Source organism: Microtus pennsylvanicus, chromosome 13 (assembly GCF_037038515.1).
Source record: "Microtus pennsylvanicus isolate mMicPen1 chromosome 13, mMicPen1.hap1, whole genome shotgun sequence".
In the NCBI taxonomy this organism is placed as follows: Eukaryota; Metazoa; Chordata; class Mammalia; order Rodentia; family Cricetidae; genus Microtus; species Microtus pennsylvanicus.
This window is the reverse complement of record NC_134591.1, coordinates 72,010,098-72,150,006: the sequence shown is the minus strand read 5'-3', so window position 1 is coordinate 72,150,006 and position 139,909 is coordinate 72,010,098. Positions and strand designations below refer to the sequence as shown.

The window sequence follows — 139,909 nt, the reverse complement described above, 5'->3', positions numbered from 1 at the left end:
GAATTCTAACTGGGGTGTCTCTGGGCTTAGACAATCTCCCTCTGAGCAGGGCCTCTGCTCTTGGAGACCCCTCCTCCCCTGGTGTGGAGCCCCCCCTCCAGCCTCAGAATGAACACAGTTGAATTTGGTTCCTACCATGCAGTCCCTTGCTCTACCACACCTGGAAAGGGTCCCTGCTGTGGTCAGGTCTGTGCCCTCTTGGTGAGATAGAGTTTCTCTATGTAGCTCTGGCTGTCCTGGAACTCTCTCTGTAGGCCAAGTGGGCTGTAAACTCAGAGATCCACCTGCCTCTGCCTCCTGAGTACTGGGATTAAAGGTGTGTGCCACCACCATCTGGCTACGGTACTGGAGTCTTATTCCCAATCAGAAAATCCCCTTTGTAGGTTTCAAAGATTCTAGGAATTAGGAGGTAGCCTTTTTGTGTGTGTGGGATAAGGAGAGGTGGAGAGCAGGATCTTGAGTAGCCCAGGTTGGCCTTGAACTTCTGATCCTCCCACTGGCACCTCCCAAGCTCTGATATTTGTGGCAGGAGCTACCATATCCAGTAGATGTGATGCTCGGGATTGATCCCAGGGCTTCGTTTATGCTAGGTAAAGTCTACCAACTTAGCTTGGGGTGAACCTCTTAGACGGACCATTTTTCTGCCTAGGACAGAGGTTAGGCAATCTGTTCCACTCCACTGCCCACCCCCAGGCTGGAAGAGCTGCAGCCAACGGCCCCTTCCCCCACATTCCTCCATTCTGATTCTGATAGCCATAGACTGGGTCAGGGCTCAGAGGAAAGCGGTCATGGGAGTCTTCTAACTTGAGAGCTAAACTTCCGAAAACTTAGACATCGTCCAAGGTGTCCTGGAGATAGGAGATCAGAGGACAGACATGCTGAAGACAGAAGCCCAACTGCCGAAGAGCCAGGGAAAGTCTCTCCCCACTTAACCCTAAACCTAGCCAGGTTCGTTAAAGGCAGATCCTTTGTGTGAGAGAGAAGTGGTCCCTCGTGGGTGGCAGTGGGAAGCCTGGCTCTCACCCCCACCCTCACCCCCACAGCCAGTCTGCTCAGGCTTACCTGACTGTCCAGGGCTTTGGACATTGGCATCTGAGGTGTGACTGCGAGGTTTGTTGCTCTGAGCTGTGGTGCAAGGGAACAGTGTAAATGGAGCTGGTGGGAAAGGGGGTCCCCTCCTGTCCTTTTATCTTTTACTCAGATAGTAAGAGGAGTCTTGAGACCCCTGTAAGACCCCTGTGTTGAAACCGCTTAGGTTTCTTAGGTAGACTCCTCTTCTTTTCCTCAAGAAAATGAGTGGTTTTCTTGGCTTCTTGGTTCCAAGGAGATTTGACTAACAGAACTTGAGTTCAGACAGTAAGGAAATTGGGGAGGGGACAGTGGAGGCAAGGAGGATAAAACGGGGGAGAGCCAGCTCACGGTTTAACTAGCGCAGGCGCGTGCCTTGACTGAGCCGATTTCCTCATCTATAAAACGAGGATTCAAATTTCTGGAGCATAAAACCAAGAGGAGAGGTTTGTAAAGGAAAACAGAAGCAAACAGCTGATCAGTCAACACCATTTCTTACGGTGCCTACCGTGTGCCAGGTCCCATCCTGAGGACCCAGTGATGGGCCAGGAAGATTCAGGTGCTTGTGTCTGGGGACCTAAAGGGATTATCCACAGTGACTGAAAGATACCTGTGTCCTGGGAGCATCTGCAACTGTCACAGATGGATGATGGCTTTCCCAAAGATGCTTGAAGGTGGAGGGCCTGGGACTTGAAGAGCCCAGAAGCCCCAGGAGCCCTTGGGTGGGTCCCAGAGCCTCTCCCTTAGCACACAGTAGTGCAGTTGCTGCCTCCTGGTCAAAGGGCTGAACTTCCCTGTTGTTTTCTTTTGAAGTCGCTCTTCCTGGCTCCAGGAGAAACAAGCCCTTCCCAAATTGCTCCTGGTAATTGGGGCGGAGAGTGAGTCAGGGCTCTGTGGTTCTACTTTCTCTGCCAGCTGCCCTGAGCGCCTTCCAGAGAAGCAGGCAGAGGATGAGGGCCGAGTAATGATTTTTGCTTTCTGGGATGAAGCCACAAGGAAAGGCAAGGGCAGCTTGGCTGTGGCTCTTTCTTTCTTTCTGTGACATGCTGTGTGGGCAGGTGTGTGTGAGAGGGTCTGTGACCTCACTCCACTGTGCCCCAATCTCTCTAAGCCTCCTTTCCGGGCCTTGGTTTCCCTTCCTATGCATGGGGGGCTCTTTGCTCCATCTATCCCTTGTCTTCCTTATGAGTAAGATGTCTGCTAATACTGAAGAAAGGAAGGGACACCCTGGGGGCAGAGGGTCACAATTTGGGTGCCGATGCCTCTGTTCAGGTTCCAGCTGCCTATCCCCAGTTGAAGGCATGTGACTGTAAGAATAGTGTGAGAATCCAGCTGTGGCTCAGATCACATCTGCAGCCCTTCTCTCACGCACCAACAAGCACCTACTGAGACTCCAGCTGTGGGTCCCCAGATAACAGATTCCCAGAGGCCAGGGTCTCGCTTCTGGGAGGTGAGTTTACATCAAAATGGGTATTGGTGGACATGCACTGGGCTTCCTACCTCTCCCCTGCTTCCTACCTGGGAACCAGAGAGCCTGGCTGCAAGTGTGTAACCTCCTCTCTTCTCAGAAGAGACCCTCCCACCCCACACCTGCTTCTGCCGTGTGGACCCCGATTTCCTCTTCTCAGAGCCCTGCTGTGCTGTTTATCATGGCATTAACAACTCCCAGTAACCCCAACAACCTGCATCAGTGTCCCCCCACCTTTATTTGGTTTTTCGAGACAGAGTTTCTCTGTATAGTCTTACCTGTCCTCACTCACCCTGTAGACCAGGCTGGTCTCGAACTTGCAGAGATCTGCCTACTAAAGGCATGCCCTACCAATGCCCAGCCGTCAGTGTCCTCTTGAACCTGCACCCAAGACCTTTCAATGGCTTGGATTTCGCCTCTTTTTCCCTTAGTTTCCTCATTTGCAAAATGTGAAGACGGAAAAGGCAGTATTCCATCAAGTCTAAGACCCACCAGTCCACAGACACCACTGTTTTAAGTACTACACGAAGCCAGCTGGGGCTGCAGCTCAGGTATTAGATAGATAGTCTAGTGTGCACCAAAACTGGAGTTTCATTCCGGGTGGTGGTCCATGCTTATGATTCCAGCACTCAGGGGTGGAAGCAGGAAGATCAGCTGTTCGAGGTCATCCTTGGCTATGTAGTAAATTTGGGCCAGCCTGGGCTACATAATATAAGTGTTGCAGCTCTAAAGGGAACACTATCTTGACAGTCTATAAATCCTACAAACACCAAAACCCAAAAAGACCCATTTTCTTTCTGTGAAACACTGTACTGTTTGGGTTGAACTCCCAAACATCCCTTCAAAGACTGAAAACCATAAAGCAACTTGTCCTGGTTAGGGTTTCTATTGCTGTGATGAAAACACCATGACCCCAAAACAAGTTGGGGGAGGAAAGGGTTTATTTGACTTATAATTCCACATCCACAGTCCGTCACTGAAGGAGTCAAGACAGAAACTCAAACAGGGCAGGAACCTGGAGGCAGGAGCTGATGTAGAGGCCATGGAGGGGAGCTGCTTACTGGCTTGCTCCTCAGTCTGCTTTCTTATAGGACCACCAGCCCAGGGGTGGTACACCCATAATGGGCTGGGCTCTCTCCCATCAATCACTAATTAAGACAATTCTCTTCAGGTTTGCCTACAGCCTGATCTTAGTGAAGCATCTTCTCAATCGAGGTTTCCTCCTTTCCAACGACTATAGTTTATGTCAAGTTGACATTAGCTAGCAGACATCTCTCGGCTACCAAAGCACAGGGGAGAGCAATTACCCTGCACTGTTTAGGGGGATAAAAAGCCAAAAATTTGTACTTGTCCAGCACAGATAATTTTTTTTCTGGTATTTTGAGACGGGGTTTCTCTGTGGCTTTGGTGCCTGTCCTGGAACTAGCTCTTGTAGATCAGGCTGGCCTCGAACTCACAAAGATCTGCCTGCCTCTGCCTCCCGAGTGCTGGGATTAAAGGCGTGGGCCACCACTGCCCAGCTTAATTTTTTTTAAAAAAAGGAGAGACAGCAAATAATCCCTCCAAATGGGTTTTCAATCGGCTGTCAGTAATTGCTGTCACAAAGATCAGAAAGGCGGTGATTTTAATAAGAGAGGGGCTGACCGTGGGATGTGTGTTGTCAACGAGGGAGATGATTGATTGCTTGGGTCCCAGGCTGCTTCTCTATGGTTGCTCCACTCACCTTATACTTGGCTGGTAACTCACGATCTAAAGTGTCTGCCTAGGTTCCTTGATCACATCTGCATTCTAGCTAATGGGGAGGGAGAAAAAGGAAAAGGTGAGTGCCCTCCCTCCCTCTCTCCATCCTTCCTTTCTTCTTTCTCCTCTTCTTCCTTTTTCTTCTCTCTCTTTCTTGGGCACAACAGAGAAACTGTACTTGTCACTTGTCCTCTCAAACAACTTGGACATACACTGGTTACACCAGTTGCCATAGATGTGGCAAAAAGGATTCTCAGTGGAACAGCCATGCATAGATCACCTCTAGGGGAAGGGCAGCCATGGAGACTTCTGAGGTGTGAATGAGGCCTCTGCTGGAGTCTCCAGTGCTGGCTTCCTCCTCCACCCACCCAAGCTGTTCCCCTTGTCTCCCCCAGTGATGATTCTGAATACACCTACCAATTAATCCCCTTCTCCCCACCTTCCCAGGGTCCCAGGTTGACACACAGCTCCCTCCACCTGACAATATCATCACAGGGAGAAACACAACATTTTCAGCCAATCACGCAGCACAGATCAGTCACTCAACAAACAATGATCTTGTGAGCACCTGCATGGAAGGCGGATGGGTCTGGCTTCATGCATCACCTGCTGTGTGGAAGCTACTGTTCTCCCATTTCACAGATGAGGTGGGGTAATGTTTTCCAGGCACCCGGCCTGTAAGGATCTGGTGTAGCACAGAGTGGTCACCTGCCGGATTAGGGGCAGGATGCTATGCCAGGCCAGGTGTCTGTGTCTCTGGAGTCTGCAGAATGTCTCCATCCCTGTCACCTTATAGTCCTCCTCCAGGCTCCCATGCTCTACCATAGACTTTGTAAACTGGAGCGCTGGGCACCAAGGCGTGGTCCTCTCCCGTGATTCCTCTTTAATGAAGATAACAGCGCCCATTTGAAGGCCACTCACCGGGGCCGGCCCTATTAAACACTCCGCAAACATTGCGTCATTCCTCGCCAGCCCCTCAAGGCAGGTGGGGGTTGCAGGCTCTGGGTGTGGGCGGGGCAGTGGTAGCAGATTGCTTGGGGTCCCACAACTGAGAGTCAGAATTTGCCTGTGGCCTTGTGCCCCATGGCTGTACTCAGATCTCCGGGGTGACTCCAAGCTGGAGAAGTTTATCTAGTGTCTCAGGGCAGGAGCCTAGAAGGTTCCTGGTGCTGTTGGGGGGCAGGTCATCTCTGAGAGTCATCTCACTTCTGCCAGGGCAGAGTTCTGGGGTGCCGGTATAGAGGAAGCAACTAACCTTGCCTGGGAGTAGACCCTCTAACCTGGATACTGGGCCCTGTTCTAGCGAAGAAAGAAGAAACAACAACGGGGGGGAGGTGGGTGGGTGAGAGGGGGCAAGGTCAGGTCCTACCACCCTCCTCCACTGCTTGCTCTGGTCTCTAGACAGTGAGTAACTTGCTTAGTGGCTCAGTGGCTGGTCACGAGGATGTGATGGGGCCTCATAAGGAAGCCACATGGGGCCCCTGGGGGGAGTGACTTGTGACTCAGTACTACCAGCAGGACTGTGCCTGGGGGTGGAGGGTCAGTTCACCAGCTGCTGGAGCTGTCCCCCCCACCCTCATGCCTCTTGCTGGGTGTCCCAGGCCCACTCTTTCTCAGTCCTCTGGAGGATGTCCTTGCTGTCAAAGCCATAGACCCTCTGTGGCCTCATGATCTGTGTCCTCCCTGGGTTAGTGGTGGGTGCCCTAGGTTCCCAGAGTCAATCCTTATGCCCGGTCACGCTCTTTATGATGGCAGGGTACAGGGCTGGGGACACTCGGCTGAACTCGGCTGTCTCTCCCAGCCACTCATGGGCTGTGCCCCTCAGCTCACTCTAGACATGGGACTGAGCAGTCCCTCAGATGTGGCGGGTTGTCTTGTTTATATCTGTACCACACTCCATCATGAGTGAGGCCTTTGAGTGTCTCTACCTACGGGACCCACAGCTAGGTGCCACTGGGAGGACCCTGTGCTAAGGATCTGGTACTGTGTGTCTCTCACAGGTTTTTGTCCTGGGTTCCAGACCATGGTGTGTTGTTCTAGGTCTTCAGTAAATATCGATGGTCTGTAGGTGCCTGTGTGATGGAAGCAATGCCTTGGGCACCTTCATGTATCCAGAGGACCATGAGGAGGAGAGAGGAAACGTACCGGTGGGTCAGGACCGAGTTCTGCTTGTCTGCTGCTGTCTGAACTGACTGTCGTCTGGCAGGGCAGAGTGGCAGGAACTTGTGCTTTTGTCTGACTGGACTCTGTGGGCCTGGATTCAGACCTGGCCTTGGGGACGAGTACAGACCAGCATCTCTCCAGACTTGCCAGTTCCCTGAGGACTTGTGGGCCTCTCAGACCCCAGACCTGCCATTTGGTGTCCACCACAATCATGGAGAGTGCCCCTTCTAGAAGACTCCACTCCCAAAGAACAGAGGGTAAGGAAACACCCCCAGAGTAGGTCACAGCACCCCATGTTCATGACACCGGCCCACCTGTGGAGTGTCCAGGAAACAGTGCCCAGCCCTACGTGTAATTATTAGGTTTGGTTTTGGCCCTGAAGGAACTCACAGGACACCTGAGAGATGGACCAGCAGGAAAGGAAGCAGGGTCTGTCACTCCCATTACCAAATAGGTCCTAAAAGAGGGAGGCAGGGAGTGGTTGTGCCAGCAACTCACCTGGGTGGGCCTGATGTGGTAGGCAGTGTGTATACCGAGGGGTTCCTGGAGTGTTTCTGAGGGGTTCCTGAAGAGGGATGAACTGGGGACAGGCTCACAGAAAACTGAGAGCCTGTAGGGAGAGGAACGGGCATCATGGCGGTGGAAGAAGCCGTATGCCAAGCCTGGGAGCAGCATGAGGGATGGTGGGGGAGAGGCCTGGGGTGTGACAGGAGTGGGGTGAGAGGCAGGGCCCACCCTTTCTTGGGGTTGGGGAGGCTGCTGAGGGTTTGGTTTTAGGAAGTCTTAGCGTTCCCATGCCTGCTTAGGTTAGACTAGATCTCGACAGCGGGAGGCGGGGGGGAGACCAGGGCTTCCAGCCCCGCACAGACCTTAGAATGTAGCTCAAGCCCTCCAACCTCGCTGGGCCCCTTTGGTACTAGGCTCTTTCCCACTCTTTAAGCCAAGCACCCCGCCCAATGCCCCCAGTTTTCCCAGAACCCACTCAAAACACCAAGCTGCCTGATGCCCCACCTGGAAAATTTGCGAATTCCTATGGCTGGGCTGGCATAACCTCCACCACGATGACTTCCCCAGTCTATGCAGAAGGTAGACACCCTGTTCCTCAGGGGTCCCGGCAACTCTTGCCTAGAGCCAGGAGAACATATGAGCTCAAGTAACTGGCTGGAAGAGCTCAGGTGAGCTGTTAAATGTCCCTGTTTCCTCATCTCTAATCCAGGGGGCATAATGGTTCCTGCCTTGAAAGGGTTGACACTTGTAAGCTCTTCCAAGAATGCCGGCTATGCACTAAGTAGTAAATATTACCCATTATTAAAGCAATTACTCTTACCTCATACGGCTGGCATGGGGATTGGTGTCAAGGGATTAGTACCTCGTCAGGATCGTGGTAAGCACTCACGAAGGCTGGTCCTCCCTCGTTGCTGTCAACATCCCCGCTCTCCGTCCTTGTCCTCACCAATCCCACCTCCATGATTACCAGCATCACTGTTGTCCCCACCCCCTCCCTTTCCACCATCACCCGTTCACCCAGCTCTCTTTCCAGAGGGGAACCCTGGGGGCAGATCTGTGCCTCGTTCTTTGGTCTTGGGGGCAGCTTCTATCAGGTCACCAGGACTCCTGCGTCTCCCTCTTCTCTGCCCTCTCCCCCAGCACCCACTCCCCGAAGAACACGTTTCAGGGCTCAGCTGGGGAGGGCAGGGAGGGGAAGACTTGTGACCTGGCGTTGCCTGGGGTGTCATGCTTCCCCTAAGCCCTCGAGATGGGTTTCCATCCTAAGACCTGTGTGTGCACTCTCTTCTCCTCACATGGGCACGGCTCCTGCCACTGTCCTGGGCTTCTTACCCACAAGCCTTCAGCTTCCATGCATGTTTACGGAGGAGGCTTTCTCCAGGCTTTTCTATTTATTTCTTTCACAGACCGCATTACAATTTAAAATTGTGTTTCCTGTCTTAAATTTTACCATTCCCACTCTCTACTAGAACATCAGCTGCAGGAGGACAGGGCTGATCTGGTCCTGTCCCTGCCCTGCATGCATGACCAAGCCTTTCAGGCCTTGAAATGAGGAAGGTGGGGGAGGGCTCAAGAAGGGGAGGGATAGCAATGAGGAGGGGGTAGTGGTGCTCAGAGCCCTGGTCAGGCAGCAACTTTGTCCTTCCTGTGAACTGGAGCCTTGCTGTTTAAAAATCGCGGCCAAATTTACCTGTGGGAGGGGCCCAGGGGAGTCACAGCCACATACTTTTAATACTTTTATTCCTATCTAGGTCTAGAAACTTCTACCACAGCAAGGTTCTGCTTCCGGCAGGCTGTCCTGTGAGGTTTGAGACCATGGCATACCCATTTTGCAACCCAGTAGCAGTGTGACCCTGGAAGGTCCCTTATTAGTACCGGGTTACCTCACCTGTTACATGGGTGGGGGTGGGCTATGATAATGGCAGGCAGGTGCTAAGTGCCTTTTACAGTGGCTAATTGGACCTTCCCACTGCCCCAGGAGACAGGTGAGGCTCAGGCGCTGTCTCTGTGGTCAGTCCTGGAGTAGAGGGGCTTGGTTCCATCCGGTTCTTCAAGAGCACCCCAACTCGTCAGCTGCCAATGAAACTGGCATTGTGGATTTGGCTCTCTGGCATAAGCCTGAGTCCTTGTGGATACTGACTAAGCTTGAGTTCCTGTGGATGCTGAGTAGACCTGAATCCCATGGATGCTGAGTAAGGCTGAATCTTTGTGGATGCTGAGTAGGGCTGAGTCAAGTCCTTTCTCAAAGCTCTGGCCTTAAAGCTGCTGGAACATCTTCAGATCTGCTGGGCTCTCTCAGGAGCCTGGCCAACCACAGGTCCCCTGGGCCAGAGCTGCTGCTCCCCAGAAGTGTGTGAGTCACAGGGTACCTACCACCTCTCTGCCTTCCGTGCCTCACGTTTTTATACCAGCTAATTATGGCCATTAGTGTCGCCCGAGAAAAGGGATATGATCTTCAAGATCATATCAGGAAGTGGGGAGCAGCTGTGTGGAGGCCTAAACGGGGGTCTCCTTTCTACACACTGTTTTCTCTTTGAGATTCTTGGATGGCATTTACCCGGTTGACTTGGAACCTATCTCAAACAAAATATACAAAGTGTCTCAAAATGTATGACTAGGCAGGCAGGAGAGCAGAGGCCTGTTCACAATATGCATGTGTGCACACACACGTACCTGCATGCACACACAAGAATGCATGTCCAAATCAAGAGAGCTTCCCCCTCCTTCCTGTGAACCAGAACTTTGCTGTTTACAAAGACACGGCCAGTTTACATAGAGTAGCTTTGTATCTGTTATTGTTATTATTTATTTCAGATAGGGTCTCATAGTCCCGGTTGGTTTAAACGTCCCTACATAGCCCAGGCTGACCTTTAGTACTGGACTCTCCTGCCTCCACCTCCCTAATTCTGGGATTACAGTTGCGCACCACCGTGAAGAGTTTATGTAATACTGGGGATGGGACCCAGGACTTCGTATGTGCTAGGCAAGAACTCTAGCAACTGAACTACATTCTCAGCCTCCCTCCGAGTTTTGACCAGGACTACCCATTGCCACAGCTAAAGTAGATCCCCTTCAACCCATTTCCCTATATGTTTGGAGCCCCTGCCCTTCTCAGCCCCAGCCTTGGCAGATACCCACTCTGCCTTCCTGGTTTGCCTTTTCTAGGCAAATACAGATGAACCCAGCCAACTTCCCCTCTTTGGTTCTCCTCAGTGCACCAGCAAGTCCTCCATGCTGTGTGTGTTTGTGTGCGTTGGTACTGCGTGGGTGGATGGTGGGGTGATCTATGTGCTTGTTGAAGGATGTGGGGAGTTTCTCACTGTACTTTCATGATGAGTGAGACTGGTACCAGTGTTCACACTCAGGTGAGCTCAGGTTAATAGCTAGTTTGGGAGACTGCTGAGTTGCCTGGGAAGCCTTTGTTTAACTTAAGAAGAAACTGTCAGACTGGTTTCTAAAGTGGACATGCCACCCTGAGTCCCTTCTCTCAAGATGGTGGCACTTCACTTTCAAGAGTTACACCTGAGACCGGAGGGTGGCTCAGACCTGAGAAAGAGGGATCTGAGCGAGACCTCTCTGGCATTAATTACTTTTCTTGTTGCTATGGCAGGAGCACCTTAAGGGAGGATTTATTGTGGCTCACAGTTTAAAGACTCACAGTCCATCACAGTGAGGAGGTCATGGTGTCAAGAGCCTGAGGTGGCCGGTCACATCACATCTGCAGTGAGGGAGTGGAGAGAGATGGATGCTGGTTCTCCCTTTATGTAGTTGGGGACTCCAGCCTATGGGATGGTGCTACCCAGCCAGGGCAGGTCTTCCTTCTTCAGTTCAGCCTTTCTGGAAATGACTAGATGTGTGTCTCCCAGGTGACTGCAAATCCTGTCAGATCGATGATAAGATCCTTTCTTACCATCATTTCTCCCTGACGTGAGAATTTCCACGGTCCGTGTGTGTGTGTGTGTGTGTGTGTGTGTGTGTGTGTGTGTACGGTCAGGAGGGGGCATCTATGGGAAGAGACAAGCTTGAGGGATGTTTAAAAGAGGGAGGAAGACACATCCTCAATGCGAGCCACACCATTCCTGAGACAGGACCCAAAAAAAAGTGTCTACTTGAAAGTGAGTTCTACCTAAAACCAGCCCCCAGGGAGTCCAGACTCAGATCCCTAGTTGTTGGTGGTCTTGAAGCCAGAAGCCAATGGTTTATTTATTGATTTTTAAAAAAGATTTATTTATTTATGTGTTTTTTTTCTGTATGTACATTTGCACACCGAAAAGGCCATTAGATAGCATGAGACTACAGTTATAGATAGTTGTGAGCCACCGTGCAGGTGCTGGGGAGTGAACTCAGGACCTCTGAAAGAGCAGTCAGTGCTCTTAATCACTGAGGCACCCTCCAACCCCAAGCCAGTGGTTTATTAAAGGAATCCTTTCCCGTATCCCTTTGGTTTCCCCAATCTTTCTATCCTTCCCAGTTCCACAGAAAGACTCACAAACATACACTTGGCAAGTTCGATGAAAAGGGCTAGTTTATCCAAAGACACAATCGCATACACACACACATACAAATAATAAAAATGTAATAAAAAGATAAATAAATGAAACTAAAATTGATCAGTCCAGTTCTTGTGAGAATAATAGGGGAAATAGTAGTCCATGTGTCTTGATAGTTAAAAAACAGAGGGTTCCAAAAACAGAGCAGTACAATCCGTAAACCCAGAGAAGATAAGTAACAAGGAGGGCTCAAGGGCAAAGGGGAAATAGAACAGACATTGCTGGTGGGCAGGGGAGGGGGTCTCTGGGTGGTGGTGGGGAACAGGAGGGATCAGGTATGGGAAGGATGGAGGGATAAAATACTGGGAAAGACGGCTAGAAGGAGCCGTCATCATCTCTGGGATGAGCTAGAAACCTAGTGCGATGCAAACTCCCAGAGCTACGGCTCTAGCTAAGACTCCTAGCAATGGCGGATACAGAACCTGAACCAGCCATCTCCTGTAACCAGGCAAGGCTTCCGGTGGAGGGATTGGGACACCAGTCCTACCACACAACTTTCCACCTGCGATTTGTCCTGCCTACAAGATGTGCTAGGTTAAAGGTGGCGTAGGAATTGTGGGAGCAGCCAACCAATGACTGGTCCAGCTTTAGACCCATGACACGAGAGGGAGTCCATCCCTGACACTGCCTGCAGTGCCAGGACCCAGAGGCTGGACAGCCCAGAGACCCAGGATACAAGTAAATACAACTGGTAAAAAAAAGTCAACGAAATACTTCCCAGTGATGATCTACTATACTGACAGATTGGTGTCTAGCCCAATTGTCATCAGAGAGGCTTCACCCAGCAACAGATGGAAACAGAGGTAGAGACCCACAGCCAAACATTAGGCCAAGTTTGGGGAATCCTATGAAACCGGGGGGGGGGGAGAGGATGGTAGGAGTCAGAGAGGTCAAGGACACCACAAGAAAACACAAAGAATCAACTAACCTGGGCTCATAGGGGCTCACAGAGACTGAACCAGGGAGCTTGCATGGGACTGATGTATCACAGTTGTGTAGCTTGGTCTTCTTGTGGGACTCCTAACAGTGGACACAGGGACTGTGTCTGACTTTGTTTCCTGCTTTGGGGACCCTTTCCTCCTACCTGGTTGTCTCATCCAGCCTGAATAGGAGAGGAGGTGCCTAGTCTCACTGCAACTTGATATACAATGGCCGGTTGATATCCACGAGAGGCCTGCCCTTTCCTGAAGAGAAAGGAGGAGGAGTGGATGGGGGAGCATAGCAAATGGGAGGAGAAACTACAGTCAGGATGTAAAAACAACAATAAATAAATACAAAAAAACCCCAAACCCAAACCAAACAAAACAAAACAGTGCAATTATCACTAGAAGATTGAATGAACATAGAAAGTTAACAAGACTGACCCAGTCAATGCGAGGGGGACTCTGCGTCAGCCACGGGCAGGGCATGGGACAGCCTTGAAAGTGGAAGCAAGTTTCAACAAAACTGAAATAAATCATGTCATCCTGACCACATCCTCCAGTGCCGATAGCCCGGAGCTCTGCGGGATAGCCAGAAACCCCATCCACCCGGAAATGTCAAAAGCAGCCTTTGCAATAACCCTCTCTTCAAAGAAGACAACAGGATGGAAATTATGGACTGAGCAATGGCAAGGAGACCACAGGGAACCCTGCACTCAGCGAAACGGTCCCGAGAACAGAAGAGCGCAGACGCTGACCTGAGAAGAGCAGTGAGGGCAGGAGGGAAGGAATGAGTCCCGAGTTTGGGAAGACAGGAAGACCGCAGGACAGTTGTCAAATGGAAAATGGTAGGGAAAAGGTTTTGGGTTTTTGTCTGTTTGCTTTTTACGTCAAAATTTTAGGTAAAATTGGTGAATATCTAGAATGAATCCCTGGGCAAGAAAACAAGGTCCAAATAAAGGTACTTAACAAGAAAGGACAAGAGCTGGGATAGAGCCCAGTGATACAGTGCTTGTCTAGCCTGCACAGGCCATGAGTTCAATCCCAGCGCTGAAGAAAATATACCTAGGGCCTGGAAAGATGGCTTAGCAGTTAGGAGCACTTGCAGCTTGTGCTCACCTAAGTTCTTCTAGTACCAATAAAGACTTGGGAGTCAGATTTTGGGGTAAAAACCTAAGAGATCAAAGAACATGTAAAAAGGTGATGAGCTGACCTTCTCTCCACACTTCGTAGACCAAAAGGGAAGGACCAAAAACCCAAGAATCTTCAAGTCCCTCCCTCCTCCTTCCTGTGTCTCTCTATTCATATCCTGGGTCCTCTGTATTCTCTATGACCAATTCTTGTCAACTAGTCACTAGCTCTGCCCTGATTCCAGGTTAATTTTATTAACACAGTCTCAGAGTGGCATAGTGTGATCAAATATCCTGAAGCATTTCCCCCTTCTTGTCCAAATAAAAAGAGAAGGTTTTAATTCTAACACAGAAACATCTAGCTGCCTGGACAGTCACCCAAGGTTCCTCTGTGATGTCAGGGCATCCATATTTGGCCTACCAGCCTAGAATATCAGACAAACTTTCTTGTGAAGCACTAATGTTGAAGGATTGTCCTACCCTGTCCTGGCAAAATTTGGCAGACACTTTCCTTTGCATCCTGCTTGTACAATTTGGACAGCATACTGTCAGCAGGCAATGGCAGTTTCTTTCCCAGTGACCAACTTTGCTACATTGAAAGCAAACTCCATATGAAGGTTCTTCAATGCCCATCATCTTTTCTTAAGGAGATTGGTGCTACCAGGAGCAGACGTGTCTCACTGTCATGAAAAGCCTTATGTTATTAAAACATCTTAAATGCCATATTCTGTAAATCTCTTAAGTATTTTAAGATCACTTATCTATTTAAAATATAGGAGGCTAAATAGAGCTTTCTTTTGTCTATAGCTAAACCCATAATAGGAGTTTGTCCCCTTAATTATCGTAAACAGTTTATAGTAGTAGCTTGCTAGAACTTTTCACTACAATTTTAAAATGACCATCCTTTATTTTAGACAAAAAGGGAAATGTAGTGATATTTCATTTGTATTTTAATAAATAAAGCTTACCTGAAGATCAGAGACCCTACTGGTCAGCTTTCCAGATAAGGCAGTGGTGACACATCTTTAATCCCAATAGCTACACTAGTTTACCATAGAAACTGGGTGATAGTGGTGCTTGCCTTTAATCCCAGCCCTAGAAAGGAATAAAGACAGGAGGAGACAGTTTTCAGACACAGTCTCATTCTGAGATTCCTGGAGGCAGGATCATCATTTCGGACTGAGGTAGAGTTAAGAGCCAATGGCTGGCTGTTTTGCTTTTCTGACCTTCATGTTGAACCCCAATTTCTGTCTCTGGACTTTTATTAATTGTGTTACATTTAAATTTTTAATTGAATTTAGACCACAAAAACGCCATTTACCTTATATGTCTATAGAGAGCAGCAGAAACAAGCATTTGGGAAGATTGATGAAATTATACCCTATTGGAGGTGTACTATACCATTAGGCCAATTTGCTACTTTTCTTGGGACGTTTTCTCTAAATGATTTGCTCTTCTTCTTCAGATGTCACATTTTCCAGTGGTCTTCAGATTCCTTAGTTAGATGATTTTATTCTCCTGAAAAGACAAAAACAAAACCCTAACCCAACCCTAACTTTGGAGAGTTCCTTTTTTGTTAGGTTATATCTTTGTTAAGACAAAATGTTTTATTGGCAACAGAAAAAGTATTATTTTTTCATACCTGATCAAATGAAAGGCATGTGTTAGCCTTATAAGTTAGTTTAAAATGAATGACAAAACTGTTTAATCAACTATCACCTCTCCTTATTCAAGATGGTATCCATAGCTTTTCTTCTCCCATGGAAACACAAGCAAAACCTCTTCTCCAATGTAACACATATCCTTGTTTCCATTCTGAGGTCAACACAACATTAAAAGAACATAAGTTGGTTTAATTCAGTATGTTTTTCTATTATTAAGTGTCTCTCCACAGCTGTCATTCCTTTCTCATTATCATTTAAAAGTTTAAAGTTAATAAAGTACTGTGTAATCTACCTCTGGGAGTCTTTATTACCCCTTTCTGTTTATTAAGCATGTCTTTTAAAGTGTGATTAGATCTTTCTATAACTGCTTATCCTGTAAGATTATGTGATATACCTGTAATATACTTTATGTTGTAATATGCAAAAAACTGTTTCATTTTACTAGAGGCATATGCTGGAGCACTGTCGGTCTTTAATTGTACAGGTATCCCCATAATGGCCATAACTTCTAGTAAATGTGTAATTACAGAATCAGACTTCTTAAGAACTTAAAGCAGTTGCCCATTGAACTCGTGAATATGTACCGATTTTATGGTAAACGTTTTAATTATCCAAACTCCACATAATAAAACACATCCATTTGCCAAATTTCATTTATTTGAGCTCCCTTTGGGTTACATTCTACAGGTAGTGGAGTTTGGTTATACAAAGAACAAGTAGGACATTTCCTTTAACTTCCTTGACTTGTTGCCAAGTGATAGAAAAATATTTCTTCAACCCTTTGCTATTAATGTGGTATTTCTTCTTTTGTTTTGTTTTGTTTTTCGAGACAGGGTTTCTCTGTAGCTTTGGTGCTCGTCCTGGTAATATGGTGTTTCTAATGAAATTCTGAGGCTCCTAGCATGTTTTCTATCAATATTTGCATCAATTTCATCATTACCTTGTGCTGGAGGGCCTGGTAGACCCATATGGGAACTGATATGTGGCATATATAATGGATGATTTATGTTTCTGATTACTTGTTATAGTTAAATAAATAGTAAAATTAATTCTGAATCATCTGGAATAAGTTCAGTGGTTCCAATATGTAAAACAACTCTTTCTGCATATTGAGAGTCAGTAACTGTATTTGGAGGTTCTGGAATATCTAACAACACTGTGAGAATAACATGTAATTATGACTTTTACACAGAATCATAAGGGCTTTGAGCCACTTTACTTAAATTTACTGACTTATAACCTTCCTTTCCTGATTTGCTTGCATCAGCATAAAATATAGGGACTCTAAAAATTGGTTCCTTGTACCATGTGAGAGAGGATCCATCAGTTCTTTTTATGAACTCAAGTCTCTTGTTTTTGAATTTACAGGAATGTGGTTTGTTACAGCAATGAAAAACACACATTAACCTTTTTCCAATCTCAAAAACAAGCCATAAAATAAAGAATGCTTTTGAGAGAAATATTAAAAGGTATTATTAAGAATAGGCACAGACTGTTGAGGTTAAATATGAACAAAGAGTAACTGTTACTGCTCTTTCAAAGGATCAACAACCCTACCTTTAAAATGGTTAACTGACTATAACCTGTGTGGGTGGAACAATGGCCTTTGACATAAAAATTACAGGCACTAGAGCCGCTGGTACTGGAGCAGCTAAATGCTCAATATATTGAAGAACCGACCAGTCCCTAGAATTCTCCTATACTTGTCATTAGAAAGAAATCTAGAAAAAGGAGAATTGTAACAGATCTAAGAGCTGTTAAGAAGGTGATTCAACAAATGGGGTCTTTACAGCCTGGAATTCCCTGCCTTCCTTATTACCTAAATAACATGGTCTATTATACTGATTGATGTAAAAGGCTGCCTTTTTACTATACCTTTACAAGAACAGCATAGAGAAAAATTCACCTTCACAGTTCCCACTTATAATAATTCTCAACCTGTTAGATGATGCCAGTGGAAGGTCGTGTCACAAGGAATGCTAAATAGCCTCACTTTGTGTACAACAGTCACTAGAAAAAAATTGTAAACAGCTTCCTCAATCTATAATTTACCATTGTATGGATGATACTCTACTGGCTGATTCATACAGAGATACTTTAGAAAACATGTTTGATGAAATAAAGAGAATTTTGCCTTGGGAATTACAAATTGCTCCTGAAAAATAAAAAGAATAGATTCTATTCATTCCCTAGGATATATGATAGAGTTACAGAAATTTCAACCACAGAAAGTATAAATTGGGAGAGATCAGTTACAAACTCTTAATGGATTTTCAAAAATTGCTGGGCTATATTGACTGACTGTGGCCCACAATTGGATTAGCAACTCAAAAACCAATGTCACCTGTGTGGCCCGGCTTTCTCCCTGCCTCCTCTTTTCAATTTTTAAAGTTTCATTCATCCAATTGAAAGAATGACAGCGTCTTACTGTGTAGCCTAGGCTGGTCTAGATCCTCCTGCTTCTGCCTCCCAATATTGGGATTTCGGGGGTGTACTGCTATACCAAACTTCTTCCCTCCCTGGATACGGATATGGAAGGTTCAGAGAGAGCCAACCACACACCCAAAGTCACACAGCAGGTCATACATGGCAGTGTTCAATTGAGCCGAGTGTCTAGTCTGTTGATTCTGGCCCCGCCAATCACCCTCTTCCCCATTCCCTCCTGCTGCCCCAAGCTTCTCTGGGAATCTCAGTGGCTCGAGGAAACCCCAGGGTCAAGTGCATCTCTGCCTGCTGCATTCTTCTCAGGGGGTCCAAAGAGGTGCAGCTGGGGGCAGGGCCAGCTGTGAGAATCTGCCCCCACGAGATCGGGCCAGTGAGCGGGTGACAGGGTCCTCGGAGCCCTCTGTGGAGGGGGAGGGAGCTAAGGGGAAGATGGATGCTGACCTAGGCACTGTGCAATATCAGGTGCAGTGCGCGGGGATTGAGCCCCCGTGTCCTCTTGTAAAGTTGCCTGGTGACGTTAGCAGTTAATGGGTGATGTGTTCCAGTATCCTGCCCTGTGTCCAGAGGTCCTCAGTATGTAGTATATTTCTAATATAGCACAGCTGAGCCATCTTAGGGGATCCTGGTGACCGGTTAAGGGACGGATGGTTGATCCTCCATGTTCCCCAGACCCTATCTTGCCAGGGTCCTGCAGCTGCCTCCTAGAGAACCAGGAATTCAGTCCCCTAAAACAGAAAGCCCATAAAATCCTCCATACAGATCTTGCTGACGTCCTGAGCTGCCCCTACCAGCATGAAGACCTGTTCCCATGCAGCTTTGGAACTGTGAGAGTCCCGGGCAGAAGCCAGGGGAACAAGAGCAGGATCAAGGTGTGCTACGGGTGTGCTGTGTGGCCTCTGTAAGTTACTGCTTATCTCTGGTCCTTCCTGTTTCCCTTCATCCACTGACTCATCCCTAATCTTGGCTTCCATAGAAGCTGAAGTCAGAGTCTAGACTATATCTAAGTGGGTACTTTTGTTGGCACATGCCAAAGCTGTGCCCCAGGCTCTCTGGACCAGACCCATAAACCAGGCTCGTAAACTCCTGATGAGGCAGCAGGCCTCCCTCAAATAAAAAGCATTTTCCAAACAGGGTTGGGAAAGGCCAGCTCTGGGCAGCCCGAGGCAGGCCATCTCGAGGGCACTGGGGCAGAGGGTGCCCGGCAGCCTGAGCCTTCTGGCCAAATGTATGGGGAACCAGTTCCTTGAGTCACTGGCTGCTTCTCTGTTTCCTGTTGCAGGAACACTGGGCCCCAGTCTGGCCTTGGTGTGTGGCCTTGGCCTTGTATCTTCTCCTTTGTGGTCTGGTTCCTCTGCCATGGGACAGGAAAATGGATGTCTGGCTGCTCACGTGCATGGCAGTCAGCTAGCAAGTGCAGCTGCGAGACCATGGGACAAACGGTTGTGCAGTTTGGGAGGGGATTCTCTGTCCCAGAGGTGGTCCCCAGGATGCTCCCCCAGGGCAACTCTGGCTAGCACTTGCCTCCAGCCCTGACCACACTTGCCCAGAGGGATCCTGCAGGCATGGACAGGGACAGCCTGGACCATGGCTTCCTAGGGGCCCTGCTGGGTGACTGCTTCTTCTCAATCAGTCAGGAGGCTTCTAAAGGACCAGGCCTGAGTCCCGTCCATCAGATCAGGGATCTAGAGGACAATGGGATTTCGTTATCTCAGACACTCAGCCTGCAATCTCACCGAGCCTCTGCCTTAACCGCCAGGCTCCCACCCCCATCCTGCCCCATGTGTGAGAGGAGGACACAGGAGGCCTGTACTACTCTGTCAGTAGCTGGCATTTGGGACCACTGCTTCCGTGACTAGGAGAAGGGAGTCACACATCCGCTGGATGTAGTGAGACAGGAAGCAATAAGTCTGACCCAGGTGCTGCCCTGCCCCACCAAGCCGACCAGCAACCCCAGCTCCAGGGCTGGAAGCCAAGATCAGGTGGAATGATTCAGGCCTGGGTTGGGCTGTGGGTGCTCGGACCCAGCTCCAATCAACTGGCCTCATTCTGGAGAGTGGCGCTGAAGCTGGGGTGCTGCTGGGGAGAGGGTGAGGAAAGGTCTCTCTTGGTCTCCTGGAGTCAAAGCCAGACAGGCCTCAGAGCGGTAACTACCCAATGCTTCCTTGCAGAGTCAAAGAAAGCCAAGGCTAAGGAGAGAGAGCCAGAGGACCCCCCAACAGTCTGGGGGTCCTACTACTTGGACCCAAAGCTCCCTATATCCTGCCGAGCTACCTCTTGGAGAGACCCAGTTTGTACTAAGGGAGCTCCTGCCAGTCTGGGGGTACATATAATCCTTCCTTTGCACCCCTCGTCAGATTTCCATTGCTGTGATAAACTGCCATTGGGGAAGCAACTTACATGATGACAGATTTCTTTTGGCTTAGGGCTCTGGAGGTTTCACCCCCTGGTCACCTCGACCAGGCAGGCGGCATGTGACCACCAGCTAGCTGCTCTCTCCAGGTTGGCTGGGAAGAGAGGATGGGGGCCAGGACAACTATCCCCATTCAAAGGCACACTCCCAATGGCCTACTTCCTTCTGCTGGGCTCCACCTCCTAAAGCCTCCACCGCCTTCCAGCAGCCCTAGTAAGCCGAGTCCATCGATGGATTAATCTATCAACTATGTAAGAGTCTCAGTGATCCATCACCCCAGAGGCCCCGCCTCTCAACCCGGCACCAGGAACTTTTAGAGAACACTTAAGATCTAGCCGGGCGATGGTGGCGCAGATCTGATCCAGAACCACTCAGTAGTTAGCACTGTGCTGATGAACCTCTCCCCCACAGGGGGGCAGGGCTGGTCCTGCTGGGAAAACCACCCTCTGCCTCTTCTTCTGACTGCAGGCCTTCTTCAGCCTACTTCCCCTCCTTCAGCCTCCCACGGAAAGGCCCCGCCCTGAGCAGGACCTGGCACCGCCTCTCTGTGCTTGTCTGTAGTGAGTTACCTTCAAGTTGGATGTCTGCAACAGATCCCCAGATCGTGGTCATGGGCACTCGGCCTTCCTTCTCTAGGATCAGTGGAGTCAAGCAGATCACAGAGCCATTGCCTAGATGACCCCTGTCCCCTCAGGAGTGCTATCACCTGAATGGTCTGGAAGCCTGACCCTTGAAGGAGAGAGGGGAGGTCTGGAAGCCCAGCAAGACAAAGGGCAATGGAGACTGGTCTGTGGCTCTGAGGCCATCGAGACTCCCCTCGACCTGTGAGATGCAGGCAGGGGAATTGTGGTCCAGAAAGAGAATTGTGTCTGAGGAGACATTGCTGGAGACTCCCTGTCCCAGCCTGGTGTCCCTCAGGTCTGGCTGTATGTGGAGGGGAGCAGCTGCAGGTCAGCCACCTAACATCTTATTCCAGGACGAGACACAGTTGGGGAGCCCAGGAAGTGGCATGAGCAGAGGGTTGGAGGGTGACCACTGTCCCACATCACCCATATGAGCCGGCGGAGGCATCCTGTGTCTCCTGTTCACGTGTACCTACCTGTGGGGTGAACCTGGGCAGATGCCTAAGGCGGATAGGTCCTCCCTCTGCCTCCAGAAGGCAGGAGCTGGGAGCTGAAGACATCCGGCTGATACGGCCACCTGCCTCTCACTGTCTGCATGGTAGCCTAGCTCGGACAGCAGGGGCGGGGAGGTATCCTTGCCATGAGCTGGGATCCAGCTCCAGCTTCAAAAGGAGAGGACGAGTTTGGGCAGTCCCCAGCTGCCTATTCCAGAAAGTGAGCAGAGGGAGGCAGGAGGCAGGGGAGGAGGAACACATGGCAGGAAGGGTTGGCAGATCTACATGTCCGCAGTCGCCCATCTGATAAGATGTTGCCAGAGATTTGATGAGATTTACTTTGTTTTCTCTGGAGCCGGGCATTGTGCCAGGGGAGGTGGCTCTGAAGCTGCCTGCTGTGTGACCCAGAGCCAGTCATCACCTGTCTCTGGGCCTCACTCTTTCTGTCAGGACTTTCCAGCTGTTATCTGCCTCTGCCTTCCTCCTGCTTTCTTCTTTGTCTGGCTCTGAGTGTTCCTCATTTCTGCCTCAGCTTTCCTGTGCTTCCCCCTGTCTCCTGTCCCCCTGTCCTTCTTTCTCCCCACCCACCACCACTGGGATGCAGGGCCAGGAGAGGTAGGCTTATGTTGAGAGTTCTGCCCACAGGGGATCCTGCTTCCCAAGAACCCTGCCGGGGGCACTAGGGGACCTGAGGGACCCTGTCTACCAAGGGCGGTAGCTGCTTTCCAGCGGTTGGCTGATGGTTCAGAACACCTATGAGACAGAAAGTATGAGGAGAAAGACTGAATCCATGATTACCTAATTGGAGCAAGCTTTGCTTTGGGGTGCAGTCTGAATTGGACAGTCCAGCTGTCGCTCCCTAAATTGGGATTTTAGAGAGTAGCCCTGCCAGCCTCTCGAGGTTCTTTTTATAGGAGAGATAAGGCGTTCACAGGGGCAAGAGACTTGGCTGTTACACGCTGTTAGAAAACACAATGAAAGGGGAGGGACAAGGAGGAGGATTGATACCATGAGAGTGGGGTCACAAGTTTAGCGTGGGCTGAAAAGCGTGTTTTGCAGCTTACGTCAGATCTAAGAAACAGGATCGTATCCTTAACTACGAATAGAAACCTTAACTTGCAAGGACTCACACAAGGACAAACAGGAACTAATTCTTAACTGTCTTGATGGCAAACAGAAGAAACCTTAGCCTGCAAGGTATAGATTGCTTCCGTTTCTGTCTGACAAGACCCGAGTTTAAGACTTCCTTCACACGAGCCAGCTTCCTCTGAGCTGGTCCCTGTCCCTGTCCCTCTGTGGAACATGAATCTTGACAGAATGACAAGGGATGGGGCCGAGGTCAAGCTTTCCATAGTAGAGACGCTGTGTAGATTCAAGGACAGACACTTCCTGAGAGCCGGGACAGCTGGGAAGCCTTCCTGGAGGAGGTGAACCATGAGGGGCCAGCATGCATTTTGTGTGTTCACGGCCAGCTCCCTGGGAAGTGCTGGAAGGCCATGGTGTAAGGCCCTGGTACTTGGGCCAGGTGTATAGCTGGTGTTCCTAACAGTCCCACAGACAGACGGGTCCAAAGCGCCCCCAGAAGGCTGAGGCGGCCAAGGGACACGTGTTCTTGGGCTCACACTCTGACCCCTGTTGGTTCTGCCTGCCCCACTACTGTCCTTGGCTCTTCATCCTCTGCCGTGTGCCCTCCTCTCCTCGGGTATGGGAGAAAGGGAATGTGCTGTGTGGCCTTGGCTTAACTGCTCACCCTCTCTGGGCCTGCTTAGCAATGCCAAGTCATTCATGGCTTTCTTAGTGGATCTGCTGAGCTCCTGCAAGAGTCATGGGGACTGTGAGTGGGGGAGGAGTCTCTACCAGGCTTAGTCCTGATCCTGACCTTCAGTTCTTCCGTGTGTGGAGTCTTTGGACTTCAGGTTACGTCTAAGCTTCCTCTTCTGATGCTCTTGGCAGGGCTCAGTCCTTGGACTGCTCTCTATGGCACTCAGGACACAGCCAGGTCAAAGCTACATGGCTGGTGCCTAGACAACCTGGTCTAAGGCCCCCGGGGATGGGGAATCGGTGTCTTTGAGCCTTCTTGTTGTAACTGGAAAGGTTGGGCTCCAGACAAAGCCAACGACTTGATGGGGCGGGGAGCAGTGTGGGAAGAAGAAAGAGAGAACTATTGCTAAGATGTTGTCTTGGAAGATGAAGGAGTCAAACACCTTAGGGACAGCCATGCCCTCTAACACGAGAGTAAGCTCATTACACTATCCCTGCCCCGTGCGTGCGTGCACACACACAGATGGCATACTCATATACCCATAAAACACAAATCAAAACACTTTTTTAGTGTCCTAGTAGAGGGCAGTGGAGATGGCCCAGTTGACATGACAGTCGCCACACAAGCGACTGAGTTCAGGTCCCCAGTACCCATGTAAAAAGCCAGACACAGCAGCGCCGTCTGGCCTCTCAGCACTGGGAAGCTGACGCGGCCCATACCTTGAGCATGAAGGCTAGTTAGCATATCAGTGATTCCAGGTGCGGCGAGAGACCCAGTCTCAAAAACTAAGTCCGAGAGTGACGGGGGAAGACCGCCGACACCGATCCCTGCCCTTCACCGGTCCACACGCATGTGCATATAAACACCACATCCTCAGAGATGTCCCAGTATCTCACTCCAGGTCCCCATGTGACACCCACCCACACACAGACACACCCTGAAATCAGGCTGTCACCAGCTCTCCCTCACCAACTCTGGTCTGGATCAAGGCAGGTGCCCAAGAAATGGCTGCTGGATAGATGGTGGGTAGGCTCTGGAAAAGGGGAGGAACCATTTGTGTAGTGGGGCTTGGGGGATCACTGTCTTGCTTAGGTCGAGATGGGAGAGAGAAATGGGGTGCAGGTGAGGACAATGGGCTGTGCCTGCTCTGGATTACGTCATGGGGTACAGTCTGGTGGCTTTCAGGCTGTGCGTGCTCTGGGTTATATCCTAGTATACAGTGTGGAGGCTTCAGCCTGGTTTTGCTCTGGGTACATCATGGGGTATGGCGTGGGGGCTTCAGCCTGGCTTTGCTCTGAATTATCGTGTTTTACAAAGCAGCGGTTTGCCGTGAGTTACCCCATGTTGAGTGCAGGTGCCAAGACAGAAGGACTCCGCCTTGTTTATCTAAGCAAACAGCTGCCGTCTGCCAGGACACCAGGAGCCACAAACTGATAAATGGTTTATCTATGCCAATAAGCAACGCCTGTGAGCATATCACATCACACAGAAACACCAGTCACGTGGGCTTATCCATGCACCGGATGTCACTCACACTAGGACTGTCAAGGAACACCACAAGACTGCCATGTGGCCTTGCATGCCAGCCCCTCACTCAGTCATCTCCCAGGGAAATAATCTTGTAAGCAGAGACTCTGTCTCATGATCTCTGTCCCTTGGCAGCTTCAGCTCAGGTGGGATGTATCCCTGAAGGTGACATGTGGGCCACAGGACCCTCTTCAGTCTGACGGCTGCAGTTGCCACCCAGTTGGCATTGACGGCCTTGTACTCATGTCGTGGTATTTCTCATCTGGAGGGGCTCAGCTGTCTGAACCCTGAAGCTCTCTGAACCCTTCCCTGGCCGTTCTGTAGCCTGGATATCATGACATGACATGTGATGTGTGTGTGACGAGGGGTCTGAGGGTGTTTGATGTTAGTAAGTATGGCGGGAATGGAATAAAAGACACTGTGGTTGCCCATGATTACGATGACCAAGTGTATCAGTTATTCTCCTGGTTGCTATGAGCAAATACTTGACAAGATACCCCTGAAGAAAAGGAATCTCAGTCTGGCATGGTGGCGCAAGCCTTTAATCCCAGCACTCGGGAGACAGAGGCAAGTAGATCTCTGTGAGTTCGAGGCCAGCCTGGTCTACAGAGCAAGTGCCAGGACAGCCAAGGATACACAGAGAAACCCTGACTCAGAAAAAAAACAAAACAAAACAAAACAACAGCAACAGCAACAGAGAGCAAAAAGAGAAGAAAGAGGTGTTCTCTCAGCTCCCACTTAGAGGGTAAATTCCGTCATAGCCGGGCAGGCATAGCCTGGCAGGCACGGCAGTAGAAAGGCGAGGGAGCTGTCGAGTGGCATCTGTGCAAGGAGGCTGAGGAGGACAGTACTCACTCAGCTCACTTTCTCATTCTTATTGAGTCTGGGACTCCAGCTCTGGGAACAGTGACATCTACACTCTGAGTGAGTCTTCTGAGTTTAACTATTGATCTAGTCCGTAGACGCAGACAGTCTGACCCTGTAGACGCAGACGGTCTGACCCTGTAGACACAAGCAGTCTGACCCTGTAGACGCAGACGGTCTGTCCATACACTTGGCATAGTGTATGGATGACAAGAGCCCAGAGCTTGACGGGAAATCTCCACTAGGCAGAGCCACCCCTGTAGAATCTAGTTTATTGGGTGCCAGGAATAAAACCCAGGGTGTCATGGGTCCTAAGCAAAGTGCTTACCTACTGAGCCACATGCCCAGTCCCCTCGCTATGTGGTTTATGACATGTCACACCGCCCTTCTGTGTCCACACAGCCCATGAGGCAGGTGGGGCAAGCTTCATGAAAGGGCCAGCTGACTGGCAAAGCCTTGTGTTGGAGGGATGCCCAGCAGAGGGACTCAGGCTCCCTGAGGATGTCCTGGCTCTGAGAGCCAGTGGAAGGTGCTGGACTTGGGCTAATGTTTCTACGGGATGTCCCTGGAGCCTAGGCCTCTGCCCTCACTGTTTCAGGGAAGAGCCAACTTCAGGACAGACTCAAATCCCTGTCATATTCTCTTTGCCCAAAAGTTTGCTTAAAACAATGAATTCTCAGAGGAGTGTTTAGCGGAGGCAGAGCATGTGTGTCTGTAGATACCATCCCCCAGACAAGCCTGGGGGTCCATCCAGATACAACTATATGACTCTCATAAACCACACAGGATTCTTCCTGTGACCTATTTCTAAACTCCACCCAGAGTCAGACCTCTGGGCTGAGAAGAGCCTGACTTCTCTCCCTCATCTGGCTTAGTCTTACTTTGTGAATGCCATGATTCATGAGATCTCTGCTACTTTCTCTTTTTCCTGGTCTACTAGGGAACTCATCGCTAAATCTACCATACAGATAAACTCCATAACAATCCCGCCTTCCTCTCTCCCTTTCTCCTTTGAGTTAATATCCTCATCTGAAGAGAAAAAAAAATCCCAAGATTAGTGGTTCTTGACCTGTGGGTCATGACCCCTTTAAGGTCACATATCAAATATTTACAGAACATTTCATACAGTAGCAAAATTACAGTTTTAAGTAGCAATTCAGTAATTTTATGGTGGGGTGGAGTCACCACAACATGAGGAGCTGTATTAAAGGGTTGCAGTATTAGGGAGGTTGTGTTATGTGGGCATTCTCCAGTCCTTTCTCCTATGATGGGAGTGTGAACCCACCAAGGCTATGAATGCTGAGTCTTCTGGGATGTGTGAAGGACTGAGAGGTTGAGGGGAGGAGCCCTAGGGGCTGAAAAGCCTGAAACTCATGGAAACCCCAGGTCAGGGAGTAAGTCCCAGCGGGAGCAGCAGGAAGGCCCAGAGGGATTAAGACGAGGGATCCAGTCAGGAGGGTCGTTGAGGCTCTTGGGGACCTAGAATGCCAGGTCAGACTTGTGTTTCCTGATTTCCTGAGCATCAGCCATAAGCGTGCTACTATTTAATGTATGTCTCTAAACTTGTGCGTTATTGAAGATTTTAAAAATTAGAAGCCTGAGTGCTCATTTCAGCAGCACATAAACTAAAACTGGAACAAAACAGAGAAGAGTAGCATGGCCTATGTGCAAGGATAACATGCAAGTTCGTGAAGCATTTCATTAAAAAAATAAATAAATAAAAGACTGAGACATTGAGGGTAGCCATGCAGTACCCAGTTCCTTGGCTTGGCCAAGCCCCGCTTGGAACACAAGGGCCAGGTCACAAAATCTCTTTGCTTCCCATTCAGCCACCTTCTCCATCCTGGGAGTTTTTGGATTTTTTTTTAATGTTTGTTTATTTTGTTTAGATAGGGTCTCAGGTAGCTCAGACTAGCCTCAAACTCCCTACGTGGCTGAGGATGACCTTGAACTCCTGATCCTCCTACCTCTCTTTCTCCTGGTGCTGAGGTTACAGGTACACACCACCATACTCTGTTTATCCCGTGCTGGGAATTGAACCTAGGACCTCAGGCATGCTAGGTGAGCATCTAACCCACATCTGAGGCTGTGAACGCTTTCCAGAGAGAAGACATCGGACTGTAGAAAGCCAGGGCCTGGGACACCAGGAGCTGCCGAAATCTCCAAAGAGAGACAACAGGGTCCGGGTCAGGGTGGCGGTGATGGTGAATGGGAGGCCCTGTGACCAAGAGAAACTGGGAGGTGGGGAAGGTGAGCTGGAGGGTGACGGCTTTGAGTCTGAGACCAAGAAAATGGAAGACTGAAGATGCGGGCAAAGGGTCCCTTCAGCGCCATTTCTAGAGATGTGGAGGCCATGCATGGCCTGAAGAGAGCAGAGTGATCTGAGGTCACTGAACTGGCCACCTGCAGGGAGGCACTCTGGAACCTAAGCCCCTGAGGGCAGCATCCTCGTGCCTGCTCAGCTGGTGCCCAAGCCTGACCCAGCCCCGGCAAAGGTATCATTTAGCACTGTTCATACGGTCGCATGGGCCTCAGGTGTCCCTCAGCAGAGAGCTGGGCCTGGGCTTTGGCTCTGTGCGAACAGGGTTGGCAGAGTCATGTGGCGGCTTGTGGCTCTCACCCCTTCCTGCCATTGCAACCGCTGGCCCCAGGGGCCCCTGCACTCAGGGAATTGGTGGGTACGCGGCTTTCTCATGACACGGAGAGTCAGAGTGTCTGGTGGCACTGCCCGGCACCAGCAAGCCTGCCCTGGTGGCAGTGGTACAGAAAGAGGTTGTAGGCTATCTGGAGGACGACAACAAGAGTGGAGAGCACTCACCCACTGTCTGGAACTCTGGATTCTAGGGTAGCACCCAGAAATAACAAGTTCCCTCTAGATGTCTGCTGAATGAATGAGTGAGTGAGCGAATGAATGAATACTCTGGGTCTTGGCTCAGCTTCCTGTGATTTCTCCCATGTCACCTTGGGTAAGTCATCACTCCCTTCAAGCTTAGACTAACTTGACTGGAAAATGAGCCCAGAGGCCATGACCCTCTGATGGCGACAAAGACTCTTTCGGAGCAAAGGTAGCATAGCAGGAAGCAGGTGGGACTGTCCCTTCAGTTCCCTGGAGTCCTGGAAGGGGAGGTGGCAAGAGGAATGGGAAGGGGTCTGGAGCTAGAGGCTCTACAGATGCCCCTCCTTGCAGGCTGCCCTGGGGAAGCACAGCCGGGGTAGGGAGGTGTGATCCTGGGGCTGGAAGAGCCACAGCTGGGGTTGGCAGTCCCCAGGGAGCCTCAGGATCCCTCAGATTTGTCCCAAGACCTGGACTGGCAGTTCCTATGTCTTGCTGGTTGCCAGGGCTCCCCTGGCCCTGGTGCCTAACCTCACAGACATCCAGGGACCTCCCCAAACAGACTTAACACTATCCTTACCCAGAGTCCACACCATGATGCAGTGTATCGGGGGTTTTGTTCTCAGGGAACAGCAACTGTGGTCAGCCTAGGCAGGCTGTGTCCCTGGGCCACAGTAGCCACCCAGCCCTGTCACCTCACCTCTGACCGCTCCTCTCACTTGAGCAGCCTGCCTGACCCCGGAAAGGTGTCTCGGGAGAGAATTCTGATCTAGTTCCACACATGGGGAGCTGGGACCCTAGAGGGGGCAGGAATCATAGTCTCTAAACTCAGCCGCACCCTGGGACTTACTAAGAGTATGTGTGTGTATATGTGTGTGTGTGTTTATGTGCATATGTGTGTATGCATATGTGTGTATGTGTAAGTGTCTGTGGTATTGTTTTTCCGTCTTATTCCCAATTCATTTGTATAGCCAAGCTTCCCTCGAACAACCCCCTCGTATAATGCTCCCCACCCCTTTTGTTCCTCATCCTCCTTGCTCATTGTCTGGCTGTCACTGTGTGTACAGCTCCCATGCTGTCTGAGCCCCACGAGGACAGGATCTTGTCGGTGGGCTCCCTGTTGTATCCCGGCACAAAGAAAAATGATCAGCTTCCACAAAGCTAGTGAAGCAGTGGGACACGGTTGTCAGAGCCCAGCCCTAGACACCTGCCCAGCTGCCGTATCCCCGGCTTGTGCGTGGGGCATGCTGGAAGAATCTCTCAGTCCCACAGTCCCAGGACAGCTGTCCCCAGCATAGCGTTGTCTTTTCAGCTGCCCCAGCCAGGGCAGGAACTGTGAGCTGAATATTTCATCTGTGGGGGAAGTGGTGAAGTCACCCAGCTCCCACCCCCGCTGCTCCCAGCTCTGACCCATCAAACTTGGAGTCTCAAGTTCAAAGAGACCACAGCCTGGACGTGTAGGATGTGACTTTGTGGGTTGTGGGTAGGGCAGGGGCCTGGGCAGGTCATGGTGTCTCCCAGGAAATGGTCTCACGTAGAAGAAAAGGAAGGGAGGTAAGGAGGGTTCAGAGTCCCCAGAGGGGGCTGAAGAGGAGGCACGTGGGCTTCCTCCAACGAGAGAATAAAGACAGCTCTTGCTATTTTCTAAACCGGAGCAAATGACTGTTCACATTGTTCACGAAGCCTGTGTGAATAACATGGGAAAGTACACAGAAGGAGCCAAGGACCTAATGCTCCCCTGGCAGGGACCTGTGGATGCTCAGGAGCCCGGGTAGAGGCGAGGAGGCCCGTGTGCAGAAACCGGCCTTGGAAGTGTGTCTTAGCTCTGGCCTCGGTTCCTACCCCTGTAAAATAGAGGTGTATCCTACGATACACCCGCCCATTCCTCCACAGCCCTCCTTGTCTCCCTTCTTTCCCCTCAAGCCTGAGAGTGACCCCTTGGAGAAGCCAGGTCCTACTGGCCCCTGCCCTCCCCACACTGGCTAAGAGCACAGCCAGGCCATGGGTCTTCAGGCTTGATAGGAACTTGTCACCTGGAATTGTTGGGAATGTTGGAGGAGCGAATATGTAGAAGAGTCTCACAAACTGCCTGGCGCAGGGTGAGGTTGGGTCTGTGATGACTAGTATGGTAGACCTCATTGCCATCAGCACTGCCATTGTCCCCATCATGTCATTACCACGGTCTTCTTACGGATGGCTTCTTATAATCAGCTTCCCCCTCCCGTGTCTGTTCTCTTCCATCTGTTTGTCTATCCATCGCCCATCTGTCCACTCATTCCTTTGTTCATCTATCCATCAGTCCCTCCTTTTATCCATCCAGACTTCCTCATTGAAAGCCTGTGTACTTTGGGGGAGCTCACTTGACATTCCTTACTCTGTTTCATGGGAAATGGGTATGTTTCTACCGCTAGATAGGTTTAGACAAAATGACTGGGGTTCTGGTTCTTCTGGTTTAAGGAAAAAGTGGTGGAGAGGCCACTTCTGAAGAGCTGCTTTTCTAGATTCTGTATCTGAGGAGGAAACAGAGGCTTAGCCTTGATGTCTACAGGTAAAATGAAGGTTTTTTTTTGTTTTTTGTTTTTTTTTCAAGACAGGTTTCTCTGTGTAGCCCTGGCTGTCCTGGAACTCACTCTGTAGATCAGGTTGGCTTCAAATTCAGATATTTGCCTGCCTCTGCCTCCTAAGTGCTGGGATTAAAGGCATATGCCACCACCACCCAACTAAACAGATCCCAAGTGCCACGTAAAACTGGGTGTCACTGCAGTGAATGCCGGCAATGACAGCAGGAAGATCGAGAGTTCAAGGTCATCCTAAGCTGTGTAGTGAGTTTGAGGCTGGCCTTTCAGCAACAAAGGAGAGAAAAAAAATCAAATTAGAAAGCCATTTCAATTGTCTCTGTGTCTGTGCTTGTGACTGTCTCTCATACACACAGTTACACATACATGATCAGAAGAACATATGTGAAAATTAACAAACGCTATCTGTGTAACTTTTATCTTCTTGACGTTTCCCTACAGGTCGTCTTCAACTTTAAAGCAGTAAATATCCTTGAATAAGAAAACAATATTGGGGATGGTGCATCAGCAGGTTTGTGTAGACCATAGTCACGTGACACCGCCTCTGGTCCTAGCTTTGCTTATGGGAAGGCTGGGTAAGATCCTGAGAAAACCTCTATGCTCCACGGTCACATGGGGACAATTCAGACCCTCCTCATGGGGCCACTGTGGGAACGAAGTCATGGAAGTGAAGCTAGGGGTGGTGGCTAACACTTTGAGACCCTGGTCAAGTCCCTACCCCTGTGGCTGGTCAAGGGTACTCACCACTGACTTGTGCCCCCTGAATTCTGGGCACCAGGGCATTGCCTCACCGTGTGTTGTGTAGGTCAGGTGGAACTGGGAGCAGGCATCTCTGCCACCCACTAGCAATGTTCTAGAGACCCGAGCGGCCACCAGCATGTCTTTTAGCCTAGGATAACTCTCTCCCACCAGCACGTCTTTTAGCCCAGGATAACTCTCTCCCACTGCCCTGACCTCTCACCCCATAGGTTCCCTGTGACAGCGGCTGTTAGACACACAGGCTAAACAAAGTCATGTAGAGCTTATTTAAATGACCCTGTCCCCTCAGTGGCTCTGAGTGCCATGGCTGGGATTTGAACCATCCAACGCTCATCCACTGAGCTGACCCTGAAGACTGGCTTGCCACACATAGGAGACAGGATCTACAGATTGCTAGTGCCTCGCATGGAGCCCTCAGAAAGGCTAACAGTGTGGGTTCAGGCACGAGAGCCTAAGAATGAGATTGACTAGACCCCCTGAATTTCCTGGTGGCAGCTGAACCCGGCTGTTCCCAGGGCCCCTTCCCACCCCACAGAGAGCTTCAGACACCTCCCTCCCAGCCTCCTAGATTGACAGCCCATGACTTAGGTGACTGGGCGTGGTGCCAGGAGGTGGGGACCAGGCTCAGGCAGGCTCCCCAGGTTGCAGGGTGAAATTAAAAGGGAGGAGAGAGAGCACCAACCCATTAGAACGCACGCTCCTGCCCGGCAGCCAGGTGTCCCCAAGAAGAGCTGGGGAGCCGGGGAGGCAGCCGGGGCTTGTGGCTGCTGGGCACCTGAGCTAGCCCAAACAGAAGGCTGGGAGCTGGGCACAGGATGGCCCCACAGAGAGCTGTGCAGCTATCTCTGAAGAAGCCCACTCACGCTGTGTGTGTGGTAGGTGTGGAGACGCTGGTGAATGTCTACAGGTAAGAGCTGGGGCACTCTCCTGTGCTTTGGTGGGGGATCCCCAGGCCAAAGAATATGCAGGAGGGTGTAGGCAGAATGATGTTTCGACACCAGAAAAGGTGGAGCTGGCTCCAGAGCTTGGGAGGGAAGGGAATAGGGTCTACCCAGGTACTCTGGGATCGGAACGCTGGGTCCAGTCCCTGAACGAGGGTAGCCTCAGAAGATTACTCTGCGTCTTGGGACCAAGCTCTGTCTGGGTTCTACATGCCAGTCTTCAAGTGGAGTTTCCGAAGGAGCTGGGGCTCTAAGCCAGGGAAGAGGGTTGGGTCCCCCTCTCTCCCTCCCTCCCTCCGTGTCTTGCAAATTTTCCACCTCTCTGTGGTTAGGGGTGTGCATGTGACATCTTGACCCTTGGAGGCCAGCCAGGGACAACCAGAGTAACTAGGATTAAGAGGGAGTGGCCAAGGGATAACTCAATGACTTAATTTAAGAAATGATCCTGGAGCACCGCCTGGGACTCGGGCTGGCAAGAGATGATGGTGGTGACGATGATGACTGTCGCAGTGGCCTTGATGGTGGTTCTGATAGTGGCAATAGAGACATTTGAATAGGACAGCCATGACATCAGTTCCCCCACTGACCCAAGTCTTTCCTGTCCTGGCTCTGTTTAGACAGGGATGCAGGGACCCAGTACAGCCTCAGCTCTTTGTCTGGCTGCCGGGGAAGGTGGTTATGGTGATGTCTGGGACCTCTGGAGCTCTTAGGTGCCTTTCAAAGGGTGCTGAGGGCTAGGAGTTCCCAGTGCACCATCTGAATTCAGATCACCGTTGGGACTCAGTCCCTGGGCTTGCCCAGCCAGGCAGGTGAAGCAATTCAGTTACCTGAATTCCACTGATGCCTTGTCTAACTGTCCCCCTCTCTAGTAGTGGTGTGGAACCCAGGTGACAGGAATGCGGAGGGATAAGCAGGAACTCGTGACTATCTGCTGCTGGGGACAAGAGCTCGAGCTGGTCTTGTCAGATCTATATGCCTAGGGGGATCATATCTACTCCTGTCTGTTTAGCATAGGATTCTAGATTTCATGAATAGAGTCTACTGAGTGGAACTGGGGGAGGGAGAGGGAAAGGAAAGAGACAGAGATAGGAAATGTTTTGGCACTTCCTGGGGCCTTACGAATGCTGGGCAAGTGCTCTACTTCGGAGCCAGCCCCCAGTGAATTTTTTAGCGATGGCATGGGAGGGACATCCGTATCCTGCAGCCTGCAGTTTAGCTGACACTCAACTGAGACTAGCCTTGATGTACTACATCTGGCCATCCTGATTTGACATTGTTGCCGGGGAAGGAGAGCCCATGGGTCCCCCTTACTTGATCCCAGGCCCCTGCTCTTGCCTAGGGACAAGGTTGTTTCTAGAAGGTTCTTTCAAATCTCAGCCTGTGCTACTCTACTAAGGCACTTGGCAGGGAGCCAGGTCTGCCTTCGTCACCAGATTATCTCTACTGTGTGCGCCAAACTCGGATTGGGTGCGCTGGGCCCCCTGAAACTCAGCATGGAAGATGTGTGATCAGCCAGCGCATCCTGGTCCTGTTGGTCCCTGGCTGTGCGACCTTGGGCATGCCACTGCTCTTCTGTGAGCCTGCCTCTGCCCCTGAGAGTCAATGGGAACCCCATCATGGCTTGGGGGTAACTGAGACGTGCATATGGAGAACCCTTTCTAATGTAGGTGCCTGGCAGGCTGTGCCAGCTGCGGGCACCCCCGCGTCTCTTCTTCCAAAGGCTCCTCAGAGGTGAGAGGGGACAAAGTAGGCTATGTGGTGGGAACACCAAGCCCTTGGCATCCTTCAGGATGACAGACCCAGATAAGAGCAGAGGAAGCCATCTTGGCTGTGGAGTTCCTTGGCTGGCTCTAGGAGGGATTGATGTGCCTGTCACTCTGCATCCCGAGTAGTGACCAGCATCACGGCTACCCAGAGTTTACGGGGTAGCACAGGAGTTATCCCTGAGGAGGGGTCTCCTCCCCAGAAATCAGTGGCAGTGGGGAAAGGTGCCTTGGATGGGCAAGCCAGTGGGGCTTCCAGGAGCCTGAGGCTCCCCCAGGGGCTGAGTGGGAGCCGGGTCACACTTGATGATGAATGATGAACTTGGGGCTCCCCACCCCTTTGCTTGGTGACTAGCTCCAGCCGGGGCCTAGAACTGGTCTTGCTTGCTGATAAGCCAGGGGAAGGCCCCCCAAGTGGTTTGCGTGTCAGTCCCTGAGCTGCCCGGAGTGTGAGCTTCCAGGTGACGGCGCTTAAGGTGACATCAGCGGAAGTGATTCATTCCCCAGGGGCTGCATGGCCTGGCTATTTGGAAAAATGTTCGGATGTGTGGTTCATTGTGTATCAAGGGGTAACCAGACTCAGCAGGTGCTGTAGACCCCCGCATTGGGCTATCTCATCACCATTGCCTCAGTTTCCTCATGGGTTATCTCAGCACTTGAGGCCTATGCCCCAGCAGGCGGTGACTCCCATCCCCAATAGGCCACGTCAGCACCCTGACCTCCTCACTCCAATGGGCAGCTTCAACACTCTCTCCTACCTTTCAGCAAAGCCGAATAGGGTCTTCCAGTCCCATAGCTCTGGGGTTTGGGATGCAGGAGTATGAAGCCACAGGGAGGACCATGCCTGAGCATCTCCTGGGCCTCCTGAATGCCAAACCAGCAATGCCCTGCAGTGTGTCTGGCCGGCTGTGTCCAGTGCCGTGTAGATCAGTGCTCTCAGAACTCACCGGGGCATGGGCAAGCTGGGCCGGGCTGCCAAGGAAGTAATTACAGGATTGATGGGATCCTAATTCAAGGGACTGACAGGTTGTAGGCGCCACTGGGACCAGGCAGGGCTCTCTCTCTCTCTCACTGCTCCAGCCTGTCCTTGTACCTACAGAAGGAGGGGTGCCCTTATTTGGAGGTCACATCCAAATGCTTACATTGTTCCTGGACTATGAGGCCACAGAGAGGAGGCCCTATTCGGGTTTCATGGTGGCCTGAGAGTTGCGGGACAGCGAGTGGACTGTGGGCAGCTCACAGCAGTGCTGGCATCAGGCAGGATAAGGGGGCACACTTGTCCTTCCACCACTCGGGAGGCTAAGGCAGGAGGACTGCGAGTCCAGCACAGCCTGGGCCACCAAGTGAGACCCTGTCTCAAAAGTGAAAAGAGGCCTGGTGTGTAGCTTGGTGGTAGAGTGCTTGCCAGGAGCACCTGAGTCGAATCCTCAGTACTGTCAAAACGGAAAACCTGGTACTGGTATTGGTCTCAGAGGTCCGTTCCCTCAGTTCCAGACACAGTTCCTCGGAACCAGCTGCCACCTACCGTGCTGAGCTGGCTGGGGATCCAGCCCTCCGGCACCCTCAGACGGTGCTGAGCTAGCTCGGGATCCAGCCCTCCAGCACCCTCAGGCCTCTTCTTTCTGTCGCTTGGATCCTGGTGTGTGACTTGTTCCTTGGGTCCTCTCCTCCTGGGTTCTTAGCAGCTTCACATTCAAGCCCTGGTTCTGCTTTCTCGTCCCTGGACCTGGGCGGGGTCAGGGTCTCTTGGGGCTAAGGGTCAGGGTGATGGGCCGGGATGTGGCCAGCCAGGTCCAGTGCTTGCTGTCCTGAGCAGTGTGGACCTGGAGGGGGTTGACCGCCTAGGTGTGGATGCCTCCCTATCCTCAGGATGCATTCATTTGATGAGTGTGCCCCCTGCCTTCACTGTGGCCCTGCCTCCCAGGATGTGTGGGGTGGGGACATGCCACGCTGGATAAGGACCCTGGACATCTGGAGGGGGCAGGGATGGAACCCAGCCTCAAGTGGAAAAGGCCAGGATTCCAAGGCACCCAGGCCTGGGACAGGCACTGAGAAAGCTGGATCTTGTGGACAGGGGCACAAACCTGGCCTCCGTGTCTGGGCCTCCATGTGCACCCTGGGCCCCAGAGCAGGACCCCAGCATTCTCTGTTAGAGTTCAAGATCACTTACAACCCTACTAGCAAGTGCTTCCAACAAGCCCTTGGGGCCAGACATTTGACCAAACTTCCTGGCTTAGGTCTTGGGCATAGAGTTGTTCAGGCTGGACAGAAGATAGGTCATGACTTCCCAAGGACAGTAGGCATGCTGTGAGCCAAGTGGGCCACCAAAGCTCTGGACATGGGTAAGTGTGGACCCAATCTCTGGTCTTAGTGAGGAGAGAGGAGGGCTAGATCTCCCTTCCCCCACCCCGCCAATACTCACCTGGGTGCACTATATAGGAAGAAGCACCCAGAGGTGGCCAATTGGGTGGCTTCTCAGAACAGAATACCTGAGGGGTCGTACTGGTCCTTGTAGGCTGTGTGACCTTGGGCCCGTCACTTAACCCCTCTGAGCTTGCTTTCTCTCAGGCTAGCTAGGTGGGGTGATGTCACCTATTGTGTGCCCTACAGTCGGCATCCCTAGTCCTCCCATTGTACTAGTGAGGAATTTCATCACCCACAGGCCTCAGATCTGCTTTGGCGAGAGGAACATGACTCATTGCACTGACTCCCAATCAGGGCCCTTTCTCTCGGGGTACTTTGGTCCCAGGCTCTAGTCTTCCTCTGCTTCGAAGAAGAAGAGTGACAGCTGCCACCTGGGCCCCTGTACCCACTGTGGGGAGACCTGCCTGTCTCCGGCCTTCCTCCTGGGCTGGCTGGGCAGCCGGCACTGAGCAACGCCAGGGCGTAACAAGGTGCTCGGGAGCTACCGATCGCTATCTCTGGGAAGGAGAGGTCACAGACACACCCAATATGGTGTACACCTTAAGGAAATGTGTCCGCATGGTGCTGGCCCAGCCGTGACCCTTCATGACTCCTGCCGGCTGCAAACGGCTAAAGGGGGATGGAGGGGGAAAGCCAAGGTTGGCTGGTGCCCCCTCCACCTGGTTGAAGAGCCCCCTGCTATCTCCCCTGGCCCCTGCCCCCTGCCCCATCACTTAGTACACACTCTCACCTGCTCTGCTGAGCTCTGGGACATTGAGTTTACCTGACTTGTGCCTGCTGAGGGGAACTCACTGAGAGACAGTGTGCGGGATGTTTGTTCTTGTTCCTACACGTGCATTGCGTGGTGTGTGTGGTGTGGTGTGTGTGTGTGCTCTGTATGTGTGCGTGGGGGGGGGCATGTGTGTGCGTGTGGGGGGGCATGTGTGTGCGTGTGTGTGTGGTGTGTGTGATGTGTGTGCTGTGTGTGTATACGTGGTGTGTGTATGTACATGCATGCACGCATGTGTGTGTGTTGGTGTCCCTGTATGTGCACGTGTGTGTGGAGGTCAGAGGATAATCTTGGATGTATTTTTTCAAGAGCCATCCACCCTGGCTTCTTTCAGACAGGGACCTGGGACTTGGCTGTTAGAATACACTCTCTAGAAAATGATCTCCAAGGAGACTCCTGTGGAGTCTCCCTGGGTGCATGAGCTACCACACCCAGGTTTTTATTTTTATTTTAATTCTTATGGCTGTTTTATCTGTTGGTGTGTGTGTGTGTGAGTGTGTGCATACACCACATGCATGCAGTGCCCAAGGAGGTCAGAAGACAGCACCAGATCCCCTGGAACTAGAGTTACGTGAGCTTTCTAGTGGGTGCAGGGAAATTGAACCTGGATCCTCTGCAAGAGCAGAAAGCACTCTTAACCACTGAGCCATTGCTCCAGCCCACACCCAGGTTTTTTAATGTAGGTTTTGGGCTTTGAATTCAGGTCCTTATACTTGCAAGTAATTACCAATGGAGCTGTTTCCCCAGTCCCTGGTTTTATTTGCTTATTTATTTTAAGATAGGTCTTACTACATAATCCAGGTCGGCCTTGAACTCCTATTCCTTGTGCCTCTGCCTCCTGTGTGCTAGCATATTAGATATCAATCACCGCTGTAGACGCTGGTTTGTGTCTGACTCCTTGGTCTGCTGAGAGTGAAGAGGGTCACTGCAGCATTCTCATCCATGGGTCCCTTCTCTCTTCCCGTGTGGTGCCCACTCCTCATTGCCTCTCAGACCCCATGTGTTTCTTCCTGTGTGGTGCCCACCCCTTGTGCCTCTCAGACCCCGCGTCTCTCTTCCCGAGTGGTACCCACTCGTTATGCCTCTGAGACCCCGCGTCTCTCTTCCCGAGTGGTACCCACTCCTCACACCTCTCAGACCAAACCCTGTTCATAGCAGCAGTGGCCATGGCTGCTGGGAGTGCTTCCCACAATATTCTTGTTAACTCCTATAGAAAGCTTGCAAGGCAGAAATCACTATAACCTCCACTTTGCAAAGAGACTAAGACAGAGAGATTGAGAGACTTTCTGAATTCAACTGCTGGGGCTGGGATTTGAACCCAGGTCTGCCTGATTCCAGATTCTATAATCTCTACCTCAGGGGAGCCCAATCTCTGGAAATGTGATATGCTGCTGCAGGGTCTGTGTAAGGGGCAGGGCAAGGGCAGGGCAGTGCGCGTGCTCTGGGCTTCATTCTCATCTCTGCAGTTAACTGTATGTGACTTCTCAGGGCTTCCTCTCTGCTCTGTACACCCAGGCATCACCCCTGTTCTGCAGGCTGGGGATGGAGTCAAAGAGAACAGGGGCCACGGTGCCTCTTCTGAGCGCCATTCTTTACTGCATCCCACGGTGCCCACACCATACAGTATTCAGGTTGAGCCGAAAGCAGACGAAACAGAAGCATTCATGGCTCTTGGGGTAGAGACTTCGGGGACCTCAGGGCAGAGACTTTGGGGACCAGGTCAGCCTGGGGGACTGCCAGTGGTGTGGCAGGGTCTGACCTGCTGCCCATCCTCAGCTCCCAGTCACCTGGACCTGTGACCTTCCCTGTTTCTGTCTATGAGACAGCACGCACCTCCTGCTCCTGCTGGGCCACCACCCAGCCCAGGCCTCTCATAAGCCCTGCTTACCCAGCTCCAGCCCAGTTGCTGGCAATGCCCCAGTTGTGTGTGTGTGGGGGGGTGGCACAGAGGTCTCGTTCCTCATCTTCCTCCTGAGACCAGGTGGCAAGCTTCCTAGCCTGGAGTACATGTGGCCCGAAAGGTAGACTTCTGCAGCCTGGCATGGGAAGCGCTCAGACTGTGGCCTGCTGGGGTGGGGCCTGGCCAAGATGAGCCCCCTGGAATCCCAGACAGCACATAAAGTGTGTGCTCGCTGTTCTCAGAACCAGAAAGTCACAGACACCGTGCTCTGGCCTGGCTAACCTTGAGAGGATTAGGTAGATAGGAGGGGACAGAAACAGGATGGTGACTTTCCTGCTTCGTCCCCCCCCCCCCCGGGCTCACTCACAAAGAAAGCCTCCAAGAGGAGCTTGGGTGGGAGTTTGCCATTTCCATGTCCTTCCCACCACCTCCCATGTGATCTCCCCTCAGCAGGACATGCCCCGGTCACATGCTCCTTATGATATCAGCCCACGTGAGAGATGGGGGATAAGTGTGTGGCTCCCTGCTGTATGACCTGAGAAAAGTTACCTCACCTCTCTGAGACAATGTTGTCATCTCTTAAACAGAGAAAGAAACGCCCACCTGAGAGGGTTGTGGGGAAGCAAAGAGGTCAAGGGTATGACAAACTAAGCTAAATGAGGAGCTCAGAGTCCGCCCCCTCCACACCTCCAACAGTCCAGGCAGATGGCCCCAGCAGGCAGGCAGGTACATACCTTGACTGAGTGGGCAGACTGGGGAAGGCTGGGGCTCAGCGCCATATTGCACTCCCTCTTGCTGCTTCTCTCTAAGGACTGCTAGGTTCTGATGGCCTCTACCGTCTCCGGTTTGGGTGGCCCTCCTCCTGGCACCAGGCAGGAGACCCTCCAGGACAAATCGGGCTGGCACCCCTGCTCTCCAGCATACGGGCAGACCAGAAGACATCCCAAGTGTTGCAGGCTGCCGAGGAAGAGGAGAACAGTGGTGTTAAGCCCGGGCAGGTGGCACAGACCAAGAAGAGTGACGGCGGCAGCCACCAAACATAGCGCAGCTTTTTACAGCATCGCCAGAATCCTCGCCAGACCAGGGGGTGGCTCTGTAAATGTGCCCATTTTATGGAGGAGAAAAACCAAGGCGGAGTGGGTGAGGGACCAGAGGTCACACTCTGTGGAGGCTTTGGGAGAGTTCTCAGGCTGACGATGGACACGGAGATGAAGATGGTGGCTTGGGTTGGAGAACAACCGCCGAAGTGATCATGGCCCCTGTTCTAACTTGTTTCTATTGCTGTGATGTAGACCGTGACTAAAGAAACATGGGGAGGAAAGGGTTTATTTGCCACGGCCTGCCAAAAGGAACTGTTTTCTAATCACTGGGGAGAGTGTGAGGAACCACCTCCAGCTGCTAGCCAAGGCCACACTCCCTCACTGCAGGAAGGCAGGGCAGGAACTCAAGGCAGAGGACCCTGCAGGCAGGAGCTGGTACAGAGGCCCTGGAGGGGTGCTGCTTACTGGCTCTCTCTCCATGACTTGCTCAGTCTGCTTTTTTAAAGTACCCAGGACCACCAGCCCAGGGATGGCATTGCCCACAGTAGTCTAGCCCCCTTATCAATCAATAGTCAAGAAAACGCCCCACACATTTGCCTGCAGGACAATCTCATGTGGGTGTTTTCTGAATTGAAGTCCCCTCTTCCCAAATCGCCATCGCTGTGTCAAGTTGACAAACACTGACCAGTACAGCCCCTTTGGCTCCTCCCCATTACGTTTGAGATGGGTTTCACTATGTAACCCCAGCTGGCCTGGAGCTGGCTATGTAGACCAGGCTGGCCTTAAACTCACAGAGATCTGCCTGCCTCTGCCTCTCCAGTGCTGGGATTAGGGGAATGCACCACGCCAGTCCTTCCCCTTCATTTCAGAGAGGATGCTTCCTTTGACTGAGTCTGGGGGCTTTCCAGAACTTCATACTTCCGGGAGCTTCCCAGCAAGATACCCTGCAGAGGCAGCATGGGAGGCATCGGGTGGCATGGTAATGTATACCAGAAGCGGATCCAACTGTGAATTTCCTGGGCTTACCCCAGCTCCCACACACGCCTGTCCCTTAACTCATGGCCCACCCACACGACCCGTAGTGCCAGTCCAATGCCTGAGGCTCTAGGAGGAGTAGGGCCAGGATGCCAAGGGAATGAGAAGCTGAGGACACACAGAACCCTCCTGGCAAAACCTGCCCCTCTCGGGCACCACAAGAAATAGCCATGACTCTACTGCCACCTGGGACTTTGCAGGGTACCTGCTACTGGCATAGACAGGGTGAGGGTGGACAGAGCCTTGAAGGGAGCAGAATCGGGCTGGACAGGCTCCTCCATGCCCCAGGGAAGGGCTCTGCAGGCTTGCTCTGCCTATGGCTGCCTCTCAAGGGAAGCCACAACTGGTCCCTACCTGTGAGGGTGGCCAGACAGGGATGTGGCACCTTTACACCTGTGACAAAGCAGGGAGCAGGGAGCGTGGCAGGAGACAGGCAGGCATGGTGCCGGAGCAGTAGCTGAGTGCTTCCATCTGCTCCACTAGAGGAAGAGAGAGAGAGAGAGAGAGAGAGAGAGAGAGAGAGAGGGAGGGAGGGAGGGAGGGAGGGAGGGAGGGAGGGAGGGAGGGAGGGAGGGAGGGAGAGAGCGAGCGCTAACTGGTAATGGCCTGGATTTTTGAAACCTCTAAACCCACCCCAGGGTGATTCACCTCCTCCAAGGCCACGCCTCCTAATCCTTCCACCAACTGGGGATCAAGCATTCAAATATCCGACCCTATGGGGTCGTTCAAACCACCACACCTTCCAGCACTGGCTCTGAGGTTGCTGACTGAGAGGGGAGGTGCCAGGTACACACACACCTGCATTTCACACACATCTCAAGCCACAGTCGGGTCACCCATCAGATTCAATGGCAATAGCATTATTGATGAGATAAGGATCAATCTGGGACAGCCGCTACTGCAGGTTCAATTGTGGTATGAGCTGCCCCCACGGCCAGCTACCGCGAGAAGGGGGTTCTACAGACTTTATTCAGCGCTTACCAATAAGGAGTAACACACAGTGTAGCAACTGTAGGATACACCTTGTTTATGTTAATAAGTCTTATAATAAATGTGTTTGCAAATATGTGCCCTTAAACGCTGTTAAACCTGGGGCTGGGGATGGGGCAGCAAGGGATGCATTGGTGAGGCTGGGTGGAGGAAAAGTGAGCAGAGACTGGGGCCTTGCAGCTAGTTAGAGACGAGTTTCAAGCAAGAGGAGAAAGGGTTCTGAGTCTGGGGTTGGAGTGATGCTGGTGGCCTGGGTAGGGAGGAAGGCTGAGGGGTGTTCCACAGATCGTGGAGGGGTGTTCCACAGACCATGGGTACCTGACAGCCTGGTGACAGTGGAGGGAGCAATGACCATCAAAATGGATGATGCTTGGAGTGTACATGAGCTGGATATGAGGGAGAAGGGAAGAGGGTGTAAATGACACCCCTGGCACAAGCCAGGGACAGGCTTGGGTGGGGTTAAGAGACAGGTGTGATAAGTACAGGTGATGGGCAGGTGCCCTGCCCCAGGGAGAAGGGGAAGGTGGCAATAGGAGAGAGAGAGAGAGTTCAACAGTCAGGCAGTGTCAGAGGTCATTTTCAAGGTCAGCAGCCCCAGATCCAGAGGATCCCTTGTCTCCAGCACAGTTCAGGAACTGAGTGAAGAACTGGCCTTGGCAGTTAAGCCAGGCAGTTGGCAGAGGGAAAGCTTGGCCAAAAATGTCCGAGGACCAAAGCTTCAAAGGCTGAGAGGGTCAGGTCAGGGGATTGAGGCCTGGTGTGGGAGTGTCGGGATTCAGCAGTGGTCCCATGGGTGCTGACAGGGCAATTCACAGCCGGTTGGTCCTTAGTAATGACAGTGTGTGGGGCCTGCTACAGAGATGCCTGAGGCCGGACGGAGGCAGCTGCATTGGAAGCCTGGGGTCAGGAGCTGGTGCCATTGCTAAATAAAACCGGGGGAAGGCAGACTGCAGAGAGCTGGGAGCTGGTACCTCTAGGGGCAGGGGGACAGCCAGCAGGGAGTGAGGGAGGGGGCCTTGTGCATGCTGGTGACTGAATAATTCATTTCAAGGGCTGGAGGATCCAGAAGTCAAGGCCATCCTTAGTTATATAGAGCTCAAGGCTCTGGAATGACAGGGAGGAGCAAGGACCAGCTGGGGCCCAAGCTGTGTGGGCAGAATGGCCATAATCATGGAGATAAGGCTGTAGGAGGACTTGGCCACTGCGGTCGATGGGACTCTAAATCAAATGCTCGTGACACCTGGAAGAAGTGGAGAGGATGGGACATGTGCAGTTTCCATGGCAATGGGAGTGCAGTGGGTCAGGGGTGGCCTGTGGTGCTCTGGGGACCCTTCCCCTCTGCTTCTGCCTCATCAGTGGGGCTGTGGGGAGCCCTAGGGTGTGACCAGAGGAATTGTGGCCATCATCACGCTTGTCAATGAAGACAGTTACTTGGCAGGGACAGGGTGACTAAGAAGAGGCTGTGGGAGGGTTTTCCCCAGAGGTGTACATGGATGGATTCTTAGAAGGATGTGAGAAAAGCCTCCCACCTTATCTCTGTAGTCAGGGGGACCTCTGTAAGTGACCTGTCTTCAGTGACTGTATCAGCTACGAGGCGCTAGGGTAGATCGCCCTGAGCACTGGAGAGTGGGGGAGAGAGACATGCATGTGTGTCCCCCTCTTCTGATGCCTCCTCAGGGAAGAGCGCTTTGTGAGGGCCCAAGACTAGGCTAGAGCCTGACAGAGATAGGCAGCTTGTATCCATCAGTGGAAAGAAAATACGTCTCCCCCAGACCCTGCTGACTTGACCCTGGGTGTGCAGTAGCCTGTGTCAAACCCACAACTGTGGCTGCAGAAGGACCCCAAGCAGGTGGCCCAGCAGATTGATGGATCCCTGTGTCTCCAGGGCCAAGACCTTTGGCGCTTCAGTTGGGTACCCAGTGTCAGTTGGGCAGGGAGAGGCTGCTGTACGGTGGGGCCCATGTCAGTGGGTACCATCGCCCCGCTCCAGTGCAGACGGGCCTGAGGGAACCCCGAGATTGGCAGGAAGCGGAAATCCATTTCTTCCTCCCACGTGTCTGCTGAGTGTCCGCACACTCTCTGAGGATCAAGCGGCAAGCAAAGCAAACTGGCTGCCCTCTGTAACTATGCTGGCAGGACAGCTAGACAGCGACACCCACTGTCGGTAAAGCAGGGAAGGGCAGGTACGCAGGTGACGTGGCCTTAGCTAGAGGGGTGGGGGAGGGGTATCTTAGTGTCTCCTCCCAGTGCTGTAATAAAGCAACACAGTGAAATCAGCTGAGAGGAGGAGGGGCTTAACCTGGTCCATCGTTCAAGGTGCACCCATCACAGTGGAGAGTCAGGCAGCCAGAGTCGGAAGTAGCTGGCCGTGTATGCCGAGTCAGAAGGGAGCCCTGAGAGCAGCCAAACTTCTGCTCAGCCCTCCCTCTGCCCTTGTACAGTCTGGGATCCCCTGCCCAGGAAATGGCCCCACCCATGATTGAGATGGGTATTCCCACACCAATTAACAAATTATGTTAAAACTCTTTGTGTGTGCACTATGTGAGAGGAGGTCAGAGAGAGCTGGTTCTTTAGTTCTGCGACCAGGGCCTTGGGATCGAACTCAGATTAGTAGGCTTGGTGGCAAACCCATCTCAACCTGCTGACCCATCTCACCAGCCTGTTTGTATCAATTAATGTAATCAAGACAATCCCTCAGAGGCATGCGCTAAGGTGCAGACTCCTAGGTCATTCTTTTTATTATTATTATTATTATTTATTTGGTTTTTCGAGACAGGGTTTCTCTGTAGCTTTGGAGCCTGTCCTGGAGCTAACTCTTATAGACCAGGTTGGCCTCGAACTCACAGAGATCCACCTGCCTCTGCCTTCTGAGTGCTGGGATTAAAAGCATGTGTCACCAACACCCTCCTAGGTCTTTCTTGATGCTCTCGATTAACCTTAACCGTCTGTGGAGGGTAGCTGAAAAGGGGGTGTTTAAACAGAGCCCTAAAGTCCGAGGGTGTGAGCCTTGTGGATGCTGGGCGCAGGCTTTCAGCTACAAGGAGGTTCTGAGGCAGGAAGTCTTGGCATCTTCATGAACCAGAAGGGAGGACCATGTGGTTAGAGCAGAGAGAGTTGGAGGCAGGGGCCCCCAGTCCCACTGGTAAGGGGTCCCCTCCAAGCTGACATTCCAGCCTTGGCCTCACACGGTCACAGTCTGAGCCCCTTGTTGCTCCCCCTCTTTCCTTAGTGATGTGCCCAAGGGTGCCAACACCTTCGGGGTGTCTGGAAGCTCTGAGGTGAAGATCTACATGGTCTATGATCCCGCACGGGTGGCGGAGCCCACAGGCCGGGCCCACTGGCCCCTGGACGCCAACGTGGATGTGGTTGTGGTGGCGGACAAAGTCAGTAAGGACTTAAATGACCTCAAGGTAAGCATAACTCAGGCTAGCTTATATCCCATTCTGTGTCATCTTGGAAACATCCCTACAGAAACCCAGACCTCATGCACTCCGACATCACACAGCTCACAGGAACAACCTGGTTGCCCCTCAGATCCACACGGAGACCCAGACCCATAGCCCACCTCATCCACCCCGAGATCACACAACACACAGGAACAACCTGGTTGCCCCCAAGGTCCACACGGAAACCCAGACCCATAGCCCATCTCATCCACCTTGAGATCACACAGCACACAGGAACAACCTGGTCACCCCTCAGATCCACACAGCTCTGTTACCCCCTCCAGTTGCCCACAAACATCTGTGCTCCCCCAGCAGGAGTCCGTGGCCACGCTCATATGACCTCACACGGGACCCCAGCACACCCAGTCAAGCCTCCACATGCACCCAGAAAGCCACCTCTGGGCTGACCCCTCCCCGCTGGCCCTAGTGTCTCCCACACATGAGGTTCCCTCAACTCCTGGCCCAGTGCTTTCTCTGGATGGGACCGAGTAGGACCTGTGTGTGGCTCTGCACATGGTGGCCTGTGGCAACCCTCCCTGGATAGAATCCTGCCACGTGGGTCAAGTGGGATAGGGGTAGGAGTCTGGACTTTGGCAAAATCCTGACATTCACTGTGTTCACGGGACCAGAGTGGTCATTCCCTCAGTACGGAGACTGAACGATGCCAAGGGAGGTCAAACTGCCTAGGCCAGCAGGGCCAGTGGCCCCTCTGTCTGTCTCTCTCATGTCCAGAAGGTCCTGGAGCTACCATATCCTCTTTGTGTCCCTGCTCCTTTCTCCTCAAATTGCTTGACACCCTGGAACAGCACCCCAGGTCATAACTTCCAAAGAGCTTTGCCTCTGCCTCAAAACAGAGTTGTAGGTGTGGCCCCCACGTCCCCTGCTTTGACTTCTCAGGATTAACTTCCTTCCACAGGTGAAGGTGTCCTACTTCGAGTCGCCGGATGCTCGTGCCGTGGGTCATAGCGTGCTCTACCTCACTAGTGTTGGTGAGTCCTGCTTCTGCCCGGCTGTGGACATGGTAGCTATTGGAGTGTGGTGAAGGTGAGGTGGAGCCAGCCGACTCTCCCCTCTGCCTCCTGGGAACACCAAACTTCTCCAGGACCACAGGGATGGAGACCCAGCCATGCTTAGGACAATAGAAATGTTATCGCTACCCGCTTGAGCCACAGCGGCTTCCTCATGGGAGTCGCACACGTCTCCGGACCCCTGAGACCCAACCTAGAACCACAAAGAGCCACACGCTTCTTCCATCCAGAGCCCATGGCAGCCTCCCCTGAAGACAGCAGACCCTGACCATGGGTCCCCAGTGACTACAGTTAAGGGCGCCCTGTGTGTGGCATAGAAACTCAGGGTCATAGTTACCCAATACACATGGCCAAGCCAGTGACTTGTATCCCCCAACACCAGATCCACCAGTGCCATTCTAGACGGAGCCCCAGGGCCAGCATGTGGACTCCCAGATCTCCAGTCTCCAGAGTTGGGCTCCTCATCAGCTGGGGTGGGAGTCAAGATGGCTGGGCCTGCCATCACAGGGAGAGACAGGTGACCTGTCTGACCTTTGCAGATGTGTCCCTTGATGCTGACACGGGCCGCACAGGCAAGGTGAAGAAAGGCTCCGGTGACAAGGTGAGATGCTGGGTACCCCGAGAGTGTGGAGCTGGAGCTGACAGGCAGACCTAGGTGATGCTGGCACTGTTCATGGGAGGATGGCAAAACTGGCTCAAGTGAGCAGTAGCTTAGATCATATCAGACATGCTGTGTGGCTCTTGGGAAAACACTTACCCCTTCTGGTCTGTCTTATTCTGCTTGCTGCAGTTTCTCCTGGGGGGGGACCCCGCAACATGGCAGGTGTTTCACAAAAGGCTATTGAGTAACTGGATGACCTCTTTTCGGTAGAGGGGGCTGTGGCATTCAGCTACAGCTAGGCCATAAAGAATGAAGGAAGATGGCCTTGTCCCCTGGGAAGCATGTAGTCCACATGGGGCAGGAGGTACAGTTTGTAGGGAAAGATCCAGAGAGTCGGCCTGGATCTCGAGGCACTGTGGACAAGATGGGGCAGGATGCCCGAATGAAAGGCTGTGTGTTCACCCTGCACAAGGTCGTTCCGGGGGTTGTAGGCAGGGACTCCGATGAAAACCATGGCATGGACCCTGGCACAGGGTGGCATCTACTCAGAGGGGTGGGCAAGTGTCATGGGTGCCATGGAAGCCAGCAATGGGCCTGTGCCATCCCAGAGAACCGGGTTTGAAGATTAACTGTGCAACCTAAGGGTTTCCTCCCCAGAGTTTCTCTTTACTTTCCTGCCAAATGGAGAAAACTTACCGGGTATTGGGGACAGTAGCGACCCCAGAGTCAGGCAGCTTGGTGCTCAGCCTGGAAGGCCCTGCAAGGCCCTTATGAATGTTAGGTCCAGGAGAATGCTGGAATGGGAGAGACTTCTTCATAGAGTCAAGATGAAGTGACTTCTGTCTTAATGTGGACATTTCTGTACGTGGTGACGTCACCATGCTCCTCTGATGTGGGTGCTGGGCAGAGCCATGTGGTGACGTCACCCTGCTCCTCTGATGTGGGTGCTGGGCAGAGCCATGTGGTGACGTCACCCTGCTCCTCCACTATGGGTGCTGGGCAGAGCCATGTGGTGACGTCACCGTGCTCCACTGAGCTAACCCAAGTTTCCCGGCGTGTGCCACAGAAAACCTGGCGCTGGGGCTCCGGGGGCTCTGGGGCCATCCTGTTGGTGAACTGTGACAGAGACGTCCGTGGGTCCAGGGAGGACCTGCATGCCAGCCATTTGAGGTCGCTGGAGGGTGAGTGACAGCAGACGTGGGAGGTGAGGAGGGAGGGAAAGAGGCGGTCTTGTGTACCAGGCTTTCTTTTGAGCCACCAAACAGCTCTCAAATCAAGATGCAGAGGCTTCTTACAGTTATGAATGCTCGGCCTAGCTTAGGCTCATCTCTTGCTAGCTCAGATCTTAACCTGTTTCTCTTCATCTGTGTTTTGCCTTGGGGCTTTTTACCTTTCTTTCCTTCTGTATATCTTCCTTTCACTGCTTCTCACATCTAGCTGGCCGCTGCTTGGCTTCTGGCCCCAGGCATCTTCTCTCTCTCTCTCTCTCTCTCTCTCTCTCTCCTTCCCTCCCTCCCTCCCTCTTTCCACCCACTCTCATCCTCTCCTTCTCCCTAGGTTTCTCCTCCTACTTATTCTCTGCCCTCTAGCCCGCTTATCCATCTCCTACCTAGCTATTGGCTATTCAGCTTGTTATTAGACCAATCAGGTGCCTTGGACAGTCCAGGTGAAACAAATGGAGCACATCTTTACATAGTTAAACACACATCTGTATATGGTTAAACAAATACAGCATAAACAACTGTAACAGACCTTCACGCAGAGTAATATTCCGCAGCATAAACAAATGTAACACATCTTTGCCTAGTTAAAACAATATTCCACAACAGTCTTGGGTGGGGCGTTTGTCTCAGAAGTCACTCTCCCAGACCTGCAGGACATGTCCCCAATGGTGCTGAGCTGCGGTGGCCCGGATGAGCTCTTTGAAAGCCACAAGCTGGTCTTGAAGGTGTCTTTGCCCGATTCCAGGAGGCTGAGGGTCTTCTGTGCCCGAGGTGAGTGGTGGTGGTTTGTCTCATCCCTGTCCTCCTTCCCTGGCTCTCTGCTTTTGTCACCTTTTTATAATTCATTGTGGTTTGTGTGACTCCTCCCCGGGGTACAGTATGGCAGCCAAGGATGGGGCCCAATTGCCAGTCCCATTGCACAGAGGGAGAAACTGAAGCCCAGACACACAAAGTCACAGCTGCACAGTCAGGTGGGGTGGAGCGAGAGTTCCAAGCCCTGCTTCTTGGGCACGTAGGCCCCTCCCTGACCCCACGTGATTTGCTGGCTCCTCTAGGCAAGTAGGCCAGCACCAAACTCTTGCTGTCTGGGGGCCCCACCCAAGCAGTCAAGGAGAGGCAAGGGACCTTGGAGGCTAGAGCCTGGCTTCAAATCCTGGCTGAATTGCTAGATTCTTTTAATCAGAATCTGTGGCTTTAGTGGCCTGGGGTGCAATCTAGTGGTGATGTATTTAATCACCCCAATAAAAATCCAACCGCAGCAGAAGCCACTCCCGTCTTCCGTCCCACAAATGAGATTCGTCCATTATGTGGTATGCACGCGTGCTTCATTGCTTTCTGTGGGTGGAGAAGAGCTCGTCTATGGATGCACTTTATTGGGTATAATCCGTTTATAGCCGCGATGGACGGACATTTGGGTCTTCATCACCTTGGGGGCCAGATGCTTTTCTCTAGTTATCCGCTATACAGTTCACCTGAGGCTCTGAGAGGCTGAGACATGGGCCAAGGTCACTGCTTGGGCAGTTTAGAGATGGAAAGGTTCCGGCCCAGACAACCCTGTCCCCACCTTGTCCTGACCCTCTTCTCCTTAGGTGGGACCTCCCTCTCCAACTACAAGCAGGTGCTAGGACCCCATCACGAGGTCTATGAGGTGGAGCGGCACCCGGGGGAGAGCGACATTCAGTTCTATGTGGAAGGGCTCGCCTTCCCTGACACCAATTTCTCAGGGTTGATCTCTCTCAGTGTCAGCCTGGAAAACACAGAGGTGAGCGCTAGATGGGGGCCGGGTCAGGGGAGGGGCGTGGTCAGGGGAGGGGCGTGGTCAGGGGAGGGGCGTGGGGAACAGAGGGCAGCCTGGAGCCCACAAAGTCACAGAGCGCTCCTCTCACCCAGGCCCTCTCCGAGGTGTCGCTCTTCACAGACAGCGTGACCTTCCGAGTGGCCCCCTGGATCATGACCCCCAACACCCAGCCGCCCCTGGAGCTGTATGTCTGCAGGTGAGCCCTCCCCACAGCTCCACCTTGCCTAAACCAGAAGATAAGCAGTAATGCTGGCCAGCCCTCACTCAGGGATGGTGTCACAGCCTTGAGCTGCCACAGGACCACAGGAGAGGTCACGCCACTGTCACCAGCACCAGCTCCAAGTCTGCAGGCTCCCCACCTGTTATGGAGGCCCAGACATCTTGAATTCAGTCTGGGAGGTGGGGTGAGGTGTGGCGGTATAGGCCTGTAATCCCTCATTTAGGAGGTTGAAGACTGGGAGTTCAAATCCAGCCTCTGCTACTTGAGACCCTATCTCAAAACAAAACAAACAAACAAACAAAAAACAACAACAACAAAATCTGGGTTGTGGGGCTGGACCCTGCATTGGTGCCAGGAACTGTAGTGACCTGGCCTTATCCTTCTGAAGTCACTTCTGCATCTTCAGAGGACCTAGGGACCCAGTCACAGGATCCATTGTTGAGTCTTGCCCATTCTGGGTGTAACTGGTACTTCTGCTATGCCCTAGTATCTAGCGGCCTCTGCTGGTCACCAGATGCAAATCATAGGAAGAGGATGTGGCCACTAAAGGCCTTCGGTCCACCTGGATCCAAGAGTGTCCCAGCCTCCTGTCTGCTCAGAGACCTCAGCTTCACTCTCTGCTCTGAGAAGACAAGGCTAGCCCACTTACTGGCCCCTCCATCAGTGGCATCATCTCCAGGTCACCTCCGTAGCCACCCCAGACTGCCTGCCTGGGCTAGTTCAGGCACCCTGCCTCTCTGGGCTCCCCAGCCTGGCTTTGCCCTGCTCAGGCACCAGTCACCTGATGTGATCTAGGGACAGGATGCCCATCCACGAGTCTTCCAGTCTCTCCAGGGTAGGGATGGATCTGAGGCTCAGCGCCCAGGGACGCAGGGTCTGGCACAGCTGGATTCTCGTCCCAGTGGCAGTCACTGTCCTTGCAGTGTGACAGATGCCCATGGCCGCAATGACAAGTTCCTGGAGGACATGGCCCACCTGGCTCTGAAGGCCAACTGCAAGCTAGTGGTCTGTCCCCGGGTGGACAATCACAATGATCGCTGGATCCAGGTGGGTAAAAGGCTGGTCCAGAGAAGAACGTGGTGGGGGGTGGGTGCCTGGGAGTATGGGAGCTCAGGCATATCAGCCTACAAAGCCTGGGGACATGGGCCTGCCTGGCCATGCTAGAGCAATATAGGTCAGAGCTGAAGACCACTCCCCAACAGGAGCCATCTCTCCAGTCTCCTCCAGATGCCCTGATGCGGGGCCAGGCCTTCTGGATAGAACCCTGGAGGCCTCCCCCTCCATCCCCCCCATGTCCTCCCCAGGACTTGGGTGATGTCATTGTCTGGGGTCAGCTTTCCTGAAAGCCCCCGAGAAGGCCTGCTGTAGATCTTTCTTCCTCACGCAGGACGAGATGGAGTTTGGCTACATCGAGGCCCCTCACAAATCCTTCCCTGTGGTCTTTGACTCCCCGCGAAACAGAGGCCTGAGGGACTTCGCCCTTAAGAAGATCCTGGTGTGTAACCAAGTACACGAGGTGGGGAGGGAGGAAGTGGGGGATGCAGGGCTTTGGTGGCTCCTCTCCTGGGAGCCCTGGTGGAGCCTCATCTGGCCTTTTAGGGTCCGGAGACTGTTGGGGATGGTGACAGCAACCTGGAGAGTGGGTGGCAGGTTCCATCTAAGAATGCAAATTGTATGTAAATCATATGCAAATAGGCACCCACTCCCATTATACTGTCTCCCATCCTGGGAGAGACAGAAGAGTAATGTTCTTCGTCAGGGATCATTCTCAGTGGCCGGGGGTCATTCTCAGTGGCCAGGGGTCATTCTCAGTGGCCGGGGGTCTTCCTCAATGGGAGTCAACAGAAACGGCAGCCCTGGAGACCAGGCTGGCTCTGAGGGGCAGCGCACCCTTAGCAAGCTTGCCAGGGACTGTGGTACTCCCTGTGCACAGGATGGCAGCAGCGGCTACTGCCACCACTTAGTTCTGGACAGTGTCCCCTTGTTTTTATGGCTTCCCACACTCAGTCCACAAGACACTCTGCCTTATTATTAATAACTGTTAATTATAAAGTTTCCTTTTCACTACCAAGGAAACTGAGACTGGGGAGGTTAAGCAACTTGCCCCCAAGGTAAGGAACCAGTGGGGCACCCATGCACGAACCCCAACTGGTACCTACAAAGTCTCTGTACCTTACAATTGGTGGCACCTTCTCCTGAGGTGGCCCAGTTTCTGTGGGTTTATGGGTCCCAAGTCCCTTCCTGCCAGGACAGTGCAGATCCAGGTGGGAGTTTGGGAATAGGGTGTTTCAAGCCTGTAGCTAGCAGACCTGAATGGGGGTGGGGATGGGGTGTAGCAAGTCTTTCTCTGTCCTGCCAGCCAGTTCCCAAATAACTATATGGAGACTTCTTATTAATTAGGAAAGCTCTGCCTTAGCTTAGGCTTGTCCCACTAGCTCTTACAACTTAAATTAATCTGTTTCTATTAATCTACATTCTGCCATGCGGGTTATAGCTTTTCCCTCTCCTCCTGCATATCCTCATTCTTCTGTGTCTGGCTGCCTCTCCGTGTCCTCTCTGGCTCAGAAGTCCTGCCTAACCTCTTCCTGCCTAGCCATTGGCCACTTAGCTCTTTATTAAACCAATCACGGTAACACATCTTCACACCGAGTAAAGGAATATTAGCAATGGGGGGAATGAATCCTGCAGGGTGAGTGGGGGGGGACCAGAGCACCCTGGCTCTTGACTCGGTGACCCCCCCCCCGGCCTCTGCTCCCTTTGGGTCCATGGCACTCCCTTCTTCTTGGCTCACTGTGGAGGCTGAGCCTGCTGAACTCCTTCTCTTCCTGGTACGTACGTCAGGAGGCCTGAGCCCTCTGTCTTCCCAGCGGCTCACAAGTCTTAATGTGTGGGGCATTTGTGTGTGTGTGAGTGAGTGTGTGCATGCACATACATGTGGAGACCGGGGGTCATCCTTGGGTGTCATACCTCAAGAGCTGTCCACCATATTTCTTTTTTTCTTTTCCTTCCTTCCTTCCTTCCTTCCTTCCTTCCTTCCTTTCTTTCTTTCTTTTTGAGACAGTGTCTCCTGTTCTCCTGTTGGCCTGGGACTTGTCAATTAGGCAAGGCTGACTAGTGAGTCCCAGGGCTTTACCCTGCCTCCCGGCACTGGAATTGCAAGTGTGTGGTGCTACCACACCCAACTTTTATGTGGGTGCTGGGACAGAAACTCAGGCCCTCACGCTAACATGGGGAGTGCTTTCTTTACCTCCCGAGCCATCGGCCCAGCCCTGATGGGCTCCATTCTCCCTTCATTTCGTATCCATGGTCTCTCTTCCATGCCCGTCCACGCACGACTCCTTTAGATGTACGCTGCTTGACCAAGGGCCTGGAAGCTCTCTGCCCACCTCTGGGCACTGACTAGATCTTGAACTGACCAGTGGGTAGAGAGAGTTAGGTGTGGAGACCCGGGGAGCAGGCGCCCGGGGTCTTCCCCTCCTGTAAGCGTAGCTCCTTCCCCCTTGACCTTCCTGTCTGTGGGTGCTCTGACGGTGCCTCTCTAGGGTCCTGACTTCGGATACGTGACCCGGGAGATCCAGTACGCAGGTGCCTCTGGCCTGGATTCCTTCGGCAACCTGGATGTGAGCCCACCGGTGAGGGTGGGCAACAAAGAATACCCGCTGGGCAGAATCCTCATCGGTGGCAACTTCCCCAAGTGAGTGGCCTGGGAGGGTGGCGGGTGTGGGAGGATGCAATAACTTCCTCCACGTGGCTCTCCAGACTGGGAGGTGCTCTCCAGAACCCATGGGGAGTGACTATCACAGCATCCAGACTGGGAGGTGCACAGAATGACTGTCACACAGATCGTAAGGTCTCAGGGACAAATTAGTGGCCCAGAGTCTGATAAGGATAATCGCTACATTAAATCAGCATGTCAGAGGCTGGGGATGAGCTCAGCTGATAGGGGCTTGCCTACCACACGCGAGTCCCTCTGTGGGTTTGATTTCCTATAGTAAGTAAGCCAAGAGTGAAGGCTCACAGCTGTGATCCCAGCACTGGGGTGACTAGAAGCAGGAGGATAAGAAGTTCAAGGTCATCGTCAGCTCAAGGCCAGCCTGGGCTAATGAGACCCTGTCTGATGGGAGGTAACACGCCCTTTGCTACATAAGCAGGGACAGGCTCTTTGCATGGGGAAGGCGAAGTCACTGCTGCCCTGTCTTGAAAGGGCCCAGAGGCTGCCCAGAGACAGAACGGGCTGCTGGAACCCTTGTGGCAGAGTGACTCAGTGACCCACACGGGCCCGCAGTGATGGCGCAGAGAACACGGTGTTTAGGATTCAGTTAACTCTCAGACGGGTGCAGATGCCTGCTCATCTTGTAGTGGGTCCCTCCCTGCCCCTAGGGAGCCAGACGAGGGTGTGCTCCTTGAAGCCCACTTGGGTTTCACCCTATCACGAACTCTGCATGCCCCTTTCATTTGTGGAGATGGGTGTGGAGCCTGGGTGTGCCCCACTTGTCCTCTGAGCCCCGGCTGGCCACACAACCCCAGGTAGAGAGCCTGGGGCTGCTGAATCAGACAAGGTGAGTTTTGCTGGTACCAAGTGAGGCCCAAAGTTGGGTGCTCAGACCTGTTGCACTGGCTGAGGCTGGCTAGGAGATGGACAGAGGCCCCGCTGTCCGTCTACCTCAGATAGCAGCACTGGGGCTGGGCTTCAGGGGGCCGCCTGTGAGTCTCCAGGATCCGATGCCCATTGATGCTCGTTGTATGGCTCAGTCGGCACTCACCACAGTGTTTGGCAAATACTCGGTGCACAATTCATTCGTTCAAATTAGGGCCAAGTGCCAGGCATGGGTGAACCTACTATGGGTGCTAAACATGGGGGTACAGCGGAGGCAGGAGGATTGCGAGTTCAAGGCCAGCCTTGGCTACAGAGTGAGGCTCTGTCTCCAAAACCAAAAACCCAAACAAATAAAATGAACAGACTAAAAAGGGTGGGGGGACTAAGCAAAGCAAAAATCGACACACAGAAAAGGAAGTTCCAGGGATGTGGGGTGAGCAAGGCTGTTGCATTTTAAATAAATGATTTCTTTTATATTCCATGCCTTTTTTTTTCTTTAACTGTAAAGCGGGCTTGATAAAAAGCCCACTCTCTCTGGGCGTTGATGGTGTATGCCTTTAGTCCCAGCCCTCAGGAGGCAGAGGCAGGAGGATCTCTGTGAGTTTGAGGTCAGCCTAATCTACAAAGTGAGTTCCAAGACAGCAAGAACTGTTATACAGAGAAACCGTGTCTTGAAAAACCAAAGCAAAACCAAACCAAACCAAACAAACAAAAAACCTCTCGTCTAGAATTAAAGGTGGTGGTGGTGCACACCCTTAATCCTGCCCCTCAGACTCCTGAGGCAAGAGAACTAAAGGCCAGCTGGTCTACAGAGCGAGTTCTAGGACAGTCAGGGTGGCACAGAGAAACTATATTCTGAAAAACAAAGTCTCTCCCTTGGGGCTGACTAGATGGCTTGGTGGGTAAGGTGCCTGTTTCCCAAGGGTGAAGGCTTGAGTTTGGGTCCTCAGCGCCCGTGTAAAAAGCCAGGCATAGCAGGCCACGTTTGTAATCCCAGCACTGGGTGCAGAGACAAGAGGGTCCCTGGGGCTCTCTGGGCAGCCAGCCTACCTGAAAATAAATCTCAAGTTCAGTGAGAGACCCTGACCCAAAAACTAAGGTGGCGGGCACTAGAGGAGGACACCTGATATCAACTTCCGGCCTCTATGCGTGCGCACATGCACGCGCAAACACACACACACACACAGGGTTGGGGTGGGTGCAGAGGGAGCAGCTCTGTCCCAGTCAGGAGACTCTTCTACATACAAGCCGCAGAAACCCCTTCTGGAGTCTCTAGGTTCACATAAAGGAACAAGGAAGTCAAAGTCTCCAGGTGCCCATGAGCTGTGGCCCACCGAGGAGCTATGCATCAGCCTTTGGGCTGTTAAAAACCAGGAATGAGGCCCTTAGTGGAAGATGAAACCTTGGTGCCCAGAGAGGGAGAGCCACATGTCTAGAGTCACACCGGATTAATGATGCTGTCAGAATCCAGGTATCCTCCACGGGTCCCATAGAATTTGACAAGTTGGGCTGGTGTCCCCTACCATCCCTGACATCTGTCCTCAGTAGCAAACAGAATAGCCAGCCTTCAAGATCTGAGCTCCAGGATAGCCTGGTCTACCTAGTCAGTTCCAAGCTAGCTAGGGCTATGCAGTGAGGCCCTGTCAGTAAAAACAAAATAAATCCCAGTAATTTTTCTGAGCTCCACGGTGTCCGTGTCTATAAAACGGGGACAGTGCCAGCCCCGGCCTCATGAGGCTGCAGTGTAATCAGACACGGCCCAGGTAGAGTACTCCATGCTTGGCACGCAGCTGGTGGATAGCACCTGTCCCCTCGGTCTCGGTAAGAATCTGACGGCGAGACGATGTTTTGAAGGAAGACAGTTATAAGGCTGACTGTTTAGAAGGAGATGTTCCGGGGAAAGACAAACTTTTTTTGCAAAGGCCCTGAGGTAGGAGCGTGTCAGAGGCTTTAGAGGCCTGTAAGGAGGGCAGTGTGCAGGGGCTGAAGCTGAGGGAGAAAAGAGAAGCCCATGCTGCACAAGATGGGAGGGGGGCAGAGTGACCCCAAGATGGTGACATTGCTAATATACGTGCATCCTGGGATGACCAGTTTTAGGGTCATTTGTTTCCAAGACAGGGTTTCTCTGTAACAGCCCTGGCTGTCCTGGAACTAACTCCGTAGACCAGGCTAGCCTCAAACTCAGAGATCCTCCTGCCTCTGTCTCCCGAGGGCTGGGATTAAAGGTGTGCTGCCACCGCCCAGCTCAGGATGATCTTGAGGACCAAAGCTGGCATTAAGTGTAAGAGCCTAAGCCAAGCGCACAGTAGGCACCCAACAAACCAGAACGTTCCTGGCTGCCTTGGCATTCTCCCCTCATGCACGCCAATCATTGAACAATTACGCCCCCTGGTGGTGGCTTTGGTGATGATGCAGAGATGAACCTGCCCTCATCTGGGACTGGGACCACCTCTTCCTTGCTCCAGCCTCCAAAAAGGAGGGTGGGAGAGAGTCCCAAGGAGGGGCTTCACACAGCACCTGCTGAACTGTGTTTGCTTTCTCTCCATCTCATTGTTTTTAAAGATGCCCTTCAAAAAACTATAGTAAACAGACAAAAGAATGTGGTCCCCACCCTCCACCCTTGATTCTCACCAGGAGCTTCATTGGGGCCTTGGTCAAGCCTGTTTGCGGCAGGCTCCAGGCTCCATTTTCTGTAAATTACGAACTTTCTTTTTTCTGTCTGACTTCAAACTCAAAATACAGCCAAGGCTCTTCCTGCCTCCGCCTCTCAGATGCTGTAGTGAGTGACCGATGTGTGCCGCCACACCCCGTTCACGCAGTACCAGGGAACTGAACTGAGGACCTAAGGCGTGGCAGGGAAGTACTGCACTAACTGAGCGCCTCTGAAGCTGCTCGGTCCTACCTGTTACTCCAAGGCCTCTGCCTCACTCGCCATTGTTCCGGAAGCAGATATTATGTGACAGGGGCTGAGGCTTCAGCAGAACGTGGCTTAGACTAGGCCCCTGCCCTGGTTGAGTGTGCATCCCAGCAGGGGGTGAGAGCCAGATGAGAGGTGGGTAACCAGCAGACCCTGATGAGGTAGTATTCCAGCTGGGGACCCAGTGCGGTGGGGAAAAATGAGGCAATGAAGGGGGTTGGGGCACGGCTGCCATTTGTCAAAACCTCAGAGGAAGAAGTCAAGATTTGAGTTACACCCAGAAGAGGAAAGAGGGGTGCCTTGGGACCATGGGGAGAGGAATGTGACTCCAGAGGGGACGGGGACAGAGTAGGTGCACAGGTCCTGAGGCAGGAATGTGTCTGATAAGTTCAGGAGACAGAAGAAGACCAGAATGAGTGGAGAGGAGAGGGTCAGGGCCAGGGTGGGCGTTAGGTGGACCATGGACCATGGGGAGGTCAGGAGGAGGTCAGGAGGGGCTGTGCAGCTTCTGGAGGTAAGATGGGAACAACCCCAGGGTTTCACCCGGAAGAGGTACATAGTCTGACTTTTAAAATTCTCCCTCTGGACGGATCAGGGATCAAGTTTGAAATAGGCATTAAAAAATAAATAAAACAGGCCACTGGCCACCCAGACAGGAAGGCTCCTGCTGGTCCCCGAGAAGGTTTGACATCACTCCTCTTTTAGGGCAAAGTCTCCACACTGGAGAAGAGCTTTTGGATAACACAGCCTTACGCTGGATGGTTGATTGGGAGCAAGATCTTTTTATACTAAATAACCCTCTGAATGGGTCCTCTTTCCCAGAGGAGAGACCAAGGCTCAGAGAGCCGAGAAGACCACCTGGGCCACACAGCTGAGAAAGTCAGAGCCAGCCCCTGATGATTCCAGGCCCCGAGATCTAAAGCCCAAGCAGAGACCAGGGTCTGAGAACGTAAACCAGTCGGTGACGGGCATGAGTCCCTAGGTTCAACCCCAGCACCATATAAACCGTTAAGGTCTTGCGCTTGTGATCTCAGCACTTGGGAGGTAGAAGCAGGAAGACCAGGGGTTCGAAGCCCTCCTTAGCTACATAGGAGGTGGAGGAGGACACATCCTGCCGTATTTTCCCCAGGTAAAGGGCGCTTAAGAAATGCTAGATTTCATTTCAAGAACTTCTGGAGAACCCCAAATTCCTGAGGCAGTATGTGAGTTTCACAATCTGTCATAAATAAGACTCAACCTCTCTTCAACACGCAAAGCCTTCAGACTCCTCAGGGTGATTGGCTGGGCGCAGAAGTCCTCGCTCAAACAAGCTCCACCCCCTTGCTAAACCTACCCCCTGACCTTGGCCTGGCCTGCATCTGCCACGTCCACCTATCCCCTAACCCACGGTGTCTGCTTCTCTCCTCCTGGGACATCCTATCCCCACTCTGTTCCCAACGGCTTCAGCTTGGGCTGCACATCTCTGGGCCTGTAACCAGTGGAGTATGGCCCTGACCTTTCTCAGCAGCATGGCCCAGGCTACGTCACCTTAACTCGCTGAGCCTCAGTTTCTCCTTTGGTAAAGAGGACCCACTCAGAGGGTTGTGAGGGCATGGAACATGTATCGGGTGGAGGCATAAGATGACTGACCGAGTCTCTCTTCTCACCAGGTCCAGTGGGCGGCGCATGGCCAGGGTGGTACGTGACTTCCTGCAGGCCCAGCAGGTGCAGGCCCCCGTGGAACTCTACTCCGACTGGCTTTCTGTGGGCCACGTGGATGAGTTTCTGAGCTTCGTGCCCACCTCTGACCAAAAGGTGCGTTTCCTGTGTCACCACCCCAATGTTCCGGTTGAGTCGCTGCTGCCCCCGCCTGGCCTGATGGGGTGGCTTGGGGCATGGGCACTGCAACCAGCTCAGTCCTACGAGATCCGCGTGCCCTGGGACTTAGGCTGCGTTCATCAGGGAGGGCTTCCTGGAGGAAGCCAGGAGATCTGTGCTTCCTGCCGGTGTTTTCAGACCCAGAACACTCCCAGAGTCAGGAATGGCACTGGTAAGAGGGATGAGAATGCCTCAGGCACCTACTATAAGCCAGACTTACACACACTTTTAGCCAGGGAGCCCTCCAGCAAGCCCATCCTTGCCTCCATTTTACAGGTAAGGAAACTGAGGCTCAGGAGGGTTCTGCGCTCTCTCAGGTCCATACATTCTAGGGGGGCTGGGGAGATTTTAATTAGAATGTGGGCTCTGGTCTCTACATTGACCACAATATCCCACTATCTTGTAGAGAGGGCAAGGAAGAAACTGACTCTCAGCCCTCATGGAGAAAACCACAAAGGGGGAGGGGCTTCATAGTGGCCAGGGATTCTGGTCCAGCCAGCTTGGTGAGAGCTCTGATGGGGTCAGTGAGCAGCTGCAGAGGGACACACCTGGATTAGGTGGAAGGGCCTGCAGTTGGGACCCACTTGGGTCGGGGGAGGGGAGCAAGCAGGGGGGGGAGGAGCCCAGGGCACATCTGGCTCCTGAGCTCAGTCCTTGGAGGTCTCTGGCATCTCAGGGACCCAGACTTTGAGCCATTTGTTCCCCTCTGTGGCAGGGCTTCCGGCTGCTCCTGGCCAGCCCCAGTGCCTGCCTCCAGCTGTTCCAGGAGCTAAAGGAGAAGGGCTACGGGGAGGCAGCGCAGTTTGATGGTGAGTGCCAGTGATTCTGTCACCTGTCACCGCTTGGGGATGCTGTCCCTCCATCATCCTCCCTGAGGTCGTCCCTACTGCCGTCCCTGGGGCAAGGAGGGAAACCGAGGGGCTAGGGAGTCACCCCAGACACTCCTAGGCTAGACCTCGGGAGAGATGTAGGGGTTCCACCTGGATCCAAATCCTAGCCTCAGCACTTGCTGGGGGTGGAGCCACAGAGGCTGCGCCCTGCCTCTTAGAACCTCCATTCCCTTCTCTGAACTACACATGAAAATCACCCTCCCTGGATGGTCTTAAAGATCCATGAGAATTAAGCTGGCCCCAGCAGGTGTGGGAGGTCAGGGCCGGGGAGCTATGAGGAGCCCTGGGGCTTTTTCTCAGCATCTCTGACTCTTCTCCCTTCTCCTGTCCTAGCTGCAGTAGGAACCAGCCTTCTAGCGTCCGGCCTTTTCTCTCTCACCTTCCTGCTAGTGTTAGCATCGCTAGCCTGCAGTGTGCTGCTTCAGGCCTGTGGGCTCCAGGCAGTGTCCCTGAACCCACGCCCTGTCTTGTTTGTCTGTCTCTGAACTCACTCACTGTCTGTCCTTCACAGGCCTCAAGCATAAGACAAAGAGAAGCATCAACGATATCTTAGCCGACAAACACCTCAGGAGGGACAGTGTGCACGTGCAGGTGAGGGCAGGACAGTGACCGGGTGGAGGCAAGATCCAGGGAGTGGGAGACATGGCCCAGCCTTGGTTTGTCCTGTAGACTTCTGAGGGTGTGGGAGTGAACTTCATCCTCGGGGGCCTGGCACACTGTGAGGACAGGCCGGCCACCTTCCGGCCACAGCAGGCACCTGGAGTTGCGTGGCTCTGGGGGTGCAGTTCCCCTCCACAGATGTGAATCCAAAGCCTCACCCTGGGAGTGTGAAGGTGAGATACAGAGACATGGGGTCCTCAGGAGCCCTGAACAGAGAGCAGGTAGGACAGATCCGGGAAGGGTTAGCACTCACCAAAGACAGTGCTTGCCCTGCGTGCGATGCTGGGCTCGGCGAAGGCAGGCCTTTGGCCCCTCTTCAACAAGCCAGGGACTTTACCTAGATGGCTGGGGCACGACAGAAGAATGAGCCCTGGACAGCATGTTAAAATACAGGGGGGTCATCAAAGAGGCTCAGCAGGTAAATGCTACTGCTGCCTGAGATGCTGGGTTTGATCCCCAGAATTCATAGTGGAAAGAATTGACTGACCTCCACATGGGCCTATATTGTACACACACACACACACACACACACACACACACGCACACCACAATTAAAAACTGTAATCAGGGACTAAAGAGAGGATTCTGCAGTTAAGAGCACTGACTGCTCTTCCAGAGGACCCAGGTTCAATTCCCGACACCCACATGGCAGTTCACAACCATCTGTAACTCCAGTTCCAGGGGATCTGATGCCCTCTTTTGACCTCCGTTGACACCAGCCATGCACATAGCACCCAGGCATACATGCAGGCAAAACATCCATATACATAAAATAAAAACAACTTTTAAAAATTGTAGTCAAGTGACAGGATCCTTTGCAACCAAACCTCAACTGTTCCTAACTCTTTGCAGCTGGGCGGGCTACCCTGAGCCTCAGTTTCCCCACTTCAGACAACCGTGACTCCTTTTGCGCTAAGACGCTGAGAGTCTCCGAGGCACCCATAGGTGCTCAGGGCTACAAACAGGCTCAGTGCACTCAGAGTCTCCTGTCTGGGGCACGGCTTCCCTTCCCCCTCACACAGGTGCTCAGGGCTGCACACAGGCTTAGTGCACTCAGTCTCCTGTCTGGGTCATGGCTTCTCTCTCCCCCAGAAATGCATCGACTGGAACCGGGACGTGCTGAAGCGGGAGTTGGGCCTCTCCGAGAGCGACATCGTGGACATCCCACAGCTCTTCTTCCTCAAGGGAGCCTATGCCGAAGCCTTCTTCCCCGACATGGTGAGAGTCCCTGGTGGGTGCAAGAATGGCGGGGTGTAGAGGCTGCATGGAGAGGGGACAGCTCGATCAGCAGTTCCTACACAGGGCAGGTACATGCCCTGGGGCATCTCCGATGACCACGATGAGTGGTCAACATCTGCGAGGGCTGTACAGCAGGGAGGCCAGCCCATCCCAAGAGATTTCATTTTCTAAATGGAAAGGCAGATGTGGATGTTTCTGTCCTCCGTTTGGAGGCTGGTCTTTCCCTGTTCCCACCTTAGCCTTCATTTGAGGCCTCCTCAAGGGGCTTCTATGTCTGCCTTCCTGGCAGGCCGAACAAATAGTAGCCACTGGTCAGCTGACATGAAGATGAAGCCAAGAGTCTTCAGTCAGGGGGGCAGGGGCTGAGTGATGCTATCAAATTAGCTGGCCCATAGACCTATTTCCTGCCAGGGTGAGGGCCTCAATGAGAGGTGGGCTCTGGAGCAGGAGGTAGCCCTCCTTTTCTACGGTGCCTTTAGCCTGGGTGCTTCTCCTGGGACAAGACCAGAGTAGTACTGAGTTAGGGGAAGGGGTGTGCAGGCTGGAGTGAGGGGGTGCCTACCTAGTTCCTGACTGTCCCTGAGGTCTAGCCTCCAGACTGGCAGGGAACTGTTCCCCAAAGACAGAAGCTTTCTACCTGAGCTTCCTGCCGCTGGGCACTGCAGGGTGTTTAGGGGTATCCCTGGTCTCCTATAACAACCAATAATATCAGGCAATACCAGACAGGTAAATCCTTCCTTGCTGAACAATGCTGCTTGAAGCTGGGCCTCTGCCTTCTGTTAGAGTTTTCCTTGCTGGGGTGAGCACTCGGCACTCTAGAGTGGAACATGGCATCCCCTGAGTCATTGGGATGACATGGTGGGTCACATGTGACCCATAGGTAACAACCAGGGACAGGAAGTGATTTTAACCTACCCAGCCATCTGTGGCAAATGGCTTGTGGACACTGGGCTTTGGTTCCCAATGCAGGTGGATGTGGCTGAGGTTAAGGCCCATGACTTTGGGCTGTGACTCTTGACTCCAGGAGCAGAGGCCCAGCCATGGCAGTAAAAGTGGCTTCTTAGCCCTCTCCCTGCCCTTTGACCCCTGGCATTCCCCAGCCCGAGGACAGCTAGGAACAGCAGAGCAAGCAGTGCATTGCACAGGCTTCTCCACACTGGCGAGGACAGCCATAGAACAGGCCCGCAGATCTGCACATCTAATCTCTGTCTGTGACAAACTTGTTACTAGATGACAATTGTCTGAGTGATGGAAGAAAGCATAGGAGGAAGGGATGACTGTCACTGCTACAGAGCTAACCATACGTGCTATTAACTAAGGATATTAACTAAGGAGCCGTTCGACCACTGAGCTACATCCCAGCACCTCCACCACGCCACACCGCTCTGTGCCTTTGTTTTTTTTTTTTTTTTTTTTGTTTTTAACATGCTGAGACATGTTTTATTTCTGTGGCCCAGGCTGGCCTCAAAGTCGCCATCTTCCTGTTTATGACTCCCAGATTATAGTGGGCACATTCTCCACCCACAGCTCAGATCCTATTTCCTGACCCTTTCCTGGTCCTGGTGAGGATGGGTCAGCAGAGCCAGAGCCCAGAAGGAATTCTGGATGCAGTACATTCATGGCCAGTGGGGTTCTTCCTCTCTCCTGCAGGTCAACATGGTGGTGCTAGGCAAGTACCTGGGCATCCCCAAGCCTTTTGGCCCCCTCATCAATGGCCGCTGCTGCCTGGAGGAGAAGGTGCGCTCCCTGCTGGAGCCGCTGGGCCTGCACTGCGTCTTTATCGACGACTTCCTGTCTTACCACCAGTTGCTCGGGGAGATTCACTGCGGCACTAACGTGAGAAGAAAACCTTTCAGCTTTCGGTGGTGGAACTCAGTGCTCTGAGCCTGCCTGGCCACCGCCCTTGCTACCCTCTCGATGGGAGTGCCAGGGCAAGGGTGAGGGACACGAACCAGCCTCCGTCCTCCTGGGACCTGGAAACAGGCTGGCTGCTGTGGTCAGCTGGACTCCAGGGTGACACAACACTTCTCGGTCTCTGGAGCGGTCTGTCCTGCCCAGGGCGACTACTGCCACTCTTCCCTCACCTGTCCCCAGTCACAGCTCTCAGAGACCCAAGGTCGGCAGCTGAGCCTGTTAAAGGCATGGCCTCTGCAGGCGCACCCCACTTTGAGTTGCTCCCCTCTCTTTGAACTCCTCTCTGGAGCCGGAGAAATGGCTTTGGGGCTGTTTTCGGAATGCCCGCCATGCCTGAACCCTGGGATGAGAGCACCATGGTTCCATATGATTCCTGGATTATGTAAAATGGAAAGGAAGATTTGGGACATCCTTTTTTCTTAAGGGGACCCCAGGCCATGGCCGTCAAGCACCCTTCAGCTGTGTGTAGGCAAGCAAGGACACAAAAGCCCAGTGGCCAGGCCCCTTTCAAAAATGAAAGCGAGCTGGCACCTAAGCCCCTTTAACACCCTGCTCCATCCTCAGGATGCTCGTTAGTTCTTGGGACAGCCTTTAATTAGGAGTCCTGCTACTTCCGTTTGGAAGACGCTGGGGGCTATAGGGAGGCCCTCAGAAGTCTACAAGAAGGGGAGGGATTAGGGAGGGGAGGGCAGGAAGATCCAAACAGGAAGTCAAATGGGCTGTCCATCTTGGGGCAGGGAACCTGGAAGCCTGGGACTCCTGGGGCCTCTGAATCTGAAGGTTGCAGGCTGGTCCAGATGTGACGGGGGTGGGGCTCAAGATGTTAGGAGAGGGTGGGGCGGGCCATTAAGTTACATCTGGAGGTGGGGATTAATTTCCTCTAATAGTCTGTAATTACTCCCCAACCTGCTGCAGGCAGTGGGAGGGGAGGGCCAACACTCCCCCAGCAGCCCGGGACCCTGCACAACACTTGCGGTGCCCTAGTAAACCCACGGCAGGCCTGTGACCCCCTCCCGCGGTCGGAGAGACAGCTGCCCTGGAGGCTAATAGTGCAGGGTGAGGTCACAGAGGCCTGTGTAGGCAAGCAGGCAGGCAGGCAGGCAGACCCGACTGCAGGGCACGGCTGGCAGACGGAGCTGCCTGCCCCCTTCCAATTCTGGTCAGGGAGTCACACCAGGCTGCCAGTCGCTGGATTCTGTCTTTGCATTTCTAGTAACTTCTGGTGCCACCCCAGGCGTGAGGCAGCTGCGGTTACTTTGTAGTCACTGGACATTCAGTTAGTAAAGTCTCCCATGGAACTGTTAGGGTGGACATGGCCAGGTAAGGATTGACTCCTCTCCCTCTAGAAGGTTCTGTGGAACTGGAACCCCATTTGTAGACTCCCGACATCAACATCCTCCTCTATAGTCATGACCCAGTTGGGGCTGAGCCATGGAGAAGAAGAAGAAAAAGGAGGAGGAAGAGAAAGGTTGGGGGCAGGGCCTGGTCTCTGAGGGGGAGACCGCAGAGCCCTGGCGAACATGGGAGCGAGCCTTCAAAGCCTCATGGGGGGACTCTGGAGTTGCTGCCCAGGCTGTCTGGGGTCCTGGGTGAGTGGCCACCCTCTTTCTGAACAATAAAAAGATCGTGTGCATTCTATAAGTGGCTGTCTAATTTGTCCCTGGACTGACCGTGAGAGGAAAGGCGAGGGACCCTGCTTCCCTGCCCTACGCGCCCTGCCACAAGTCTATGGGCTCAGCTTCAGCAGGCCACAGGAGGGCCCTGTCAGCTGAACAGCTTCCTGGGCTGAGGCAGGTGATTACCAGGCAGCAGATGATTCAAGAGAATGCTGGGCATATGCCCACGTCCACCCTGCTGTCGGTTTGAGATACTATCTGGGGGGAGGGACCTGCCTCTTCCTCTCTCCCCATTCTTTGGCTTTATCTTCATCTGTCTGGGAGGATGAAAAGAGGCAGGGAGGCCCTGGGTCCTGCTAGCAGAGGGGCATGATGTGCCGACAGTTCTGGGGCCAGGACATTGGCCAACGAGATTCTGTAGCCCTGATTCTCAGGCTGAGTTACCAGCCTTGATGGCTTGATTTCAGGAGCCTGGAACTACTACCATTTCTTTCCCATGGTGCACGCTTGCTATGACCTCAGACTGTACCCTCTGACACAGGTTTATTTTAACTATTTTTTTATGGACTAAGACGCTGTCCACCAATCACTGACATCTAAAAGCCTGAATCAACCATGAGACTGTTTCTAAAGGTTGGGACTGGGCTAACAAGATGGCTCAGTGGGTAAAGGTACTCGATTTACCTGATGCCCTGAGTGTGATTCCCAGGACCCACATGGTGGAAAGAGAGAACAGATTCCCATAAGTGGGCCTGGGACCTCCATACATTCACTGTGGCATGCATATGGCCACACACTTAAAATAAATTAATACATGCACTATAATAAAATGCAGTTTAAAGACTGGCGCCAGCTGGATGAATTTGACGGCAGGGATCTACTTCCAAAGGGAGACGGAGACTCTGGGCATGAGACTCATCGCGTCCCTAGCGCAGTGTGTTAGCACCCATGCAGGGGGGTTCCCCACCCTTTCCACCCATTCCCCACAGTTAGGGAGACTTTCTCCAGAATTTTGGTGAAGCTGTCCTGGGTGCCGACTACTTTAGGGACTGCCCTTCCCAGATACTGCACTACCACAAAGGGACTGTCACAGGTTCCAAATGTCATCCTCTGACCGGTGCAAATGGGAGACCCTGGGAAATAGATCCTGGTCCCTGCCCTGCCCTGGAGGGCAGCAGCCACAGGGAGGAGGGAAGGACGCTAGTCAGCAGTTCTGAGCTCCACAGCCATTATCTCTGCCAGAACAGTCGACTGGGTCACATTTTCTACACATGAGGAAACTGAGGCCCCGGATGAAGAGATGCAACCTCATCAGTACCTGATCTGAACGATCCCAAGACTTCTCTTCCCAGAGTCCTTGTTCTTGATATTCCAGACACCTCTCGGCCTCAGTTTCCCTACCTACAAGTGGGCCTCCTGCTCTGACATTTTTGACTCCTAATGATGACCGATATTCACTTCTGTGTCATTCACCCCCTTGGGAGGATTTGACCTCCACCAGCAATAGCAACAGTAGTCAGAAGAATGAGTGCAGATCCCTGTTAGACCTGCCACCATTGATTCCTCCAGCCTCACGGCAGCCATTGCTTACAGGGAAAAAGTGACGCTCAACCAGGAAGCCCCTGAGGCAGGGAGGAAGCCCAGTGCTGTCTTACAACTCAGGCTTCTAATTATGAAAGGCGGGGGACCAACAAGATGACCCGGCAGGTAAAGGTGCTCGCCAATACGCATTACAGTTGGAGTTCTATCCTGGAATGCACACAGTGGAAGGAGAAACCCAACTCCTCTGGCCTTCACACACGCACTGTGGCACACGTGTGCACAGCCTCCTCCATAAATACATCAACGTAAAAATCATATATATATGCATTAGTTATGATATGTTTAAAGAGAGAGGAAAAACCAGGCCAGTGGGAGCTGAAGATACGGCTCAGTTGGTAGGGTGCCTGCCTAGCATGCGCAAATCTCTCGTTTTGATCCTGAGCACCAGATAAAACTGAGTAGAGCAGCGCATGCCTATAATCCCAGCACTTGGGAAGTTGGGGATCAAAGTTCAAGACCATCTTCAGTCTCATAGTGAGTCTGGGGTATTGGAGACCTTGTCTCAAAAAAACAAGAAGGAAGGAAGGAAAGAAAAGAAGGGAGGAAGGAAGGAAGGAAGGAAGGAAGGAAGGAAGGAAGGAAGGAAGAGAAAAGAAAAAAAGCCAGGAGGTGGTGGTGCACATCTTTAATCCCAGTCCTGGGGATGCAGAGGCAGGAGGATCTCTGAGTTCAAGGCCAGCCTGGTTTACAGAGTGAGTTCCAGGAGAAAACATATCTCAATAAATAAATAAATAAAATAAAAATAAATAAACAAATACAATTTTTAAATTTTTTAAAAAGAAAAGAAAAAAAAGAAAGATGGGGAAGTGAGTCGGGGGGCGGGGTGGTGGAGAAGGAGGAAGTAGAGGAGGAAAAGGAGAGAGGACCAGCATTTCTCCCAGGCTTGCATGAAGAATCCCGTTGCCTGCACCAGGTTAAAACAGGCCTGGGAACCTGCACTCTCAGCAGTGTGGAGAAAGGAGAGACAACGGGACCGTGAAGGATCAGGGCAAAGACCTACCTGCCCTCCCCCTTCCCCATCCATCCAGACGTGCTGGCCAAGTGCCTGTGGGGACTTGCTTTCTTTCCAGGTAGAAATTAACTCTCTGGGTGCCCTGGGGTGGGAGCCATGGGTTCATATGCAAATGACAGAGCCCTTCCCGCCAATCCTGAAGAGGGGGTTGGCTATTTGTCCTCTGAGAAGAGGCTGGCCTTCTAGGACTGGAGCCAATGAGCTCGCACCGTGGGTTGGAGGGGTGGGGCTGGGTACTTTTAAGCCACATCCAGGGGGGACCTCTGGCTAGTGCTGGGTTTGGTGGCCAAAGCCCCCATCCTAGGCCGGCATGTCTCTGCAGAGGATTGTGCGTGTGTCGCTTGAACACCCTACCAGCGCCGTGTGTGTGGCAGGTGTTGAGACCATCGTGGACATCTATGGGTAAGAGACCCCGGAGGGTCTGGGGTTCTTCATGCGAATCACTAGGAGCTGTGTGGCCGTTCCTCAGGGCACAGGGTGGGCCTGGCTGCCTGGTTCCTAGCCTTAACCTTGAAACAACTGCCCACTGAGGAAGCTTGGGTCCTTGCTGTTGTCAGCCAGATTCTCAGTAGGGTTCTTGAACCAGGGAGGTGAGACCTGCAGAACTGAACTCCATCCAGGGCCTTAGAGGGGTCTGGGGCCATGGGCCCATTTCTCTCTTTAGGGGTGCTCAAGAGAGGCTGGGCAGCCTGTCTACAGCCCACAATTGTCCTACAGCTCCTGGGCTTATGGGCATGGGGAGAATTAAGTCATTTCTTAAAGGTCACATCATCACGTAGCACTTAAGGTGCTATGCTCCGTCCCCGGAGCTGGTCAGACTTCTCAAATGCCACCCTGACAAGAGCCCTTCGGTTTAACACTGTCTCACATGGTGCTGGTCACTAAGTGCTGGTGGAGGCACAGAGAGGGTTAGCCCCAGTCACACAGTCACCAGGGAGCAAAGCTGGGCTTGAAGCCCACTGCAGACTTGCTGAAGACTTCACGTCCAGCTGCCCAGCCACGGCAGTGCTGGGGCTTCAGATCCACCATCACCGGCTCTTCGCCGCCTACGCACTGTGCCTGCTACGCCAGGCTGAGCCTTCACACTCCAGGGTGTTTGGGTAGTGGGTGTAGGAACAAGTCTGGCTTCTTAGGCTCTTGAGTCTCAGCGCTGAGACTGAGCTGGGGACAGATTCCAAGGATACTGGGATCATGGTGCCACCTCTCACCTCCCTGCCCCTTCTTGGACTTGACTACGGCACTGGGACCCCAGAAAGTCCTTGTGAGATGATACCACACGCTGTAACACTGAGGGTCATGTTTGGCCTCCACTGACCAGGGGCCAGCGGTGCTCCAACCCTTTCTGGGTCAGCCAAAAATGTCTCTAGTTGTCAGAAATGCCTCAGGGACCAAAGTTTCACACCCTTTGAGAACAAATGTCTAGAACTAAAAAGTGGCGTGAACTTGGTTGGAAGCAAAGAGGTTCCAGGTGTGGAGGATAGGGAGTGAGCTGCCAATCACAGGAAATAACCAAGTCTGGATGAACTGGACACCAAGAGCTAAAGCCTAGCTGAGGGTAGGTGGGCTGTGGGCTGTGCAGAGGGGAGCCTGTGGCCTCCGAAGAATCAGGCAGGACAGGAGGGGGTGGATGCTGCCTGGCGCCATGGCCAGCTCTGGGGCTGTGTGCCCATGGAAGTGACTCACTACCCAGCTGCCTTGTGCCCGGTGGGTAGATAAGTCTCCGGTTTGACCCGTCCAAGCTGGGGATGGCTCCTCCTCCTCCCCTCAGAGGTGCCTTCAAGGATGGGGGAGGGGCTGGGTGAGAGGCAGGCGGCTAAGGTTGTTGATGTGAATGAGATGGGCAATGGCGAGGACTCACCTGGAAGACTGGGGATGGGACAGCGTGGGTGGTGGCAGGGCTTCCAGGATGTCCGCTCACCCTGATGGCCAATCCCCCTGGGAAATGGCGTACCTCATTTATTCACACACTTAACGTGGCCTTTGAGTAATAGCCCATGCCCAGGCCTGGGGACTCTCAGAAGGGGACCTACCTGGGAGAGGAGTTCCAGCATAGGCCAGGCTGCTGTCCAGTGAAGGCTACAGAAGTATCTTGGAAGGGGAGCGAGACTGGACATCTTGGAGGGCTCTTCCCAAAGCCCTGGCCTGGCCTGCAAGCCAGGAGATGCAGGGTGGTGACTCAGCCCTGACTTTGGTCCTTCCCATCCGCCTCATCTTAGAACTTTCCCTGTGGACTCTGCTTCCAGCTCTGCAAAGTGGTGGGCACCAGGCTGTTAGTGGGTCGGTGATATAGTGGGCACCAACTTTACCCAGATAACCGAGCTTAGCAGAGCCAAAGGGTAGAGGGTGCTCTCACCACTTCATGGATGAGAAAAGAGAGACCCAGAGAGGTTAACTAACCTGTCCAAGGTCACACAGCCAGTTGGCAGAGAGGTCGGAGGCCGTGTGAACTGTTTGGTCCTTCCTTTGAAGAGACAAGAGGAGGCGGGCATGGCTGGTATGTGGAATATAGAGTACTGAGCCAATGCTAGCGTGCACAAAACACTTTATTATCCTCTCTGTCACCATCCTTATCACCGCCATCTTTTTATGACTCTGTGCTGATCCTAGGGAAAGTTTCGGGTGTTCCCAAACTGCCTTGTACCATCTGGCTAGGACACAGTAAGGGATGAAGGAATAGATGCAAGAGGAAACAGCATGACTTGAGCAATCAGAGTGGGCTTCCTGGAGGAGGAGCCTGAAGGCTGAGGCAGGATAGAGAGGGCTCAGCAGACTTTGACTGGCCACATGAGAGGCATCCAGGAGCAGTTCCTGAGCAGCCAGGGAAGGGAGGTGAGACTCCGGGCCTCATCTCTTCCTCTAGGCAACTTGAGGTGTTGATTCACGTCCATTTCCCACGTGCATGGTAAGGCTCGGGCACAAGGCTGGCCCATTCTATGCTGTGAGGTGCAGGAGCCTCCCTAGGCTCTCACAAGCCCCTCACAAGGACCCTCCTCAGGGCTGAGGAGTGAGGCTGAAACTTCAGCCTTGGAGGCAGAGAAAGAAAGGCTGCCTCACACTGGGAAGAAGGAGGTTCTGGAACAGCTAGTGGCTTACCGGGGCCACAGTCGCAGGCTGCAATGAGGCGGGGAGACAGGCTGAAAGCGACCGTCAACCATTCATCTACCATGTGACTCACTTCTGGGTGTCTGTCCCCTGGAGCTGCTCATGGGACTGCTTGTCTGGGAAGCTGCCATCTTTATGACATGTCACATATGAGTGTGGAAAGCAGTCCCCAAGCTGGCCCAGTGGCAGCCTCTGGGGCTCACCCATCCCTTCTTCTAAACAGGGAAACTGAGGCCTGGTGGGTGGGAGAACTTACGCAGGTATAGAGAAATGAGCTGAGATAGAAACCAGTCCTTGAGACCCAAACAGCTCACGACGACTGTGATGGCAAGGTACTGTGGGGTGGTGGGACTTGAGGGCCCCATGCGTGGATGTTCAGGGAGAGAGGTGGGGCTGGTCTGCACACCTGCAGTGGGGCAGTAGCCACAGGTGCCTCTTGGCCTCTCCTGAACCTGCCCAGGCGCCTTGACCTTCAGGTAGATCTCAGTCACTTTTGAGCCAGCCCCAGAAGCAGCTCTTGGGAAAGCCAGAGGGTGGGGAATGAACCACGAGTGAGATCCACTAGGAATGTCTCCGTCAACGGGAAGCCGCCCTAGGCTTCCCCGAGAAAGCTGTTCTCTGCGAGCAAGTGTCTTAAGTGACCACACCTGGTGATGAGGTGGCAGCCCTCCTCTCAGCAGCGGCGTGTCTCTACCCCCCCCCCCCCGCTGAATCTTTGAGTCATGTGGGACATCTAAAAAGTACTGCTGGACCAGGTGGTGATGGAGCACACCTTTAATCCCAGAACTCAGGAGGTAGAGGCAAGAGACTGAGAAGCTCCAGGTCCTCCTTGGCTCCATATATCCAAGGCCAGTGTGTGTGGCTGGGGTGCCTTGCAGTGGGAAAGCACATCTTTCTGTGCTGGAAGTTCCCGGTTTCAGCACCAGCACCTCCCCATCCCCACACCCCAGTTGCAGTTTGGGTCTCGTCATACACAAATGGAGAAGTTGGCCCTGCTCGTTTGTTGAGCGACTTGGACGCTGCTCCCCTAGGTGGGAGAGCAGACAACTCATGGCACTGATGAGCTGCCCAGTGGTGCCAGGAAGGAGCCCTGTGTCATCCTGAACCACTGGCTCCTCCTCCCTGGGCCTCAGTTTCCTGGAAGAAACCAGAAAGGGTTGTCTTAGTAAGTGCCTTTTGGGGCTGGAGAGATGGCTCCGAGGTTAAGAGCACTGACCTCTTCCAGAGTTCTGAGTCCAATTCCCAGCAACCACATGGTGGCTCACAACCATCTATGATAGGATCTCATGCCCTTTTCTGGCCTGCAGGCAATGCAGGCAGAACACTGTAGATATAATAAATAAATAAATCATCCTTTTTAAAAAAGAAAATAAAAATAAGAAAGAAAAAATTCCTTTTGAGCTCTTCTCTGAGGCCTTAGAGCCTCCTGGACCAACAGCGCAGACTCCTCTGTCCACGCGCAGACACCTCTGTCCACGCATAGGCTCCTCTGTCCACTGCAGGCTCTCCTGTCCATGTGCAAACACCTCTGTCCACGCGCAGGCTCCTCTGTCCATGTGCAGGCTCCTCTGTTCACATACAGGCTCCTCTGTCCGCTGCAGGCTCCTCTGTCCACACGCAGACACCCCTGTCCACGTGCAGGCTCCTCTGTCCACGTGCAGGCTCCTCTGTCCACGCACAGGCTCCTCTATCCGCTGCAGGCTCCTCTGTCCACGCGCAGACACCCCTGTCCACGTGCAGGCTCCTCTGTCCACGTGCAGGCTCCTCTGTCCACGTGCAGGCTCCTCTGTCCGCTGCAGGCTCCTCTGTCCACGCACAGGCTCCTCTGTCCACCACAGGCTCCTCTGTCCACCACAGGCTCCTCTGTCCATGCACAGACTCCTCTGTCCACCACAGGCTCCTCTGTCCACCACAGGCTCCTCTGTCCACGTGTAGGCTCTAATATAGGAGCTCAGAGCACTCAACAAGAAGCGAGTCAGGAGTCTCAGAGCCATTCAGTCTTTGGAGAAGGATCAGTGTGGCCACCACTGCCCAGGACCAGATCAGGGTGGGGTCAGGATGTGGGGTCAGATGGGCCCAGAGTTTCCTGGGCCTAGTTCTATGAACAAATCTGGCAGAGTAGGGGGATCTGGGGCCCTTGCTAATTGAAACTGCCACTCTGAGCCTGTGTTGTTTGAACTGTGGTCTCTATCGCCACGGGCCAGTGCTGAGGGGACGGCGTCTGTTTTTTTCCTGTTTTTAACACCAGAACCTCTCATCAGCAGTTTTGTTCTGGAGGCCAGAACCTTAGCCGGAGGGGACGGCTTGACCTGGGGTTGAGGACAGGACAGCTAAGCCACAGAACGAGGAGCTGTCAACAACCGCTTGACTCTGGACAAGTCACCCGTGAGCCTCAGTTTCCCCAAAGCAAGATGGTAGCGTGCAGCTTCACTTATCAAAGTCACCAGTGTTATCCTCACAGTGGGCAGGGGACAAGAGCACAGAGGAAGAGCTGGCTGAGGGTTCCCAGGACGGGGCAGTCTCGTCCCAAGTCATCCTTGTGCCAGCGTTTCTAGACAGTCCCTTTGCCACGAGGCTCAGGCATCAGTAGCCATCAGAAGGGCTTGCTGACCAGGTCTCTGCAGCACCCTGGCACTGGGAGTTTTGTCCGTGAGGTCCCAGGACTGCCACCTGTAGGATAAACGAGCTGTCCCCATTTTCAAGAACTGCCCAGGGTGGTTTTTCTGTTTGTTTTTATTTTTTTGGCTTTTCAAGACAGGGTTTCTCTGTAGCTTTGGAGCCTGTCCTAGAGCTAGCTCTTGTAGAACAGGCTGGCCTTGAACTCACAGAGATCCCCCTGCCTCTGCTTCCCGAGTGCTGGGATTAAAGGCACACGCCACCCCGGCCCAACTCTGCCCAGTTTTTTTTAAATATATATATATTATTATCTTTGTTTTTTATTCATTTGTGTGGGGGACAGAACACATGGTGTAGGTGGAGGTCAGAGGACAATGTTCAGGAAGAGTCGCTTCTCTCTAGCATGTAGGCAAGGGATCAAACTCAGGTCACTGATCTTGGTGAGAAGCACCTTACCTGTGGAGCCAGCTCACCAGCCCCTGCCTAGGTGTTAGCCTTGGATGTTCCATGTCCCTGGAAACATACCTTAGTTCCTACAAGGCTGGTCACCTCGCTGTGTGCATGGCCACACTCAGGCGACCTGGGAGGACTGTGAACGAACTCACTCGGGCTAGGAGAAATGGCCTACAGTCATCTGGAAGCTGTGGGATTTGCCTCGCTGTCAGTCATGGAGGCCTGGCCCAAGGAAGAGTGTTGCCCAAGAGAGGTTCCAGGCACTTCCTAACTTCTGGAAAAAGGCATCTGCTCACTGGCCCAGGTTCTCCTTCCTTCCGGTAGCCACCTTGGCCATCCCAACACACAGCTTCCATGCTGGGGCGTCAACCCTGGATGGGGGTCTGAAGTCTTATTTTTGGCCTGGCTCAGTTTCCCTGGGCATTAAAATAAGATTGTGTGTTGAGGGATATTTGATGACATTCTGAAACTCTGAGACCATGTTAGTAAAATTAACCTTGGATCAGGGGGAAGAGCCAGTGATTAGTTGACAAGAATTGGTCATAGAGAGGCTGAAGGACCCAGGAATATGGATAGAGAGTCTCACAGGAAGAAGTAGGGAGGGGCTTAGAGATTCTCAGTCTTTTTTTGGTTTGGGATGGGTGGAGAGCTGCTCTCTTGCTGGGTCTCTGGTCAAAAAGGAAGGTCAGGTGGTTGCTTCTCAGCCTCTCTGATCTAGCAGGTTTTCACCCCCACATCTGACTCCTGGATCTTTATTGGTGAATAGAACAATAGCAACTTAGTTTAAAACAAACAAACAAACAAAAAAAAACCTACATTTGGTGTCTTCGGCTGAGTCAGCGCCAAGGACTGGAAATCCCGCCAGGCGGGTGCAGAAGGGAGTTATACTAGATTCAGGTGCTGCCGCTAAGTCGATAGAGAAACAACAGTTCTGACTTTTGTTCTGACTGCTTTACAGCCACGCCCACTCCTTATACCCCCTTGTCATCCCAACTGGATAGAGCGGGCTGCTGAGGAGGCCGCATCCTATCCTCCAGGTGTGAGCAGTGGGCTGGGATTTGAACGCCGGGCTTCCTGACTGCAGGGACCCCTGGTTTAATCACCTTGCCTCACCACCCCTCTCAAGAATGGCTAGAGCGGGAATCAATCCAACACAGTCTAACTTTGGCCTCCCGAGGCTCCAGCGTGAAGGAAGCCCCCTTTTCCTCAGCCGCATCTCAAATCACCTCAGCTCACTCTCGGAGCTGTCTCCATCCTCCTCAGCCTGCTCCGTAATTCATCTTAATAGCCCCATCCGTATCCTGCGCAGGGATGTTCCAAGCTTCTCATGGCTATTAATACACTTGAGCCTCCTGATTTCCCAGGAGGCTGGCCAAGTGCGTGTCATTATCCCACTCTCTAGGTGACTAGTCAAGGTCACCTGGCTGAAATGGGACCCTGAGAGCGCCAACTACCGCTGATTATGACCTTGGCACTGCCTAGTATTCTGCCGAGGCTGCAGTGTGTGCCGGCGGCTGCAGCCACCACCTTTGTGTGTCCCTCCCAGCCAAACTGTCTCCAGCTTCCCTAGGGACTCCCAGTAACTGACAGGGAAGAGCCCTGGGGTGCTGAGCTGAAGAGACTGGGGCCTCTGAGCCAAAGGACTTCACATCAGGAAGGTGTCAAGGCACCTTAGCCCTTTCTTTGGACACAAGACCAAGCATGGTGGTGGGCCCCGCTGTAGAAATCTGAACAGCTGCCTGAGTTACTGGAAGCCAGCTGCCTCTGAGAATGGGGTGCTCCGTGGGGTGCAAGAGAGCCCTTCCTCCTTGGCTCAAGTGACTAGCAGTGTTTTTGTTTTCTGTTTCTTTGTTTGTGGGGTTTTTTTTCTGTTTTTTCTGGTTTATTTATTTATTTTGGAGATTTGAGACAGGGTCTCACTATGTAGTTCTGGCTGTCCTGGAACTAGCTCTGTAGACCAGTCTGGTCTCAAATTTGCAGAGGTCCACCTGTCTGCCTCCTGAGTACTGGGATTAAAGATGTGCACCACTGTGCCCAATTCATGTCTGTCTGATTCCTCCATCTCTCTGAGTCTTTCTGCTGTGTGTGTGTGCGTATGTATGTGTGTGAGTGTGAATAGTGTGTGTATGTGAGTGAGTGTGATGTGTATGTGTGTATGCGTGTGTGTGTATGTGTGTGTGTGTGTATGATCACCAGCCCCAAATGAGCCGGATGGTGGTGAGGTATTGGATCTCAACACTTAGGCACAGGAGTGTGCGTGAGTTTGTGTGGTTCCTACCTGGGCTTTACTGCCCAGACCTTGCTGTGAGCGGCCTGGGAAAGGCTTCCCTGGGGGAGGGCATGAGGCTGGAGCTCACATGTTTGTGCGAGTTCTTGTCACATTGCCCATGGATCCCCCACTCTTCTCAGGGCGGTTCCTGAGGGCACAGCCATGTTTGAGGTCTACGGGACACCCGGCGTGGACATCTACGTGTCTCCCAGCATGACGAGGAGCCGAGAAAGAGCCGAAACCAGGCGGTGGTGCTTCAACGAGGGGCTGGAGATCATCGTGGTCATGAACTCCCCTAGCAATCACCTCAATGACAGTCATGTGAGCTCACCCCTAGCCCTGCACCCCTTCTTTCTGTAGAGTGCCACAGCTCCAAGGTGGAGTACTCAACCTGAGGGTCACATTGCTGGGTGTGGATATCAGTTCTGCAATTTACCAGTCCAGACTTCACACCTCAATGTGTCTATCTGTAGTGTGGGTCCACTCCAGTCATGCTCCCAGGGTGGGTGGGGATGGATCTTGTGTGTCTTCTCCTGCTTAACCAGCCCCCGTGAGGGGAGGAGTTAGCGAAGTCCTGCTGTGTTGGACCTCAGTTTCAGGGGGATTCTGCTATTCTGGATAGAGGAGAGAGCGGGGATGGGAGGAAACTGGTACCCAGGAGCTCACAGTCCCTGATGGGTCTCACCTCCCTCCCATCCACCCTCTTCCTGCCCCCATTTAAAAGGTAGGAGAGATTTAAAACAGAAGAAATGACTGGCCCTTGAGCTGGTGGCTGGTGTTATTCCCTTGAATGACTGATTGAGACCAGGGAGACATTCCTGCAAGGGCAGTGTTTTGGGGGAGCTAGCCCTTTAAGGATCACTGACCTTTTCTAAGCCCTGGATAGCCCATATGTCATGGGCTGGCCCCCTCCCCTATATGGGACACCAAGTAGCTCTCAAGGGGCCCATTGAGATAGGGAACAGAAGGATTCCCACACATCTGGCTGCCTCCCTGACTTTTCTTCCCATTTCCCCATCTGAATCTGGCTTCTGCCCTAGGCTCAATGAACCCATTTTTCAGAGAAAGAAATAAAGGCTGAGGAGTGTGGTTTCTCTAATGTCTTAAGTCCTAGTGAGTATCCAAGTTGGTGAGGACCACAGAGTCCTTGGGGCTGGGCCATAGGACCTGCCAGACTGCGGAGGACCCACCTGGTGCTTTGCAGGTTGAGGCGGTGTGGGTACTCCCAATCCTGAACTCGGGCTCATGGGCCAGTAGGCATGAGGAAGGTGCTCCTCTCCTCCCCACCTGTGAGAAACTGGTGCAGAATTTCGGGACTCCCAGGCTGAGGCTTCGGTGGACTCCACAGGGTCCTGACACTATGACCCAGATGAAGGAGGATGTGTCTGCAGGGCATGCCCCAGGGAGAAGAACAGGTCAAAGGGTCAGTGACAGAGCTGCCGCCACCAGCTTCCCAAAATGGTCACCTCCATCTATACCCTTTATAGTGGCTGGAAGCTGAACCCGGGCCAGCTGTGATGAACCCCCACATTCTCTGCCCCTTTAATCCACCTGACTGTAACCCATTCTATGGGGTAGAAACCATCATTATCCCCCACTTTATGGTTGAGGAAATTGAGGCCCAGAGAAGGTCAGAAACTGACCCGGGAGAGTCACGATGGGCAAATATGAGATCTGAAACCAGGCCACACGGTAGAGCCCATGGGCAGTTTGCGTCTGTGACCAGTGAGTGACAAACACGGTCAGGTCAAATGTGGGGCTCTTGAGTTTTATCACCTGCAAAATGGGGGCCCACGCAGGTCCCAACTTCAAAGGATCTCCAGTTCTGGTCAGAAAGGGTGGGGAAACTGAGGCAGCTCAGATAGGCATTGTAAGTTGGCCGAGAGATGCTGGACTCGAGTCCAGGTACTTGTTGGTAAAAGTAGGACCAAGGACAGATGGTGCCCACTTTTACAGACATGCCAAGGGGTAGGAATAAATGACCTAAGGACTTAAAGGGGAGCTGGCACAGTGCCAGAGGTAGCTGAGGGTCCTTCCCCTGCCCACCAAGTCCCATGGGCCTCTCTGTAAGACATATATGTAACACTGAGCATGTCTCTCTGCAGGTTCAGATAGCCTACCACTCCAGCCGTGAGCAGTTGCCCCTGGCCTATGCGGTACTCTACCTCACCTGTGTGGGTAAGCTGGGCAAGTCTGAGGGTGTGGCCAGGGAGCCCCATGAGGGCTGCTGATGACCTTCGTTTTTATTTTTATTTTATTTATTTATTTATTTATTTTGGTTTTTTGAGACAAGGTTTCTCTGTAGTTTTGAGCCTGTCCTGGAACTAGCTCTTGTAGACCAGGCTGGCCTCAAACTCGCAGAGATCCGCCTGCCTCTGCTTCCCAGGTGCTGGGATTAAAGGTGTATGCCACCACCGCCCAACTTTTATTTTAAAAAAAGTGATTAGAAGCTCTTATAGTAGTATACCCTCCGGGCCTTTGCAAACACTTGGGTTTGGTTCCAGGGACATTTGTAGGCACGCGCACACACACACAGAGCAAGTGGGTTTGTTTTTTTTTTAATTTTTTAAATTGAAAAAGAAAGCACACATTAGAAAATTCAAACATAGAGATGAAGGGCCGAGGGAGATAGGTAAAGTGCTTGCTGAACAAGTGTGAGGAACTGAGCTAGAATCTATAGCACCCAGATAAAAGCAGAGCATGCTGGCCTGTGCTTGTAATCCCAGCATTGGGACCAGAAACAAGAGAACCCTAGAGCCTTGCTGGGTAACCAGGCTAGCAATCATTGAGCTCCAGGTTCAGCGAGAGATCCTGCCTTAAAAGATAAAATGGAGGGGCTGGACAGATGCTCAGAGGTTAAGAACATTGGCTACTCTTCCAGAGATCCCGAGTTCATCTCCCAGTAAGCACATGGTAGCTTACAACCATCTATAGTGAGATCTGGTGCCCTCTTCTGGCGTGCAGGCAATGCAACCAGAACGCTGTATACATTAATAATAATAATAATAATGATAATGATAATAAATATTTTTAAAAAGATGAGATGGAAGCCAGGTATGATGGCACAAGCCTTTAATCCCACCACTGGGAGGCAGAAGTAGGCAGATCTCCTTGAGTTCCAGGCCAGACTGATCTACATAACAAGTTCTAGGCTAGCCAGAGCTAACATAGTGAGACCCTGTTTCAAAAGCAAAACCAAAAATCACCACAGGCACCCAACTGTGCACATCAGTCACTGAGGTCAGGTTGGGAATATGGTCAGCCCCCAGAGCCACCCCCGACCCAGTGACTCTTATACTGTCTTTTGCTGTGATCCCTTTATCTTCTATACGGCTTATAGTCAAGCACAGGTAGCAAAGCAAGGTAGGCTGTCGGATTTCTGTAGCTGGGATCCCTCCGCATCTGTTCTTCTGTGTGGGGCTGCTTCTACCCGCGTAATGGCAGTGAGATTCCCCCATTCTCATCGCCGTGATTGGTGAATAAGATCCCCCGAGTTCTCTTGGGCTCTGTCTCTCTCTGTCTCTCTGTCTCTCTGTCTCTCTCTCTCTCTCTCTCTCTCACACACACACACACACACACACACACACACACTGTCTCCTTTATGCACTGCACTATTAGCACCTTAAGAACCTTCTGGTTTCCAGAGAGGAAGACTGAAAATGGCCTGGAGTAGGGGGAGAGGCGATGCCAAGGCAGCGTTCCCCAGGCTGTGTAGTGAGGTGGCCAAGCCCAGCTTCACACCCGTGTCCTCTGACACCAAAATCCGAGCTCACTGCTCCATCCCGAGGAGCTGAAGTAGTTTCATGTAGATGGAGACTGTCCCCAGCCACCTGGGCTCAGTGCCACTGTGCCCCTCCACACAGCAAGGGTTCTGGGGGCTTCAGAATGTGTTACCTTTGAGGAAACCTTCCTGCAGGGGCAGTCTTTGGTCCATTCTTTTCTATGACCCTCCTTCCTCCCCAAAACCCCTTCCCTTGTCCAAGGATGGGACACTCCAAGGCCCCAACCTGTGGGTGTCTCCTGGGGCCCTCATCTACCTGGCCCCAGATGTCTAGCATGGGGACTCACTTGCTGCCGCCTCCCGACAGACATCACCCTGGACTGTGACATGAATTGTGATGGCCGGCAGGACAGGAGCTTCGTGGATAAGGTAGGCTTCTGATTGAGCCTCAGAACCGGGGGCAGCAGGTATGGAGTTCCTGGGCTCCAGGTCAGAGGGGCGAGGCCATATGAGTGTCCCCCTTCCTCCTAGTTGACTCAAGGTTGAGGTAGCCAGACAAGGACCAGGCATGGCTGGAGTCATCAGCAAATGTAACCATAATATGATGTTCCCAATCCTGGGCTATCCTTGATTGATGAGGAGAAAGTTCTAGGTTTATAAAATAGGTCAAGGGTTATAAAACCAGATAGACAGACAAACAGACAGACAGAAGCCTTGCCAGGAGGGGGTGGTGCACATCTTTGATCCCAGAGCTCAAGAGGTGGAAGTAGGTGGATCTCAGAGTTCGAGGCCAGCTAGATCTACAGAGCAAGTTCCAGGACAGCCAGGGCTATTCAGAGAAACACTATTCAGCACCACCCCCCCCTGAAAAAACTAACTAAATAAATACAAGTCTGATTGTAAATGCTTCAGGCCTTGTAACTGGCTATGAAAAAGCCAGTTAATGCATAGGGTAATCATGGACTGTGTTCTGATAATATTTTATTGACAAAAATAGGCACTTGAGCTGGTAGGAGGATGAGAGAAGAGTCAAGAAGTTACCCATGCTGGGCGGTGGTGGCGCACACCTTTAATCCCAGCACTCGGGAAGCAGAGGCAGGCAGATCTCTGTGAGTCCGAAGCCAGTCTGGTCTATAAGAACTAGTTCCAGGGGCTGGAGAGACTGCTTAGAGGTTAAGAGCACTGACTGCTCTTCCAGAGGTCCCGAGTTCAATTCCCAGCAACCACATGGTGGCTCACAATCATCTGCAAATGAGATCTGGTGCCCTCTTCTGGCCAGCAAGCATACAGATAGACAGAACACTGTATACATAATAAATAAATAAATAAATCTTAAAAAAAAAAACTAGTTAAGGGGCGGGAAAGATGGCTCGGTGGTTAAGAGCATTGCCTGCTCTTCCAAAGGTCCTGAGTTCAATTCCCGGCAACCACATGGTGGCTCACAACCATCTGTAATGAGGTCTGGTGCCCTCTTCTGGCCTGCAGACCTACACACAGGCAGAATAGTGTATACATAATAAATAAATAAATATAAAAAAGTTACTCATAAAGAAAGAAGGTCATGGAGAACAGGAGTGCTCCTCACAACCGGCCATGATGACAGCCTTGTAGATTGGACTTAATAATGTTTACGGAGCAGTGGTTGCTTTGATGAAAGTGTACTTCTCACAGGATAGAGTGGAGGACCAGGAGGCCGGCCGGAAGTACAGAGTAGGAGGCCTGCCCTGGTCTGGCTGGAGTCCCTGTTGCCAGCTGTGTTTTCTCATTGACAGAGGCAATGGGTGTGGGGGCCTGATGGGTACGGAGCCATCTTGCTGGTGAACTGTGACCGGGATGATGTGGGCTGTAATGCCCAAGATAACTGTGACCAACATGTGAGCTGCCTGCAAGGTGAGTGTGCTGGGGCAGCCCAGTCTCTGGATACCCAGGGTTCCTCCTCAGTTCCCCCACAGGCATCCCTTCCCCCAGGAGGGGCTCTGAAGGTGGACAGGGGAGGGTCAGAGTTCACCATGAGATTCTTCAGAACACAGCCAGGCTATCCTCATCGCGGTCCCCAGTACTTGTGGCCCTCATGCTGGGGCACCCAGTATTCTCCTCCTGTAGGAAAGAAGGGGCTGCTGGCATTGTTTGAGTACCTACTGTGTGCAAGGCCCTTCCCCCCAGATCTTTCTTTAATCTTCCAAGGGGGTGAGTGTCATTACCCCAGTTTAAAGAGGAGAGGGCTGAGGCTCACAGGTTAGAAGGGTCCTGCAAATTGCACATCCAGCCCGTGGGCTGCCAACCCCACGTCCAGACCCCTTCCCACTGGATCTCTGACTTGTGTTGGAGTGTGATCCTGTGTTATGCTCATAGGAGCTGCCTTCTGAAGGAGGCATCCCCTGGAGATGGAAAGGGGATGGCTTGCCCAGTAAGATGCCCAGGTGGCCTTCAACTCTACTCTGGGCATATGAGGATATGTGGACCACAAAGAGGACACGAAGCAGGGCAGTGTCCCATGTGCACAGATGCACAGAGACCTCTCTCGCTCACACCAGAAGATTCTAGAATCTCCCTGAGCTGAGACTGGGGTCCCCAGCTCTGGACACCCAGTGCCCTTTGGAGCAGCTGTCAGTCAGCTCCCTCTGTCTCACTTCACAGATCTGGAAGACATGTCCCTCATGGTGCTACGGACCCAGGGACCTGAGGCCCTCTTTGACGACCACAAACTTATCCTCCACACCTCCAGCTGTGATGCGGAGCGGTCGCGGGTCTTCCACGTGTGTGGTAAGTGCATCCTGGGCACCCAGCCAACCGCTTCGGGTAGATGTGCATCTCAGCTCAGGTTCCAGTGATGCCCTGGTAGCAGAGCAATCAGACGTTTGGACTGGTGTGTTTGTGTGTGTGTGTGTCTGTACGTACATGCAGTGTGGATCCCAGAGGACAGCCTCAGGTATCATTCCTCAGGTACTGTCCTATTCATTTTTGAGTCAGAGCCCCTCACCAGCTCTTTAAACATGAGTTTTGGGCACAGGACTTGAGTGGGTTCTCTTGCTTGTACATCGAGCAACTTTACAGATTAAGCCATTGCCCTTGCAGCCTGCAGCCTGCAGAGCGGGCTTCTCTACTAGACTCCTGAAGTGGAGGGTTTTGGTTGGTTGGTTTGATTTGGTTTGGTGTTGGTTTTTAGAGAAAGGATTTTTTCTGTGTAGCCCTCACTGTCCTGGAATTTGCTCTGTAGATCGCGCTGGCCTCATTGAACTTAGAGGTCCTCCTCCTCTGCCTCTGGAGTGCCGGGGTTAAAGGCATGCGCCGCCACCACCCGGTTGAAGTGGAGCTTCTTAATGAGATTTGCACTTATGTATTTTTAGATTCATTTCTATTTATGTACACTGTGGGGGAAGGGTATTACACACATGTGCCCGTGCTCAGGGAGGCCAGGAGAGGGCATCAGATCCCCTGGAGCTGGAGTTACAGGTGGTTGTGAGCTTTCCAGCATGGGTGCAGGGGACGGAACCCTGAGTCCTCTGCGAGCACAGCAAACACTCTTAAGCACTGAGCTGTCTCTCCAACCCCTGTCTGCACGTTCTTATAGGAAAGATGGCGAGAGGCAGCATGCTGGGTTAGGGTAACATTACCTTGTCTCTTAGAAAAGAGCGTCCTTCCCCACCATGCCTTCTTTTCTCTTTCTCTGGGGGTAGGAGAGGAAGGGCTCCTTTGAAAGGCTGTTTGCCTTGTACCTAGGCGAGACTGCTCAACTCTCCTGAGACCTTCACATTCCCTGAGCAGCCCAAGAGCCGCAGCCAATGCTCTTCTCCTAGGTCCCGAGGATTCCTGCGAGTCCTATAGGTGTGTTCTGGGCCCGAAGCAGGTGTCCTACGAGGTACCCCGCCTCAACGGCGATGAGGAGCGCTTCTTTGTGGAAGGCCTCTCCTTCCCTGATGCGGGCTTCCCGGGGCTCATCTCCTTCCATGTCACCCTGCTGGATGACTCCAATGAGGTAAGGGTGGCCCAGCAGAGGGCGAGATGAAGGTTCCTGGCAGATGTGGACATCACTGGAGCTAAAGGCCTCATGCCCTTTCAATATCTTACTGGTCAATCCTCTAGAGAGTCAAGGAACATTTGTTTGTTTTGAGACAGGGTCTCTTATAGCCCAGTCTTAAGCTCATGCTAACCAAGGATGACCTTGAACTTCTAACCCGGCTGTCTACACCTCCTGAGTGGTAGCATTTTGGGAATACACTGCCATGCTCCTCTCTTATGCAATGGTAGGGATAGATCCCAGGACTTGGATGCTGGACAAGCACTCCTCCCTCCAGATGAGCCACATCTAAAGCCCTAGCCAGGGGATTCTTGAGGACCCTAGAGGAGGGGCTTCAGAGAACCCGTAGTCTCCTCTGGCTACCAGACACTTGAGTCCAGCACTCTCTGTCTTGGTCCTCCTATGAAGGACTTCTCCGAGACCCCAATCTTCACTGATACTGTGGTGTTCCGGGTGGCGCCCTGGATCATGACACCCAGCACCCTGCCGCCCCTGGAGGTGTACGTGTGCCGGTAAGTCTGGGTGGAGTCCTAGCCTTGGAGTCGGCTCTGTTCCTGAGCCCCAGCTCTGAGTTCCTCCTTCCTCCTGGATCGCTCACAGGGTGAGAAATAACACGTGCTTCGTGGAAGCCGTGGAGGAGTTGGCCAGGAAGGCAGGCTGCAAACTCACCATCTGTCCGCAGGCGGAGAATCGGAATGACCGCTGGATCCAGGTAACAGCGTCACAGGCTGCCCCGCTAGGATAGCATCCTACAAGGAAATACCCTAGAGGATCCAGGGTTCTCTGGCTCCAGACATAGAGTCCTAGTTCCAAAAGTTCTCCGACAGGCAGGCCTCTAGGTAAGGTGGCAGAGGCCACACACTACCCAGCCCGCAACAGCTGAGCTGAGAGGCAGTTTGTCCTTCAAGGGGACATTAGGTACCATCTGGAGGCATTGTGGTTGTTGCATGGGGTGGAGGAGAGGGACCAGCCTTTAGCACCTAGAATCCCATCCTGTCACTAAAAACTCCACTGCCAAGGTAAGCCCCACAGGGAACAGTCTGGTCCAACATGTCAGCTGCAGTGGGCTGGGAAGCCCCGCTGTGGTAAATGACTGTTTCAGAATCCCTAGAGTCCAGGATATAAGGGGGTACCAGAGTGCCAGAGGGGACTGGAGGAAGCTTTATTGTTTCTTCTGGGAAAATAATGGATTGGGGGTGGGCTCCAAGGAGCAGGGCTTCTGGTGGAGAGCCATGGGGGAGGATCCTCCAAGGAAAAAAGAAACAGAAGGGAGGGGTCAGGGGCGGGGCTTCTGGTGGAGAGCCTTGAGGGAGGATCCTCCAAGGAAAAGCCCAGGAGGGAGGGTCCAGTGAAGGAGCCTCTGAGTGAGCTGGACTGGGACTATGGGGAATGTACGCGGTTGGCCATTTCCCCAGGCACTTTCCCTTCAGGCCCTGCACAGCGTCATTTCCTCTTCTCTGGCCTCTTGTAATCACACCTGGGTGTTTGCTGATGAGCTCATGCCACGAACACCCGGCCCCTGTGCTGACAAAGGCTGGGACTTGGATCATCAGGTGGGATGGGATCCGGAGGTCCTGACAGAGGACTAGCATGTGCCAAGACCCGGAGGCAGGAGGCAGGAGACTGAACCTCATTTGCTCCCTGGGCCAGGGCAGTGGTTCTGGGAAGGGACAAGCTCTGAGGTTTAGTCTTGTGTGTTGAACTCAGGCCATGCTGCGTCTCCCTCTGTGCCCACCCCGCCCAGCCCCAGCACCGGCACACCCCGAAGTCTGGTTTCTCATTTATTCCTATGTGACTCTCATAGGCAACCCAGCCCCCACCCCCTTCACTTTGCCGGTTCCCCCATCTCAAAGAGCAGAGAACAGCTCACACCTAGGAGCCGCCCTCCCCAAGAGCTCAGTAACCAGCACTTGGGGATGCTGCTGACTGTCACAGCTATGGCCTCTCTCCCATCTGCAGGATGAGATGGAGCTGGGCTATGTGCAGGCGCCGCACAAGACTTTGCCCGTGGTCTTTGATTCGCCGAGGAATGGGGAGCTGCAGGGTTTTCCTTACAAAAGAATCCTGGTGAGTGGGGGGGGGGCATTGCAGCCCTAGGGACTGAGAAGACACATCCCCAGGGACACCCAGGGTATACAGGGAACCTGGTCTGTAGGAAGGACAGCTGGCCAGTTACTGTCTGAAAGAGGGCCGGTGACATTTGTAAAGAGGCAATTAAGTTTGGTGTAAGCCTATCCCACACTTATATGGGATAGACGTACACTAAAGTGCGCATTTATCTCTGCTTCTCATGTGATAGAGTGCTAGGTGTTTTTCTTTGCTGATCAGCGGGGGGTGGGGAGTGGGTTGCACCTCGGGTAAAGCTTTGTGTCATCTACATGCTGTGTGATATTGTCAGACTTAGGTCCCTCTCAGAGCCTCTATTTCCTCAGTGACAGGAACAGCTTTGCAAGCGACTGTCATCATCACGGTGATAGTTGTCTACCAGGAAGGTTCTATCTGTTCAGGGTACACAGTCTGTGGTCTGTGACTAGCAGAATGACACCAGCCTGACAGGCCCACCACAGACCTGGCAATTGAATACTTCCCAACTTGGGCCCCCTTGCACAAGTGACATACAACCAGACCTATCCCATTTCTGACTCAGTATTTCCACCTGAAGAATGGGAGCTCACTCCCACCCCATCTTTTAGGGACTCAGAGCCTGTCACGTGCAGGTTCTTCCTGGCACTCTGACCCTGCCTGACTCAGTTTTCCCTACCAGGGTCTAGATTTCGGCTATGTGACTCGGGAACCGCGAGACAACTCCGTGAGTGGCCTGGACTCCTTTGGCAACCTGGAGGTCAGCCCGCCCGTGGTGGCCAATGGGAAGGAGTACCCCTTGGGGAGGATCCTCATTGGGGGCAACCTGCCTGGGTGAGAGGCTCCGGCTGAAATTGGTGCTGCTGGGGGTGGAGAGCGGGGACGTCCTGCGTGGGGTGGGCCACTCTGCACTTACCCTGGGAAGTCAGATAGTACCTTCGGAGCAGGCCAGAGTGAGCAGGGACCTAAGATGTCATTAAGTCAAGTCAACCCTTCCCTCTATAAGGGGCCCAGAGAGATCGAGTCACACACACACACACACACCACATTCTGGTTAGACTGAAGTCTCTATGACATAAATATGTGGTAAGCAGCTGGTAGCATAGAGAAAAACAGCATTTAAGTTAAACCTTGTTCATAAGATGGTGGAAATGACAAACGGTGGGTCTTTTTCTGGAGCAGGAGAGGCGTTAAGTAAAATGTGAGTTGAGATGACAGTAGCCCTAATGCACACACACACACACATACACACACACACACACACGCACGCACACATGTACACATGGTGTATTCTGCACGTGATACAGGTTGATGATGGAGAAGGAGATAATAGTCACAGTCGGTCAAGCAAAGCCACTAGAACAGATGACGTCACATAATGGATGAGTCCTGAGTCAGGCTAGAGAGAAGACAATGAGACCTCTCTGTAGTAATTTTTCCAGAAGGCAAAAGAAGGATGGATTGTAAATGCTTGAACAGAAAGTTCTAGGATGGTGAGACCCGCTGGGACGGCCCTGTTGACCTCTCCCGCTGACATCCGGGGAAACTGAGGCTGCCAGAGAAGTGTAAACTAACCCCACTATGTGAGAACCAAGACAAGAGTAGGGATAGCGTGACTCAGTGTCCTGGAGAACGTGGTTCTGAGGACCCCTCACGTGGCTAGCCTGTGCTAAGTGTGGTTGCCAGAACCCACCCTGCGTGGAATATTAAAACATGCCTTATTGTCTTTCCTGCTTATAAAGTAATATGTTGTTTTGACATTAAAGTCTTGCTGTGTAGCTCAGGCTGGCCTGGAACTCACTATCTATCCTGGGCTAACTTTGAACTTGCAATCCTCCTGCCTCAACTTCTCAAATGCTAGAATGTTAGGTCTGTGCCACTACTCCTGGGAGCACATTTTGGAGTAAGATACTGGGGAGAGCTGCCATCTGGCCATTCTGTTTCTTCCCGAGTGTGTGTTTATTCTGGCATCTTTTCCTAACCCTGGCCCAGGTCGAGAGGCCGCAGAGTCACCCAGGTAGTGCGAAACTTCCTCCATGCCCAGAAGGTGCAACCCCTGGTGGAGCTCTTTGTGGATTGGCTGGCTGTGGGCCACGTGGATGAGTTTCTGAGCTTTGTCCCTGCCCCAGACAGGAAGGTAAGGACTTGTGGACACGTCTTGGCAGCCTTGAGAGTTTGGGGCTGGGGCTGGGCTGGAGCTGGTGGGTACATAAGGCCATGAATTCAGCTGTACCTGCTCTTTACACACAGGGCTTCCGGCTCCTCCTGGCCAGCCCCGCTGCCTGCTTCAGGCTGTTCCAGGAAAAACAGAAGTGGGGCCATGGCAGGTCCCTCCTTTTTGAGGGGGTCATTGGTGAGTAAAGATGTCAAGTCCCCCCCCAAACAGCATTGTCTCTCTCCTGAATTGAGCACCCCATGATTTCAGAAAGGAATGAGCATTTTAAAGCCAAGTGGTACCCCCAAAATTTAGGAATGTTTCCTCATGACGACACTGCCTGCGTGGGGGCAGAGCTAAGATGAACACAGGGCAGAGGGTATGGAGAAGAAGGTGAGGCCAGGTGTGCCCAGGGATGTCCCATCATGCCTCCCCTTAGAAGGTCCCAGAGCCCAGGTTTAGCGCTCTTTGGTCACTGGTTTGATTTTAAATGAAGTGTGACAGGTCTGCAAAGCTGCTGGTGCCCCAGAGCCTCCACCAGTGGCCTCTGTCTCTCGGAGGAGCTCTCTGCTGCTCTCTACCCTGCTTCTGAAGCCCCAGCTACCATGCCTTCTTTCCCTGGTCATCATGGAATGGAGTTGTGCCCTCACCTGCAACAGGGCCTGGGTTTGGGGGGCGGGGAGGATGACCTACAGCCTGGCATCTACTGCCCTTGCCCTTCAGGGGCAGCCGAAGGGCACCTTGGTGGGAGGAGCCCCTTGCCGGCGCATCTTTGCCAGGAGGCTGTGGCAGTCTGGCCACCTCCAGTGGTGGCTGCTTGAGGTGGTGAGCCTGTGGCAAGGGAGGTGCCTGGCTCAGTGAGTCACCCCATGCCAGCAGAGTGTGTCTCTCATGCCACCACATCAGAGACAGGCCTCAGGGTTGCGAAGGGCCACTCTGCCCCCACAGATACCCTGTCAATTAGCAAATTTTGGACACTATGATGAGTCAAGAGAGACTGTGGAAGGAGTGTTTTCTACTCTCGTGTGTTTAGCGAGGCTTTTCCTCACCCTGTTTTTGAATGAGGAGCCTGTGCTCTCATTATTCAAAATGGAGCAGTTTAGATGGACAGGACCGGCTGGACATGGTGCAGGCCTGGAACCCCAGCATCGGGATGGAGTCAGGGTAAGGACAGGTGTGGGGCTAGCCTGTGCTACCTAGTGAGACCCTGGCTCAGTAAACCAAAAACAAATAAAATCAAAGAAAGCTCTTTTGGGCACTAAAGTCCTACATTTTCTCGGCCACGTGGGAGGTAGAGAATATCCTGGACCAAATCTGCTTCCAAGAGCCCTGCTCGGTTTGTTAGGTCTCCCTGCTCCGAGCACAGCATTGAGGCCCAGAAAATAAAACAGCGACTGTGTTCCCTAAGCCATTGCTCCACAGAGACCCTAGTGAGACTTCTCTGAACCCAAATTCAATCTTAAAAATAAAACAAAACAAACGAACAAAAAACCTAGCCGGGCAGTGGTGGCGCATGCCTTTAATCCCAGCACCTGGGAGGCAGAGGCAGGCGGATCTCTGAGTTTGAGGCCAGGCTGGTCTACAAGAGCTAGTTCCAGGACAGGCTCTAAAGCTACAGAGAATCATTGTCTTGAAAAACCAAAAAACAAACAAACAAAAACCAAAAAATACCCTGAACAGTAGGTAGACCAGAGTTAGTCCAACCTGCCCAGATGGGAAGATAAGCCATATGCAGCAACCACACCCCCCAATTGCAGACACACCAGGCCAGGCTGCTGTGGCTTATTCAGAGCCCCAAGAGTGTCAGGCCTAGGTTTGGGGTATCACAGACATTATCCTGATGATCCTGACAGGCCCCAGGGGTGGGGTGGGGTGGGGTGCTGAGTGGAATCTGCTGTTAATTGAGGCTCAGAGGGAGGAGGTGCTGGCCTCAGGGCCTCACAAAAGATGCCACAGAGCTGGCTGTAATAAGACTGTCTGCCTCCAGGTGGCGACATGGGACCTACAGCTATGTGTGTAGGTCAGAGGAGCCCTCTTCTGCCCCTCCAAACCCTCGGATGCTCATGGCTGGCATCCCTAGTTTTCCCAGGTTAAACGAGGGTTTAGAAGTCCCTTAGGAGCACCTGGCTCCCAGGGCCCCCCAAGCCCTTATTATAGGACCTTAGGTAAGTCACCTGAGCACCTGGAGCCTCAGTTCCCTTGTCAGTCAGGTGGCAGTAATGACGCGTCCCTAGCAGAGTACAGGGGAATGAGGCACTGACCACAGAGGAGCTTCCTTTCAGCCTCACGATCAGGGTTTGGTAAGCTGGCAGCTGGGGGTGCTGCAAACTCTGCTCCCCTGACCAGTTCTGTCTCCATGGCCTCCACTGAGCGGGCAGAAAAGCTAGGCCTGAAGTCACTCCTAAAAAGCAAGCCAAAACTTGTTGGTTTGGACTCCTAGCCTGTTGGGACTGGCTGGTTCACTGCCTAGAGAACCCATAAACCCCAGCCCCGGGGTGAGGGCCAGCAACAGAGCCAGCTTCTCCCCCAGGAGCTGGAGGAAGAGGAACCACTACCGAGTGCCCAGGTTAGTCCCAATTAGTCATTACCACCTTCAATGAACTCAAGTAAAACTCTGCAGTTCGTTACCCCCAGCAACCAGACTCCTCCAATGCCTCTTCATCCTCCAGATGTGCCGATTGGCTAGGCTAAGCTCTCGCAAATGCTGCCCACCCCTTGTTCAGGAGACTCGAGGAGCCGTTGACTCAAGCATACCAGCAGCTATGAACATGGCCTCTGGTCTCCAGAGCGGGAGGCCCTCATACTGCCTTGCGCTAGAACCCCCAGGCCTCTTTGTCTCTTTCGTAGGCGACAGGCGGGTCAAGACCATCTCCATCAATCAGGTGCTTTCCAACCAGAACCTTATCAACTTCAATAAGTTTGCACAGGTATAAAGGCCATGGGGCTGTAGGTGGAATGTGGGTGTGGACAGGACTGGAGTCAGAGCCAAGGCAGACATCTGGGACCCACAGTTCACAAAAGGTCAGTCAGGTTGAAACAGGCCCAGACCCTCCTTTAACCTGGGGGAAGGCTGTGAGCCCTGTGCATCTGAGAAATACAGGCAGGGCCATGAGCACCCAGAGCTATAAGCAATGAGAAAGATACAGCTCAACCCCCAGGAAGAATGTCAGCGTCTACAGCAAGTATGGCCTGTTATATGGTCACAAGTTGGGACCGTGTGAAGACACAGTGAAGAGGCTAGGATAAGTCAGTGAGCAAAGGCAGTGCAACCTACCCAGCCAGAGGGCAGCTTTCAAGGCGCGGGGTGGGGGGGGGGGAGCAGTGAAGGTGGCAAGAAGGGGGCAGATGGAGACAGATGGAGTGGACTGAAAGAAAAGGAAACATGAGAATAACAGCAAGGCTTGTGGCCCCAAGAGCCCAGTGTAGGGTGGCCTGGGGATCTGATGCCCTCTTCTGGCCTCCAAGGGTACTGCATCCAGGCACACACACACACACACACACACACACACACACACACACACACAAACTTAAAGTCAACAGAAATCTTAAACCATGTATTGAATGAGATCGCCTAAGTTGGGGCTAGGATGGAGTGTTCTCAGTGTTTGCTCAGACAGAAGAACAGGACATGGGAGGGAGGGATCTAGGCTGGTGGGCACTTGCACACCTGCCTCAGCCACACTGGTGAGGTCTCTCCAGTTTGGTCCCTTACCAACCCACAGAGCTGTATTGACTGGAACCGCGAGGTGCTGAAGAGGGAGCTGGGCCTCTCTGACTGCGACATCATTGATATCCCACAGCTCTTCAAGACAGAGAGGAGGAAGGCTGTGGCTTTCTTCCCCGACTTGGTGAGTTCCCCACCTGAGCATCCTCGGATGAGCTCTGAGACCCAGTTCTAGGGGAAGACATTCGATTGCCTTCATGAGTGGAACTGTGGTGAGCAACAGGTGGTGATGAGGAGAATCAGGGTCCCAGGATGCCCAGGCTGACATTGTGGCTTCCTATGGCCGCCCATGAAGGATGAGGCCTAGTTCACATCTATGGCATGAGGAAAAGTTACACAGAATCATGTGAGCAGGCACATGGCTTTACCCAGGAGCTGAGGGGTCATGCCCAATTCGGCTGACATCACCCCACACAGAAGCAGATGTCCCAAGGGGAATAGAGATGGTTAAGAGTTGTCTCTGTCCTCCATTGAGGAGAAACTCTCCCCACTGCTCTGAGGGAATCTACCAACCACCTGCTCTGTATGATGAAGGGTTAAGTGGTCAGACCACAAATGAGACAAAGTGCAAGCACTCTGAGATATGAGTGGAGATACCAGAGGTATTCCTGGAAACGTGCCTTTGATGGAACTGTAGTCTTGGCTCTGCTGTCTCTGAGCCTTGAGTGTGCATCTCAAACCCCCAACGCCTAAAGTCCCCCTCAAATGTCCTGATTAAGCAGATCTGATGAAGGCTCAGAGAGTGTGTCTGCCTTCTAACACACCTCCAGGGGACAATCTGCTAACCCCGGGCACAAGCTGGGCTCTTATACACAAGTCTCAAAGCCTGTATCCATTAACCCTAACGTAACCTAACTCTAACCCTAACCGTAACTCCAAACAAACACTAACCCTACCAAAACATTAACAATAACCCAGCCCTAACCCCAACCCTAACCCAAACTGTAACCCAAACCATAACCCTAACACTAACACTAACCCAACCCTAGCTTTAACCCTAACCCAAACCGTAACCCCAACCTCAACCCTAGCCCAACCCTAGCCTTAACCCTAACCCAGCCCTAACCCTGACCCAGTCCTCTTTTCCGTCCCTCCCTGGCTTTTTGCCCTTGCTTGCAACGCCTTTCTCCGCTCCCCTTCCTTCCTGCATGCTCTGGGAGGCCTTGTTATTAATCCACGTGTTCCCGGAAGCTTGTGCAAGGGTTGAGGTTCTTGTGTTGGCTAGAAGCAGAGGCCCACCCAAGCTGGCTCCGATGGAGATTTGACACAAGGACACTATGACATCTGAGGGTGGGGACGGTGACAGGAAGCCCTTAGCGTGGCCTCTCGTTTCTGTGTCCACATCACTGCTTCTGCTTGTTTCCCCGTCGCTGCTCCTCTCTCCTTCGCTGCTCTGCAGGCAGACACGAACATCTTTGTTCCTTTGCTGTCATTGTGATAAAACACCGTGACCAAGGCAATGTAGAGAAGACAACATTTATTTTTTTTTTATTTATTTTATTATTATTATTTTTTTTTACAAAAGTTTATTACAATGTACAACAGGCTCCAGGATAACACTTCATTTTAACTATAGGTGGCAATGATGTTATAGTAGGGGATCCAGATGTTTAACAGGCTCCAGGATAACACTTCATCCTAGCTGTAGATGGCAAAGATGTTATGGCAGGGAATCCAGATGTTTAAATAGGAATGGAAGAGGGTCACCATCATCTCAGATATGAGGAACAGCTTACTTTTTGCCAGATTTCTTAATTCCACCTGTGGCCAGGGGTCCCTTCCCCGCGGCCTTGGCTTTTAGCTCCTCGAGTTTCTTCTGCTCCTCTTTTTGTTTCTGCTTGAAAGCCTTATCTTCCTCGTCCATTTCCTTGGCCTGCTTCTTGGGCTGTTTCAGGGGCTTCTTTTTGCCTCCTTCCCGGCCCGACATGGCGCCTCCAGACACCCCCTTCTCCAGACCCTGATCCTAAGCCGGAAACGGAGCTTACTACTGGCGCCTATATCGAGAAGACAACATTTAATAGGGGCTTACAGTTTTAGAGGGGGAATCCCTGGCCTTCACGACAAGGCACAAGACAGCAGGCAGACAGGCATGGCGCTGGAGCAGCAATTGACAGCTTACATCTTATCCATGAGTGCAAGGCAGATAGAGTTAACTGGGAATGGCGTGGGCTTTTTGGAACCCGCCCCGGGAATGTATTTCTTAATTCTTCCCTAATAGTGCTGCTAGCTGGGGACCAGGCCTTCATATAGATGAGGTTATGGGGGCCATTCTCATTCAAACCACCACGATGAACATGGCCATGAGATGCAGGACCTGTCTAGGCAAAGACTGAGACTCTTCCCCATGTCAACTCTAACTTTCTGGGAGAGAGAATCTGGTTGGCTCATCTTGGTTAGCTGTTTAACTTAGTCCAAACAGAGATAGCCTAGGAAGTAGGGGGTTCTGTTGTGCAAACGTGACAGCCACCACAGTTCACCAACGAGGAAGGGAGTGGCCGGGGACATCGCAGGGCTGGGCTTTGCAGATCCTTCTGTGGGTGTTGGATTCATTGGCTCTCTCCAGCCCCCACCACACAGGAATGAGAGAGCAGATACGTTCAAGGCTGCATGGAGATAACCCCAGGCTCTCCTGGGGCTTCCAGGGTGGGAAGATGATGTTGAAGTCTCACCTTTGATCTGGGACCACTCTGGCTCCGCAGGTGAACATGCTGGTGCTGGGCAAGCACCTGGGCATCCCCAAGCCCTTCGGGCCCATCATCAATGGCCGCTGCTGCCTGGAGGAGAAGGTGCGCTCCCTGCTGGAGCCGCTGGGCCTCCACTGCACCTTCATCGACGACTTCACGCCGTACCACATGCTGCACGGGGAGGTTCACTGTGGCACCAATGTGCGCCGGGAGCCCTTCGCCTTCAAGTGGTGGCACATGGTGCCCTGAGTCACTGCCCATTCCCCATCCTTCCCCTGGGATGGGGCATCCACCCAGGCCGTGGAGACTGAGACAGACCCCTGAGCAACAAGCACCAAGAGACTCTCAGTTTCTAGAACGGAATGCCCAGGGTGCCCCATTCCCCTCAGAAGCCTTTCCTCTTGAAGCGCCTGCATTTATCTGCAGCCTGTTCAGTTCCCAGGCATGAGTCCTCTTGGTGCCCCCCAAAGAAAGGCCTTGTGTTAATGGACTCTCATTGTAGACCAACATGACCATGGGACGCTCCTAAGTACCATTTACACATAGCCCCAAACTTCTCTGTGGGTCAATCCACTTGAGGGTCTGGAAGGATGGGTACATTATCTCATCAGCCACTCGGCTTGTGCTTCCTATGATGGAAGGCCCCGGGGATTTTGTTCCGGCTGATAGCCTCCACCCTATAAGGGATGGTTGTGAAGTCATAAGCAAGAGAGAATCTACCCACCCCACCCCCTAGGAAGTACCTGGGGGTCCATTTAGGGTCAAAGTGTAACCATCATTCCCACTGCAAGTTCCTGGCCAGGACCCGCCTCTGTCCCACCCAGCTTGAGCTGTCACAGTGGGTGCCTCTATGAGCCTGTTGTCACACAGTGGGTGCCTGTAGATGCTTTGGGAATGGCAGGTATCACTTTTTAGCTTAACACGCTCCCCATCATCCGATGTTTGAGAACCTGGCTGTCCAAATCCTCTGGGAGGTGAAGTGATTGGAAGGCTATTGAAGCTTAGGAAGACTGGCTTCTAGATGAAGAACATCTTTCCTAAGACACGGATTGACTGTGGTGGTCCCACCGTCTGGAGGGGGATGGTCAACTGGCCTGGGGCTCTGTGCAGGAGAAGAGATCACTGACACCTTCTGCCTATACCCCCATCCTGCAGGAGAGCCCCAGGGAGCTCCACCCCAGAGGCCACCAAGGCAGGACTCATTGGGACAGCTGAACCTCTCCACATACAGGGAGAGAGGAGGGGCTTGGCTGTCTCGAGATGTGTGGGTCCAGCCGGCCAATAAATCAGCAGAAGCGCAAATGCCCTGGGTCTCATCTCTGCCTTTCTTTGGAGATTAAATTGAGGGGGTTCCGTGCAGCTGAGGCATTTGCTTGCCTGGCTACTCCTCTGGAATTTGACGCTCGATGACCCCCAATGTGGGTAACATGGTGAGATGCTTTGTCTGGGCTACAGGATGACTGGGAGCTCAGGAGCACCTCAATGACACAGATGAAACAGATCAAGCCTAAGGGTGGGATGCCGGACTCAGGGACTGAGCAAGCTGCCAGGGACCAGGGCCACTGTGCCTGGGACTGGAGGCCACTTTAATGGGGCAGGAGTTTGAGTGCTTGGAAGTGCCAGTTGCAAAGGGACAAAGACACAAGTCCACATGGGCACCTACAATAGCCTGAAGAATCCCCCTAAATTTTAAGGATCAAACTGGGATCCGTGGCTTTGGTGCAGGTCGGAATTTCAGAAGTAGACAGTGTAAAGGGGAGTTTGAGGTTTTATCAAAGATAACCTTAAAACACAAGGTGCGGAGAAACGGGGGGGGGCCTCAGAAAGGCGCCCCAGGGCTGAGGAAATGGCTCCACAGTTTAAGAGCGCTTGCTGCTATCCCAGAGGACCAGAGTTTAACTCACAGCGCCTCCCTATCCCCCGCTCCCCATCTAGTAACTCTGGCTCCAGGGGTTCTGCAGCGCACAACGCCTGTCTGTGCTCTATGCACTACCATACAGTTCGTATGAGCTTCGGGCAAGGGGCTGGAGGTTGAAACATACAAAGACTCACACAGACAGAGAGACAGGGACATGGACCTCTAGTCACTGGTAAGAAGCCCTTTATTCAATAGCCCCATGGAGGCTTATATACCCAACAGTCAGGTGGGCCAACAGGTGAAAACCTCATCCTCTGATCCTCAAGGCAAGGCAACATGTGCTCGTGAAGCAGAGCTGGTAAACAACTTTGACACAGCTTTCAGTAACTCAAATCAGAAGGAAAGTAAAGATCTCTAGCAGGGAAGAGCAGCTGGGGGCCAGGACTCCAAATGGTCCCAACAGGGTTCTTATGCCCCCTCCTGGCTTCTGTGGGCCCCTGTGCACACCTGGTACACCTGCACAGATGCACACACATACATATATTTATTTGATTTTTGATTCTTGAGACAGGGTTTCTCTGTGTAATCGCCCTGGCTGTCGTGAAACTCACTCTGTACAACAAGCTGGCCTTGATCTCACCGAGATCCGCTCTGCCTCTCGAGTGCTGGGATTAAAGGCACGCAACACCACCACTTACTTTTTTAAATAAAGAGCTAAAAGACACCCAAAAGCATGGGTGTGGCTACGGGCCTCCAAGGAAGTGACATTGGAAGTGATATGTCCCCAAGTGTGGTATGGGCAGTTCCAGAGAGAGTAGCAATTCATTGTCTTAGTGGCAGAAATGAGAACAGCACAGCTGGGCAGGAAAGAGAAGGGGGGTAGCAGGGAGGAGCGGGTGGGGAGGGGGGAGGGAGGTTATCTCAGATGGAGACAGCCAGACAGCTGTCTAACTAGCGGGAGGCTTCCCAGTGACCTCTATACTGACAGGAACGCAGACAGGGGACCCACAGCCTGTAAAGTCTCCCCCAAAGCTGTACATTTCCCCCAGAACCGGATTTTTAAAAGGCCCTGAGTCACCGAGGTAATAATGATGGCTGCCTGCCCGCCACCCTGCTTTCCTCACTTTCCGGTTCCTCCTTGAAACTTCTTAGCCGATCCCCCCCTCCACCCCTCCCCCAGTCTGTCTCTCCCACCTCACCCCACACCCATCCAACTCAGCCAAACAGGAATCTCTGAACTCAATCCCTAGTTTAACTACAGGCCCAAGCCAATTAGGCTCGGGTCCTATGGGCAAGGGCAGGGGGGATGGGGACAGGTGGGGGGAATGGGGGGGAGCGTGGACCACGAGGTGGGGCTGGCAACACGCCTTCAAGTCCTTTCAAGTCCTTTCCCCTGTGGGAAGCTGGTTTCCAATTCAATAAAACCTTGCTTGCTTTTTACTGTCCTAGCTCATCTGGGGATCCTGTACAGACCTGAGGGCGTCTGGCTTGGAGAGACTTGAAGGGTCCTTGGGCTTCTGGGACCCTTGTTCTCTGGGCTAAGCCCATCTGAGCCAGGTAATAGGTTCCATTGTTCCAGTTGAGTTTCCCTCCTTTCAGATAACACCATATCGTGTCAAGCTGACATAAAACTAGCCAGCACAGTGTGCCAACATGAGTTCATGTGTGCGGGTGCCCACGGAGGCCAGAGAGCGTCAGTTCCCAGAGTTGCAGATCTGGAGCAAACTTATTTTGTGCTATCTTTAGTGTCTACCAGGGTCTAACGTGGCCCCTTGTGGCGTCCACTGAGATCTTTGGGGACGTAACTTAACAGACTGCAGGCTTCCACCAGCTCGACACTTAAAATGTCACCAGACAGCATCCGAGGCCTCCAGCAGAGCTCCCCTCACGTCTGTGACCTGATGTTCCCACTGCAAACTTGAAAAATACCTTGATTTATGGATTTTTTCTTTGAGATAGTCTCTCTCTCTCTAGGTAGCCCTGACTGGTCTAGAACTTGATATATAATCCAGGCTGACCTCAAATTCAGAGATCCGCCTACCTCTGCCCTCCCAAGTGCTGGGATTAAAGGTATGTTACCACGTACTACTGATTCGTGACTTCTTTCTTGTTCTATTGCTATAAGAAAAAAAAAAAAAACCTTCTTGAAACTGTTACTACCCTGGACCACAGCGTTGAGGGTGACCTGAACTAGGCACCGGACCATTCTCGGTCATATTCTGCTTCATAATAATCTCCTCTTCCCTTTGAGCTGAGAGCCATGTTTGGTGTAGGAGTTCCTTCAGTTTCTGTGTGGTTATTTTGGGTGTAAGCTAGCCGGGCGGCCGGGACAAACAAAGAGCCCTTCTCCTTGTAACACATGTTTGTGCATCAACAAGGCTTTCCTGCTATGTCTTCACTGTCAGGTCTGGGCGGCCTGAGCAACAGCTGGAGTCTCACTGCATGTTCTTACAATCGACCTTTGCTCTCCAGCAGGTAAGAGGGTCACCCAAAGCTCAGGATACAGCTGATAGCCCTGGAATGTCCTCTGCATGCAGGGGCCACATAGCAGCCATCAGAATGACCGGGAAGAGATGAGGATATTTTAAAAGACACTTGTGTCCTTCACTTTTCAATAGTCCCTACTGGACTATTGAAACAATCGATCACCCCAACATGGCAGCCCCCTCCGGTATCTCATGGTGGGAGAAAGAAAAGGCTGAAACCTGGCAACAGCCAGAGATGGAACTTGTCTCCCAGGAAGAGACTTCCCACAGTGCCCACAGCTTACTACTTACTGCCCTTCTGAAGAAACTGGAGCCCAGACGATGATGGGTCATCAGTGGGCAGGACCATGCCTTGATCATGGCATGCTTAGACTTGCAAATCCCTGGCCCTCTACTTAAATGTTAGAGATCTTTTCAACCTTATTTTTATTTATGTGCATGTGTGTCTCTGTGTGTGCGCCCACAGTTGCATCAGATCTGTGCAACTGGAGTTATAGATGGTTGTGGACCGCCATGTGGGTGCTGTGAGCCCACTCAGGTCCTCTGCCAGAGCATCAAGCTCTCTTATTCTTGTCCTCTGAGCCATCTCTCCAGCCTGAGATTTAAATTTCGGTCTCACCTCAGGACCCTGAAGATGGACTCAAAAGGGTCACCCTCTCACTTTGTCCCTTCCCAATGGGGCCACTTTGACTAAATCTCCTTTTTCTGCTTTTTGCTATTTATGTGGTTGTTTTCATTGACTTCTTGAGATCGGGTGGCTCAGCCTCATCTAGGGTCACAGACTATGACCCCGAATTCAGTAACAATAACATCCCAAAGATGCCAAGGCCTGAATGCTTGAGACCTGGGAGACAATGTACCTGCCAGGGATGGGAGGACAGTGCACCAACAGCCAGCTGCTGCCGCAGGGAGAGCAGGGACACAGTCCAGGGTCGTGAGCAGGTGCCATGGCTACGCATGACGTCTGTAACTACCGGAAGCTTGTTCATTCTACACCACGGAACTCTTTTTTTTTTAAATATTTATTTATTATGTATACAATATTCTGTCTGTGTGTGTGCCTGAAGGCCAGAAGAGGGCACCAGATCTCATTACAGATGGGTGTGAGCCACCATGTGGTTGCTGGGAATTGAACTCAGGACCTTTGGAAGAGCAGGCAATGCTCTTACCCTCTGAGCCATCTCTCCAGCCCCACCACGGAACTCTTGAGTGACAGCTGAAGATGGTGAGTGGCCCTGCTTCGTTGCTGGGGAGCTTAGTGAGATCTGGAAGACAGGGAACGGTAGCACTGCAGAGCTAGCTAGCAGGAGCCAAGGAACCCGGGGCAGCCCTGACCACACCTGGCCACTGGGCGACCCAGCCCTGCCTGGCAGCTTTCCCTGGGTGTCATTCCACCGGACAGATAAACACATCCGGGAAGAGAACGGCCCACGCACGGCTGAGGAAAGTGCAGGTGTCTGTGTTATTTTAAGCCCTCCCCAGGTTCAAGTTCGAATGCCAGTGTTATTTCTGAAGGCAGCTCAGTCCTTGCATTGCTGCTGGAGAGATGTGATCGCAGTCCTGACAGCAAAGCACAGCGGTGACAACTCTTCAAAGTCACCAGATGCCTGCAAGGCCCGTCCTAACGCCGATGCCCAGCATCCATAGTATCTGTCCATCTCACCAGCAATGACATCAATCGCAAATGACACCGTGGAAGCAGAAACCATGCAAACAGGGCCAAGGCAGTGACGACCAGGAGCGGGCTCAGGGAGGCGTGGTTTGATGGGATCATTTGGAATGCAATCGCCTGCCTCTGCCCTCTTACTTCTGTGGGTATAGACGAGTAAATCAGTATTTGGAAGCTCTGCTAGACCATCATAATACAAAAAGAATCTAAATGTCCAGCAACAGGGACAGGCAAGAAAACGACAAAAAGACAGTTCCCTATATGAGGAGATGGATGCGTTAGTTAGCTTGATTGTGGCCATCATTTGACAATGGCTATCTTGAGTCAGCAAGACGGCTTGGTGGGTAAGGGAGCTTGCCGCCAAGCCTGACAAACCGAGTTGATCCCCAGAACCTATGTAAAGGTGCAAAGGAAGAACGGATCCATAAATTTGTCCTTTGATGTCCATGCATTGCCCTCATCACATAATAATAATATAGTAGTAGTAACGATGATGATAATTTAACAACAACAAAAACATCCTCCAGTCCACTGTGCATCTTAAATACATACACCTCCCAGGAACCAGTGGGTAAAGCCCGGGGAGAGGGCTCACTCAGTAAAATGCTTGTCTTGCAAGACTGAGGACGGGACCTGAGTTTGGATTCCCTGTATCCACATAAAAAAGCCAGGTGCTGTAGCCTGGCCTGTGATCCCAGGACTGGGGAGTGGGAGGCAGGGGGATACGTAGGGCTCGCTGGCCAGCAAATCTAGCCAGTCAGCATGGGTTCAATGAGAGACCCTGCCTCAAAGAATAAAGTGGAGAGCATCAAGGAAGGCACCCAACATTGCCCTGTGGCATCTAGGCACGTACACACAGTCTCGTACACGTGTGCACACAGGTACAGAACACATACACCAGGCCAGGGGTGGAGGCACACGCTTGAATCCCGGCATTGAAGAGGCAGAGAGACATTCTGGGGCTCCTCGGAAGCCAGCAGAGCATACTTAGTGGATTCCGACCAATGACAGAACCTGTCTCAAAAATCAAGTTGGGGACCAGGGAGATGGTCCCAAGGGTGTTTGCCACAAAGCCTGGGGACCTGATTTGGGTCCCCAGGACTCACATGACAAACAGAAGTGACCCTTACTGTGTCACTATACCACAGCTGTGCTGGCTCTTCCTAGGGACCAGTCACAGAGTCTCATTGTTATCAGCCCCCTCAAGTCTCATCAAAGGCCACCTGCTCTGCTGGCCCCATTTAAAAGGAGAGACCGAGGGCAAGAGAAGGGCAAAGCGAGGAAGCTATTCCGGGAGAGACTTTGGGTACATTCTTCTCCTCCCGCTGACTTGCTGTGTGACCGTGGGCCTAACAATAATACATGCACAGAATGAAGGCCGGATCTTGTGTTCCCCCAAGGGAACATGAGAAACACAGACTCTTAATCACATGACCAGCCTGAAAGACTGGGCTAATTTGGGCCTCCCAAATTAGCGTGAGCAACGTCATCAGTCCTGGACAAATCCTTGGGAGGACAGGAAGTGACCCTAGTCCTAGCTCCTGCTTAGGATCCATTGGACCTGGGAGGCTTTCTTCTCTCAGGTCCCTAGTGGCCTCCTCCCAGTCCTGGGGACACTGGCAAGGAGGCCATGTGCTCAAGTCTGCCTAATTCTGCAGTTATCTTGGCTTGCATCACACGAGGTAAAGTCTTTGATTCAAAGACAAATGAGAAGATGAAAAAAACAAAACCCGGTTCTACAGCCCCCCAACAGCCTGTACTCTCTGCTGCTCTTAGGACACACCTCCGGGTGCTCCCTGTTGAGACTTGTCCACCCTGGACTCCCTCTCCTCCATTTACCCCATTAGCAGACAGACCTGGCACCAGGTGCCCTGTCCTCATGAGAGCCTTGGGGCAGGCAGGGGTGGCCCATACCCATACCCATGTACCATCTCGTGGGAGAGACCTCCTAGAGGCAGAGACCCAGGATATACAGCAAACCTCACTTCCAGGTCAGGAAATCTGGTTTCCCTTCCCAACCCTGTCACCCTTCCTAGCCCTGTCACAGGCAATCTATGCCCCGCCCCCCCGGGACAAGTGTCTTTCCCCTCCCCAAGCTTCTGGTTTTCTCATCTATAAAATGGGCTGGCAGTCAGTCACCTGCCCTTGGACGCTTAGTGTTACGGTGAGAAGCCGTAGTCTGGAAAGATCACATCACCAGCCCAGGCTGCTAATAAAGGCCCTACCCTGTGGTGACGCCTCTGTTCAAACCCTGACTGGGCGTGAAGCCTCGCCATGCCTCAGTTTCTCTCTGGAAAGTGAGTGTGATCATGTGTGTGCTGATCTCGGAGCAGCTTGGAGGATGAGATGCGGGAGGAGACCATAACAGCCCACACTTCATAGGCTGTCCTGAGGGCAGAGAGCGGGGTCCCGGGTGAGAATATCCCCGGGAGACTCAGAGGCATGACCTCCAGCTTAGCATCCTGCCCTGCTCACCTTCTTCCCAGTGTCCGGTTAAGTGTGCTTGGGCAAGACTATCCAGTCCTGGCCCAGGCAAGGGTGGTGAAGGGCACGGGCTGTGCCCTCCCCTCCCAGGCTACAGGGAGCTTGGCTCTTCTACTATTGCCAAGCCCACCATGGACACCCACCTGGAGGTCCTGGGTAGCCCAGGGTAGAGGAGGCTCTGCAGCCCATTGGGGCACCTGCGTGAAGTGGGGCTGGGCCTCCGGGGCAGGGCAGGTGCTGACTCATGGCCTCGCCTGGCACACTATAAAGGAACCATCCCAGGGGCCTCCTGCTGCCTGCTGACCTAGGATGGCCCAGGGCGCGGTGATCCATGTGGCCCCTGAGCAGCCCACCCATGCTGTGTGTGTGGTGGGCACCGCGACCCCGCTGGATGTCTTTGGGTGAGCCTGTGCGGGTGGGGCGGGGTGGGCAATGCCAGCAAGGGCAGGATGCTGCTGGCCCGGCTCAGGCTCTGGCCAAGAGATCTGCTAGGGAGATAAGTTGGGAGGGGTGTGACCCACCACAGCCAGTTCTCTGAGAGGTAGAAATACCGCTGCTGCCAGGCCCTGCTGGAGGCTGACGGAAGGGAGGATAGGTTTACTTGTCTGGTGAAATGACTCTCAAGATTAAGTGTGACAATTGCAATTGTTCTCCATGGGGCTGTTTGTTTAGTACGCCACGGTGCTATTTGCTAGGTACTTCGCAGTGCTGTTAGCTAGGTACTCCACACAGTTCCAGGCAGATCCCCAATTCATTTGTTCATTCTTCCACTCCCTTGTTCCTTCACCAAATATAGGCTGAGGATGTACTGAGCACTGAGACCTTTGTCCTAGATCACACAGAACAGTGGAGGAAGCCTCAGGGTAGAGTCTGGTGTTGCCTTTCATGTGGGGATTGCTGCAGCCGCCCCCACAGAGCTGAGGCCCCAGTGATGTCCATAAATGTCTCTGGGACACGCCCATGATCAGAGACTGACTGACCCCAGCAGGAGGAAAATACTCAGGGTCTGGGGGATCCCCAGGCCACTAGTGGGAGGCTGGGGACACAGGCAAAAGAAAGCCTGATGTCTCTCTCAGAGGATGAGGAAGGTGGGTGCAGAGATGACAGGAGCCAGAGGTAGCCCATCATCCTTGCCAGGATCCCAGGTTAGCCCTCCCTAGGTCACGGTCACTGTGCTTCTTTCGTAGTGTCTGCAGGTATGTACGTGGTTGTAGATTCAGGTGTGTCGGGGAGTGTGTGGAGGCCAGGACAAACTCAGGTGTCATCCCTCAGGCTCTGTCTTCAGAGGTCAGGGGACAACCTGTGGGAGTCGGTTCTTTCCTTCCACTGTGTGGGTTCTGGGGATGAAGCCCATCTCACAGGCCTAGCAGCAAGCGCCTTTACCCGCTGAACCGTCCGGCTAGTCCTGATTGTGGTTTTCAGACGGGGAGATCAGAGCAATGACATATGATCAGACAGGGGTGTTGATGACAATGTAGATGTTTGTCTGTCCCCTGGGAAGAGCCAATACAGCTAGTGCAAAGAACCCGAGGCAGGGGCATGAGCAGTTAGTGGGGACAAGAATGGGAGGGGTGCCCTGGGCAGGGGCAGCATCTTATGCAGCTTGGGTGGGGCAGTGGAAGGACTTCGGCTCTTCTCAAGGCCTGGTTTGCTGTGGACCGCCATGGAGGTGTGTTGGGCAATGGAATACCATGTGTGGCCTTGGTTAACCCAATCACTGATTGCCATGTGAGAACGGTCTACAAGGGATGAGGGAGGAGGCAGATGTCTGGGTCAAGTCATGGGATAGCCATGGAGAATGAGGTGCTGGCTTGCCAGTAAGCCCCAGGGATCCACCTGTCTTTGCTTCCCAGCAAGGGGATGCATGCATGCTCTTTTTTTTTTTTTTTTTTTTTTTTTTTTTTTTTTTGAGACAGGGTTTCTCTGTATAGCCCTGGCTGTCCTGGAACTCGCCCTGTAAACCAGGCTACTCATAGAAATCCTCCTGCCTGCCTCCTGAGTGCTGGGATTAAGGCATACACCACCACCACCAGGCCCAGCTACCTCACTTAGCTTTTATACCTGGGTTCTGGGGGTCAAATTTGGGTCCTTGTGCTTTTCACATGGCCTTGACCAGAATCTGATGAAATTATAAATAAATTGTTTTAACTGCCTCTCGCGGGCAGTGCTATCTAAGTGAGTCCTTCCCCCAGGACTGCTGGCTAAAGCAGACACACTGGCCTCTGTGGCCCAGTGAGTCAGGGCACCAGTGCTGGGCACCAGTCCCCACAAGCATGGGAACCAGGTGAGGATGCCCTTGCTTGTGTTGAAGGGATAGAGGCACAGGTGGTTTGGGATGAGTGGTGTTGAATGGTGTCCCTGTTCGGGACACTAGAAGGTGTCCACAGTGGGATCACAGGCCTATGCTGGGGGTGAGTGCTGTGGATTGGGGGAATAATCACTTTGTGTGTGCGTGTGTGTGTGTGTGTGTGTGTGTGTGTGTGTACGCACCAGGGAGGGCCAGGCCTCACATATAGTGGCGTCCTGTTTTGTTGAGTAAAAGAAAGTTGAGTACAGGAAGGGGTCTCACTGACACTCAGTCACCTGGGAATCTTTTTGCAGAAAGGGGGGGGGGAGAGAGACAGACAGGCAGAAAGAGAGAGAGGGGGACGGAGGGGGAAGGGAGGGAGGAGGAAAGAAGAAAGGAAGGAAGGAAGAAAATATACTATATTCTTTCCCCTCTCACCCGGGCAGGCCCCCAAGTCATTTCTCCCAGCCTTTTCCCACAATCTTCCAGGAAAGCCTCTCTCTGCCCTCTGCTCACACAGCAAAAGGTGGAGATGAGAAAAAGAGAAAGGAGAGAATGTTCCAGAAAGCAAGCTCCTGCACACCTGCCCTGTGACCTCACCAAAGAGAAGCTTCCTCCCTCACTGACCTCACTGTTCTGGTCTCTGTCACTCCCTTCCCCCACAATTTCCCTCCTGCTGTGTCCCGATTACTGCTGACCCAAGCCCACCTGCGCCCTGCCCTCACCTCCCAACTGCGTCGCCTCAGAGTCTCTCAGGAAAGAAATCTGGGCATTGTTCTTCCCCCGACCAGCAGCAGGTTCTGTTGACTTTGAAATGAAATAATTGCCTCATAACAACAACAACAACAACAACAACAACAAAACAGGTTTTCTCAACCACCAGTTAGTTTCTTCTGTGCCTGGTTGAGCCTGGGCTCTGCGTCCCTCAGCTTCTGCTCAGTTGGGTAACTCAGCCTATCACTAGCTTCCTGGGTGTGGCTCTCATGCCCGAGGGTGCCCAGGGGAAGTTCAGGCCACTGGACACCAAGTCTGCAGCCGCAGGTCTGGGGATCAAGCCTGGAAGCCTGTCTTCCTGTTTCCGGGGGAGGTTGAGGCAGCTGCCCCTGGGCCTAGGACCACACGTCTGAAGAATATGTACAGGGAAGGGATCCCTGGAGACAGTCCTAAACTCAGCGGTGCCCTCCGACCTGAACCGGCAGATGAGAAATAAGGAATATAGGGACGTGGAGACCAAATCTTGCCTAAGCTGACGGCTTGCACCAAGCACGTTTGTTAAGAAGTACAGCAGCCACTATACAGTTTACAGGGAGGGGGGCAGAGTCGGCAGAAAGCCATTATACCATGGGACAAAGTCCAGCAGGAAGCTAGTCAAGCAATGTTGCACAAAGGGAACACATTGTATCTCAAGTGCAATGCAGACCAAGCGTACAATAGCCCCAGGATGGGTAACTCTGGTGTCTTCACCAGGAAAGAGTTAGGTGTCCACAAACTGAAACCTTAACTCCTTCCAGGCCTGATCCCAGCCACCCCTGAGCAGAACACAGAACTTAAGGTCCCTTTGTCCTTTCATCATGACCTCTGAGAAAGCCTGGGGTAGGCCTGGCTCCCAACAACTTTCGTCATTTTTATCTTGAGAATCTGATGCATGAGTATGTGCTCACATCATTCCTCCCCTCCTTCTCCAGCCTCCAATGCTACTCCTGTCCCCTCACCTCCTCCCTCTCAAATTCATGTTGCTTTTTAAAGTGCGTCCCACCCCTGATCAAGTTGTGTTGTAAGATGATGAGCCTCAAGTATGTCTACCTGCAAGCCAGGCGTGGTGGTGCACACCTTTAATCCCAGCACTCAGGAGGCAGAGGCAGGTGGATCTCTGTGAGTTCCAGGCCAGCCTGGTCTATATATTAAGTTCCTTGACAGCCAGGGCTTTCTCAAAGAAAGAAAGAAAAAAAAAATTATTTGTTCTGCCACCACTCCAGAAATATGTGTGATTTTGTTTTGGCTGTTGTTGTAGGGTGTTTTGAGCCATCTCTGAGTGTGTGATTCTTTATACACAGACAGCCCTTGGCATGCCCACTGCTGAAGGGCTCTGCGTGCACACTGCTCTGTGGGTGTGTAGGAGGTGCCTATGATATATACCTTCCTCTGCTGTCTCTCTAGTTCAAGTGTAAGGCCCCCATCAGAGGCCTCCCCTTCTGTTTTCTCATCCCCTTCTGGCAATCATATCGTATTTACTCTCTGGCCAGAGCTAGCCCAGCGGTGGCCTGTGTTTCTTCCTGGTGGGGAAAGGAGAATTGCTGGGACCAATATCGTGGGGGGCCAGGCCCTCTCCTCACCAGTGCCTCTGCCGGCCCCTGTCACTCCATAGCTCTGCTCCCAAGGGCTGCACGACCTTCGGCATCACAGCCTCCCCAGGAGTGGTCATAGATGTCACCCACAGTCCTCCAGCCAAGAAGAGCATCACTGGTGCCTCCAAATGGCCTCTGGACCCCCAGCTGGAGGTGACCCTACAGGTCAAAGCAGCCAGCAGTAGCACAGATGACCAAAAGGTGGGTGTGATGATTGGGGTAGGGGTGGGGACCTGCTGGGTGGGGTGGAGGGCTGAGGGTGGGGTGGGGTGAGGTGGGAGCTAAGGGTGGGATGGGGGCTAAGGATGGGGTGGGTGAGGGGGGGAGTGAGGGGGATGGGGTGAGGTGGGGGTTGAGGGTACGGTGGGGTAGGTTGGGGGACTGATGGATGGGATGGGGTGAGGCCTAGTGGATGGGGTTGGGGGGCTGAGGATGGGAGACGTCAGCCCCACAGTTTTGCTTCCATACACAGGGCTCACCCTGGGAGAGCCCCCTTCCCCGACCAAGTTTTCAATCGCTCATCCCTCCACAGTGTCCACACTGACTGCACATCCATCCTTGCCGTTCTTGTCCTCATCCCTGGGATCAAATACCCGATAAAAACCAGCTTAAGGAAGGCAGGGCTCATTTTGGCTCACACTTAGGGGCACAGTCCATCATGGTGAGGTTGGCACAGTGACCGGAGCCTGAGGCGGCCGGTCACATGGCATCCGCAGTCAGGAAGCAGAGAGGGAGGAACACTGGTACTCAGCTCGCTCTCTCCTTCCCCCCTCCATTGAGTCTCAACTCTAGCCCACCAGGCAGTGCCACCACCACCAGAGTGGACCTCCCTGCCTCAGCTAAACTTCTCCAGAAACACCCTCCTAGGGACACCCAGAGGTGGGTCTTCCAGTTCTAAACACAGTGTTCACAATGAAGCTTGCAGGGACCTGTGAAGGGGTGTCTGGGTCAAGTTCATCCACTGGGTAACTGTTTAATAAACAGCATCTCATGCAGACATGAGCAGGGCTCTGGGGTGAGGGGACTACAGTCCTGGGGGCTTTGAGTAAAACACAAGTAGACAAACATTAGCTGTGGCTGTGAAGTCTCTGAAGATCACAGGCAAGGAGCCACCGGGAGCATCTTCTGTGCCTCAGTGTTGGTTTCCAGTGGCCGCTGCAGCTTGCATGTAGGTGGAATCTTCTGTCCCTCCAGCCAGCTCCCAAATAACCACAAAGAGACCAATATTAATTATAAATGATTGGCCAATGGCTTAGGCTTATTACTAACTAGCTCTTACAACTTAAATTAACCCATAGTTCTTATCCACATTCTACCACATGGCTTTCCCCGGAAAGGCACGTTCATCTTGCTTTTCCCCAAGTCTTCTGGCAACTCTGCCTTTCTTTTTCCCAGAACTCTCTCCCTGTCCGCAAATCCCGCCCAACTTCTTTCTGCCTAGTTATTGACCAATGAGAGCAACACATCTTCACAGCCGTACAAAGAGATGATTTCACAGCACTTGGAGGTTTAGAAGACAGATGTGAGCAGTGTGGCTTCCTATGGCTCCCTTGAGGGTCACTCTCGCTTTCTCCTGGCTCCTGGCTCCTGGCTCCTGTCAGCATTCCCTGGAGTGTGGTCACTTGCTCTGGTCCCTCAGCCTCCTTTTCTTATGGGTGCTTTTCTTGTTGGGACACGTGCGACTGGACTGAATTCGAGGGTCATCCTCAACTTAGATCCTTAGTGACTTTGCTCCCAGTGCCTCATTCACAGATTCCAAGAGTGAGGATGGGCCCCACCTATGTTCCCCTTCTCCACAAGACCCTCTTGGGGTTCCCTGGAGGAGCAAACCCAGTTTGGTCTTTCCTGGGGGCCAAGTTCTGCGACCCACCCTAGAAACACAGAGATGGGGTGTCCAGCAGGTGTGGTCACTTCCCTAAAGAAGTGTTAAGTTGAAGGATAGAACCAAAGGCCAGCCTGAGAGAGAGCTGGAATACCGAGGTGGCCCCTGGGCTGACCCTGGATAAGGAGATGTCCTGTATGACAAAGACGGAGGGAGGAGAGAAGGGTGAGGGAGACAGGGACCACCTTGTCTTCCCTCCTTCCCTTCCTTTCCCTCCTTCCCTTTCTCCACCCTTTGTTCTACTTTCCCTGTGTTTTGAGACAAGTTCTCGTTAATTAACCCGAGCTCAGACTCTCAGTCCCCCTGCCTCAGGCTTCTCCAGTGCTGGGATAAGACCTGTGCCACCACACAAGGCTAAGGACCCCATTTTCTGGAGGATACGGGAAGCCAGAGAAAAGTTCCTCCCAAAGATGTTTACTGGCTGGCACAAAGCCAAGTAGCCTGCACCTAGAGAGCGGTCTGGAGCCCGGGAGCCCGGATGGAAACATGGAAAAGGACGCCAGGGTCCAGAGAGTACAGAAGAGAGGTCATGATTCCGTCATTCTCCAGGATAACCACTGTCTGTAGGACAGGACCTAACACCTCAATGTGTCCTCTCAGGGGCTCCTCCATGTGGCCCTCAGTGTGTCCCCTCAGCGTATACCCCCAGGTTCCTTTCCTTGTAGCACTTTGGTTGTTTTTGGCCCCCCAGCTTATGTCACTCAGGTTTCTCAGCCCCTGTGCCCCGCCCTCCCTGGCAGCTGGGCCAATCAGATTCCTCTCTCTGGGTTTTTATTTCCCTGGACAGAGGGACTGGCCTGAGCCCAGAGCTTCATGTGTGCTGCACACCGTCCACCACTGAGTTGCACCCCCCAGTCCCTCCCCCTCACACCCACACACGACCCACCTCCCTCCCACACAACCCACCCCCACAACCCTCCACTCCCTACTCTCATCCCCATACATAACACCCCTACTCACTCCTCCCACCCACCCCACCCACCCCACCTCTGCTCTTTCCTCCCACCCCCACACGACCCCCCCCCACAATCTACCCCTCTATTTCCTGCCCCCACCCAACCCACCATTGACCACTCCCTCCCCTTCCACCCCACGACCCACGCCAGCCCCCCTGTTTGGATGCTGCCTAGAGATGCTCTCCAACTGGGTCCTGTGAGAGACACCTGAAGGCTTGGCCTTCTGTTGCAGAAGACCAGTTCCCCGGCCACCACCTGCTCCTTCTTTCCCTCTTCTGCCGCTTGCACCTCATTTCCGGCTGCTGAGTCCCTTCTCCCCTTCTCAGGCTACACATTGTCCTTGTCGGGGTTACCATGGCTGTGATAAAACACCATGACCAGAAACAAGTTAGGGAGGAAAGGGTTTATTTGACGCACACTTCCACAGCACTGTTCGTCACTGAAGGAAGCCAAGATAGGCACTCACACGGGACAGGATCCTGGAGGCAGGAGCTGAAGCAGAGGCCATGGAAGGGTGCTGCTTACTGGCTTGTTCAGCCTGCTTTCTTGTAGAACTCAGGACCTCCAGCCCGATGGCCCCATCTACGATGGGCTGGGCCCTCCCCTACTAATCACTAATTTAAAAAATGTCTTATAGCTAGAACTTTCTCAATATATGCATTTTCTCAATTGAGGTTTTCTCCTCTCAGATAACTCTGTATTGTGTCAAGCTGACAGCCAATAAACACCTCCTTGTGAAGTCTTCCCTCACCCCTTTCTCTGGCTGAGTGGATCCTCCACTCCTGGACTCCCTTGGGACCCTTTTCATTAGCTGAGTTGAACTGGATTAAGCTGGCACACAGCAGGGCTCAGTGTAGTGATATTTTGTTTGTCTTTTAACAAATAAAGCTTGCCTGAAGATCAGAGTGCAGCGCTAACTCATTAGGCCAGGGAGTGGAAGCACACACCTTTAATCCCAGGACTCGGAGGACAGACGGATCTCTGTTAGTTCCAGGCCACCCTGGGCTACACGAAATTGATCCAATCTAAAAGAGAAACAGAGCTCACACAAAGGTGATCCCAGCACTTTGGATCGCATGCCTTTCATCCCAGTGCAAGGGAGGTGGAGACTAGAGCGGTGTGGTTGGGCGGAGAGAGGAAAATAAAATGAGAACAGATAGGAGCTCAATGCCATCTGAGGTACAGTGAAGTCTAAGGAGGCCATCTGAGGACAGGACCGCCCCTTGGTCTGAACACTGGTAGAAATAAGAACTCTCTAGTGACTGGCCGCTTCTCTAATCCTACAGCTTTTACCCCCTGATAGTTGACTTCGAGTTTTTATTATTAAGATCAATTAGAATTTGTGCTGCAGGGGCTGGAGAGATGGCTCAGGGGTTAAGAGCACTGACTATTCTTCCAAAGGACCCAAGTTCAATTCCCAGCACTCACATGGCAGCTCACAACTGTCTATAAGTCCAGTTCAGGGATCTGACACCCTCACACAGACATACATGCAGACAAAACACCAATGCACATAAAATACAAATAAATCTTAAAAAAAAAAGAATTTGTGCTGCAGCTCAGACTGTTTTTGGAATGACTAATAAAGTCATGAATGATCTGTTATTGTCTTCTAGGTTCGAATTTCATACTATGTACCCAAGGCCTCACCGATCCAAGCCCTGCTGTACCTCACTGGGGTGGGTAAGTGATGACCAGGGTCCCAAAGAGCTGCCAAGGGTGCACACCTTTAATCCCAGCACTTGGAGGCAGATCTCTCTGAGTTCAAGGTCAGCCAAGGCTAAATACTAAGATACTGTCTCAAAAAGAAAGAGAGGGAGGAAGGGAGGGAGGGAGAGAGGGACTGTAGAGCTGCCTTCTGTCTCCACACAGCACATCCCCACCCAGCAGGGCATCTTTCCAAGATACAACATGACTAGAGCTTACTTTAGAGCAAGCAAAGAAAAACCACCATTTCTAGCCATCCATCCAGTAATTCTTTTATTTATTTATTTATTTATTTATTTATTTATTTATTTATTTATTTATTTTTGAGACAGGGTTTCTCTGTAGCTTTTGGTTCCTGTCCTGGAACTAGCTCTTGTAGACCAGGCTGGCCTTGAACTCACAGAGATCCCCCTGCCTCTGCCTCCCGAGTGCTGGGATTAAAGGCGTGCGCCACCACCGCCCGGCCCATCCAGTAATTCTTAAGTTCCCCTTCCCTAGAGAGTGAGCACAAAGAAACATGGATGGGGGACTGGGGGTGAGGGTGGAGTGTTCGCTTAGGTGGCATGAAGCCCGAGGTTTGACGCCCAGTGCTGCATACACCTAGTGTGGGTGCACATCAGTACTCCCAGACCTTGAGAGGTAGAGGCAGATGGGTCAGAGGCTCAAGGTCGCCCTCAGCTACAGGCGAGTTTTCAGCTACGGGATCCCTGGTAATTAGTTAATATAAGCGCAGGTGAAGGCTCACATCACAGTGTAATAACTGACTTCTCAGGCTAGGAAGTAGGGGCCTGGATTCTATGCACGAATTTCTATACCTTTTTAATGCTTCATTGTGTGTGTGTGTGTGTGTGTGTGTATGTGTGTGTGTGTGTGTGTGTGTAGCTTTTTGTTTTGTTTTGTTTTTGTTTTTCGAGACAGGGTTTCTCTCTAGCTTTGGAGCCTATCCTGGAACTCACTCTGTGAACAAGGCTGGCCTCGAACTCACAGAGATCCCCCTGCCTCTGCCTCCCGAGTGCTGGGATTAAAGGCGTGCGCCACCATTGCTCCACTCATATTATAGTTTTTATAGCAGATAATTCTGTGTTCCCCAAATCCCATTATTTACGTTTCATTTTTATCATATCAATAACCCATTTAAACACACGTACTTGTATTTCTTTAATATTCATCTTTAATAGAACCTATCCCTGTGACTGGGGAGATGGCTCAGTGGTTGAGAGTGTGTATTGCTCCAACAGAGGACCTGAGTTTGACTCCTAGTACCCACATCAGCTGGTTCACAACCACCTGTTAACTCCAGTTCCAGAGGATGCAGTGCCCTCTTCTGGCCTCCACAGGCAACTACACCCATATACCCACCAGCACATACACACATAACACATAAATAAAAATAATAAAAATCTTCTTAAAAGTTCATTCTTAGAATCACAGAGTTCAGGAGCTAGACACTAGCCTGGAGAACATAGTGTGAGACCTTTATTTCTCAATTTTTAAAAACTGAATAGATTTTTAATGAGAACTCAACCTGAACAATCTACTCTTTTTATTTAAGTGTGTATTAAATATATAAATAGCATATGAAGTCGCTGGGTGTCATCTCAATGATGAGCTTCACTCATGAGTATAGATTTAAATAAAATGGGGCTTACTCTAATGCCAGAACCTGGACTGAGATATTGCATTTAATTCTTACAATAATCCAGGGAACTTGACCCCGTGATCCCATTTCACTGATTAGGAAACTGAGGCTCTAGGAACTGCTTGCTGAGAGGTGGGGAAGCCAGGAGTACCGTGATAATTCTATGTCCCTAGATTCATGCATATTAGTGAATCTGCTATGGCACAATAGTAAAAGGTCATATCGCCCCTCTCGCGCAGGCCATGGTCCCTGTGTCGCACTGTGAGGCACACGGGTCTACATTATTGAAGCAACTGTGGTCACATTTGCTGGTAGAGGGAAGGCGTTCACAGACACTTTGCTTTGACATTTGCACAGGGTAGACTTGGGGAGCATGAGTTTTTCCCTGACACAGACACACACATGTCTAACAACGACCAGATGAAGTCTGTGGGATGAGCCTGGGGGATGGGGGCAGAATTCTTGGAGAAATTGACAAGGTGACCTGGCAGGTTGTGGCGGCTTCACTGGGGTGGCTGGGAGTTGCTTTGGCATCATAGTCATGGCTCCCCGAGGAAGGCAGAACTTTGTTCTCTGAATTGTAGTGTGACTTCTTGGGGACAAAGGGTGGAAAAGAGAAGCTCCCATCCTCGGGGCCGACTATCAGAGCCAGTTTGAGAGCCTTGCAGCTCACGCTCACCACCTCTCCCCTCTCACGCCCATTTCAGAAATCTCCCTGAGCACAGATGTCACCCGCACTGGCAAAGCCGGCAAAGCGAAGCCTGCTAGGGCTGGGAAGGATCAGGTGAGGCTCAAATGTCCGTCAATACGCGCTTTAAGACATGGTGCGTGCCTATCGCGCCTCCTGGTGGTGATAAGCTGAACAGCGGCACCTCGCCGGCGTCTCTTGTTAACTTGTAAGGTTCCCTTACCAGGAAATAACTGGTGACCTTGTGGCTTAGGCATATTCCGTCTCTTTTACAAGGTCATATTTACAACCAATTGTGGGTTCAGAAATGGTGTTAGCCTACCAAGCTGGAATCTCTAGAGTCACTCGGGTCCCAGCTGTGGCTCAGAAATGCTCCCCAGACCTTTAATGGCTGATAGCTGAGTTTCCCAAGGAGCTGTGTACAGGGGTGTGTGGTGGGGAATGACAGGGAAGAGAAGAGAGACGGGGTAGAGGGAGAGAGAAGCTAGGCATGGCCGGGAGTGTGTGTTGCAGAAAGATGGTGGATCATAGGGTCGACTATTAACCCAGGGTCTTGGAACTTCAGAACTGCCTGAGTGACTTTGTGTTGGTGGCTAGTGTACACTTAGGCAGGCTCCAAATGATGAAGTCCATCAATAGTAGGGGAAGAGTGTGGCTTAGAGGGCTCACCTAGCATTGTAATTTATCCAATATTGCTTAATCTATCATATTATGATAGATCTCTACAGGCCGGGCCACCCAGAGTTAGTTCATCACTGGGCAGAGGGTTTCTGGTACCAAGAGTAGCACTCACATCAGGAAGGAGTGATTTATTTGGTCATATGAGAGTAGTTGTACGGGTTAGAATCTTGATTTCTTATGTATTTGACTCCTTTTGTTTTTTAAGCCAATTTTTTTAAGGCTTTTAAAGTATATTTTACTATCAGGCTCCTTTTTAAAAAAAAAACAAATGGATGAATTGAGGCTGGGATGCAGCTTAGCTGGTAGAGGTGCCTAGCATGCACGGAGTCCGGGGTTCAACACCCAGCACCTCACAGACTGGGTGTGGCGGCACAGGCCTGTGATCTCAGCTCTCAGAGGTGAGGATTAGAAGTCGAAGCTAGCCTTGTCTTTAACAAACCACAAACACACCTCTGACTCACATCCAGATTTGCTTATATCTGGAGCCATCAGAAATCCACCTTTTGGGCCTGCGAATTGCTGGATGAGAGAAACAGGTGAAGTGGGAGAGAGAAAAAACAAAACAAAACAAAAAAAAAACAGCACTTGTCTCCCAAGGGCTGGTGGGATCTGAGAGAGTTACCATAGCATCTTTTGCCCTTCTGATATTCCCAGAGCACCTGGACCTGGGGCCCGTGTGGCCAAGGCGCCATCCTGTTGGTGAACTGTGACAAGGAGAACCCCACGTCCTCTAGAATGGACTTCGAGGATGACATGGTCTTGGACAACAAAGGTAACGAACAAAGGCCATGGCCGGGTCCCAGGACAAGGGCCTCACACGTCAATAAGGCTCATTTGCCCATGCGGTTTTGTAAGGTAGCCCCTGACTTGAGGAAGCACGCTTGTGTTAGCATGTCCATGTTACAGAGGAAGGAACGGAAAAGTGTCCCAAGGGAGTAAGTGACCCGCTAAAGTCGCACAGCAGTCTGAAGAGACCAGTGTGTGCTCCCCAAGAGGCTCCGCTTTCCATGCTGGCCCCTGTCTAGCCCACATGTCTGGGCGTGGCTCAGACATGAGGCCCAAATTTAATTAAAAAAAAAAACAAGTGCTGGTCCCCAATTACTGCACAAGACCCCAGTGACTAAGGGATGGGGAAACTGAGGCACAGAGAGGTTAAGAAGTTAAGGCAAGGGTTAGAGAGACGGCTCGGCAGTTAAGAACACTGCCTGATCTTCCAGAGGTCCCGAGTTTAAGTCTCAGCAAACACATCACAACCATCTGTAATGAGATCTGGTGCCCTCTTCTGGCGTGTAGGCAGAACTGCAGGCAGAATACTGTACATAATAAATAAATGTTTGTTTTTTTTAAAAAAAGTTAAGACAAGAAGTCAAGCTTGTGAAAGTCACACAGTTACTCAGCTGCAGTCAGTATTTGCATCACAGACAACCTGACTCCTTGGCGGGTTTAAGAGGTTCAAGAATGGTGGTGGGTCCTGCAGAGTCTCAGTGGGTACTCATCCAGGATGCTGGGCTAGGCCAGGGGTGAGACAAGCCACCCACGTTCCCTGGAAGTGGGGGCAGGGAAATGCTAAAGTGCTACCACTGTATGGGAACAACTATGTATCACACTGACACCAGGGAGGATATTTATTAACCATGACTTTGTGGGCACTCTCAGGGCTCTGGACAACAGTGGCTCCAAATGTGTCCCCTCGTCTTTACGCTCCCCACCCTTTGGCATTCTCTCTGCCCTGTTTACTGATAGGGAAACTGAGGCACTAAGAGCCGAAGGATTCCCCAAGCTTACCCAGATCCAGGTTGAGCCCATATCCTTGCCTCCTTCACCGTAGCCCAGCAGCCAGCAGTGACCCCTTGGCATATTCCCCATCACCCTGATACACAAACCCATGCCGCCCACCACCATGTACCACCGCCTCCTGGGCACTCTCTGTGCTCTGGAATTTGAGTGCTGGGGTCACAGCAAGAAATGACAGTGGGACAGAAGGCCTTGTTGCTCTGGGTTTCTATCCTTGCCTCCCCCTTTTGGAGACATCCACAGATAAACATCATATATATGCTGAAGAGAATAGAGTCAGGGGCTGGTGAGGTGGCTCACAGGGTAGGGTAGGGGTGCTCGCTGCCAAGTCTGATGTCCTGAGTTCAATACCGGGGTGCAGCATGGTAGAGGAAGAGAACGCTGTACAAACTGTCCTGTCCTCTGCCCCCCCCCCCATCACACACACGTACCACAGCGTGTTTAACCTCTCCCATGCATACAGACGATAAATAAGTAACTGCGGGCTGGGGGTGAGGGGTGGACTTCTTTCCTTGTATACCTGAGACTCCCAGTTCAGTTGCCAGAGCTGTGGAACAAAAGAAAACAGTAAATGTAAGTTTAAAAATGAGCAAAAAGAGCAGCATTGTAAAAAAGGAAAAGAAACCAGGTTCCTTTGCGGCAGGGTGTGTGGGAGTGTGGGCTTCACCAGGAAGTGGCTGGAGGGAGCTGGGTACTAGAGATATAATACAGATATAACAATCTTGGGCTACACGCTTCTTGTTTTAGACCTGCAGGACATGTCCCCAATGACCCTAAGCACGAAGACTCCCAAAGACTTCTTTGCCAAATATCAGCTCGTGCTGCACGTGGCCAAGAACAAGATGAACAAAGTGAGGGTGTTCCGGGTCACACGTGAGTCGGCCTGGCCTTTCCCTTGCCTCCCGTGACCCCGTGCTCCTTTCCCGCCCCCACCAGACGGGGCGCTGCCCTGCCCCACTCCCCTTTGGCAAGCAGTTCCCATGGAGCTATGGTGTGCTGGGTTCTGAGTGCCAGGCACAGGCCTCTGTCCTCTGCCTCCAGATGAAAGGCAATAGATGCCTCGTCCCAGCTGGGCACAAGGACTCCCTCCAGTGGGCGCCCACCTCTTCCCCCTCCCCCTCCTCTCTATTCTCTCCCTCACTTTGCTTTTCTTCTTTCTCCTTTCTCACTCTCTTATTTCTCTTTGTTCCTCTTTCCTAGCTCCTCTCTCTTCTCCTACTCCCCCTCCCTCTTTCCCCTCACCCCCCACCATGTGCCATGAACCCCCTTACAGCCCCAGGGTACCACGAACCCCCTTACAGCCCCTGTGTGCCATGAACCCCCTTACAGCCCCTGAGTGCCATGAACACCCTTACAGCCCCCGTGTGCCATGAACCCCCTTACAGTCCCCGGGTACCACGAACCCCCTTACAGCTCCCGGGTACCACGAACCCCCTTACAGCCCCCGTGTGCCATGAACACCCTTGTAGCTCAGACATCATAGGTTTGCAGCCCCTCACACCCGCTAACCCGGCATTGCCAGCCTCAGTTCTGAGCCCTGGGCTCACAACCATGAACATGACCGACTCTTTGCCCCATGTCACTTCATCCTAGTGGGATAGGAGTGGTGACAGGTAAGATAATGAGGAACGGCAGTGGGAGGAGTGGAACTGGGGCGGAGAGAGAGGAAGGTTGGAGGAGACTGCGGGTACTCTCAGAAAGGGCATCCCAGACGGGGGTGGGGTGGGGTGGGTGGTGGGTGGTGGATAGCAGGCAGGAAGGGCATCCCAGACTGGGGGCATAGCAGGTGCAAGGCCCCCGAGCTGGAATGAGCCTTGTGGTTCAGGAAAGCGGGGGGGGGGGGCGCAGAGCAGAGTGGCCAGCATAGGGGGACAGAGCAGCCATTGTGCCGTGCGCATGGTTAAAAATGGTAAGTGGAGGCCCAGGGGGAGGAGCACATACTGATGTCTCTGCTCTCCTAGGGATAGTGGACAGGAGAGGGCTTTCCAAGGCTCAGCTTGGCCCCACCCGTCCATCCTAGATGAACTAGCTAATCAAGCTGATGGAGGGATGACTATCTTTGTGCCTCTGTTGCGTCCCTGCTACTATGGTCCCGTAGTGCCTTACTACGTGTACTTCGGTACTACGCCTGTGGTGTACCACCTGAGCTAGGGGATGTTTGTGAAGCAGGCAGGGGCCTGGAGACTGACACACTTACACACACACACAGACAGAGAGACAGAGACATGGATCATCCTTGAAACAAGAACACCCTCTTTATTGTGCTCAGGGGCAGCTTATACAGGGCTCTGGCCACGCCCAGCTCTCGGGATCTTTCAGCTGCAGACTCATCAGAACCCACTCCCCTGCCATCAGGGTCTTGTGCTCAGAGCAGCTGCAGCCTCCTCAGAGCAGAGGAAAACAAGTTGTTTACATGAAATTCAGGTCTGGTGGTAGCAGTCCCCAGCATGCCTCCATCTGGGCACTGTCACCCCCAGGATGCAACCCCCCACTTCCCTCTACCATTGTTTTAATTGGTGTCTGTTATACGTAATGGTCTTTGTTCCTCCATGGTCACTCAGGACACAGCACAGTGTGCTTGGGGATAAATGAACATATGAGTATACGAATGAATAAATGAATGGAGTGGAATTAGGGATGGCTTGGCACCTGCCATGCACTTCCTGGACCCCTCTAGTCAGGAAAACAAGGTCCCAACTGGAGTTTTGATATTTCCCCCCTAAACACCTCCAGGGACCCTTGGGTAGTGGCACACAAGGACTCTGGGCATCTCAACACGGAGGGGAGGAAATCGGAGCCACAGAGGCACGCTAGGGCTAAGCGCGCTCTGCCTCTGTCTAGGGGGCAAGCTGCCATCCAGATACAAGGTGGTCCTGGGCCCACAACAGTTCTCACACCGCCTGGAGCTGCCAGGTGGCCAACACAGCACAAATTTCTACGTGGAGGGTCTGGCTTTCCCTGATGCTGACTTCCAGGGGCTCATTCCCCTCACAGTCTCGCTGCTGGACATATCTAACCCGGTAGGCCTCAGCCTAGAAGAGGGTGGGGGAGAGGAAGCAGATGAACCCTGCTTGACATGACGTACCTTCTCATCTTTCCCCTCCAGGATCTCCCCGAGGCCCTGGTGTTCCAAGACAGTGTGACGTTCCGTGTGGCCCCCTGGATCATGACTCCCAACACCCAGCCCCCCCAGGAGGTATACGTGTGCAGGTGAAGCTCTAGGGGGGTGGGGTCTGGGTGCACTAGGAAGAGCCCTGAATTCTGGGTGCTATGTTAGCTAGGAATGAAGAAAAAAATCTCCCTGCCCTCATACACTGGAAGCCATAATTTGCTCAGGACCCTGGGGAGAGGGACAAATTGTTATCATGGTCGTTGCTCTGTGGACATCAGGGCTAATGTTTGTAGGATTTCTGAAAACGAAGACTTCCTAAATTCATTGACTGCTCTGACCAAGAAAGCCAAGTGCAAGCTGACTGTGTGCCCAGAGGAAGAGAATTTGGATGACCAGTGGATGCAGGTACGTGGCCCTGTCCACTGGAGGCCAAGGGACAGATGTGGGCTGTGGGCTCCTGGGGCACAGCTTAGAACTTGGGGGCCATCCTTCCTGGGATGGACTGGGAGGAAGGAGCCTCAGAAGGTACTCACACCGGGGGCTCAAGTGAAGAGTTCACTTGACATAGTCACTGTGTGGCCCCCCCGCCATCTCCATGGCCATCCCTGCTCTCACCTGCTGCCTTTTGCCCATTGCTCCGCAGACGTTCCCCTCCTCATCAACCATACTCTAGTCATGCTCATCAAAGGCCAGCATGAAGGCTGCCCCTCCATGTATGCCGTCCCTCCAGAGGGACTGCGTCTCTCTTCCTGTCCCCTAAGTCCCGCCCCTGTCATCCCACCTCTGTGATATAGGCTGATCCCTGGGACGCTGCAGACACGTCCCCACCTTTCACCTGAAGGAAAGGAATAGCCCAGGTTTCCATCCTGTGACTTCTCATAGTGACTGTCCCTGCACACTGCACAACTGCTTGCTGGAGGGGTAAAGTCCTCACCAGATCCATTTCTGAAAACTTGGACACCTACCTAGAGTGCCGGGTGGGCCTCCTGCCTGCTCCTGTGAGGTCCAGAAGGCTGCTGTCACCTAGACTCAGTCAACTGCCTTCCCACTGAAGCCTCTGCCTATTCTAGCCATTCTGGGAGTTCTCTGGGTCCCCCAGCATCCCCTCAGCACTCCTAGACACCCCCAACACTGGATGGGCTCTCTCCCCAAGGACAAGGCTCAGTCACCCATCCCAGCCTCAGCCCAGGGTCGTCCCCACCCCCTGATTCAGGGCCTCTGTCCTATTCCTTTTCCCAGCAGGCCGTGCAGGACACAGGTCTGCAGCCTCAGAGCTGTTCTCTGGGCCCAGGTGTCCCACAGAGTTTGTTCTTGATGGCAGTGGCTAGCAGGTGGGGCGGGTCCACATCACACCAGGTACAGGACTTTGTGGCATCTCCAGCAGCCTCTCTGTGCCCTTCCAGGATGAAATGGAGATCGGCTACATCCAGGCTCCCCACAAGACGCTGCCTGTGGTCTTCGACTCCCCGAGGGACAGAGGCCTGAAGGACTTCCCCATCAAACGGGTCATGGTAGGAACCCCGTAGGCCCCACCCTTTGTCCCTGAGCAGCAGAGTCCCCAAAGCTGAATCCCTGCTCCAGTGGGACTCAACGGGGCAGTGCTGGTTATTCCAACCAGTACCCTGATAAGATCTGGTTTCTCAGAGGCTCGTCAGGAATGAGCTCATCCTTGGAATAACCTTGTGAGGGGCATCCTGGGCTACCCAAGAGTGCTCTTTCACAAGACAGGAGTTCCATCTCTTGGGTGTGGTTTGTCCTTTGGGGCCACCACTGGGGCTGTGTTGGGACTTCGGGATCCGCCGGGCTTTTATCAGCGACGGTCAACACATTCGGGAGTGGGAGGTGACATGTTGGTGAGTCACACTGGCCCGGCCTGGTAGATAGATGCCAGCTCAGCACAGGTTGTCCCCATCATAAATAACAATAATAGTATGTTTACTGAGCCCGTGTGCTTCCAGCCACGGTGCTGAGTTCTCCACGGGGACTGACTCATCTCACGTGACAACCCTTGAGATGCTATCACTAGGCCCATTCCACAGAGGTAGAAATTGAGGCTCTGTGTGAGGACACCAGGCCTCCCACACTGCCTCCCTGTCCCCCGCCCCGGAAGACCCTAGCCTGCACTGGAGCCTGGAACCCTCAGAAAAAGGAACACGTTTTGCAGCCAGGAGTATTTTGCTCTCCAGGGAGAGGGGCAGTGGCCCGCCCCATGCCAGAGGCTTGTAGGGATATGTCTCATCAACAGGTTTCTTCCTGGCACACCCTATGCCTGTGACCAAGCTGTAGCTGGGCTCTCTGTGTGGGCTGATGGTGGAGGCAAGTTCATCCCCTTTGGAGGTGGGAGCACCAGTCTACCGTTGCCAGGACTTTGTCTGTTCCCATCTGCCCCCCACTTTGGTTCCCATTCTTCCTGCAGTGGCTATATCTTACCACTCTGATAATCCAAAGGCCAGCTTCCCTGTTATAAGTCAGACCTCCAGCAGCTGGTGACAGAGATAGATCTTCAGCATGGGAGTCTCCCCTCTGCCTCCTCCAGTCTTGGGTGGAAGGAGACCCCAGCAGGGCCTTGGCTAGGTACATGCGCAACACCCTCACCTTACCCATGTGAAAGGAACCAGGGTAACAGGAAACTGTCATCAGTGTTCCCACGAGTGTCATCACGGACCACTCTCCCTGTCCCTTCCTTGCCTCCATATGTCATTCCGTCTGCCAGGAATGCACCTCTCTGTTCTGCTGGGTGACTCTCAGCCGTCAGGTCTCAGTGTCAATGGCCTACTCAGGAGGGCCTCTGCTGGTGTTGTCAGGGCCGGCCCAGTGGCACGATTTGCTTCTCTTGCTGTGATAAAAACCTCTGACCAAGAGCAGCTTGGGGAGGAAAGGGTTTATTCGGTTCCCACTTCCCTGCCACAATCTATCACTGAGGGAAGTTGAGGCAGGAGCTGACACAGAGGCCATGGAGAAGCGCTGCTTCCTGGCTTGCTCCTCGTGGCTTACTCAGTCTGCTTGCTAGTAGCACCCAGGACTACCTGTCCAGAGTTGGCATTGCCTACAGTGGGCTGGGCCCTTCCATATCAATCTTTAATCAAGAAAATGTCCCCACAGGCATGCCCACAGGCCAATTGGATGGAGACATCTCAGTTGAGGTTCCTTCTCTCCAGATGATCTTGTGTCAAGTTGACAAAAACTAGCCAGCCTTGCATGCATCATCTCCAGAGTATTCCGTTATTTCTCCCCAGCCTGGCCAGGGTGTGGGGCTGCTCTACCACTGCTAGAGGTGGGCAGCAGTGTGTGCCCTGCCACTGCTGTAGGTGGGCAATGCCATGTGCCCTGCCACTGCTCATGGGCATCCGGCATGTGCCCTGCATGGTGCTGGTCTTTCAGTAAGATGCTGGGAAATTTTACATTGTCTGATATAATGCATGCTCACACTCAGCACAGGGGAGGCAGAATTTGAGGCTATTCTGGGCTCTGCAGAACAACCTTGGCTTTCTGTATATATATATTTTAAAAAAATAATGTGAGAGAAAAAGCAATCAGAGGACTGATTCCCATTGCTTCTTTCTTTCTTTTTTGTTTTGTTTGCTTGTTGTTTTGTTTTGTTTTTAGATAGCCTCTTGCTATATAGCCCTGGCTAGCCTGGAACTGGCTTATGTAGACCAAGCTGGTCTGGAACTCATAGAGATCACCTTCTTCTGCTTCCCAAGTGCTAGGATAAAAGGCTTGCTCCATCACACCTGGGGCTCTCTCCATCTTAAGAGAGCATTTGCTGCTCACGTAGAGGACCCAGGTTTAGTTCTCAGCACCCACATAATGACTCATAAACACTTAGATTCCAGTTCCAGGAGCTCTGAAGCCCTCTGCTGGCCCCTGTGGGCTCCAGCACAGATGTGGCACATATAAATAGTCTCAGACACACACATATGCACACATAAAAATAATGGGTGAACAAATAAGTAAATTTTTAAAAAGAGAAGTAGAATTTAAACTAAACACCTGCTGTTGAAGCTAGCTCAGTGTCGAGGACAGCAAAGTCACTGAGCTGCTTCCCCCGTGAGGCCATCAGTTTAGAATCTGAGAAAAGGGGGCTCTGTGTACATTTTAAGTCAGGGAGGGTGTGTCCTGCTTTATGTTATGAAGAGATTAGACTCATTGTCAGGGCAGAGTGGAAAAGGACCAGGACTGATGAGAGGCAGTGACTAGCCCTGTGGGAAGTGCTCACACTCTGAGAAGTTCCACAAGACCAGGCCAGCAGGATTTGGGGGCCATCGGGAGAGAGACAGGGCAAAGGCGACCTCCAGGCTGTCCCCTGGGAAGAGAGGCCCATGGGAAGGTGGCGCGCTGATGAGAGGAGGACTCACCAGCTCTCCGGGCAGGACAAGTGGGAAGCCAGGCAGGTGCCAAGACCCACCTGGCATCTTGTGTCCAGCGTCTGCAGGAGCGGAGGTGGCTGGAGGAGTGATGTGAGTAGGGGGCTCAGCTCACAGCTGGGATTCCATGGGATGGCAAGGCCACCTGGCCAGCTACTGGCACCAGGAGATGAAGGAGGCAGCGGTTGGGCTGCCTTTCCCACACAGCAAGGCAGAGAAGGACTACAGCGGGGAGGTAGCACAAGGCCCCCACAGGCATCCAGACAGCTCAAGACATTTTCTCTTTAGACTCTTCCTCTGGGGTCTTCATGAGGGGCGTGAGGCCACACTTTGGCTCCATCATGTGACAAGTGACTTGAGACCTTTAGATGCGCAGGAGGATACACCAGGGTGATATTAGCCACTGTCCTGGTGGTGATTTGCCACAGCACCCGCAAAACTCATACTGGGGGTAACAGGTGTGACCTCTGATGAAGACTCACATAGAGATGTCACAGACGCTCTGTAAAGCCCATTCCAGGCCAGAGTCAGGATGGGGGCGTGCTATAGACCAAGTGCTGGCCTCAGGGGTGGCTTGGACTCCTGTCTCTCCTCAAACTGGCTGAAGGAGTCCCTGTCTCCACTCCTTCCCTGTTGCCAGCCTGTAGAGAGCAGAAAGAATGCTTTGAGATTCTGTTCTGCGCACGTGCCAGGGACCCAAGAGGCTCCATCTCTTTCAAGAGTCCCTGGCTCAATCCAGCAACCCTTTCACACTTCACAGTCATAAACTTCCTCTCTGCAATCACAGGATTCCTTCCCAGGGTCAAACCAGCCTTAAGCCCTCAGTCACCATTGCCACCAGGGGCAGATGCCTCTGATTCTCAGAGTCTCCTCCTCTCATCTTAGGGTCCAAACTTTGGCTATGTGACCCGAGGGCCCTACACAGCGGAGGTCACAGGGCTGGATGCCTTCGGGAACCTGGAGGTGAGTCCCCCAGTCACCGTCAGAGGAAAGGAATACCCACTTGGCAGGATCCTCATCGGGAGCAGTGGTTACTCCAGGTAAGGGAAAGAACAGGAGGGGTGGCCATGCCCCAGGTACTGGGGTAGGGGACAGTGACAAAAGCCACGGTGGAGCCTTCCGTACCTTCTCCAAACCCAGGAGGTCAGCGGACACTGAAAGGAATCCGCACGTAGGGAGAGGAACCTCCAGGGCCTACCTCTGTCCACTTACAAATCTTCAGTCAGTGACTGTTTACTGAGCATCTACTGTGTGCCAGAAACCAGGGGTGGCACAGTGGGTGTGACCGGCTCCGAAGCCCATGCTTCTCCATCATAGAGGCATCTAGGCTGAGTCAGCGGGCAATGCTTTCTGTGCTTTGACCCTGATCCTATGAGCCTCAGTGGCTGTGCCTCAGTTTCCCTCCAAGGAAGCTGTAGCAGCAAAGCCCAAATTGTTCAAATATCAGGGCCACAACAGCAGCAGCCCATGCTCCTTGGTCCCTTCCATAGGTGGGCAGAGCCTTGAGTCCTCTACCAGTCCACTGTCCCCATGGCCACGCCCACTGCGTGAACTTTTCCAGCTAAGATCAACAACTGACCAAAGTAATTGGTTTTCCAGCGTCCAACTTGGGGGTGAATTGGGCTTGCACTGAGCATGGGCGAGAGGTTACTTACAGGTGGGTGGGTCACCATGAAGCATCATTGGAGTCTCACCCCAGCATGGATGACCCCTCCCCCGCCTCCCTGCATCCACGGACCTCCTCTCCCCTTCAAATTTTCTTTTGCACTACTACACTCTATCTAGTACAGTGGTTCTCAGCCTCCCTAACACTGCGACCCTTTAATGCAATTCCTCGTATTGTGGTGGCCCCCAACCTTAAAATTATTTCTGTTGCTACTCCATAACTGTAATTTTGCTGCTGTTATGAATCATAATGTAAATATCTGTGTTTCCCAACAGTCTTAGGTGACCCCTGTGAAAAGGTATTTTGACCCTATGGGGGTCGTGACCCCCAGTTTGAGAACCACTGCTCTCACGCCTCTTGAGAGCACGTGATGATATAGGGTCAGGGAAGACCTACATCCAGCTGGAAGAGGTGCAGGCAGGCGCTGGAATCTCACAGGAGGGCCCCATGACCCTCCTTCTCTGAGGGAAGATGCACAGGTGGGATTCCAGGGCCACTTGTGAGTAGGCACTGTGTCTTTTGATGATGTTGATGGCTGTCATAACTTCTCCTTTCTGTGAGGACAGCAGCGAGAGCCGAGACATGCATCAGGCCCTGCAGGACTTTCTGTGCGCCCAGCAGGTGCAGGCCCCAGTGAGGCTCTTCTCTGACTGGCTCTTCGTGGGTCACATCGATGAGTTCTTGAGTTTCGTCCCAGCACCCGACAGGCAGGTGCGTAGCCCTTCTTCCTGGGTTTTCAAGCCAGCTCTCCTCTGTGGGAACGGGAAGGCAACAGAGGGTGCTATCCCCCCTCCTAGAAACCCCATGTGGGGGGCAGAGCCGCCCTCTGACTCCAGTGTTTCCCAGCAGGGCTTTCGATTGTTGATGTCCAGCCCCAGAGCCTGCTACCAGCTGCTCCAGGAACAGCAGAGTCAGGGCCATGGGGAGGTACCGCTGTTTGAAGGGATCCCAAGTAAGTTGACCATGGCTGGCATCCTGTGTGGACAGCTTCTTCTGCTGTCTATGGTATCCACTGTTCCATGAGATTCTGTGGCTCTAAAGAGATTTGTGTACCGACTGTGCGCGAGGCACCATACTCAGCACGGGGTCCCCAAGCTCCCAGTGAGCTACTAAGACAACAAAGTTATCTTGGGGGTGCCTGAGTCAGTCCGGCTCAGGGAAGGTGTCCTGGAAGTGTCCAGGATTAGCAGCATGGAAGAGTCCGTGAGGTAACTGAGAGGGAAAATTACAGACAGGGAACTGAGAAGGCTCCAGGGCAACAGAGAGAAAGAACTGAGCGAAGTCCATGGGACACAATGTTTTCAATAAATTCAACAGGCAGGGTCAGAGGCTAAGGACCTTCTGGGACACAAGAGTTTTCTATACACCTGTTTGAGTGTGTTAGACAGAGGTGAGCAAACCAGCCCCATGCCCCTTTGCTTGCTAGTTTTCCTTCCCTGTATTGCTGGAATGCAGGGTCGCATGCACACCAAGGAAGCGCTCTGGCACAGAGCCCACACCCACCCCAATCTCCTTCTTCCCTAACAGCATCTGGGTCTGGGGTTGCAGACTTAGCTCAGATGGAAGAGGGCTTGCTAAGCATCAGCCCCTTCTACCCTGAGCACTGTAAACCGGGCGTGGTAGTGCACGCCTGTAATCCCAGCACTCAGGAGGTTGAGAACCAGGAATTTAGGGGCATTCTTGGTTACATAGCAAATCTGAGGTTAGCCTGGGCTACATGAGAAGCTATCTCAAAAGTAAATATAGGGACAGGAGAGAGAGCTCAGCAGTTAAGAGCACTTGTTACTCTTGCAGAGGACCTGAGTTTAATTCCCAGCCCTCACATGATGGCTCTCAACTACCTGTCAGTTCCAGGGGATCTGACGCTGTCTTATGGCCTGCTCGGGCATCAGATGCATGTATGGTACACTCACACACACTCACTCTGAGACCAACGGTTAAAGCTCTGGAGTTGGAAGAGCCCAGAGCACCAGGGCCCCACTCATTACTCCAGTCCTGATCCACCCCGAGTCAGGGGTCCAGCCATGCTGTGTCGCCCCCAAGCTGACCTGAGCCCCCACCTAACAGCCTTCCTCATGCAGCTTCCCTTTCCAGCCGGCCAGTGCCACTTCCTGGGGACACTGACACAGCTGCCTCATGTATTGGTGCCGGGGCCACCACAGTTGGTGCGGCTGGATCAGGGGCTGACATCGGAATGGAGTTCTTTGGTTTGCTTGGTTGACTCTGTTGGAATCTTGTCTCTCAAGCAGTAGCTTGTCCTCTGTGCTGTTTTGGGCTTTGCCCCCCGGTCTGAGGCTGTGGCCTCTTCTGTTCGATGGTCGCCTTCCTCATCCTCTGTGTCAGTGAGGTTCAGTGGGGTCACTCGACCGTCCTTGTTTCTTTGACTCTGTGCCAATCCTGGTGCTAGAGTGTGCTAAGTTTTACCATTAAAGACAGCATTTCTGGAACCCCTCCTCCAAAACAGGATCCCTTGGGAAAGGGTGCACTGTGGGGAGCGAGTGCATCTTTTGTTTTGTTTTATTTGTTTTTCGAGACAGGGATTCTCTGTAGCTTTGGAGCTTGCCCTGGAACTAGCTCTTGTGGACCAGGCTGGACTCGAACTCACAGAGATCCGCCTGCCTCTGCCTCCCGAGTGCTGGGATTAAAGGCGTGCGCCACTACCGCCCGGCAAGCAAGGGCATCTTGAATTAGAACATCCTCACTAAAGAGATGGAGACACTGGGTCCATCTCTGCCCCTCCCTCATTGGGGGGTAGCCTGCCTCCTAAATTGGGTCCATCTTTTCGCTCTCTTCCTCCATGACAGGAAGAAACCAGACGATCAATGACATTTTGTCCAACAAGAAACTGAGAGACCAGAATGCCTATGTGGAGGTATTCAGCCAGACTGCCCTGGAGACACTGCCTGCCATTAGATACATGGGTGGGAGGGGTGGGAGCCTTGCAGGGCTGCTCCCTAGACATTGGCTTGGCTACTGGCCCCCAGGGTCTGAAGCCCAGGAACAGGTAGAGAGCAGGAAAGGGAGTGTATGAGGTCCCTGGGTACCCAAACCCTGGTTCTTACCCACCCCTATGGTTCCACTCTTCCTCCTCCCCTAAGCACCCCCTTGGTCTCCCCACCAGAGCTGTATTGACTGGAACCGGGTGGTGCTGAAGCAGGAGCTGGGCCTCGCGGAAGGCGACATCATTGACATTCCACAGCTCTTCAAGCTCGTGGGGAACTCCAGAGGGAACCCGAAGGCCGAGGCCTTCTTCCCAAACATGGTAAGGAGGTGACAGCCACCACCCAACTTCATCCCACTCAAATGGCTTAAACCTCAGCGTGCAACCAATGAGAGGCCTAAAGCAGGCCTAAGGCAGGTGCAGGTGACTCTCCCCTCACACTTAGAGGTTCACGTGTCCCTTATGGCACCCAGCGCCTCTTCGGAGTCTTGCAACAATGTCAGGACCAGATCTGACCTTTCAGAGCGTGGACCCCTTTGTTACTTAACTGTGACCCCCAAGCATCTTCCCACCTCCCATGGAGTTTGACCAGCCTTCTCCAAAGAAAGCCCACGGGCAGGTGTAGGACTGGGGGCTACAGTTCAGGAAGGAGCCGGCTCTGGGGTTTCAAGTCGGGGGCTCAAATCTGGCTACTGAGGTGTCTTCTCCACATGTTGAGCTATACGAAGATTCCATTTGTCCCCCTCTCTTCCTGAGGCCCATGCATCACAGTTCACTGCGGTTTAGCTTTTCAGCGAACTTCAACAGTATGCGACTTTTTACCAATTGAAGGCTTGTTACAAGAAGAAAACACCGGGGACTTGAGAGATGGCTCAGAGGTTAAGGGCTCTGGCTGCTCTTCCAGAGGACCTGGGTTACAATTCTCAGCACCCATATGGCAGCTCACAACTGCCTGTAACTCCAGTTTCTGTGGATCCAGCAGCCTCACACAGACATACATGTAGGCAAAACACCAATGCTTGTAATATAATAATAAAGTTAAAAAAAAATCTTTAAAAACACAGACCTAGTCCAGTAGACCTGTGGGTCCCACCCTAGCTGCTGTCTCCTCTGATCTGAGCCCCCACTTTCCCGCAGGTAAACATGCTGGTGCTGGGCAAGCACCTGGGCATCCCCAAGCCCTTCGGGCCCATCATTGACGGCCGCTGCTGCCTGGAGGAGAAGGTGCGCTCCCTGCTGGAGCCGCTGGGCCTCCACTGCACCTTCATCAATGACTTCTATGCCTACCACGTGTACCACGGGGAGGTTCACTGTGGCACCAATGTCCGCAGGAAGCCCTTCGCCTTCAAGTGGTGGCACATGGTGCCCTGAGCCACCGCCTCTGGCAACCTCCCTCAAAGATTGTCCTGGCCAGAGGTAGCTGGGCCCTTGCAGTGAGGTGCGGCAAGAGATTTGGGGAGGTTTGGGCTTCCCCAGGGGTGGCCCTAACTCGCTGCTGTGGCTAGCTTGCTTTGCCCATGTCTGGCTCTTCCTCCATCTTTGCATGCCCTAAAATGATCCTTGCTTAGCAAGCTCAGTTCTGTTTAAGAGCGGCTGCAATAAAAAGATGTGGTTTTGTGTCTTTATTTTACCACTGAGTTTCACCCCCCAGTCCCTCTCTGTAACGCACATTGAAATTAATTTCAGAGCACCCATGAGGTGAATAGCTTCAACTATGACTGGGAGCTCTTTTGACTTAACTCATATGTCTTTTCTTTTTTTAAGTACCCAAGGCCTTATGGGTGCTGGGCAAGTTCTCTACCAATCAGCTATACACTCAGCCCTTTAAAAACACATGCCTTTGCCGGGCAGTGGTGGGGCACACCTTTAATCCCAGCACTTGAGAGGCAGAGGCAGGCGGATCTCTGTGAGTTCTAAGCCAGCCTGGTCTACAAGAGCTAGTGCCAGGACAGGCTCCAAAGCTACAGAGAAACCCTGTCTCGAAAAAAACAAAACAAAACAAACCCACATGCCTTTGAGCCCAGGGTGGTGACTCATACCTTTAATCCCAGCACTTGGGAGGCAGGGGCAGGCGATCTGTAAATTCAAGACCAGCCTGGTCTTTGAATACTGAGTTCCAGGCTATCCGGGGGCAACATAATGAGACCCAGACTCAATTAATTAGCTAATTAATTAAAAATAAATAAATAGAAACCTATTCCTTGGACCCAAGGCACTTGAGTTCAAGTCCAAGTTCAGTACCCAGAACCCGTGGAAAGGTAGAGAAAACTGACCCCGTGGAGCTGTCCCCTGACTGCCACGTGGTTGCAGTGAGTGGCGCTGGTGTGCCAGTACTCACACACCCTATGTACTGATGACAATAAAACCACATTCCTCCAGAAACTGGGGGACAGTTCTGTGTGATAAAGCATGCACGGAACAAGCGTGAGGGCACCAGTTCGGATCCCCGGCTCCCATGTTAAAATGATACTGCCTGTAATCCCAGCTGGTCAGAGGAAAATTGGGATAAATCAACCCGGGGGCTCCCCCAACCAGCCAGTCAATACACAAACTAAGTTCAGTGAACTACCTTACCTCCGACAATTAGGCATTGCTTGTTAGTGTGTCAGGCTGCCTGGAACAGGGTCTGGAACACCGTAGGGATGATGGAACTTGGTGGAACTAAGCACAGAGCGAGGGCTGGCACAGCGCTCAAAAGACTCGTGTTTGGGGCCAGCAAGATGGTTCAGTGGGTACAACCTGAAGACCTAAGTCCAACCTCTGGGTCCCACATGATAGGAGAACCAACCTCCCGTACATTGTCCTCTGATGGCCACAGGCATGATGCAGCGTGCATTCTCTCTCTCTCTCTCTCTCTCTCTCTCTCTCTCTCTCTCTCTCTCTCTCTCTCTCTCTCTCTCTCACACACACACACACACACGCATGCACAAATATCACACATGCAAATATAATTTTTTAAACCTCAGATTCTGAGAGGTCTGGAGATGAACACTTATATTCCCAGCACTCAGGAGGCTCAGGCAGGAGGATTATTGTGAGTTAAAGGTAGCTTAGGCTAGATAGTAAGATTTGTCCCGAACAGGACTCTTTCCTAAAAATCTCTGCCCTGCCCACGAGAAAAGGATGGATAAAACCTGAGTCCGACCATGAAGTGGAGCAGCTGTTCCAGGGCCTGGAATTATCTGAGTCAAAGCAACTTCCCTGTGGCCCAGAAAGGCTGGGACCAGTGGGAAGCTACTCAGTAGGCAGACCCCACAGACTCGCGATCTGAGGTTGCAGAAGGATAGGGGGAGGCTGATGGAGAAAGCAGTCCCGAAAGTGGAGGGACTGCCTCGGCTGGCCGTCGTCAGGAAGAAGGAGCTGCCTCCAAGAGAGCCAGGGTAAAACCCAGAGAGCAAACTACAGCTGGTGAGCAGCTCACGGGCTAAAGTAAATTAAAATGGAAACCAGGTGTGTTGGCCAGCTTCTCACTGTGTGCAAGGCCAGCACTGGAAAAGCAGAAGCAAGAGGGACAGGCATTCGAGGCCAGGCTCAGATGCATAGCGAGTCGGAGACCAGCCTGAGCCACATAAGACCCTGTCTCACAGGAGGATAAGAGGAAGGCATAGGAATGCTGCGACCATTTAATACAGTTCCTCATGTGGTAGTGACCCCCAACCCTAAAATGATGTGCGTTGAACTTCATAACTGTAATTTTGCTACTGCTATGAATCGGAATGTAAATATGTGACGTGCAGGACATCTGATATGTCACCCCTGTGAAAGGGGTCGCAACCCTCAGGTGGAGAACCGCTAAGTGGTTAAAGCCACTTACTGCTCTTGCAGAGGACCTGGGTTCGGTTCTCAGCACATACATGATGGCTCACAACTGTTTGTAACTCCAGTGCCAGGGCATCTGATGTGCCCTCTGACCTCTGTGGACTCCTGCACACATGTGGTACATTTACCTACACTCAGGCACCTACACATAAAGCCATTTTAAAACATTTTTTTTTTAAAGAAGAGTCCATCACCTCTTGATAGCACCATGGAGTGGGGACAATGCCTTTAACACATTAAACAAGACACCAGGCCTGCAGAATCCGTGAGCAAATAAAACCAGATGGGTCTCAACAGCAGCCCCAACCTTGCCCCATTACAAGCGATAAGTGAAATTTGGGTTATTTTCTGAAAAATTTGTTTACAAAATTTAACCCCAGCCAATGATAAGCTGTCAGCCTATAACTGTGACCCAGGGCTTTTGCAAACCAATCAAATATGTCCTTTTATCTCTTTATTTTCCCAATAAATACCGGCCTCCACCACCTCATCTTATGATGCTAACGCTCTCAGTTTGGTGTACTCCCATTGACGGACAACTTCTTCCTTAGAGAAACTCTTGGTGTCATTGATCTTTCTTTTTCTTTTTTCCCTTTCTCTTTGATACAGGGTCTCTCTATGTCTAGCCCTGGCTTACCCAGATCTCTGTGTTATCGACCAGGCTGGCCTCGAACTCAGAAATCTGCCTTAAGTGCTGGGATTAAAAGTGGGGCACATACATGCCCCCCACCGTGTGTGTGTTTGTGTATGTAGCCTCATACCGCAGTGCACATGTGTGAACACTCAAAACACCGAGTTTCCTCTGTCTATCATGTGTGCTCTGTTCACCAAACTCCGCACATTGGGCTCGGTGGCAAGAGTCTTTACCCACTGAGCCACCCGGCCAGTCCTGACATTTCTTTAACCTCATCAAGCCAAAAAAAAAATCCCTTCATCTCTCTCCCTTCCTCAGAGACTGCCAGGAAGGAACCGAGTCCCTCATAGTTCTTGAGGACTGAGACCATAGCAGTTCCACAGGGCTGGAAACCGGGTGGCTGTGAGGTTGGCCCCCTCGCTTTCCAGAGGTTCCCCCACTGCCAGCTCCTACTGAGCTCCCGGTTTCTGCCTTTGCTGTCACTTGCTTTGTTTGCTTTCCTTTTGGGGTGGGGTAGTGGTGAGGGAAGGCAATGTCTTACTAGTTGCCCTAACCTGCCTGACACTCCCTTTGTAGCTAAGGCTGCCCTCAAACTCACAGCCATCTCTCTGCCCCGGTCTCCCCAGTGTACAGATTACGGGTGTGCCCTCGAAAGCTGGCTGGCAGCTGATACCATCACTCCTCAGATAGCTGGGTAGAAAGGAAAACAGAGGAATGGAGGCGGCGTCCTCTAAGCTCTGCCCTGCACCAAGGTCTTCTGGGAAATAAGCTGGAGAAGTTTCTATATGGCGTCCCCTTAATTAGCCCTGGCTGGCATCGTACGCTTGAACCCCTGCTAGTCTACCAAGCTCCAGGGCTACAGATACAAGCCACCACGCTCAGCTTTCAGTGGGGGAACAATGGGAACTGAGCCTAGGACCTGGAGGTAGATGCATTCTCTAGCAGGAGCTACACTCCCCATCCACCCGCTTTCTAAAAACTCTGACACACTCTTATTGAATCGCCCAATCTAGCCCTGAACTCACTCCACAACGACAGGCTGGGCTACCTCGACTGGGTCATTTTCCCCCCTAACAATAAATATGTTTACTGTGAAATGCAATATGATATTTTGTGGTCTTTGGAACAGGGTCTCATTCTGGAACCCAGACTGGTCTCAAACTCACAGAAATCCTCCTGCCTCAGTCTGAATGCTGAACTGATGGACAGGCAGGAACCGCCACACGTGGCGTAGTGGTTTGACCTAGGTAATGCATCTCTGAAAAAGACCACAAAACTCCCCGATGGACCTGTCATCTCGGCAAGTTATCGCAGGACGTGAGAATGCTGATCCCTGTATTAGCAATTTTGAAATTCACGATAACTATAAAATTTCCTTTCTGCTTTGTGGGCCTAGATGGACAACAGCTGTAAGCAAGGCGCCACAGATTTACTCCGCGCACCAGCTGGTGCTGCCCAACCCCCACCGCACCTACCCCCACCCCACCCCGTGCTGGCAGGAGACACAGCTGTGGGCCACTGGGTACCTTTATCACCAGGAAAAGGATGTAGGCTGTCTGCCAGGCCCAGAGACTTGCAGAGCTAACCAGCTTCCCCAACTGAGACCTTAACACTTTGTCAAGCCCCCTCCTTCATCAATTTCCAAGTAGCATACACCCTAGAGCAGTGGTTCTCAGCCTTCCCAATGCTACAGCCCTTGAATACAGCTCCTCATGTTGCGGTGACCCCCAATCATACAATTATTTCGTTGCTACTTCGTAACTTTAATTGTGCTAGTGTTAGGAATTGCAGTGTAAAATATCTGATATGCAGGATATCTGATACGTGACCCCAGTAGGGGTTAAACCTACAAGTTGTAAACCACTATCCTGGAACCAAGACCCCAGCCTTGAGATGTAGAACCCTAATCACAACCCCTTATGTCCTCTGGAGACCTTCACCCTGGCAACTCTAGCAGAATCTGCAGGGTCTTGGTCCACACGGGTTCCAACTTCCCAGAATGTCTCTTGCTCCCAGTAGAAGGCCGGAGCCCCAAGCAATTAGCCTCTAATTCCCCAGGGTTGCAGGGTCCACAGACAGCAGCTGCTAAACATTGCTACTGACTGAAAGAGTCCCCCTCCTCCCACCCCGCATCCCCATCCCCTCTCCCCCTTCCCGTGCACCTCCCACAGCTACCAGGGATTAAAGCAGGCTCACCTGGGTGGGATTGAGGCCTTGAACCCTTAACGAGGGGGCGGACTGGGGCGTTCCTTCCCCTACTAAAGAGGAGGGCAAGGGGGCACAAGAGCCCTGTGCGGTTACTTGGTTACTCGTTAGGTAAAGGCTGCACCCAAGAGTGGCTGCCTCAGAAGCCTTGCCATGTCGTTCCAGAGTACCGTGAGCCTGTCCCTGGACAGTCCCACCCGTGTCATTTGCGTGCTGGGCACGGAGCTCACCTTGGACATCAGTGGGTGAGGCTTGGGAGCATCTGAAGGGGTACCTGTGCGGGGTAGTCTGGGTAGAGTCCTTGTACCCAGGAATCTAAGGTTAGTTTAGTTCTCTCCACTGAACTGGCTAGTCTCCAGGAATCTGGTTTGATCTCCGGGGGCCATGCAGTCCCACTAGGATGCTGACTTAATGCTTTTTTCTGCCTCTTGTTTCTAAAAGGCCCCCTTAACTTTAGGTGTGGCCATGAGGAGTAAGCAAGGGGACGTTTTCTTTGTAGTTCTTGCATTTTCTCGCTCCCTGCATGGGAGCTGGGGCCCCGAATATAAAAGGAAGACTCGACCGCTTGTGAGGCATTGGTGGGAGAGTGAAGCTGGGGCTGGAAATCTTCAGAGAATGAATGGCGGTTTCCAGGGTAGGGATGGTAAGAGAAAATCTGAAGACATTAGGAGCCCCCACATTTTACTGACCAGCAGGCCACATCATCAACCCCGGAAGACAAAGATTGGAGGGCTTTGCATCCTCGGTCAGTGCATCCCTGAGCCTCTAATGCGCGTTGTCTCTGGCAAAGCAGGTGTGCACCCGAGAACTGCGAGTCCTTCACCATCCGTGGCTCTCCCAGGATCCTGATCCACATCTCCAGCTCAGTCATTACTGGGAAGGGGGAGGCCATGGTCTGGCGACCAATGGCCCGGCCCATGGAGGCACTGGTGAGGATGGTGTCACCCAGCCCCGCTGTGGATGAGGACAAGGTGAGCCAGGGAGGGGAGAAGGGTAACCGTACCTACCCAGGTGATCCCAGTGTGGAAACTGGCAAGCCTAGCTGAAGCCCATTGGTAACAGGTCAGCTGCAGCTGGCCGTGTCCAGGTCCTCTGGAAGAGCAGTCATTGCTCTTAACCTCTGAGCCAACTCTCCAACCCCATCAGTGAGACACTCTTTAAGGTCCTCAGTGGTTCGAGGTCCTTGGGTCAGCTCGGCAGTGGGTCAATGGAAATTTATGTGCTCGAGCACAAAGCCAAGGTCAAACGTTTAGACGCTGTCCATGACTCTGGCACTGGGCTCCTGCTCTTGGCCCTTACAGATTCTCCACGTTGTCTCCACAGGTGCTGGTCTCCTACTACTGTCCCGACAAGGAGTCCCCCACAGCCACAGCTGTGCTGTACCTCACCGGCATTGGTGAGTCTTGCTCCCTCTAGGAGCTGAAGCTGATCCAGCCTTCGGGAGAGCAGGGCAGGTGGTGTCAAGCTAGGCAGAGACTGCTGTGTGTAAAATGCCCCCCCCCCGTTGGACCCGAAGCATCCACAGATGTGTTCCTTCGGTTTAGTACCTCTTCCTTCCTTAATTTCCTGAGGATAAAAGCATCCAGAATCGGCATGCGTTATCTGCCCCCTTCCTCACTCTCATCGCTGACAGGTCTGGTCCAAAGTCCTCTCACTATGGATCCCTTAGCAATTGATTGATCTAAGAAGGCCTTACACTCCACATGGGTGATCAGGCCCGGGGGGGGGGGGTGGCATCAGATGCCCCTGGACGGTTGTAACTGGGTTACAGGTGGTTGTGAGATGCCTGATGGATGCTGGGTACTGAACTTGGCTCCTCAGAAGCAGTAGCATCTCTTCACAGCTGAGCCATCTCTCCAGCTCCATCTTGCAGCTGCTGTGTAAGAGCCTGTGATCACTGTGTCTCTCTGCCTTGACCGGATGGTATTAAACACACCTGTTATCGTTCCCGATACACGTCACCTGAAACATATCAAGCTCGCTCCTTGATCCTTCCCAAGGTCCTTTGCAGAGCCCTTCACCCCTAGCCGGCCACCAAATTATACCAGGCTCGTGTCACTCAAGCCTCTGTAGACTCCCAACCCTGTCTCTACCCAGGCAGCCCCATAGGTACTTGGGTATTGACTTCCCAACATAGCTTCTTAATGTGTCTAACTTAGTGGATCCTAAGCAAAAACTGATTTTTCTCTACCCTGCCCCAAGCCTATTTTTAAATTCCGTGTAGGTTTTGTCCATGCGCATCCAATGGTATAGTTGGCCCTTGGAGGCCAGCAGGGCGCTGAGCATCTCAAACTCTGGAGTTGGCGGGTAGTTGTGAGCTTCCGGTGGGCGCTGGGAATTGAAGTAGGGGCTTCTGCACGAGCAGCAAGTGCTCTCAGCTGCATCTGTCTGAGGCTAGTAGCTTCCCCCATTACAGCAGACACAGCTCCAGCCTGGGTGTTCAGGCTTGGTGGTGCCTTGGTGGCGCCCTTCATCTTCTCAGATTCCACTCAGTCTAACACTTACACCAGAGCTTCTGGGCCGCATCAGCAGTCCAGGTGTGAGGCCTTCTCCTTCCCTTTCAGAGATCTCCCTGGAGGCAGACATCTACCGAGATGGACAGCTGGACATGCCAAGTGACAAGCAGGCTAAGGTGAGGCTTACCTGGTCAAGGGAGCAAGGCAGGACCCAAGGGAAGCCATCCCTGACCTCTAGGCCCATTTTTATCTGACCTCCAGGGTGTCTTTAATTTTCACTGCTATACGAGTCAAGGTTAATAAGATCGACTTCTGAATTACTAAAAGACAGCCAGGTGTGGTAGGATGTTTTTCCAGCATCCACAAAATAGAAGCAGAGAGATCAGGCACTGAAGGCCATTCCCAGATAACACAGGGAAATTCC

The 139,909-nt window shown here is 52.5% G+C and overlaps 5 protein-coding genes and 1 non-coding gene across 7 annotated transcripts in view; 5 read left to right on the top strand and 1 right to left on the bottom strand.

Annotated features, from left to right (window-relative positions):
• Positions 1–26,936: 26,936 nt before the first annotated feature.
• On the top strand, positions 26,937–27,043 carry LOC142834560 (U6 spliceosomal RNA). The gene has a single exon (XR_012907641.1). It is a non-coding gene; the product is annotated as a U6 spliceosomal RNA (small nuclear RNA).
• A 13,453-nt stretch (positions 27,044–40,496) lies between these two features.
• On the top strand, positions 40,497–66,392 carry Padi1 (peptidyl arginine deiminase 1). The gene is made up of 16 exons (XM_075944626.1): positions 40,497–40,546; positions 45,595–45,775; positions 46,728–46,800; positions 47,379–47,440; positions 48,444–48,621; positions 49,309–49,434; positions 50,253–50,425; positions 50,554–50,657; positions 51,605–51,728; positions 52,069–52,176; positions 54,224–54,375; positions 59,845–59,989; positions 60,768–60,861; positions 61,454–61,533; positions 62,695–62,820; positions 64,492–66,392. Exons 1-16 carry the CDS (start codon positions 40,497–40,499, stop codon positions 64,723–64,725), a joined length of 2,010 nt encoding a protein of 669 aa, XP_075800741.1. The 3' UTR covers positions 64,726–66,392.
• A 2,898-nt stretch (positions 66,393–69,290) lies between these two features.
• On the top strand, positions 69,291–96,450 carry Padi3 (peptidyl arginine deiminase 3). Its single transcript, XM_075944758.1, has 16 exons — positions 69,291–69,387; positions 77,566–77,746; positions 79,531–79,603; positions 81,514–81,575; positions 82,919–83,036; positions 83,784–83,909; positions 84,944–85,122; positions 85,573–85,676; positions 85,765–85,876; positions 87,124–87,231; positions 87,929–88,080; positions 89,239–89,383; positions 89,497–89,599; positions 92,249–92,328; positions 93,124–93,249; positions 95,825–96,450. Exons 1-16 carry the CDS (start codon positions 69,296–69,298, stop codon positions 96,056–96,058), a joined length of 1,995 nt encoding a protein of 664 aa, XP_075800873.1. The 5' UTR covers positions 69,291–69,295; the 3' UTR covers positions 96,059–96,450.
• LOC142833538 (translation machinery-associated protein 7) lies at positions 94,611–95,117 on the bottom strand. The gene has a single exon (XM_075945061.1). It carries the CDS (start codon positions 95,050–95,052, stop codon positions 94,858–94,860), a length of 195 nt encoding a protein of 64 aa, XP_075801176.1. The 5' UTR covers positions 95,053–95,117; the 3' UTR covers positions 94,611–94,857.
• Positions 96,451–104,615: 8,165 nt separating the features above from the next.
• Padi4 (peptidyl arginine deiminase 4) lies at positions 104,616–131,915 on the top strand. The gene is made up of 16 exons (XM_075944932.1): positions 104,616–104,707; positions 108,959–109,139; positions 113,393–113,459; positions 115,830–115,906; positions 117,146–117,263; positions 119,033–119,158; positions 121,127–121,305; positions 121,392–121,495; positions 121,691–121,802; positions 122,801–122,908; positions 126,650–126,804; positions 127,997–128,141; positions 128,280–128,382; positions 130,235–130,302; positions 130,552–130,692; positions 131,509–131,915. Exons 1-16 carry the CDS (start codon positions 104,616–104,618, stop codon positions 131,740–131,742), a joined length of 2,010 nt encoding a protein of 669 aa, XP_075801047.1. The 3' UTR covers positions 131,743–131,915.
• Positions 131,916–137,182: 5,267 nt separating this feature from the next.
• The window catches only part of Padi6 (peptidyl arginine deiminase 6), a 14,675-nt gene continuing 11,948 nt past the window's right edge, over positions 137,183–139,909 (top strand). For both annotated transcript variants that reach the window (XM_075946171.1, XM_075946172.1), the window contains exons 1-4: positions 137,183–137,274; positions 137,823–138,000; positions 138,353–138,425; positions 139,594–139,661. In XM_075946171.1, the coding sequence (XP_075802286.1) occupies positions 137,183–137,274; positions 137,823–138,000; positions 138,353–138,425; positions 139,594–139,661 (411 nt within the window). The remainder of the gene's footprint in view (positions 137,275–137,822; positions 138,001–138,352; positions 138,426–139,593; positions 139,662–139,909) is intronic.

Coding starts and splice junctions, on each gene's coding strand:
- Padi4 (XM_075944932.1), top strand. CDS start 104,616: ATGGCCCAGGGCGCGGTGATCCATGTGGCCCCTGAGCAGCCCACCCAT. Junction 113,460..115,829: donor GCTGTACCTCACTGGGGTGG/GTAAGTGATGAC, acceptor CGCCCATTTCAG/AAATCTCCCTGAGCACAGAT. Junction 122,909..126,649: donor TCCCCATCAAACGGGTCATG/GTAGGAACCCCG, acceptor CTCTCATCTTAG/GGTCCAAACTTTGGCTATGT.
- Padi3 (XM_075944758.1), top strand. CDS start 69,296: ATGTCTCTGCAGAGGATTGTGCGTGTGTCGCTTGAACACCCTACCAGC. Junction 85,123..85,572: donor TGCTGGATGACTCCAATGAG/GTAAGGGTGGCC, acceptor CCTCCTATGAAG/GACTTCTCCGAGACCCCAAT. Junction 85,677..85,764: donor CTGGAGGTGTACGTGTGCCG/GTAAGTCTGGGT, acceptor GATCGCTCACAG/GGTGAGAAATAACACGTGCT.
- Padi1 (XM_075944626.1), top strand. CDS start 40,497: ATGGACACGGAGATGAAGATGGTGGCTTGGGTTGGAGAACAACCGCCG. Junction 52,177..54,223: donor TCGCCCTTAAGAAGATCCTG/GTGTGTAACCAA, acceptor GTGCCTCTCTAG/GGTCCTGACTTCGGATACGT. Junction 54,376..59,844: donor ATCGGTGGCAACTTCCCCAA/GTGAGTGGCCTG, acceptor TCTTCTCACCAG/GTCCAGTGGGCGGCGCATGG.
- LOC142833538 (XM_075945061.1), bottom strand. CDS start 95,052: ATGTCGGGCCGGGAAGGAGGCAAAAAGAAGCCCCTGAAACAGCCCAAG.